Source organism: Chlorocebus sabaeus, chromosome 11 (genome assembly GCF_047675955.1).
Source record: "Chlorocebus sabaeus isolate Y175 chromosome 11, mChlSab1.0.hap1, whole genome shotgun sequence".
In the NCBI taxonomy this organism is placed as follows: Eukaryota; Metazoa; Chordata; class Mammalia; order Primates; family Cercopithecidae; genus Chlorocebus; species Chlorocebus sabaeus.
The window spans coordinates 15,637,510-15,781,688 of NC_132914.1; the positions used below are offsets into that span (position 1 = coordinate 15,637,510).

Consider the following 144,179-nt stretch of genomic DNA (forward strand, 5'->3'; position numbering starts at 1 on the left):
ATGAAATCTTAGCCCATTCCTATGTCCTGAATGGTATTGCCTAGGTTTTCTTCTAGGGTTTTTATGGTTTTGGGTTTTACATTTAAGTCTAATCCATCTTGAGTTGGTTTTTGTATATGGTGTAAGGAAGGGGTCCAGTTTCAACTTTCTGCATATAGCTAGCCAGTTCTCCCAGCATCATTTATTAAATAGGGAATCCTTTCCTCATTGCTTGCTTTGTCAGGTTTGTCAAAGATTAGATGGTTGTAGGTGTGTGGTCCTATTTCTGGGTTCTCTATTCTGTTCCATTGGTCCCTGTGTCTGTTCTTGTACCAGAACCATGCTATTTTGATTACTGTAGCCCTGTAGTATAGTTTGAAGTCATGTAGTGTGATGCCTCCAGGTTTGTTCTTTTTGCTTAGGATTGCCTTGGCAATTCGGGATTTTTTTGGGGTTCCATATGAATTTTAAAATAGTTTTTTTTCTAATTCTGAGAAGAATGTCAATGGTAGTTTAATGGGAATAGCATTGAATCTATAAATGGCTTTGAGCAATATGGCCATTTTCACGCTATTGATTCCTCTTGTCTGTGAGCATGGAATATGTTTTCATTTGTGTCATCTCAGATTTCTCTGAGCAGTGGTTTGTAGTTCTCCTTGAAGAAGTCCTTCACTTCCCTTTTTAGCTGTATTCCTAGGTATTTTATTCTTTTTGTGGCAATTGTGAATGAGAGTTCATTTGTTATTTGGGACTGAGCTTACCTGTTTTTGGTGTCTAGAAATGCTATCAATTTTTGCACATTGATTTTTTATCCTGAGACTTTGCTCAAGTTGCTTATTAGCTTTAAAAGCTTTTGGGCTGAGACGATAGGGTTTTCTAGATATAGAATCATGCCATCTACACACAAAGGTAGTTTGACTTCCTGTCTTGCTATTTAAATGCCTTTGTTTATTTCTCTTGCCTGATTGCCCTGGCCAGAACTTGCAATACTATGTTGAATAGGAGTCGTGAGAGAGGGCAACCTTATCTTATGCTCATTTTCAAGGGGAATGTTTCCAGCTTTTGCCCATTCCCATATGTTATTGGCTGTGGGTTTGTTATATATGGCTCTTATTTTTTTGAGGTATGTTCCTTTAATGCCTACTTTATTGAGAGTTTTTGACATGAAGGGATGTTGAATTTTATTGAATGCCTTTTTTTTTAATCTATTGCGATAATCATGTGATTTTTGTCTTTAGTTCTGTTTATGTGATGAATCACATTTATTGATTTGCATATGTTGAACCAGCCTTGCACATCAGGCATAAAGCCTACTTGATTGTGTTGGGTAAGCTTTTTGATGTTCTGCTGAATTTGATTTGCCAGTATTTTGTTGATGATTTTTGCACTGACATTCATCAGGGATATTTGTCTGAATTTTTTTCTTTTTTTAACTCTGCTATGTTTTGGTATCATGTTTTAGATGATGCTGGCCTCAAAGAATGAGTTAGGAAGGAGTTCCTTCTTTTCATTTTTTTTGGTAATAGTTTTGATAGGAATGGTATCAGCTCTTCTTTGTACCTCTGGTCGAATTCAGCTGTGAATCTTTCTGGTCCTGGGCTTTTTTTGATTGGCAGGCTATTTATTACTGCCTCAATTACAGAACTCATTATTGGTCCATTCAGGGATTCAATTTCTTCCTGGTTCAGTCTTGGGAGGGTGTATGTGTTCAGGAATTTATCTATTTCTTCTAGATTTTCTAGTTTATGTGCATAGAGGTGTTTATAGTATTCTCTGATAGTTTGTATTTCTATGGGGTCAGTGGTAGTATCCCCCTTATAATTTCTAATTGTGTTTATTTGAATCTTCTCTATTTTCTTCTTCATTAGTCTAGGGAGCAGTCTATTACTTTTATTAATTTTTTCAAAAAACTACCTCCTGGATTCATTGATTTTTTGAAGGATTTTTCACGTCTCTATATCCTTCAGTTCCACTCTGATCTTGGTTATTTCCTATTTCTTGTCTTCTGCTAACTTTGGTGTTTGTTTGTTCTTGGTTCTCTAATTATTTTAGTTGTGATGTTAGTTTTTTAACTTGAGATCTTTCTAGCTTTTGGATATGGGCATTTAGTGCTATAAATTTCCCTCTTAACACTGCTTTAGCTGCATCACAGAGGTTCTGGTATGTTGTATCTTTGTTCTCATTAATTTCACAGAACTTCTTGATTTCTGCCTGAATTTCATTATTTACCCAAAAGTCATTCAGGAGCAGTTTGTTCAATTTCCACATAGTTGTATGGTTTCGAGTGAATTTCTTAATCTTGAGTTGTAATTTTATTGCAAACAGTTTAAGAGACTGTTTGTTATTATTTCAGTTCTTTGCATTTGCTGAGGAGTGTTTTACTTCCAGTTATGTGATCAATTTCAGAGTAAGTGCCCTATGGCACTGAGAAGAATGTATATTCTGTTGTTTTTAGGTGGCGAGTTCTGTAGATATCTCTATCGGGTCCACTTGATCCAGAGCTGAGTTCTGGTCCTGAATGTCTTTGATAATTTTCTGTCTCAATGATCTAATATTGTCAGTGGGGTGTTAAAGTTTCCCATTATTATTGAGTGGGAGTCTATGTCTCTTTGAAAGTCTCTAATAACTTGCTTTATAAATCTGCGTGCTCCTGTATTGAGTGCATATATATTTAGGAGAGTTAGCTCTTCTTATTGAATTGAACGCTTTACCACTGTATAATGCCCTTCTTTATTGCCTTTTTTGATTTTTTTTTTCTTTTTTGATCTTTTTTTTTTTTTTTTTTTTTTTTTTGGTGATTGTTGTTGTTGTTTGTTCATTTTGTTTTGAGACAGAGTCTCGCCCTGTCATCCAGGCTGGAGTGCAGTGGCATGATCTTGGCTCACTGTAATCTTTGCCTCCTGGGTTCTAGCGATTCACCTGCCTCAGCCTTCTGAGTAGTTGGGACTACAAGCACATACCAGCACACCCGGCTAATTTTTATATTTTTAGTAGAAACAGGGTTTCACCATGTTGGCCAGGTTGGTCTCAACCTCCTGGCCTCAAGTGATCCACCGACCATGGCCTCTCAAAGTGCAGGGATTACAGGCATGAGCTACTGTGCTCAGCCCTGGTCTTTGGTGGTTTAAAGTCTACTCTATTAGAAACTAGGTTTGCAACTCTTGCTTTTTTCTGTTTTCCATTTTCTTGGTAAATTTTTCTCTATCCCTTTATTTTGAGCCTATGTGTGTCTTTGCGTGTGAGATGGGTCTCTTGAAGACAGCATACCGATGGATCCTGGTTCTTTATCCAGCTTGCCATTCTGTGTCTTTTAATTGGGCATTTAGCCTGTTTACTTTTAGTATTGTTATGTATGGATTTGATCCACACATAACATGATGCTAGCTGGTTATTTAGCAGACTTGTTTATGTGATTGCTTTATATTGTCACTGGTCTGTGTACTTCAGTGTTTTTGTAGTGGCTGATAACAGTTTTTGTTTTCCATATTCAGTGCTTCCTTTAGGAGCTCTTGTAAAGTAGGTCTGGTGGTAATGAATTTCCTCAGTATTTGCTTGCCTGAAAAGGATCTTATTTCTCCTTTGCTTATGAAGCTTAGTTTCACCTGATATGAAATTCTGGGTTGGAAATTCTTTTCTTTTTTTTTTTTTTTTTCTCATTTATTTTCTGTTTTCTTTTTTTTTTTAAGTTATACTTTAAGTTTTAGGGTACATGTGCACAACATGCAGGTTTGTTACATAGGTATACATGTGCCATGTTGGTTTGCTGCACCCATTAACTCATTAATTACATTAGGTATTTCTCCTAATGCTATCCCTCCCCCTGTTCCCCACCTCACAACAAGCCCTTGGGTGTGATGTTCCTTGCCCTGTGTCCAAGTGTTCTCATTGTTCAATTCCCATCTATGAGTGAGAGCATGTAGTGTTTGGTTTTCTGTCCTTGTGATAGTTTGCTCAGAATGATGGTTTCCAGCTGCATCTATGTCCCTGCAAAGGACATGAATTCATCCTTTTTTTTTTTTTTTTTTTTTCTAAAGACAGAAACTTGCTCTGTCGCCCAGGCTGAAGTGCAGTGGTGCCATCTCGGCTCACTGCAAGCTCTGCCTCCTGGGTTCACACCATTGTCCTGCCTCAGCCTCCTGAGTAGCTGGGACTACAGGCACCTGCCACCATGCCTGGCTAATTTTTTGTATCTTTAGTAGAGACAGGATTTCACCATGTTAGCCAGGAAGGTCTTGATCTCCTGACCTCATGATCCACCTGCCTTGGCCTCCCAAAGTGCTGGGATTACAGGCGTGAGGCATCGCACCTGGTTGAACTCATCCTTTTTTTATGGCTGCAAAGTATTCTGTGGTGTATATGTACCACATTTTCTTAATCCAGTCTATCACTGATGGACATTTGGGTTGGTTCCAAGTCTTTGCTATTGTGAATAGTGCCACAATAAACATATGAGTGCATGTGTCTTCATAGTAGCATGATTTATAATCCTTTGGGTATACACCTAGTAATGGGATTGCTGGGTCAAATGGTATTTCTAGTTCTAGATCCTTAAGGAATCACCACACTGTCTTCTACAATGGTTGAACTAGTTTACACTCCCACCAACAGTGTAAAAGCATTCCTATTTCTCCACATCCTCTCCAGCATCTGTTGTTCCCTGACTTTTTAATAATCACAATTCTAACTGGTGTGAGATGATATCTCATTGTGGTTTTGATTTGCATTTCTCTGATGACCAGTGATGATGAGCATTTTTTCGTGTGTCTGTTGGCTGCATAAATGTCTTCTTTTGAGAAGCATCTGTTCATATCCATTTCCCACTTTTTGATGGGGTTGTTTGTCTTTTTCTTCTAAATTTGTTTAAGTTCTTTGTAGATTCTGGATATTAGCCCTTTGTCAGATGAATAGATTGCAAAAGTTTTCTTCCATTCTGCAGGTTGCCTGTTCACTCTGATGGTAGTTTCTTTTGCTGTGCAGAAGTTCTTTAGTTTAATTAGATCCCATTGGTCTATTTTGGTTTTTGTTACCATTGCTTTTGGTGTTTTAGTCATGAAGTCTTTGCCCATGCCTATGTCCTAAATGGTATTGCCTAGGTTTTTTTTCTAGGGCTTTTATGCTTTTAGGCCTACCATTTAAGTCTTTAATCCATCTTGAATTAATTTTTCTATAAGGTGTAAGGAAGGGATTCAGTTTCAGCTTTCTATATATGGCTAGCCAGTTTTCCCAGCACCATTTATTAAATAGGGAATTCTTTCCCCATTTCTTATTTTTGTCAGGTTTGTCAAAGATCAGATGGTTGTAGATGTAGAGTATTATTTCTGAAGCCTCTGTTCTGTTCCATTGGTCTATATATGTGTTTTGGTACAAGTACCATGCTGTTTTGGTTACTGTAGCCTTGTAGTATAGTTTGAAGTCAGGTAGCTGATGCCTACAGCTTTGTTCTTTTTGCTTAGAATTGTCTTGGCAATGTTGGTTCTTTTTTGGTCCCATATGAACTTTAAAGTAGTTTTTTCCAGTTCTGTGAAGAAAGTCATTGGTAGCTTGATGCAGATGGCATTGAATCTATCAATTACCTTGGGAAGTGTGGCCATTTTCACGATGTTGATTCTTCCTATTCATGAGCATAGAATGTTCTTCCATTTGTTTGTGGAAAGAGGTTTTATTTCATTGAGCAGTGGTTTGTAGTTCTCCTTGAAGAGGTCTTTCACATCCCTTTTAAGTTGGATTCCTAGGTATTTTATTCTCTTTGAAGCAATTGTGAATGGGAGTTCACTCATGATTTGGCTCTCTGTCTGTTATTGGTGTATAGGAATGCTTGTGATTTTTGCACATTGATTTTGTATCCTGAGACTTTGCTGAATGTACTTATCAGCCATTCATCTAATCTTTTTTCAAGATTTTTAGCTTTCTTGTGATGGGATCCTCCTTTAACTTGGAGAAGTTTTCATTACCGACCTTCCGAAGCCTACCTCTGTCAGCTCATCATACTCATTCTCCATCCAGCTTTGTTCCATTGGTGGTTAGGAGCTGTGATCCTTTGGAGGAAAAGAGGCACTCCGGGTTTTAGAATTGTCAGCTTTTCTGCTCTGGTTTCTCCTCATCTTTGTGATTTTATTCACCTTTGGTCTTTGATGTTCGTGACCTACAGATGGGATTTTGGTGTGGATGTCCTTTTTGTTGATGTTGATGCTGTTCCTTTATATTTGTTAATTTTCCTTCTAACAGTCAGGCCCCTCAGCTGCAGGTCTCTTGGAGTTTGCTGGAGGTCCACTCCAGATCCTGTTTGCCTGGGAATCACCAGTGGAGGCTGTAGAACAGCAAATATTGCAGAACAGCAAATACTGCTGCCTGATCCTTCCTCTGGAAGCTTCGTCCCAGAGGGGCACCTGCCTGTATGAGGTGTCAATCGGCCCCTACTGGGAGGTGTCTCCCAGTTAGGCTACATGGGGGTCAGGGACCCACTTGAGGAGGCAGGCTGTCCATTCTCCGAGCTCAAACACTATGCTGGGAGAACCACTGCTCTCTTCAGACCTGTCAGACAGGGATGTTTAATTCTGCAGAAGTTTCTGCTGCCTTTTGTTCAGCTATGCCCTGCCCCCACAGTGGAGTCTACCTTGCTGAGCTGCAGAGGGCTCTGCCCAGTTCGAGCTTCCCCTGGCCACTTTGTTTATCTACTCAAGCCTCAGCAATAGCGGACACTTCTTCCCCTGCCAGGCTTCTGCCTCGCAGGTCAATCTCAGACTGCTGCACTAGCAGTGAGCAAGGCTCCATGGGTGTGGGACCCTCTGAGTCAGGCATGGGATATAATCTCCTGGTGTGCCATTTGCTAAGACCATTAGAATAGCACAGTATTTGGGTGGAAGTGTCCCGTTTTTCCAGGTACCATCTGTCATGGCTTCCCTTGGCTAGGAAAGGGAAATCCCCTGACCCCTTACACTTCCCAGGTGAGGTGATGCCCCACCCTGCTTCATCTCACCCTCCGTGGGCTGCACCCACCGTCCAACCAGTCCCAGTGAGATGAACCAGATACCTCAGTTGGAAATGCAGGAATCACCCATCTTCTGCATTGATCATGCTGGGAGCTGCAGACTGGAGCTGTTCCTATTCGGCCATCTTGGAATGGAATCTGGAAATTCTTTTATTTAAGAATGTTGAATATTGGCCTCTAATCTCTTCTGGCTTTTAAGGTTTCTACTGAGAGGTCTGCTGTTAGTCTGATGGGCTTCCTTTCATTAGGTGACCTAGCCTTTCTGTCTGGCTGCCCTTAACATTTTTTTTCTTTCATTTTGACCTAGGAGAATCTGATGATTATGTGTCTTGGGGATTATCTTGTAAAGTATCTTATTAGGGTTATCTGCATTTCCTGAATTTGAATGTTGGCCTGTGTAGCTAGATTGCAGAAGTTCTCTGGGATGATACCCTGAAGTATGTTTTCCTAATTGATTCCAGCCTCTCCATCTCTTTTCAGTACCCAAATCAGTCATAGATTTAGTCTCTTTACATAATCCCATATTGGAGGTTTTGTTGATTCCTTTTTCTCTATTCTTGTCTGTCTATAATTTCAGAAAGACAGTCTTTAAGCTCTGAGATTCTTTCCTCTGCTTGGTCTATTCTGCTATTAACACTTGGAATTGCATTGTGAAGTTCTTGTAGTGTGTTTTTCAGCTCTATAATGTCAATTATGTTCCTCTCTGTACTGGTTATTTTGGCTGTCTACTCCTGCATTGTTTTACCATGTTTCTTAGCTTCTTTGCATTGGGTTACAACATGCTTTTTTAGTTCAGCAGTTTGTTTGCTTGTTTTCATCCACATTCTGAAGACTACTTTTGTCATTTCAGCCATCTCAGCCTCAGCCCAGTTCTGAACCCTTGCTGGAGAGGTGTTGCAGTCATTTGGAGGAAAGGGGGCGCTCTGGCTTTTTGAGTTTTCAGTGTTTTTGCACTGATACTTTCTCATCTTATGTACTTTTGATCTTTAAGGTTGCTCACCTTTGGATGGGTTCTTTTGTGTTTTCTGTTGTTGTTGTTATTGTTGTTTTTTCTTTGTTTGTTTTTCTTTTAACAGCCTGGCCACTGTTCTGTAGGGCTGTTGTGTTTGGCTGGGGTCCATTCCAGACCCTAGTCACCTCGGTTTTTCTAGTACCTGAAGGTATCATCAGTGAATACTGCAAAACAACAAAGATGGCAGCCTGCCCCTCTTTCTGGGAGCTCTGTCCTGGGGGCTACTAATCTGTTGCTGGCCTGAATGTGCCTGTACAAGGTGGTTGGAGACCCTGGTTGGGGTCACTAGGAATGAGATCAGGGACCTGCTTAAAGAATCAGTCTGGCTGCTTTTTGATAGAGCAGCTGTGCTGAGCTGAGGATCCCTTCTGCCCCCAGTCCAAGGCCTACAGGGTGGACTAGCGGAGGTGCCTGAATAGCAAAGGTGGCAGCCTGCCCCATCTCATGGGCACTCCCATTCTGGGGAGAAATTAGAACTCTATCGGTCATAGAACATGGGCAGGCATGGCCAGGGGCCCCAGCTGGGAGGCCCTGCCCAGCAAGGAGGAATGGATCCTGCTCCCTTTTACAGAAGCAGTCTGGCCACACCTTAACAAGACAAGTCCTCGGACGATGGAGTCCTCGGAACCATCTCTGGCCCTGTCAGCTTGGACTCACCAAAGCCCGCAGGCTGGAATGACTGAGACACTCAAACAGCAAAGATGGTGACCTGCTTCTCCCCCTGAGCACCCCATCCCAGGGAGAAATCACACCTCTGTCCACAGAATATGAGCAGGGTAGCCAGAGACCCTGACTGGGAGGACCTGCCCTGCAAGGAGGAGTGGATTGGGTTCCTGTTTGAAGAAGCAGTCTGGCTACACCTTGACAAAACAGCTCTGCTGTGCTGGGGGGCTGCCTCTGTGCTGGTCAACTTGTACTCTCCACAGCCTGCAGGCTGGAATGGCTTAGTTGTCCAAACAACCAAGGTGGTGGCCCATACGTCTCCCCCAGGGAGAGATCAGAATTCTGTCCATAGAAAATGGGCAGGAGTGGTCAAAGGTTCCAGATGGGAGGTCCTGCCCAGTTAGGAGGAATGTTTTGGGACACTGCTTAAAGAGGCAATCTGACCACATTCTGGCAAAGCAACTATGCTGTGTTGTGGGGATCTTTCCTTGTCTGGACCATTTGGATTCTCCAAAGCTCATAGGCTGGAATGGCTGAATTGACCAAATAGCAGAGATGGTGGCCTGCCTCTGTCCCCCGGGGCTCTGACCCATCTCAGGCAGGCTCCACCCTGTTGCTCGTAGCTGGCTGGAATCCAAGCCAGTAGATCTTATCTTGTGAGGTGCTGTGGAAATGGGGCCCACAGACTGACACTGTTTGGGCCCCCGGATTCAGCTCCCTTCCTAGGGGTATATATGGGTCTCCTGCCTTGCTGAGGATCCCAAAGCCAGAGTAGGTAAAGCTCCTGGGTCACTGTGTGTGCCTGAGCAGCTGCTCTGCTGAGACTCCAGACAGTTGTGTGTGTCGGACCCAAGGCCCTATGGTGTGGGCTCACAAGGGAATCTCTTGATTCGAGAGTTGCAAAGATCTGTGGGAGAAGTCTGGTTTCCTGGGATCACACATTCACTCACCGCTTCCTGTGGCTGGGGTTGGGGGTTCCGTTGACTCTGTGTTGCTCTCAGGTAGGCTATCACCCCACCCTGCTTTTCTACGTTCTCCGTGGGTCGAGCTGTTTTCCTGATCAGCCTCATTGCGAGTACCTGGATATTTCAGTCGAAGGTGTGATATTTACTTGCTCCTTTCATTCCTCTCTGTGAGAGTCAGGTACTGCAGCTACTTCTAATTGACCATCTTTGCCCCGTCCCCATCAGTTTCATTTCTAGTACGTCACACAAACCATAGCAAAATAAAATGTGTAATACGTGCTTGTATTAGTTTAATTACACTTAAGATTATGAGTCACAGAGACGCTTAGAAAATAATAGAAACTCCTTCTTTCTTTCCTTTATTGTCAAGCTCTTAGTTACCTATCTGCTTCTGGCCACATTTAATTCACAACTCAGGCTATGGTTTCGATAAGACCTAAAGAATTAAATGAGTTATCCAAAAAAGAAAAGCCAAGCCCTAAATATGCCTACCTCAAATATATGTTATCTGTGCAAATTAAGGAAGAGTCCGGATGGAGGCTTAAAATGCTAGACAGTTGCTCCTTACTTAATGTTACTTCTATGTCTACTCACCCATCTAACATAGTTATAATCATCTTGTTTGCCTACTCTCACGTGCTCATTCTATCTTTCCTGGAGTGCCTAAATTCCTTCAGCCTGTTTCTGTATCTTAACATACTGTCTAACCCTCTCCCTGTCCTGAGTGGAAGGGACTAACAGCTGTTTTTATGAACAGAAGTATCGTCTCTGTGTGTTTCTTCTATTTAGGCATAGATAAGAATCACAGGATTCTAAGGTTTGACGTTTCATTTGACCTGACCATCCTCTCTAGGAATTCCCTTTTCTTTGTCCCTGTCAGGTGGTGTTTCCCCTTATTTAAACATCATCCTGTGATGATAAGCTTACTCCAGTAGGCATTTTCAAATTGAACTTCTCTCTTAGATTTTTCATTCGTTGAACCAAAATCCTTCTCTGTAATTTTTATCCTTTGTTCGTAGTTCTACTCTTAGGGTAGTATATCTTTTTCCTTTCCACATGTTAGACCTTTGTAGGTTTGTACCTTGAGGCACACATATCTTCTCTGCTCCAGATCAAATAGTATTCATTTCTTCCACCATTGGTCATGGAGCTTAGTTTTAAGCCCCTTTCCTTTTTGTATTTATTCTCCTCTAGATACAGTCAGTGCCCCTGGTCTCCAGAGTCCATCTCCAGGCTGTAAAATGGAGCCATGAAATGAGCAGGATGTATATATATATCCATACTAACTTAAGAGACACGTGCACCTAAGCTTTCTAAAGGGGAGAAGTGGGTTACATGAGATCATGGTGTGAGAAAGTGTTAAACAAATGAAAGGGTCTACTCTTCCAATTTTGGCCCTCTTTGTTTCCAGTGACTGGGGCACAAGGAGAAGACATGAAAAGATATACTAAAAATCAGTCCTGATTAGGTTTAGAGAAGTATAAGTGGAGATGAAGGTGACTTACATTTCATGCCCATTCAGGAAAGAGTAACCATTCTAATACATTCTTCTCAAAGAGTGCATGTTTAGTGGAACATCAGCCAATGATTTGTGGAAAAAATGCAGAGTGTCACCATCAAATGGGGAACATCGAGAAGCCTTCATTTTAGTGCTTCCACCTTTCCTAACTTATTCTGCAGGTCGTTTTGCAGTTGAAACCATAAGGAAGGCAGTTTGTCACTTCTTTTTGAAAGTCCAGGTTTGTGTGTACCAACATTAGCAAAGCCAGGAAAGCATCTTTGATAGATACACTAACTGTGCTACAGGGTGGCCTCTCATGAAGGATCCTGGAAACCTAGAGGCTTATGAATATGGATACTAGAAAAACACTGTAGACTGTGTAGGGCCAATTCTAGAGTTTGAATACGTAAAAACTCACTTTATTATATCAAGATCTTTTTTAGTCTCTACAAGTAATATCTGTTTTTAACATGAAGGAAATAAATCATGTCATTGTTTAAAATTGCAAGGTATGTGTATATCAAGCAGCACAGACCTAAATTATGACTTTGAAGTTTTCTCACTGCAACATTTACAAACCCAGTCCAGCTTGTGGAAAACCATGGACATATTTTGGTTTGGCTCAGGGCCTTCTTTTCATCTTCCAGGTCACTGAGTGCAAAGGATAAAAAAAAAAAAAAACCCTGTAAATATTTTTGAAGCACAGGTTTATTTTTCCCTCTTGCAAAATTAAAATTGAATTATTTACTTTTATCCAAGGGAACTAATTTGTTCTAGACAAGAGGCTGACTCTCTACCACTCAAAAATGCTTTTTAGACCGATTTCATTCTAAAAAGAACTTAATGCTACTTCTATGACTTTTGACTTTGTGATTTCCAAGGAAGTCTTATTAGAAAATGAAAGATGACTGCAAAGGACATTTTCATTCTCAACACATTTTCTAGCATTAGGGTTGGATCTTCTGTTTTCTATATGGTTTCAAGTCTGATTAGTTTGCATACATTGCTGTGTGTCCCTGGTCTTCTTTTGCAAAAAGACTTTCCAAGCTTCTTACCTTTAAAAGTAGCAAAGGGTGTGTTTAGGTGTCGACATTTGAGTTCCAGTGCTTGTTATGCTTTTAGTTACTTTAACCTACCTGACTTTGTTCCCACACCTCTTGACTACAGACAATGTTGTTCCTACTCCCCATAGATGCAGTTAGAACCAGTGGAAATAAAGTGTCTATGCGACAGCACTAAAAATAAATACGTTTTTAAAAATGAGAAATTAACACTATACATCTGGGGCTGCTAGAGCAGAATTAAGGGTAGAGTCTGTGTGAAGAATTGGGTGTTTACTGAGCTGGGTCAGAGGAGGGTTATACTGCACTGACATTGTGTCTCCTCTTTCTCTCATTGCAAACACACATGTACACCTCATCTCTATTCTAGTTCCAAGTCTGCTGCTGACATTCTAGTGGTTAGGCCTAGCGTGCTTCTCCTTCAATCCAGTCCTGGACAAATGCAGGTTCTCCAGGAACTAGCAATTCTGAGGGGTCCACATAAACTTCAAGCTTCCCTTCATTTGGGGAATCTCTCAGAAACCACGTTGGTCTGGGTCTATTTTTCTCTTACATTTGATTGACAGCTTGAGAAACCTGGATTGCTATTCAGCCAGCAAAGAACCTCTTTATGAGTTGGTAGCCTAGGTTGCTACTTTATAATATGATTTGAAAGGTACTTGAAGGCCCATGCTCCAAAGAATCTTGTTCCAGAGCTTGTTGGGCTAGCTTTAGGTTCACTATTTGACACCAATTTCTTTGTGTCAACATGGTTCTCTCCAAATTCCATTTTTACAAAGCAGACATTTCCTTGGGAAGACTAAGGCAGCTTGTTTTGGTCTGTAGGTGGGGAGGGAGTAGATAGAAAAAGAGACACTAGTGTTAAATGAAATTTGGCCTAAAGCTGCCTCCATATGTAACAAACTGTAACCTAACTTAATATATAAATACACTGCAGCGTAACTTGCAGTTAGTATATTCTTGGCATAACTAATTGAGTTTTGGCCAATCATAGCAGCTGAGCTTTCAGCCAAGCAGGGCCTGCAAACTGCTTAGACATGTCCAAATAAGGCAAATGCAGAGCTGTCACCAGTCAGGCTATTTCTACACGTCACTTCCTTTTTCTGTCTATAAATACTGCTTGCTCATATTGCTGGATGGAGTTTTCTTAACCTTTACTGCTTCAGAATGCTGCTTGATTCATGAACTGTTGCTTTGCTCAAATAAACTCTGCTAAATTTAATGTATCTACGTTGTTTTTATTTGTTTTTTTTTTTTTTTTTTTTTTTTTTTACTAGAATGAGAAAGTCTGGATGATTAGACAAGATTTTTTATTTTTTTTTTGGTTGTCATAAGTCTATATCGGACTGACCTGATGTCAGGCCCCCTATGCCAAAGCTCATGATAGAACCTGCCTAACATGGACTCAAAGCTCTGGGGTGGGGAAGAGTGAGGAAGCCTGGTCTGGGAAGTCCTATAAGTAGCATTGCATACAGGACACTGCATCTGATTCACTGTAAGCTTTTAATGAGCTTTCTTCTACCTTCTGTCCTTTTGGTCCAGTTAGATGCTTTTATACTGGGTAATATATTAACTAATCATTTTGCATCACCTGGAAAGTTGTTAGGCATTTTGAATAAGGGAACAGAGCTAGTAGGGTCAATTGACTGACCATGCATAGCGCATGTGACAAATTTATTGACTTCCTAAATCTGCATTGGGGTTTCTGATACAGCAGACTAATGAGGATGCATGTGAAAGAGTCGTGAATACAACTAACTTTGAAGTGAATTTTAGTGCCAAGCACTTCTCCCTGGCACTACCTTCCCAGGCCTTACCTCACCCTGCCCTTTTGGCTCTTTTGTTGATATATCTGTTTCTAATCCCTATTGGTCAACATATTTTATTCAAAGGCGCATAGACAAAGGTATTGTCATCAAATTTTCAGGAGATTCATATCTCTAACAGATAGCTAATAAAATGAATGATGAAATTATCTCAACTATTGACTTTAACAAGATGACATTTAGATAGTGATAAAATACACTTTGCATTTAGATGACAAAATGTGCTTACAAGTACAGCATGGGGAAAGATGTGACTTGCTAGTGCTTTATGTTAAAAACACCTGAAGGTTTTAACAAAGCCATTGGTGAGAAGCAACTATGAGAAAAGCAAATACAGTCTTAGATGCAACAAGATTTGGATCATGAACAGTCACAATTAATTGCACTCTGAGACTATCAGAAAATGTGTCATGCTTCACATTGGGTCCTGCAAGACAGACGCTGATAAATTAGGATATAATCAGAAAAAGATGCATGGGAGTGTGAAGGTGTCTGAGCAACATATCCAATGTGGAAGACTGAAAAGAAGAGCAGAGAAGTGAGTGAGTAGAATAGACTCGTTCTGTTTTGTTTTGTTTGAGAGAGAAGTAAGGCCAAAATGTTTAAATTGATTCAATATACAAAAACTAGGATATCATGTGGCCTAGAGCGCTTCATAACACATGTTTGCAAGCACAAACTGAATGACCATCTGCTACATTGGCCACATCATATGGCATAGAGTAGGCATATGATAAATATTTGTTAAATGTTACATACATGTAGGTGGAATGCTAGGAATGCTGTAGAAAGAAATAGTGGGAGGCTGAGCTTGATTAATGGTTCTAAATAGTGTTCTGCAAGATTTTGGTCAATGCCCCCCTGAAAACAACATTATATTGTCAAAGTATCTTGCAAATCCCTGTGCTCAACAGACTCAAACAAATTCCTTTACTAATGGACCACACAGAAGGTTTGATATATTACATTTAGTATATTAAACATATATTATATATGTATTTCTAAGAGGAGCTGTATAAAGATGATAGAACTTGTCTGGGCATAGAACAATTTTGGCAGCACACTGACTGGAGTATTATCACTTAGAATACTTGTTTGTGGAACATTGAACTAAATTTGCTTTATATTTTTTCCAATTCTCTTTTATGTTTTCAAAGAGATGGGTGCAGATTGCCCATATGCTTCTAGTAAACTTTGTAGTTCTAGACCCATCTTTCTGGATCCTGTGGCTGTTCTATAGAAATGTATTAACCAGGATAGTGAAAAAATTATCTCCTCTTTTTCAGCTCTATAATTTCTTCTTTGGTATACTCCCGTGTTTGAAGTCTAATTCACTCCTAGGAGTAAGTACCAACATTTATGATTTTCTTGGAATACTTTTATAATACAAAACTATTATCTTTTAGGTCTTTCCAAGACTCCTCATAAGGAGGAAAATTCTCTCTTAGAATGTTTAAAAACATCAATGTACGCGAATTATTTTCCTACTTTATTTATTATAGGTTTGTGGTCACAAGGAGTAGTCATTATCCTTAGATGAAATGGGTAGGGACAAATTTCATGTATTGCTCTACCCAAAGTAAAGGAGTCAGAAGGTTTCTAGGCAAACAACATAAAAGTCTCCTGTATTAACCAAATGAGCAAAGAGCACATTTCTTGAACAGTATTTTTCAAAGCTTAACCTCATGTTTGAACAACCCCAGATGACTTACGTTTCTGGCTTTCTTAATTGTTGGTTAGCTTTCAATGCCTGAATTCAGAAAAATTAGAGATGGAAAAATCCCCCAACAGGTCACCCAGCTCATTTCTTTAAAGGAATTAACAGATGAATCTCATAATGTAGTCCCTGGTTTTAACATTCTTGAGGATGGACCAGGGGTTTCATTTTAAATTCAGAAATATTGGGGCCAATTTCAGTCCTAGGATGAATTCAGAGACCACCAAGAGAGGTTCCTATGTCCTACTTCTGCTTTCCCATTACTCAGAATGTGTAAAGTCACAAACTGAGCAGTTAAGTCATGATAGATCCTGGCTTTTCAACATGGAGCTGGCAGGGGAAAGGGAGATAAGAAAGATGCAATCACAAGACTGAAAAATGTCAATGTCAGGGGAAGAGGGCTAGGTGTTTATATCCCTGCATTGACCAGTTTTTGAATATGGGCTGCTTCTGGAGAGAGATGCAAATTGGGGCAAGATGACTTTCTTCAGCTAAGAGCAGTTTTAGGAAAGAGACTCAGGCAGCTGAGAAAATGAGTGCCTCAGTCCTGAAGGGGTCTGGGCAATGCACCACATCATTCATTACACCCACCCATCATGCTTGAACTTGCTTCATGCAAAGTGTTCCAGGAACAGCTTCTTCAAGATTCTGATTGGTTTAATAGAGAGGTTCTAGTCCTACTTTCCTGGATACTGTGGTTGTTTTATGCAAATGTATTTCCCAGTTTTAGTGTGCTGACTATCTCATCTTTCCCAGCTGTATAATTGATCCTTTGGTATATTCTCCTGTTTGAGGTCTAATTCATTTGTAGGGTCAAGCCAGAACACGTATGAAGGTCAGTGGGATTAACTATAGCCTGTGTTGGTACAGATAGTTGCAAGGCCGCTGCTAATACTCAATGTTTCCCTCTTAAAAACTACCCATTCTAGATTTCGCTCACTCATAGCATATCTGGTGGTCTTGATGTCTAACTAGTAAGGGAGTTAGAGCTCCTTTCTTGAGAGTTGGAGCTCCTGCACTATGCTCTTCTAGATCATGGCTGATACATCTGTCCATTTAGTATCGTGATTGGGCACAGGCATATCAAGAGATATTTCAGTGATATCAGATTCACTTTCCCTCCTTAGATTGTGCAACAGAAGCCCTACCTTCTCCTGATGAAATGACCTTCTCCCGACATCAATTACCCCTGTTAGGAAGCCCTACCTTCTCCTGAAGTCCATTACCCCTGTTAGGAAGATGCCTCCTTCATTTGCCGCCTGGCATGAAGAGCCTGAAGTTACTGTGAAGCTTTAGAACGTAAATGAGACTCTTCCTATGTTCCACAGTGAAAATATTTCCTCTTCCTAAACCACAATTTCCAGGTCTATAGGTTAGAATTGTAGGGATTTAAAATATAAATTCCTCATGTGGTTTACAAATCATGACAAGTAAGGTCACTCCTGCTTCCACACATTATTGTTGGACACATATAGTCTACCTATTGGGGACACAGCCCTATGCAATGCTTGGTAGTTTAGGGTATGTAACACATCCTGGATTACGGTGTCACATTCTTGCCAGCGAAGCAGAGTAGATTAATCTGTTTTGTTCTGAACTGACATCAATGGCCAGGGATACTTACTGGTGGAAGGGACGTGGCAGAAGGTATGTATATCTAGGAATAATCCGATGGGTAGCAATGTCTGGGTTCCAGAGGAGGGCCACCTAGGATAAAATAGAACCCTAGTTCATAAATAGAGGCAAATAGAGGCAAAGCAGAGGCAATAGAGGCAAAGCTTCAGGGTTCCAAATCAACATGAATTTAGGATAGAATTCACTCTCATTAGAGTTCTGTATTATGACAAGGAAGCATTAAAATTGAAGAACTGATGGGAAGGCTACTAATGATAGATAATTAGGACATCAAGAACTTAAGGTACATATAGTAACAGATTACCTACGGATTCCCTCCATTGAAAGGGTGAGGGTACATGGTGCTTGCATATACTATTACTACTATTACTACTACTATTGCTGCTACTACTACTACTACTGCCACCATGTAAGAATGTAAGTTTAGCTCCATTCTAGTATGAATTACTTTGGCTGCAAAAATTTCAAACCCAGTTGAATACAAAAATGAAGATAATTAATTTTCTAGTCTTTTTTGAAACTGCATGTTGCTCAACATAGGTAGCCATGGCCTTGTGGAGGACAGGAAGAGTGAAGTGAGTACAAACTAGCCAGTGCTCTTTACAGCGTTTGGCTATGAATCCTGTAGACTGCTCTTCATAGACAATTATAGATACTTGAGGTATAAGTGTGACTCTCCAAAGAGTCATTGTCTTGCCATTTTTAATATCCAGACCATAGTAATAATAGTACAATACAATAGAAATAACTAACAACTATAGAGCACTTACTACATGCCAGGCAGTGTTTTGCGCACTTTACATATATTAACTTGTTTAATGTTGACAGCAACTCTAAGACAGATACTAGAATAATCTTGTTTTACAGATAAGGGAATTGAGGCCCAGTAAGATTACTTAACTTGCCCAAGATTGACACATTCTCAGTGGTGGAGCTGGCATTAAAAACTAGGAAACCTAGCTACAAAGTACTTATTCTTAGACACTCTTCTACGATGCAAATTGCTTTTATGGGTGGTGGCAGAGTAATCTGCTTATGTTTAAACACTTTGGTTCTCAGGCTAAATTAATCTATGGAAAAACCTTACCAAGATGAGAAAAGGGGAAGAGAGTAAGACCTGTCACATTCTATTTTGTGTGTCTTAATTCTGAAAAACAAGGATATATCAAAAAAAGAAATTATAGAGCTGAGATGGTAGATAGATAAAATTTTGACTAAGGTAGAAACTACATTAAAAACATCTTCATCAGATTGGAAAGTGTAACTATACAATGGGAGGCTGGTAAAAATATATGGGCTATTTGTACACAACTCTTTAAGAAACTGGCTTAAAGAATTAGATTTTATGAGGTCACTATAAGTAAATTGCTCAAGAAAATAGAATTACTTGCCCTTGGGACAGTCACTTAAGTCACTTAGATTTTAAGCTCTCAAATTCTTCAACTGAAAAATTAGGGGATTTAAATAGATTATTGCTGAACCTCTTGCCAACTCAAAAACTATAAAACTAGTGTTACATAATGAATAAAACGAGCTGGAGCGAGAAGATTCTGGAGCTAGAAGATGCTGGCTGACTATTCACTATTTACCACCTGAATGACTGTCACAGATTTGGTTCCCTAGGAAGCCGACTCTAAGATTTAGAGATTTGTGTGCGGGTGGTTTATTGGGGAACAATACATGAGAGGGGTGAGGAAAGTAGGGCTAGCCAGAGTGAGCATTTGAACTGTGATGTAACTGCAGTATATGTCTGAGCCAATTTTACTGGTGAACTCTGAGGCTGGGATCACCATTTAAATAGTCCTGCCTGTTTTAATGGACTTTTAGCTAAGATGGAGTCTAAGGAATTAAGGCTCCATCTGAGAAAGAGGGGGGATTTACCTTCTCTTCAGAAACAACTAAAGACACAGGCAATACATATGAAAAAATGGCTTTCAAGACCCTGGACATGAGGCGATTAAAGATGGCCATTGCTATGAGATGGAAAACAGAGTAAGTCCTATGACTTCTCCCGCCTATTGCTTTAAGGGGGTTTCTAGGCCATGGCTTAGGGAGAGGGAACCAAGGTGGAGTCCAGTGGACATTTTGAATTGAGATGGAGTTGAGAGTTCTAGAAAAACATAGTGACTATATTTCACATGGCAAAATACTGCAAAGGAGAGAGTGAGAGGGATCTCTGGATATCAGTGGAGGGTACTCTTGTGTACACGTAGAGAACTGATTGGCATTTGTGTGTGGGGAGATTACCATCTAAGAGGAATAGAGGAAACAGTGGCTGCTGTTAACTCAGGGCTACGATTATTGTCATGGGACATTGGGCGGACTACTCAGAAAGGTCTTGCCTCAGTGTGGGGAAATAATTAGCCTTAGATTAAATACTGATTAATTTTATCCACATGATTTAACTGAATCCCAAAGCAAAGCTCAGGAACACATACAGAAATAGAACAATATCCAGTACACAAAAAGGTAAAATTTACAATGTCTGGCATCAAATAAAATTAAGCAAGAATGCAGAAAAGCAGAAAATTGTGATTCATAAGTAGAATAATCAACCAATCAAACCAACCCATAAATGACATTATGTTAAAATAGTTATTGTAGCAATTTAAATGTATCAAAGACATTTAAAAAGATAAGCAGAGGTATGGAAGATATGAAAACATCCAGATCAAACTTCCACTGATTAAAAACCACAATGTCTGGGATGAAAAATACACTAGATGAAATTAATAGTAGATTGGATATTGCCAAAGAAAAGGTTAATGAATCTGATGACACATTAATAGAAAGTGCCAAAAATAAAACACACAGAGAAAAGCATTTTGTAAAAATTAAAATAACATCAGAGAGTTGGATTACTTCAAGTGGTCAAATGTGCATGTCATTGGACCCTCTAAAGGAGAGGAGGAGGAGTGAGGGATGGAAGTATTTGAAAAAATAATGGCTGAAAATTTTTCTAATTTTATGCAATCCAAGAAGGTCAATAAGCCTCAAGAACAAGAAAAATAATAAAAATCAAGATAGGTGTGAATCAATTTGGTCAACAGCACTAAAGCACTAATAAAGAGAAAAATGTTAGAAGCAGCCAGAGATAAAAGATGCAGTATATATAGTGGAACAAAGATGAGAATTACAACAAATTTTATATCAAAAAACTGTGCAAGCTAGAATTCAGTGGAATATCTTAAAATAATTAAAAGACACATGGCAACTTGGGATTCAATATACAGTGAAAATATCTTTCAAGAATAAAAACAAGCATACAAAACGCAAAGAATCCTGCAGACCTGAACTATAAGAAATGTTAAAGGAAGTTCTCAGGCAGAAAGGAAATGACACCAGATGGAAAGAAGAATGAAGAAAACAGGAAATGAAAACGACATGGGTAAATATAAGAGATCTTTTCTTTCTTTTCTTCTTTATTTTTCTGTAGAGACAGAGTCTCACTCTGTTTCCCAGGCTGGAGTGCATTGGTATGGTCATGGCTACTGACATTACAAATGTGGGTGTCTGTGCCTGGCCTGGGATATTTTCTTATTATCTAAACTTTAAAAGAAATTATTAAAATTATTTAAAGCAAGAATAATAAATATGTAACGTGGAACCTATAACAAATGTAGAAGTAAAAATATAACATATGTAGAAGTAAAAAATAATTGGATTGTTAAGACTATTTACATATAATGTGATTATTGATATAGTTAAGTTTATAAACTATTATTGACAGTTTTTGCCAATTGTTTTTTATTTGTCCTTTTTGTTTTCTCTTTTCCTTTCCCTCCTTTTTTCTCTTCTTCTAGATTATCTTGATTCAGAAACATTTTTGACTTTGATGCATTAAGAGATGAAAAAACAAATGAAGTGAGCCCTGTATTTGCCACAATTTGAAATTGTGAAATAGGAAACAGGAAAGTCCTGGAAAAAACATACCAGATTCCATTCATGGATTCCAAAGTAGAGAGGGTTTAGAGAATTTATGACTGGATGAGTGCTTTCCAAACTTCCTTCTTTTCTTGTAGTTATTTTTCTAATCAATACTAGATATGAGATGAAAAGAATCTCCTATTTTGGGTAAGGTGGGCCATGATTTAAATATCTCAGTATTTTCCCAAAAGAAACCAGATTTACAAGTGAAAGTATCACAACAGAAGTTTATTATGGAACAATCACATATGTTGACTCTCCTTTGACCCTCACTGCAGTGCACTTTCATTACTTATCAATGTGGGGGTGGGAAAAAGGGGTGCAGCCAGACAAGAGAATATACAGGAAACAAGCATTGTATATGAGTCTATGTATTTCAGTAATGCTGCTACAAGGGGATACAAAATCAGGTGCCAGACTCCAGAAAAAACGAGATTTTTTCTTCCCCCAATCTCATTTGGCCCCTCGGCGCTCCCTGAAGTAGCGATTATAGGCAGCATTGTATCCATAAACCATGGCATAGCGTTCGCAAAGTCTGTAGTCATCACAGGCTTCCCTGTTGAGCTCGTGGACAGGCTTAGAGCGTTCTCGGATCCTAGAAAGCGGAAAAAGAGGCCAAAATTGAGAAACATAAAGTGGAAAAATAAGAAAATGGAAAAGAAGAAGAAAATATTGGAGAGACTTTCTCTCCATGCCCACCTATATTAAGAGATATTTAAGGAACAGGGAGAGGCCGGGTGTGGTGGCTCAGGCCTGTAATCCCAGCATTTTGGGAGGCTGAGATGGGCGGATTGCTTGAGGTCAGAAGTTCAAGACCAGCCCTGCCAACATGATGAAACCCCGTCTTTACTAAAAATACAAAAATAGCTGGACATGGTAGCACGTGCCTGTAATCCCAGCTACCTGGGAGGCTGAGGCACGAGATGGTGCCACTACAATCCAGCCTGGGCAACAGAGTGAGACTCTGTCTCAGAAAAACCAACTAACCAACCAACCAAAAAACCAGGGAGGGAAGGCAGAACAGGGTTTTGTTTTGTTTTGTTTTTTTAAATGACAATAGAAGTTTTCTTTCTGTCCTCCTTTCTCTCCTTCCCTCTCCTTTCTGGATCTTTCCCCAAATAGTTTTCTAATAATTCAGGTTTTTTTTCTGTATATTGTTTTTAAGTTTTTGATTTTAAAGTACAATTAGGAATAATGTATATGATAAAAAACCTGTTTCCTACTCCAATTCAGATCTATGATCTACACTGGGAAAAATGAGTGCTCCTCATGAAGTTTGTTACTGACCTTTCTTGGACTTTAGCTCTCCATCTCTGCTGAGGGGTTATGAAGGTATTTGCATTTCTCCTGTTAATGAAGGGATCTTAGAACAGAAAATAAATAAATGCAGTTTTAGTGACGCGTAGCTGAAAATATTTCCATGAATATTCCTTGACCCAAATATATTTGTAAGTGCCTTAACTTCTGCAACTCATATAAACAGAGATTGACAAAAATTAGAGGAGGATATAAAGTAGATTTCATTAACTTCCTGATCAAATGAAATCAGTAATCAATCTATGTGTCTTAGAGACTTGTCATATGGAATTTGTTGGTTTTGCCTTTGGACGATCACTTTGCTTTTCTTAATTTCCGTATTTCTACTTGGTAGGTTTTAAATTCCTTTTGAGGAGAAATTCTCTGTCCTGAGGATTTATGAAGCATAACTCTAGATTGCCGGTACATGAACAGTTTAAACATTATAAAAATAATGAATAAATTAAAAACAAGAGTGATGTGCCATTTCCTACTATGCTCAGTCTTTTATAAATCCAGCTATTCAATAGCATTCAGCTGGCTGGGTATGGTGGCTCACGCCTGTAATCCCGGCACTTTGGGAGGCTGTGGTGAGTGGATCACTTGAAGTCAGGAGTTCGAGACCAGCCTGGACAACATGGTGAAACCCTGTCTCTACTAAAAATACAAAAATTAGCCAGGCATGGTGTCATGCACCAGCTACTCCGGAGGCTGAGGCATGATAATTGCCTGAACCTGGGAGGTGGAGCTTACAGTGAGCCGAGATCACACCACTGCACTCCAGCCTGGGCAACAGAGTGCATCTCAAAAACAAACAAAAAAAACAACAAAAAAGCCAAAAACCCAAAAAAACAAAACAGCACTCAGCTTAACGTGGCGCCTGTGGTCTCCCAGCTGACTTGGCGTCTAACTCTGTGCTTTACCATTTGTCATTACTCCTCGTTTTCCATCTGTGCAGTTGACATGGTGCCAATTTAAAATTTCCAAATGAGATTTTATGGCTTCTGAATATGTTGCCTGTAGCTTAAATCCCATATTGCACTACTTCAAGCTTAAAAAATTGCTCCTTTGGCAATTTTTATAGTCATTAGAGTTAAAACTTTACTTTAGTTTTTCAAAAGAGGCCCCCTTTTCCCTCCCTGTTATATATCTTACCATCTTGTTTATTTAAAAATAGGGAGAGGTTCTTTAATGCAAGAGATTTAAATAAAGAATTTAAATATTCACTTACAAAGTTCATAAGATTCCATGCTTTCATGCGATTCTGGAATTAAAAAAAAAATTCGTTATATCACTGCTTAGCAATGATTCCTTATATCATTATTTATCAGTTTAGACACTGTAATAGTTTAAATATAGGGATAGAAGGAGAGGAAAGAGTGTAAAAATGTGAAGAATATATTTGGCAGTGTGGTTATTACAAATTTCAGGAATTTGGGATTTGTGAGGTTTTTCTCTAGCTCTGGCCTTGCTGTGGATATCTCTGTATTTTAGTGTCTCTGATGTTGAAGGAGGGAGTGGCCATTTTCAACTAAAATTTCCCAAGGGCTATGACGTCTTCAGACAAGCAAAATAAGACACTTTAAGTGCCGTACAGAAGTCTCCAGAGAACCTTCTTCTCTGGATTATTCAGAGTCTGTTTGAGAACAGGGTCAAAGAGGATTAAGAAGGATCCAGAAGACAGCCAGGTTTCTCCAGGCAAGAGAACTACAGGGCAGCTGCTCTGCTGGGCTTACCAGGACAGGTTTCTAAGAGGGTTCCGAAAGCCTCTTAAGAACCTGTGTTAAATTGGCAGCCACAGAAACCACTGGCTCCAGCTGACAGCTCACCCTGGGCATGATGCCAGTTCAGAGAGAGAACTGAAACGATATCAAAGCAGAAGTTTTCTTCTTTCTGCCACTCTCCTGAGCACAGCAGGCACATTTTGGAATAAGAGGCTTCTATTAATATTTGCCGGCAAGTGAATTTTCTTCAAAAGTTAAAAAGAAAGGGAAGAAATCAAATCCTCTGATATAGAGAATTTGTGAATATAAGAGTGAGAAGCATAATCTTTGTTTGTTAATGTGATTTAAATTTAAAAACAGTGAAAATATTCACGTAATTGAAGCAAAAGACTGAAATAAGTAAATAACTTTGCTTCAGATTTCCTTTTATAAGCTTTGAACAAATGCAGATATATTTAACAACATATAGGAAACAGGCAAAATTTATTTTCTGACAACAGAAGTTATGAAAATGATTATTTTCTAAAGTTTTTTTGATGTAAAACTTTATTTTAAAATTCATTAACCGAACAAACGTCATAAGTTCATGATATTGTGCAGTCCTTAGAAAGGGCTATACTTAATACTTCACATGAAAATTGATTTTCTCAAAGGCAAGTGGTTTAAACAATGCCCTTAACCCATTGATACCAAAGTCTAAATAAATATCCTTAAAAACAAGGATGCAGGGGGCTGGGAATTTGATATCTTCTTTCTGAAATATCTGAGTTTCTAGATATATAGAGACTTACCACAGAACGGGTTTGTCTGTTAAGTTGCACAAGACTCTGGATATTTAGGATATAAAAAAGACTTAATAGAACAGATCAGTTTCTGTGGAGACTGGGAAATGTGAAAGTAATGGTACTTTAAGATTATAACAGAGAAAGGGGGAAGAAGAGGAGGAGGGAGAGGAAAAATAGAAGTAAGCCAAAGTCAGAGGCAGAAAAGTAAATACAGAGAAATGGGAGAAAAGTTTCTCACCATAACACGAAGTTACCACCGCTAAGGCGGCCAGGATGGCGAGAAGGACCAGGCTCTTCATGGTCTTGTCCTGCAGGTCAGTCTCAGGGTCTTGTGTAGCAGCAGTAGGGAGAGAGGCTCCTACAGGATGTTAGTGGAAGGCTGTGAGGTTTTTATAAGAACCAGAGCAGTTGGGAGGGGAAGAACCAGTGGGAGAGGGCTGGAGAAGGTGGGGAAGGGTTGGCACTGAACTAGCACTGGAACTTTTCCCAAACAGTCATTCCTTCCAGATATTATCTACTCTGAGTGGGCAGTTTTCCCTCACTCCTGGACCTGACTGTGTTACAGCAGGATGCTGCTCTGGTGCAGAAGTTGTGGCCATCATATGCTTGGGGACAGACCTGGACAAAAGCCCACAGAGGGAGTTGCCACGAACACATGATCTACCCTCCTGGCCAGGCCTTTTGGGTTTGGTCCACAGACAGAGCCCTAGTGTTCTGTTTGTTACCCTGATTGATTGATGAGAGGTTTTGGCGAGGAGAAAGGACTTCACTTTCTTTTCTTTTCTTCTTTTTAACCTTTGCCTCTTCTTCTGGGAGGACTTCACTTTCTATGCTGATTATAATTTAGACATCTTCCCAGTAGGGCTGAATCCTAGACCAATATCTGTCAATCCCAGACTAATCAGGCATTTGACTGGGGATATGCATCTTTGGCATTTTTCCAAAGGTTCAGCAGGGTGGAGATATCCAATGCCCCATGAGTTCTGTTTCCTTAATCAACACCGTTGTAACTTGCCCATTCAGTTTTGTGACATTAGTTCAAACCTGTGCCCTAGTCCTCTCTTAGGCAGTGAATTAGTGGTGGAAAGTGCAGCAAGGATAAGAGGGCACTGTTCTCTCATTCCCGAGGGCATTATCTCGATAATTAACTAACTCGATAGACTTTTTAGTGAGTGGCAGATGTGCTAGGTGTTGTGGGGGATGTACAGACAAACAAGACACCTCCCTAATGAGGTAAGTAATAGCTACTCACTATTCACTTTGCTCTTTCACTGTAATGTATCCTCAAGCATAGGTTTTCACTACACCGTCAGGCCCAGAAGTACTAGCTTATTTTCCCACAGGAGGATTTCAGTTTGATGCCGCTGGTTATCTTGTATAGAGAGCTCTTTTTTTTTCTTCCTTTTTCCCCCTTCTTTTGCAATCACAAAATCTGTCCTACCAGATGTGCCTCTGTTGCTTGGGAACCCAATAGTTTTCTTTGCAGACAACAGAATTGAGTCACAGAGCAGCAGATTGTAGAAGAGCTACAGCTTCGGGACCTCTGACTCTTGGACTGCAACAGCAATAGGGCTGGGTTGGGGATGGGGTGGATGTATCTTTCAATACTGATGTATTTCAAGGAGCAGTGATGAACTTGGTGGAGCCTCATGCTTCATTCTTTTTGTCTCATTGGGATGGAGTTTCCCTCCCATCCTCCGTCCTGTGAAGAGCTTTTATAAATATTGATAGATTCCCCATTAAAAGAAATAGCTCCTTTGAAATCTGAAAGATTGAGTTCTGAGGGATCAATAAAATTCAAGTTTTCCGTCCAAAACCTAAGAAATAGATTCTCTGTGAGAAAATCTTAAAGAAAATCTCAGAAAAAAGACCATATATGTTCATCCTTGATAAATTCAACCGTCACAATTTCCACTAATGAGATTGGCAGTTGTTCCACTCTTTAAACCACAACCTACTCTGAGTGTTAGTTTCAGTGTCTGTCTGGCAAGATTAATCACCTGAATCATTACACGATCAATGAATAATTTAAAGTGCGAAAGCCAGTTCACTACATTGCATGATTTTGGGGGAACAAACTAGCCATAGATAAAAGTTTTGCATGTACTTAGCTTAGTAATTAATCCCCGATTAATATAACATCAAACAAGTTGAGTTCCAATGTTTCACCCTTAAAATGAGTAGTCTACTCTCCCCGTCTCTACTTCATCTCCAGAATTAAAGAGAAATCTTCCCATTTTCCTGCTATAAATATGTGCTTTGCAATGTAAATTAACTCTGTCTTTTCCAGCCAAGTTATAGATGTCTTCTCTATCCCCAAGGTCAAATGACAACTATAATCTTTCAGCCTCTGACATCACAATTGTTAGGTTATTTTTACACTCCCAGAAACTAAACTTGAAAATCCTACACTTCTCATTTCAACTTAAGCTTCACTTTTGGTTCACCTTAAATCACTGCTTCCACTGGATTCCCTAAACTTAAGCATTTCCCTTTATCATCTTGGTTTTTGTAAGGCTAACTTCCTTTCGGGAGCTGTGTCTCTTTGGTCCTTCATCTGCCTTTCCTGTCCATTGCCCTCCATTTATTTCTGGGTTCTTCTCTGCAAAATCCCATTTATATATGATCTGCAAAAATTATTAGCATGTGTAAGAATCCAGAGCACTTCTTTTTCTCTTCTGTCGCCTTACTCCCCATTTCAAAGACAACTTTGTGAATGCCAACTCCAGTCATATGTTTTTATGATGAGGACTTGGACTAACTCATAAAGCAGGGATGGGAGCTTTGCATTAGAAAGGACCAAGATTAACTAATCTGAGAGAAGACGGAAGAAAAGAATGGAGGTAGGAAAAAAAAAAAAACGGAGAAGGGGAAATGAGAAGAGGCTTACCAATTTGGTTTGCTGGCTGAGTTTTAGGTAGAGACTGAGTGACAGAGAAAAACGGAGGCAGTTGGAGAAGGTGAGACATATTAAAAGCAAGACATGGGAACAGAGACATAAAAGCTGCTTTGGTTAGGAATAGCATTGTTTGAGATTGCAGAACACTGTCTGAAAATTTTCAGAAAATATTGAAATTTAAACAAATTAATTTTGCCAGCTAGTTTGCATTTTCTTAATTGGGATATCTTGTCAAGACGAGACCACATGAAGCTCTAAATTCTAGTTAGATTTTAGATAATTATGAAAGACACTTATATAGACATTTTCCCTTAACAAAAGAGAAGTGTTATTCAGAGGAGAGAATATTTTAAGATACTCCCAGAAGTGATAACAGAAATATGAGACAGTGATATGATTGCCAGTTTTTAAAAATGTGTAGGAATCTCCTCATGCGAGGTTGGCAACGTGGGAACTGAAGCAAGAGAAGCCATGGAGTAATACAGATCTCCTATTCCACCTACTCTCAGGCAGAAAAGAGAATGACCATGCCTGTCAGGGCCAGAAGGAGCTTCATGATTTCATAATTCTCCCATCCATCCATCCATCCATCCATCCATCCATCCATCCAGTTATCTATCTAGCCAACAAATGTACTGAGCATCTACTGCGTGTCAACTCTAGGCTGGAAATACAGTAGAGAAAAATACAGATATAGGCCCTATCCTCATGCATCAAGTATGCTCTTTGAACACAAATTTAATAGTGGCTCCTCTTATTTAAAAAATTGTTAGGCAGCCAACTGGCCTTAGAGGAGACTAAGTGATGAGCTTTCTCACTGGGTTGACCTTTCTTATGGGTACTCAGGAGTATGTCTGTTTCCAAAACATCAAGAAAGGTGCTAATGACCAGCTCAGATAATTCTGAATTTAGGTAGGGAATGCAGGAGAGGAACATTGGCAGAGCTGCTGAGAATTACTGTAGGGAGAAGCTTCTCAGAAAAGTGTATTTGCCCGAGAATATACCAAAATAGTTATCCACATCACATGGTATTTCTGTGACTAAAATAACGGCACAGAGGTAGTAAGTGTAATATATTTCCCTATCAATTCTACCTCCTTCTCTTTCTGTCCTTGCTTATCCTTTAACTAACTCTTTTTCAGATGGCTAGGCATTTTGTCTCTTTGAGGAATTTTCTTGGCTCCAGTCAGATTTCTTTTTCTTTTTTGCTGTTCCATGAAATTCAGCTTTATTTACTGAATTTTGATTTTATAATTTTTTTTCGAACTGGCAACACTAAAGTCCTTGCCTTTGCCATTAAAGGAAAAACACAAATGAAAGAAGAGTTAGGAAGAAGCAGCCCTGAAGACAAAAACAGAAATCACTCTCTAGGACATCAAAGAACAATGAACTGGGAGACAGAAGCCTGGCCAATGTCATGGGGCAGTGCCATGCTCTTAGTTCTTTTCTTTTAAGGGAAGCCCCTTGAGAGGATTCTGTGTGTCAGATTCCTTAACTGACGTAACTTCCTAGGCACAGACAGAATCCTTCTTTCCTTTCCTTAATTTGTCTTAGTTAAACTAAGTGAGAATAAATGTTTGTCAAACTCAGGCATGGGAGGAGCATCTGGGGACTCATGGGCTGAAAGTTCCAGGGAAAGCTGGAGATGCCTGATTATTAAGCAAAATAAAGGTGGAGAAGTCTGAGAGGTGGAGAGCTTTTGGCTTGGAATGGCTGGGATTTTTTTTTCCCTCCCCTATTGATTATTTCCTTCACCTTTTCCTTCATAAGAAAAGCTTCAATTTTTAAATAAGATAGCAAATATCAAATAAAAATTATACATCTATCGAAGTGCTATTATCATATGTCAAATGCTTGCTATATATTAGATGCTCTGATAATCACTTTTTATTTGTTACTTACTTCTCATAATAATCCTATAAGCTAAGTATAATGACCCACATCTCATATATAACAAAATAGAAGCTCAAAGAGGTAAAATAATTTATCCAAGGTCACACAACAACTAAATGTCAAAGACAGGATCAAAACACAGGACTGTTTGATGTCAAATCATATGTTTTTATTAATGATACAACCATGCAAAATCCCTCCAGGTTCTGACACCTGCTTAAATAATTTTGTGATTGCATCTTACAGGGTCCCTTGAGTTTCCAATTTCATAGCTCGAGACAAAATTATACAAAATTAAGATATATGCATTTAAAATGATAATTTTGTCAATATCCTTTAAAATAGTGCAATACAAATTAAAGATCTACATACACTTAAGCCCAGTGAGTCAAATGACTCATAAAAAAGGGGACAGGGATAGGTTTAGTATTGGATCCTCAGTCCCCTGTTTCTCTCTCCAGTACACTGCACACTAAACATCTGCCCAAACAAGCTCCAACTCAAATATGGTACTTTCCAAAACCTTTCAGCTTCCTTCAGGAATCACCAAGTCTCATGCAGTCTGTGAACGCCGATGTTTGCTGTCATCTGGTTTGGTGTATTTGACATATTAAGAATGTCGTCTTTCAGTACCCACAAGGCCAATTTCTATAGTTACTTAGACCACCCCCCTTCACCACCCTAGAAAAGTGAAAATCTCGGCTTAATTTATAAAATGCTCTGTCAACTCAAAGCAAAATAGAGAGCAGGTTCTATGTCTCCTGTCTTGACTAAAGATGAAGATGTCTTGACTAAAGCCTGGCTATTTACTCATCAGACTCTTGCTGCCTTTTCTGGATGAGGTGCGATCAAGACAAAGTCTGAGGAATTTCTCCTGCAGTACCATGGTCTCAGCTGGAAAGGAAGGTGCCCTTTTATATCTATTCTACTGTCATCCCACACTTTGGGATATCCTCATAATCTCCTTTCATTATTTCAAATCACCAGAATAAAAATACTCCTTTTTATATTCAGGACATTTACAACCTCAAGAAATGGAGTCAAGTAACTTGCAGGAATTGCAAGGGATATTGGTGATTGGCAGAAACAGGATCCTAAAGGTAGGATGGGTGAGGAGAGGGGATACGAGAACAATGACATGATGTCTCTAGGAGTGAGATGGAAGCAGAGTGGGATTATGTTTACCACTTGTGAAGACATGAAGGGAGTAGAGAGAATGATAGCTTAATTCATCAAATCACAGTACCCGAGAACTTGATAGCACTGGTATGAGTTATAAGAAGTAGTTTTAGGGAAGATAGAAGTAATGCTTTAAACAACAGAGAATAATTTTTAAAAGTTAAGCAAACATAACATTCGTTACCAAATGAAGTTAAAAATAGTCGATGATAACTTTTAACGCTGACATGAGAAATGAAAATATGCTGTCTTTGAAATCCTTTAGTCAGAGGTACGTATCTGAATGGACCCCGTGTCTAACCTAAGGGTACTTCTTTGAAATGGAAATTTAAATCTTACTTAGGGTGATTTGAAGTTCAGGTAATAAATTAACTAGAAGAATATCTGGTAGCTGTATGAGTCAAATCTACCATGTTCCTTCCATATTCCAGCCTGCACCGAGTTCATCTGTTCTGTTGTTTTCTAAAAACAATAACAACAACAGAAAAGCAGATGGTGGAGGGGAGTGAGTATTCCCCAGCTTCCCTTCATCTAGGTATTCTCTCCATACTTTTGGTAGCTACTCTAACAAATAATCATCACATAATCTTGATAGGACTCTAAAGACAGGCTCTGTAGAAGCTGGCCAAAGGATGTAGTTTTTAAGATAAGGAAGCCTGGATTTGACTTCAAGCTCTGTTGCCTTTTCTTTTTTTTTTTTTTCTTTTGAGATGGAGTCTTGCTCTGTCGCCAAGGCTGGAGTGCAGTGGCACAATCTCTGCTCCTTGCAACCTCCACCTCCCAGGTTCAAGTGATTCTCCTGCTTCAACCTGCCAAGTAGCTGGGACTATAGGCACGTGCCACCACACCCAGCTAATTTTTTGTATTTTTAGTAGAGACGGAGTTTCACCATGTTGGCCAGGCTGGTCTCAAACTCCTGGCCTTAAGTGATCCGCCTGCCTTGGTCTTCCAAAGTGCTGGGATTACAGACGTGAGCCACTGTGCCTGGCCTCTGCTGCTTATTCTGCGTGTGGCATTTGATATGTTGTTTAAGCTCCTGAGCCTCGGTGACACAGGTAGGGATTATAAGTGTCTGCAACATAGTAGGTGTGCTCACTAAATGTTAGAGGACTCTAACTCAGAGGACTGTTAGATGAATTGAATAAGGCAATACCTGCAGAGCTCCTAGCTTAGTGGCCTACATACATGTCATGCCGTGGCGTACCCAAAAAAATGGGTTCAACTCCACTGGTCTAGTGTTACTTCCACTTTTCCCCAGTATCAAGGGAATAGATTGCTGAAAACCAAAGCAGAGGAGAGAATGCAAAACGTGGGAGGGATTGAATCAGCAAGGCCTTGTCCAGTGGGAACCGTGGAACTGGCTGAAGCTCAGCGTAGTTCTGACACGGCCACCCAATGGCTGCGTTCCTGTTGAGTGAGCCATTTGCCTTTTTTTTTTTTTTTTTTTTTTTTTTTTTTTTTTGCCATTTGCCTTTTTAAACAGAAGAGCTGGAATAGACCTGTATAATTTTGTGCTTGTAAATTATTTCATCCTTGAAATGAATAAACCCGATAGAGAAATTATATAATTCATCGTTTGAAGGAACGCTTTGTTCTTAATGCAATTTTGCAAGTGTTTCTAGGGCTGATTGGTGTTTGGATGTCCACCCCTCAGCCAACAAACCACTAGCAAGATGCCTTTTAAAAGCTGCACTCAAATAACTACCGGCCAAAAGGCCATGTCTGCTGTTGTTTCCCAGTTGTAGTCAAATAACTTCATTCATTCGAGTTGGATGCTGATATACTTTGAAGTCCTTAGGAGAAGAAAGTCGATCTTTTCAGCCAGGATTTGGTCAGTGAGAGAAAACTGTCCCCCTCGTGGAAGGGATCAGCAACTCGGCAACTCCTCTCCTTTGTCTCCTTGCCTAGTCATTGCAAACCATGGAAATGAAATTCACAAAAGGAAGTTTAGAGAGGACACGAAGGAAAAATGTCCAGATTAACATGAGAGAGAGAACAGCACAGGGAATGCCTTTCCTGATCAAGCTAAGAAGTGAACAGGCTGTGCAATAAGAGACTGTTTCCACATCTGATTTCTCCCTGATGGAAAAAAATGCAGTGAAATGTTGGCTGGGCTGACTGCGGAAATCTATTTCAGCCCCGCCTGCTGGCGTTTGTTTAAGCGGTCCTGTCACCAGAGTTCGTCTGAATCTCAGGGGCCTTGCTCTGACTCCAATTCTTCTAATATATCAGTCTCTGTGTTTTCTGTTTTCTCATAATCCCATGTTAATTTTTTTCATGCCATTTATGGAATTTTGAAAGACATTTTTATTTTGTTGAGAGGATAAAGGGAGGTTTCATTGGGGTTCTTTGTCTTTTGGTCAGCTATAAACCAGTGGGAAAAAGAATAGAATCAAAAGGAAGAGACAATAAGCTGAAGGGAACAAGATGTAATTTTTGGTCTTATCCTGTTTTGGGATGGCAATAGGAGGGCAGGGGAATGGATACGGGCTGGGGTGAGGGATCAGGAAGGATGAGAATCTGATACGAACGCTTGTTTGTCTTGCTCCTCTACCGGACAGCACGTTCTTTGAGCTTAGCCTCTGGCTCTTAGTCATCTTTTATGAAGACACACAACAACTTCTCATTGCTTATAGAATTAAACTGACATCCTTCTCAAATTCACATGCATCCTAAATTCTCTGGTGCCATAATGAGAGAGTGGAAAAGAACGTGTGAATGCCACTCCATTTGTCACTGAATAGTCTCTACTGTCTCTCAAATCCTCATTTTCTTCATCTAGTAAAATGTGGACAATAATGGAAAGTAGCTTACAGAGTTGTAATGAGGATTAAACGAGATAATTCATGTGAGAGCCTGGCTAGCCCAGTGGTGGCATATAGTAAACATTCCATGAAAGTAGCTATTATTATTATTATTGCAGTGTCTAACTAATTACATGACCCTGAATAAGTCATTTTTTCCACTGTAACATGTGAGCAATAATTCTTTTGTAAATTGTTGTAAAGATTTAATGAGGAAGTCTTTGTAAAATACCCAGCAGGTGTCTGTGATGTAGTAGGTGCTCATTAATTGTTACTTCCCAGTTGTCTTTTCCATTCATTTCTTTCACGATTTCCCTTCATGTAACCCATCCTCTAGCCAAATTGAGCAACTGTTCCTGACACACCCTTCAGTGTTTGCTATCACATGTGCTCATTTTCTGGTATCCTCTTTTTCTGCCTCCCTGTCTCTGTCTATAGGAACGTTGGGTATCTTTTAAGGCTTAGCTCAAATACCACCTGCTACATGATGTCTTACATAAGCTTCTCAACCAGGTGTTATTTCTCCTTCCTTCAAAAAATCCCTTAGCACTTTTTTTTTTTTATTTGACAGAGTTTTGCTCTGTTGCCCAGGTTGGAGTGCAATGGCGCGATCTCGGCTCACTGCAATTGCTACCTCCCCGGTTCAAGCGATTCTCCTGCCTCAGCCTCCTGAGTAGCTGGGATTACAGACATGCGCCACCACGCATGACTAATTTTGTGTTTTTAGTAGAGACAGGGTTTCACCATGTTGGTCAGTCTGGTCCTGACCTCACATGATCTGCCCACCTCGGCCTCCCAAAGTACTGGGATTACAGGTGTAAGCCACTATGCCCGGCCTCCCTTAGCACTTTTATTTATTTACTAGTACATACTTTCTTTTTTGAATTACAGGCATTTCTGTGCCCCATCTTGTGCACACACTCCCCGAGCTATTCATGGTACAATCACCTGTCTCCTCTTCTTCCTCACCCCATACTCATTTTCCCAAAAGATTCTGACTCATTATCTAGGAAACTGTCATCTCTAGAAAGACTTCTTTCTTGCTGAAAGAAGAGAGAATTCTCTTGCTGAATTGCATTTCCAGTTAGATGCCTCAGTTTTCTCATACTAGTCGTGATACTTTTTCATTGATCTTACTGGATTTCAATGCAGAATGTTAAGCTCCACAAGGGATGTCAGGGATTGTATCTTTTTCATCTTTGTATTCTCTGTTTCTTACACATCATCTGGCACACAGTAAGTGCTTATTTATGTTTCTTGAACTGAGCTGATCCTACAAACCCAGTGCAGTGTTTAAACACCACAAAAGCTCAATGAAGTTACCCTTAAAAACCCACTACAGCAGTCTAAGAACTTTAACTGAAACGTCTGTGCCTTTTGTGAAGATAGGAAATTGCTGTAATTTGCAATGTTAAATCATTACATTGTATGTCAAATAAAAGAAAAATGCCATTTCACTATTATTTTTTACCCTTGACTTTTGCAGCAATCAAACTGCTAAATTAAATGATTATCGTTTTTGTGAAATAGCAATATTCCTGAGAAGCTTCCAGATAATGTCATAAAATTAAATTATGACAAAATACCTTTAAAAATTCACTCTTTTTAAAGAAAAATCTTAGTGAAACGACTTGAATAGCAATAATTCCTCTGGAAGGGTAAAATAAGAAACACAGTCCCTTACTGTGTGTGGATATAAAGTGTCCCCTTATTTTTCTTTGCATCTGTATTTTCTTTGCATCTGTATTTTCTTTGCATTTGTTTTTCTTTGCATCTGTATTTTCACATATTGATTAGCAGGAGTGGACTTATGCATGCCATATAAAATTGTGTAAAGAAGCTTATCCTGAGTAGAGCACCAAACAAGTTATGAATATTAGAAGTTCAATGAAAAGAAAACAAGAATATTTGAAAGACTGCCAAGGGATAGAATTACTTGATTTAATAACTTTTTCATCACAGTAATAGGAATAGCTAATATTTATTAAGTAGTGTTTTATTTCTTTGTTTTCTCCACTTTTTGTTCTGGTCCATCAAAACAAGCCTCTTATCTATGCCAGATTGCTTAAAACAAAGCACAATTTTTAGTTTGAAAAAGAAAAGTATGTATGTATTCTTTATAAGTAATCAACAAAAAGTTAATTTGGGAAAAAGAGTATAGCTATCCCAAGACTGCTCTCTGCAAATTTTGCATGTTTGCAGAACATCTACCAAATAGCTGAAAGGAAGAGGATTTTTGTATCACTTTTCCTTTTCCGAGAAGTTGTGCTGTATTTCTTGGAATAAATTTCAGTACTTTCTTCTGATCCTCAGATGACGATGCCGTATGATGGTTCTCACAGGGTCAGCGCGGGAGGTAGAGGATTTCTGGGGATACGTGTTTCCAAGCCAGTGATTCTCGGGAAGGAGTACGAACTCCGATACAAATACTGGCTCATCTCTATACCGTGTACTCTCGAGAACAGCAGCGCTTCAACGCTTAGCGTTTTGTTGCCAGAAATAAATCAAATGGACAATGGTGCAAAAATCCAAATGTTCCTGGAACAACTGGAGGTCAGTTTTGACCTTAGCTAATCTGGCAATTTTGTTTGGATTTCTCAGTGCCTACATTTGATCTCTGAATTATGCTTTGTGGCTGGACTCACCCTTTCTAGGGGCCAGACACAGTTTATCTGGCTGGGATTTTTCCTGTGTAGGTTTAAAGATAAGTAAAATATCTGACTCACTGCTCATCTTGCCAGCGTGTCTTTCTGTTGCACAAAAAGATAGCAACAGCATAAGCTGCCATGGATAGGTTTGGCAAGGCTGACTGGTAGGAATGGTTTCCATATGGTGTAAGATTAGAATTAATTGCTCAAATACATGCCAGTTAAAGAACCCTAAGGTGTTTCAAGTGTCCTGAAAGAAAAGACCAAGAAAGAAAAAGAAATGAAAACACTTCAGTGATTCTCTAAATAAATTTATATAGGCCTTAGCATATTCTTTTAAACTATCTAGGGCCTAAAAGATGTTTTAAGGCAAAAAATTATTACTAACAGCATGCACAGATATTTAAAAAATAAAATACATGCATAAAAGAAGGCAATTTCTATTACTCATATAAGCATCTTTGAAGAGGACCAGGAATAAAACGTATGCAAACAACTGAGCATATTTATAAAAATGCACACATGTACGAGACTATAAAATATAGTTTAAAGTATTACCTTGATATAAATAATATAATTTATTTTTATAAAGTTCTTGTGGGAAAATGGAGGCTTAGAGGTGTCAACTGATTTTGTCCAGAGGGACACTAGAGGCTTTCATGCCTTGGACTTTACTTGACTTAGACTAGTTCTCTGTGTGCATATTTATGTGTTTGTGTATATATTGTTTATATTAGATTGTAGATATCTAAAGAGTGAAGATTATGTTCAACTCATAATTGTATTCCAATATAACACATGCTACATTGCCTGGCAAATAGTAAGCACTTAATAATTACTTGCTAAACTGAATTTATAAAAACAAGTTAAGGTATCCATGATGGGAATTTCTGAGCGTAATCATACTATTTCATTCATTTGCTCTATTCTACAAACACAAACTGTCTATTGTATGCCAAACACTGTTAGAGTTGATATCTTTCCTCAAGAAAATTACGCTTGATAGAGGGATAAAAAGTCTTATAAACAAATAATTATAAGTACATGGGAAAATCTTTCATCAATGATGTAAAAAGTATTTTACTGCAGAAAGTAGTCCTAATATAGTGGCAATTCTAACTCATGTAAATGGGCCAAACTCACCATTTAGGTGGGGAGGTCTAATACGAGGTCTCTAAGAGAAACATTTAAGATACAAGATACAGCAAGGTTTGAAATACATTTTTTAAATTATACTATTCTTGGCCTTTTTTGATAGAAAAATTATGCTAGCCTTATAATATCAGTTGCAAAGACTTTCTTCTGTTTTTCTATTCTCTGGTACAATTTATATAAAAGAGAAATCTTTAAATTTAAAAAATATATTAAATATTGCTTCTTTTACGACTTACAAATTAGTTAGTAGTGTTTATAACTTGCTAAATGCATGGGTTTTAAAATATTTTGATATTGATTCCTAGAATTATTGCATATTTGTTAGAGAATGTGATGATTATTAAATTTGTTCTTTGATATTTTTCAAGGCTTTTTATGGCCTAATACATGATCAATTTTTATAAAGTTTTCATATTTGCATAAAGGTTTATTCTTTAATTATTGGATGCAAAACTGTATAAATGCTTTTGGCAAGCTTATTAATTAATTGTATTACTCAAAACTTCCTTGGTTTGTTAAATTATTTTTGTGTGCTTGATTAGCTCATTAATGATTAAAATCTATAGTTCTAATTATAGATTTTTCAAATCTTGCAATTTTTCCAATGTTGCTTTATATATTTTGAGGATATATTTTTAGGTACTACATATAAATTGAGAATTTTTATGGACTCCCAGTTAATTTTTCCTTCAGTTGTCATTCAATGTGTCTCTTGTCTATAACAGTGCTTTCTCCCTTAAAGTTTATAGTAACTTATATTAATTAAATTTTACTTTAACACTTTTCTTTAGCTAAGTATTTGGTTGCTGTTATTTTCTAACGCTTTTGTTTATATTTTTATAAATCCTTATATCTTATTTAACTGTCTTGTTAAGGCTTATCAATAGAATTTTAAAATCAAGGTAATTTACATTTATTGTCATTATAATATTTTGGTTTATTTCTAAGATATTATTTTGTGCTTTTATTTGCTAAGCCTTTAATGCGTATTTTTTAAAAAGTAATTTCATATTTCTATTGGTTTATGTGAGACCACTTTATTTAATTGTATCCCTTTATTAATTTGTAAATTTTACATATAATATCTACATTTTTATTTCTTTTTTTAATTATACTTTAAGTTCTAGGGTACATGTGCACAACATGCAGGTTTGTTACATATGTATACATGTGCCATGTTGGTGTGCTGCACCCATTAACTCATTATTTATATTAGGTATATCTCCTAATGCTATCCCTTCCCCCCCCCCCCACAATAGGGCCTGGTGTGTGATGATCCCCTTCCTGTGTCCAAGTGATCTCATTGTTCAATTCCCACCTATAAGTGAGAAGATGCGGTATTTGGTTTTCTGTTCTTGTGATAGTTTGGTGAGAATGATGGTTTCCAGCTGCATCCATGTCCCTACTAAGGACACGAACTCATCCTTTTTTATGGCTGCATAGTATTCCATGGTGTATATGTGCCACGTTTTCTTAATCCAATCTGTCACTGATGGACATTTGGCTTGATTCCAAGTCTATGCTATTGTGAATAGTGCTGCAATAAACATATGTGTGCATGTGTCTTTATAGCAGCATGACTTATAATCCTTTGGGTATATCCCCAGTAATGGGATGGCTGAGTCAAATGGTATTTCTAGTTCTAGATCCTTGAGGAATCGCTAAATTTTTATTTTTTTGTTTGTTTTGGAGACAAAGTTTTGCTCAGCTGTCTAGGCTGGAGTACAATGATGTGATCATAGCTCACTGCAGCTTTGCACTCCTGGCCTCCTGAGTATCTGGGATCACAGGTGAATGTCACCACACCCAGCTTATCCATTTTTTAAGAGAGTTTCTTTGAATTATTAGCATCTATATTTTCTTAACACAATAAAAAATTAATTAATACTTCTATATACCCCTTGAGCAATACAAGAAAGTTTAAATGTTTTAATGACAATTAAAGCACTGCTGTAATTACTCACTATTATCCTTAATACTTTATACAGTCATCATGTGCTTTGATTTACATGCATGCTTACAATCTCTTTGCATTCAATTTTTTCTATCATTGTACAATTTTCTGAAGTAAAGCTTCTATCAACAGGGGTTTGTGAGTGGTAAGCAATCACGATAATTGTCTAAAAATAGACTTATTTTGTCTTTCCTCTGAAATGATAGTTTAGTTAGAAATGCAATTTTAGTTTGAAACTTGGTTTCCCTCATACTTTGAAGATTCTTTTTCACGATTTTCTGGTTTCTTCTAATGCTGTTTCAAGAAGCTGAGGTCAGCTTGATAGAGGAGACAAACACTAACGTAGTAAAATAAGTAAATAATTTTATTATTTATTTATTTATTTGTTTATTTTTGTAAATAATTTTATATGAGGTAGTGGCAGATGCTGAAAGGAAACAGAAGCATCAGAGGAATTACTTTGAGGGTCTGCACCGATTCCACATAATCTTTAGTTCACTTACTATTAGGATATTTGTCTGGATTGGCTTACCCTCCCCACCCCTAATAGATGTTCATCCATGTGCTGTATTGTGTTAATGAACAAGATGGGTAGATCACTACCCTGGTGGGACACACAGTTTTGTGGAATGAGATCATCATAAAAATGTGCAATTATGAAATGTGATAAAGTTAATGAAGGAAAAGTATAGAGAGTTAGGAAAGTACATGACAGAGGATCCAGACTTAGTTTAGGGGGTTAGAAAAAAAACTCTTAAAAAGCATGTTTGATTTGCAATTTGAAGGATAAATGAGAGTTAAAGGGATAAAGGGGGAAGTAAGACCAGAAAGAGAGAGTCTTACAGGCTGAAGGAACAGTAATTATGTAAGCTGTAAGGTGGAACAAGGCTCGAAGTATTAAAAGACACATGATGAGGCAGGGGATTTAGGCAGGTCCATATAAAAATGCAAAAGAACTGATTTTTTAAACAGATCTTTAAGTGATTGGAAATGATTAAGAACTTTAAGAAGGACAAGAGAGACATAAACAGATGGTGTTTTTTATAAATGAATCTGGAAGCACTGCAGAGAATAGATTAGAGAGTGGTAAGAGTTAATGTAGGGAGATCAGCTAGGGGTCGGGAATTGCAGCAGCTCAGGTAAGAAGTGATCATGACTTAAACCAAGATGAAGTGTAAGAGGAAGAAAGAAGAAGAGGGATATGGAAATTTTCTAGAAGGTGGTGGTGAACCAGCGAATGCAGGCGTAAAGGTCTGGTGTCAAGCATGGGTACTTTGTTCTGGATTGCACAATTGATGCTAATCTAGAGCAGTTCACAATTTGCAGGGAGACATATAAGCAGTATAAAGAGTTGAGATGTTTCTGTGATATCTAGATAGAAAGAAAGAGTAAGCAGTAGGCGTTCCGTGTTTAATCTTAGTTGAAAATACAAATTTGAGAGTCGTCATCCCATGCAAATAAAACACTTCGATTTATTTATTCAAAATTAATGGCAATACACTTTTCCCTAAATGGGTCCCACCTATCTTCCACCGTAGAACCAACCATTTGGTACTCAGGGATAGATGAAAGAAACGAGCCTTTAGGAGCAAATGACCATGATTTCCCTTTGCTTATTCTTTTTTGACTCTTTCACGAGTAACGGTAATAAGACCAAACAATGTATTGCACAATATCAATAAAATTGAGTGATATATATAGAGTTTAAACCACATAAGTCCATTGGGTTGATTTGCACAGAGTAGGCGATCAATACATATTTGTTGTTTGACCAAGACACACTAAAAGTATTGCTAAATCACTTCCTTAATGTTGGCTTATAATTGGGTTTGTTGTCAGAAACATGACTGTAGCCATAAATACTTTTGTACTCCTCTTTAAGCAGACAACAGAAAACCCTTCTCACCCTGGAGGCTGACTTTGGCTACACAGGCAGTTCAGTGACCTGGCATAACCTCAGATCCACAGCTTCAGGCTGTCACTGTGCCTTTGGTGGGCCATGGGTCTTCTCAGCTAATGTAATTTGGCAAACATGAAGCATTTTATGAGAGAGGCAATGTGGAAAGAACTCTGTAATTTTGCAAAAAATGTTGCCAATGTTTTTAACCACTCAACTTCCCAAATACTCTGCTTCAGGCAAATTAATTGACAAATATCTTGTATTTTCCATGTCTTTTTCCATTCTCTCTTTAGGGGCCAAGGATTCAACATGAACTCTAGTCCTGATAGTCTCAAGGGATCAGGCTGAGTCCTCTGGAGGGACCAGAGACAGATACAATGTAAGAGGTAAGTGAAAATTGTTATCAAGGAAGGGGACCAAGGAATAGAACCAGGGAAACTATATTATATGTTGGATCTTAGAGTGTGAGACTGTAGATGGGAAATGGGGCAGGAAGTCGAGAGCTGAGATCAGCAATAGGCCTAGTGCAAGGTTATGAGAAAATGGAAAAAGTCCAAAAGGTAGCTCCAAATAAACAAGAGTGTCAGGAGTTTCTTCCAGTGGGGCTGGGTAGCTGTGGGGGACTTGATTAAAAGCTCAGGATCATTTCAGACACCCGGGTCCTTTGCGTTACACCACTCCATTCTTTTGGAATGCCTTTTCCCGCCTTTGCCTGCCAGTATCAATTCTGTTTTCTGTGGACATGTGACACTGATACAGCATTTAATTAGCCTGAGAAATATTTGGGTAAAAATCTATTTTCTAACAAAATGCCAAGTCATTATAGCATGTTTGTTTTAGGAGGCAAATTTTGCAACCTTTTATGCATCTTAAGCATTTTGCCCCCTCCCCTCAGAAAGTTTAAAGAATCTTTCTCTTCTTTTGCTTTTGAAAAATTTCTAATGGATTTTCAGGGAACAGTTACCTGAGGTGTTTTACTCCTATTTTTAAATGCAATGCATCACATGTTTATTGGCTGTGAACCTGCTTGAAGTTAGGAACCGTGTTTTATTTGCATTGCTTTATATACTTGGTTAGGCTAATAAAATCAGAATATCTATTATTTATTAAATGCCTAATTCCTTTACCTATACTATTTCTAGCATTCACAGAAACCTTTCCAGGTATGGGTGTTACCTCCATTTTAGGCTTGGAAAGGCTAACGTGCTCAGAGGTAGAATCAATACATGCTGGGGTTATGATCAGAACTCAGATCTGAGCTCTCTTCATGACTCCACACTGCCTTAAATATTTGTTGATTTGATTAGTCTAAATTGTTGGTTACATAGTTTATGTCCTTTACCTCCTAGGGCTTCTGTGATCATCCCCAGAGCCACACTAGCTAGGAGCTGGTAAGAGGAGAGGAAAGAGATAGAGAGGGAGATATTGAAACCACATTTTGTGCCTTGTTATTTCACAAGGGAAAAAAGCTTTAGTTTCTTTCTTTACTTTTGTTTTTATCTGTCTTCTCTTTTGCCTTTTTAATTATTGGTCCTGTTCCTTATTCATTTCTTGTTTATTATTATATTCTTATTGATTATTAAAACATTCATTTATAAAAAACTTTTAATTTTGTGTATTGTTTACTTATATGAGTAAATGCCTTGTTTTAAGCTAAGCTTACAATTCCCAAAGGTTTTTTAGTTAACTAGCTAAATTGCAAAACGTTAATTGGCCCATAGGGGGCTAATTTGTATGGTCTTCCTAGGGAAACACACATACATACACACACACACACACACAGTCTTAGGGGAGAAAACTAATAGGTTATGACAAATTCATTCGTGAAGGTAAGTAAACTAAGTTTTGAAACTGAAAAGATAAACTCTGTGGAGTCTCTCGAATTGCTCAGTTCTGGTCCTGAGGCTCAAGTCCCCACTTGCTGTCCCCCAGCTCTGTGCTCAAAGACCTTCTTCATGCCCCAGACAACTCTGTGCTTTCTGGCTGGTCACTGTCACGTGTTCACACATTTTCAGATCAGCAGGAACAGGGTGGCAGAAAGAAGCTATGGGGAACTAGTGTTTGGATGTACCCCAGAGATATTTAAACTATATATTGAGTTCCCAATATGTGTTATATGCTTTTTTAAATAGACAAATATAGAAATTAATGGTAGTAATAAGATGTGATTAATTCTGTATTAGTCAGGTGTATCACCATGTGTTAGGGGAGCCCAGGAGCATGGGGAGTTTCCAGAGAGACCCATTTGATGACTGATGAGAGGCTGCCAGCGAGGGAAGGTGGGGAGTGTATTCTAGGTAGAATGAACAGCTAGTGCCCTAGCACAGACCAGAAACAGAAAAAACGCAGAAAGCTTGAGACGTATGTGACTTCTGAGCACTTTGGGATATTCCTCAAGTGTAATAACTGAGGCTTGCTCTGTGCCAAGCCACCTTCCAAGTGCTTAACTTGTGTTGTTTATTTAAATCTTCACAATAAGCCTATAAGGTTAGTTCTGTTACTATTCGCACTTTACACGGCAGAAACTGGAGCACAGAGAAATGAGCCGTGTGAAGGTTCACACAGTTGGTAAATACTCAGGTTCTCTATCCCAGAGCCTTTGGGCCTAACTGCCACATTATGCTCTTCCAAGTGTTTGCTGAAGAACAATAAATATTTATTGATGTATTTCTTCTTGCAGGCCACTTGTGTCCTTCACTAATCAGAAGCTTTTGTATTTTAATGACACTTCACAAAATCCCCTGAGGAGAAAAGAAAGAGGCAGGCCCACCAAAAAAAGGAAAACCCCAAAGGCGAAAAGACAAGGGCTGAAAACAAACTCAACCCTGAATTGAGTTATACCCTATTGGTGATATAGAAGTGCTGGGTAGAGGAGGGCTTGGTCCCTCCCTAGGGCTCCACGCCCACAGACCGAGGTGAGGACAGGCATTTCCTGCCCAACTGTTGCATTTCCCAAGATCACCCTGGCCTGCCACGCCCCCATCCTGTGCCTATAAAAAATGCCCAAGACCCTAGCAGGCAGACCAGAGGCAGCTGGACATCCAGAGGAATGCATTGACTGGCACTGGCACACCTGCAGGCCACCAACTGGCAGAAGCAGAATGATACAAATTTGGCTCCAACAGTTGGAGGAGAGTCCAGGCCACTGATCAGCCTGACTCCAGGGGAAAACCATCTCCCTTCTGGCTCCCCCATCTTCTGAGAGCTACTCCCATTCAGTAAAACCTTGCACTCGTTCTCCAAGCCTAAGTGTGATCTGATTCTTGTGGTACAGCAAGGCAAGAACCCAGGATGCAGAAAGCCCTCTGTCTGCCAGAAGGTAGAGGGTCTAATTGAGCTAAGGCAAGCTGACTACGGATGGCTAAACTAAAAGAGTACCCTGTAACACACACCCACCGGGGCTTCAGGAGCTGTAAACACTCACCCCTAGACACTGCCATGGGGCCGGACCCCCACAACCTGCCCGTCTTCACGCTCCCCTAGTGGTTTGAGCAGTGGGACAATGAAGAAGCGAGCCACACCTCCATCGCACTCCCTGCAGGCGGACAAGGGAACTTTTCCTGTTTCGAAGGGACAGGAAGTGTTGCAGGCCGCCATGTTTAATTAGAAAGGCAGAGAGTGCCAAAAAACAAGGAGATTCAGACTGAAAATGTGTCTTATTTGCTGGGATGATTGTGCCAAGTTTTATTATAGGAAGCCAAAAGATCCTATCAGGGTAGTTATCAGGTCATTAATTTTGTGTCACATACAACCTGTATTGTTGCCTTTAAGAACTTCCTGTGTTCTCGGCTTCAAATATTTCAGAAAGGGGTCAGGTGTAGTACAGAGATCTGGGGCAATCATTGCATGTTGGAGTCCCGGATTCCAAGGGCTTTTGGGAACAGATTTGTGAGAAAAGTGAAAAGGAAGCAAGCAGGAGGATGTTTATTTTTAATAAAGAGACCCTGCCCTAACTTCCTGAACTAAAACCAGTCTAGACTTGTTTTTTTCCATTTTACACAATGTCCGTAACAACAGAATAAATTTATTAAAACCAAACAAACTGGGGGTTGAGTTTTGGCACAGAAAGTCAGACAGAAATAGAATCAACTGCTCTTGAGTTGGGGCGAGTGATGGATTTACAAACCAGCAGTAGATTAAGGCTGCATTGGCCTTAACTGAACTGAAGTTATTTTCATTATGAGGAGACAATAGAGAGGCAAAATGTCTGGCCTGGTGCCTGGGATGTGAACTAGTTAGTCCATCAATTCTGAACTCCTTTTCCTTCAGTTTTCAGAACTCAGGAGATTAGAGCTAGGAAGGACCCTTATGGCATTTTCTCCATAACTTTGTGCGGAGAAAACTGAGTCTCAGAGAAGTTAGATGTGCTCACCTTCCCGTTCACAGCCATAGATTAAAGCAATGTATCACTAAATTACCTGACAGCCCCGACAAATGGGGACATTTAGTTTTGGCTCCTGTGTGTTGGGAACATAAATGTGGCAACAATTCAATTTGCACACAGTTGAGCATAGATTCACAATCATCTCTCTCTTTTTTTTTTTTTTGAGACGGTGTCTCTCTCTGTCACCCAGGCTGGAGTGCAATGGCATGATCTTGGCTTACTGCAACCTCTGCCTCCTGGGTTCAAGTGATTCTCCTGCCTCAGCCTCCCAAATAGCTGGGACTACAGGCACCTGCCACCACGCCTGGCTAATTTTTGTACTTTTACAATGTGGTTTCACCACATTGGCCAGGTCGCTCTCGAACTCCTGACCTTGTGATCCCCCTGCCTCAGCCTCCTAAAGTGCTGGGATTACAGGCCATGACCCATGGTGCCTGGCCCATAGTCAACTCTTTAGTAATTGGTAGACTCTGTGTTTGGAGATGATCCAGCTTCTCCCCTCTCAGCCATTTTAGGGTGCCTTCAGTAGTGCTTCAGCATTTAGATGCAGGTAGGTGTTTGTTTGTTTTGTTTTTGTTTTTTTTTTGAGACGGAGTCTCACTCTGTCATCCAGGCTGGAGTGCAGTGGTGCCATCTCAGCTCACTGCAAACTCTACCTCCTGGGTTCACGCCATTCTCTTGCCTCAGCCTCCTGAGTAGCTGGGACTACAGGCACCCGCCACCAAGACTGGCTTTTTTTTTTTTTTTTTTTTTTTTTTTTGTATTTTTAGTAGAAACGGGTTTCACTGTGTTAGCCAGGATGCTCTCGATCTCCTGACCTCGTGATCCGCCCACCTCGGCCTCCCAAAGTGCTGGGATTACAGGCGTGAGCCACCGTGCCCAGCTGGTAGGTGTGTATTTAATCAGTGTTTAAGGAATGTCTGAGTCCCAGCCAAAGTCAAGTTGTATTTTTACGTTTCAGAATGCTTTCCATTCCTCATCTCGCTTAATCCCTACAGTATACTTTTTAGGAGACAAAAAATTAATTTGAGCTGGATGCAGTGGCAAGTGTCTGTTGTCCCAGCTACTCAGGAGGTTGAAGAAGGAGGATTGCTTGAGCCCAGGAGTTCAAGGTTACAGCTATGATGATACCACTGCACTCCACCTTGGGTGACAGAGTGAGACTCTATCTTGTGAAAAAATTGTAAAAAAAAAAAAAAAAAAAAAAGAAAATTAATTTGAACTCTATTTTACCTGTGGAGAAAACGAGATATGGTGATATTCCCAAAATGACACAGTGAGTTTCACAGGGAAGTCAGGATTAGAACCCAAATATCCCTCCTCTAATTTTCTTTAGAGTGGGCCATGATCTCCCACCAACCCCCTCCATTAATAGGAATTAGAGAAGTTGTAACAGTAAATGAATCCCGAAATGTACAATGGAAAGTTGTACAGTAAATGAATACTAAAATGTAGTGAAGTTGTACAGTAAATGAATACTAAATACTGTGTTCATTTTCACAAAAGGTGCTTCTAGTTAATTTACTTCAACACGTTGGGCTAATTTTGGAGCTGTACAACGTTTGGAACCAGAACAGTCACTTCATTTCTAAGACTCATTGTTTTAAAATTGAACTCTTCATGCCTAAAGAGACAGATTCTTTCACGGGCCCCTTCATGATGAATGATACTCCTTCCTTGACTCTTCCAATGCACAATCATTTTCCAATGGCAGATGGCAAAAGACTAGATGTTTCAATTAAACCAAACACTAACAGTCCTTGAGTGCTGAGCACCATAATTGGTGAAGACAACGGCTGCTTAGAAAAGTGACTTTATCCTTAGGAGATTTCTCCATTCCCTTGAAATTTCCTCCCTTTCATACAACTGTGACCACTTTGTTCAGATCTTAGAGGCTCAATCTCTCTATAGTAAAAATAAAATAAAATAAAACCTACTATCTCAAAGGATTTTTTGGTATCTTTATTTAAGGGGTGTGTCTTTTACAGAACCATAGAAATTTGTAGAGGAGGATGAGAAATTAATATTAGCTCTATGAACAAAATAGCCTTTGCTGTGGTTTGGGTTCTATTCTGTTTTTGATGACTAAGAATCATAACTAATAATGGCTCTTCCAAATACATTTCTTTTAAGAGCCTGCTTGATGGTTATCACAGCTTTCCTCATTCATTCGTTAGTTATCAAGTTACAGAGTCCTTTTAGGTTCTTTCCTAAAATTTCCATCTCTGCTTAGAATTTGATAACATTGAACTTAAAATCAGACATTTTGAGAGGCATGTAGAAATTGTGCTTTGTGACGTGAGCTTTCCAGAAACAGCTAAGTTAAGATACAAAGTTGTAATTAGAATCACACAGACAGAAATGGTGAATCTTCTTGAGGAAACTCTGAGGAACCTGAATATTTTGCAACTTAGAAAATTGAAAAATGAGAAAGTGGAGGAACTAGAGGGTCATAAGACAGTTCTCAAACTACAAATAGCCTTTAGTAAACTGCCATCTTAACACTGTCTGGCTTGCATAATTATCTCCAGCCTTAACTATATTGGCTACCATTCTTTCCTAAACATCAGCTGGCTTCAACAGAGCAGTGATTCTCTGAGTGATCAGCACTCACCTTACAAGTCAGCATCATATTATCGCCCACCACCATTCTTGTATTTCACAATCATGTAAATATCCTACCACAAACCACCCTGCCCTCCCATGAACACCTAACATTACCGCTTGTTGACTGACTTAGCCTCTTCCCTTCTTCAGCCTTGGTATATTATTAGTGGTGTTATGGGAAAAAAGAGTGTGGAGTGAAGAGAATGAGTCAATCCAAGAGAGGCTGCAGGTCTAAGGAGTTAGATCACAAGTAGTCATTCTTTCCCATTTTCATTCCGTGACATGTTTGCCAACGTGTGGTGGAGTAAAGGGTATGTAGGTCTCAAAGGAGTGCTCTTCGGAACCAATACGATTCTGATGGTCATGGCATACGGGGTAGAGACTGCAGGACAGGGCCAGAACTTTCAGCATACTCTTCAATATGTATCCACCTCCTTCCAGAGACTTCCTTCCCTGATCATTCCCGTTTGTGCTCAGCCCTCAACCTGCCTGAACTTCTGTCCCATGTAGTGACCTAGAGCAACATTATTGGAAGAGATGGAGATGGAGGGAGCAGTAGAGATAGAGGCCATGAACTAACTGGTAAGGAAGTAGTAAAGGATGGACCACAGGGTGGGAAACTATTAGCAAAAAGGAGGACATGGTAGGAGTGAGGAGCAGGAAATGAAGACAGGAAGGTAAGGCACTATCAACTCTGGATAGAAAGGCAAGGGATATTTAACAACAAATAAGATCAAGATCACCTCCATGAAATTTAGCTGGCATAAATAAGCATTAAGGTCAGAATTTGGAGTTAAATCTAACATCGTTTTTTGCTCACTCCCAAATTACTTACAAGTTGCTACTCCCAAGTTACTATAACTCCCAAGTTACATATTATGTATACATCATCATCATCATTATTATGAAAATATTTGACTATCTACTAAGTACATTAGAAATTCAGGCCATTCCTCAAGTTCCCAGTGAACTTCATAGTTATCTTACACTAAGGAAGCAGATGGCTGGAGAGGAGAAGTTGTGAAGTCGACGTCATGCTTTGTGAGTCTGATCTATTTTCTTGACCTCCTGGGCTCAAGGAACCTTCCCACCTTAGCCTCCTGAGTAGCTGGGACTACAGGTGCACGCCACCACACCCTGGTCATTTTTTATTTTTTGTAGAGACAGGGTCTCACTATGTTGCTCAGGCTAGACTTGAACTCTTGGCCTGAAGTGATCCTTCCACCTAAGCCTCCCAAAATGTTAGGATTACTGTTGTGAACCACTGCACCTGGCCAGATCTATTTCCTGATACATCTTTATCTCTTAGTAGGCACTCAATAAATGCTTGGTGAGGGAATGAATGAGTGAATGATTGTAAAGTGAATACTTTTTACTGCCCCTGGCAGGATTACCTTTTAGTGAAGACAACATAGACGTGTTCTCCCCCAGCACAAACTTAATGAGGGTGCTACATTTTTTATTTGATAACATGAATCCATCCTTTCCTTATTCTTTATTTTTATTTATTTATTTATTTATTTATTTATTTATTTATTTATTTTTGACAGAGTCTCGCTCTGTCACCCAGGCTGGAGCGCAGTGACGTAATCTTGGCTCACTGCAACCTCCGCCTCCTAGGTTCACACCATTCTCCTGCCTCAGCCTCCCGAGTAGCTGGGACTACAGGCACCCGCCACCACGCCCGGCTAATTTTTTGTACTTTTAGTAGAGACGGGGTTTCACCACGTTAGCCAGGATTGTCTTGACCTCCTGACCCCGTGATCCACCCGTCTCGGCCTCCCAAAGTGCTGGGATTACAGGCGTGAGCCACTGCGCCCGGCCCATGCCTTCCTTATTCTTTCGCATAGCATTGGTGCAATAACTATGATGGTATAAAAGGAGATAACTGTTCTAGGCATGTGTAGTGGATGCTGTGGTGAGCTGCACAGATCACCCCAAAGTCATTAGCTTCTTCCAGCTCTGAGTATGCTGAGAGCTAAGAACTCTTAGCTGAATCCAACTCACCAAGCAGCCCAGAAATCTCCCTCTGCTCAAATGAGCCATCTTGCCCACCAGCCTGCACCTTTCCTAGGCGCAGCTGGCCTCATCAAATGTTCAGGGTTGGGGTATAGAGGCCTGGTTCTCATTCTCCAATTTGGGGCACACTACAAGGAAACCTCAGCACCAAATATCCACGTGGGACAATCTAAGCCTTTGTTGTGACAGCATCACAATCTAATATATTTCTGTGGAACCTTACTTTCTTTACTTCTGCACAGATCCCCAAACTCCTTGCATTGGAGTTTAGTTGCAGCGTCTTCTTGGAAAACATGACCTGTAATACAATGTTAATTTTAAAATTGTTACTTCACCACAGCTTGAATTATGTCAAACATGCTCTATATTTACTTCCTTAAGTGTACGCTAACCCCATATTACCATTTTAAGACCAGTGGGCTAATGTAGAAATTAAATCCTGCTATTAAGATTCACTGCAATTGTTTGGATAATGAAACATTAAAGCCTGAATTCCACACAACTTTTCATAACCTATAGAAGTGGCTTAACACCCTCATCCTTTACTCATCCATATCCTTCCACCCCTAGTATGACTCAGATATTTCATTGTCAAGCCTCCAAAAACAATGACTTCTTGTTCCAGAACAGAAAGAAAAGAGAGGCCTATCTTAGAAGTGATTTGAAGGAGGGTGAATCACCTTCAAATTTACATAGGTATGATTTTAAAATTCACTTGCTGCTTTGATTTCCAGAGTACCTTTTCTCCAAAGGTTCAACACTCAAAAGGTGTTTGCGTTTAAGTTCCTCCTATTCCTATTCTCTAGGTCTCTCCATGTAAAGTTTCTGCAATTAGGAGCCATGGGTCAGATCCAGACCACTTCCAGTCTTACTTTTCTCTGGTTTAGAAAACCAGATATTTTCAGAAAGGTGAAATAAATAGGACTGGTTCCAAATTCAATTGTGAAATAAAGTTTGCTAATGAAGCTTGTGGACTGTTTCCTTTGTGGCTCCTCCTCCCCCAGCTCTGGGGCCCCCTCAGCCCACGGCCAACCTCCTGCTGAGTTCCCTCCACAACATACCTCTTTCCCTGTGTATTGCTTTCCCTGTTTGGCTGCTTTCTGTCCATGACCCAGAACCATTCCGGTGGCTTCCATGTTTCCTGTTGTCACTACAACTGAAATGTCTCTGTTCTACAGCTCATCATCCAGTCATCACCAACTGCTCTCACTCTCTCTCAGAGGGCAGCTTTGCCTGGCACACTCATAGTTGTTTAATGAATATTTAAATGAATGAATGAGTATATAAATAAACTACTCTCTCTCAATATGCTACATAGTCCTCATTCTACCCCTGACTGCTCAAGGTATATGTGTATTAAGATGATCCTGATGAAGGCAGCCTTCCCTTCTGGCATGACCCAATAGGTGAGGTAGGAGAGGAACCCCCTGACAAGTGGAGGTTGGAGCTATTTTACTGTCTATGTTTTTCTAGTGCTTTGACATCTTGGGCTTTGCTTACCTTGGAGTGACTGCCCCTCCCTCCTAGAGATAGCCAGTTCCTAGAGATAGTAATAAACTCATCTGCTAGTATAGCTTTTATATGCAAACCAACCAGTCCAGAGTCCATACCCCAACTATCTCCTTACTGGACTCTCACGGGGCTCTCACATGCTGGGCTACCACCCAGCCACTCAACCCAGGGCCAGGTTCCAGGCAACAAGGGGAAGCTCCTATGCCCCAGAGCCTACTGAAATTATCAAAACCAGCCAATCCTAAGCCTCCTTACCCTCCTAACCCTTTCCCATTTCTTCCAATGGAAACCATAATAAAGGCTCTTGTCATATCCCCCTTAGTCCTTCTGCTTTCTGACTGACCCTGATGCTTCCCCATGTGGCCCTGCACAGCATGCCATGCTTCCTCCTCTTGGGAACTGTGAATAATAAACTATCTTTCAAATGGCAATCGTTTTTGATCTGTTGGCCACCCCACACCTAGAAAACAATAAAACCTACATTTAAAATCTGTTATCTCAAATACTTTTTCAGCCTCAAAGAGACAGCCTGAATGAAGTCTCTGCCTTCCCGTAAGTTCTGACAATTAGAGAAATTATTATTTCCCAGAGAAGGCAATGTAGTATTAACTTAAGAGAAAAGTAATAGTCAAACTTTACTTAATATGGATTATCACGCTGGGATCTCAAGCAATACTAAGAATTACTACATTACCCTTAATAAACTAAAGTTCAAAGATAAAAGTAGTTTTTCCAGTGTCACAGAGGCACATACATAGAAGAGGTGTGACTCAAACCCAAACTTTCCAGTCATTCCTTTGAGTCCTGTTTCAGTCCTGCTTCTTCCATCATAGTCTTCCAAATATGCTAACATCTTTTTCAAATTTATATTGTATGATATTATCACTTCCTTCGTACTCTAAAGAAAAAGAATGGCAGTCTTGTCAGTGAGGGCCATTGAATGATTCCACAATGAAAAATAGCTGAAATGTATCTAGACACCTCAACAATAACATAGCCCTGGGGAAATGGATGTAGACATGGCAAAAGATTCTCAAGATAGAGAAAAAATTGCAGATGTTTATAAGATCTGTTTTTTTTGAGACAGAGTCTCGCTCTGTTGCCCAGGCTGGAGTGCAATGGCATGATCTTGGCTCACTGCAACCTCTGCCTCCCAGGTTTAATCGATTCTCCTGCCGCAGCCTCCTGAGTAGCTGGGATTACAAGTCCGTACCACTATGTCTGGCTAATTTTTTTTTTTTTTTAGGGGAGATGGGGTTTCACCACGTGGGTCAGGTTGGTCTTGAACTCCTGACCTTGTGATCCACCCGCCTCAACCTCCCAAAGTGCTGGGATTATAGGTATGAGTCACCGCACCCGGCTAAAGATCTGATCTTTAATAAATGGGTGAAAACCTTTAGAAATTTCTTCTTTCTGAAATCCCATTCTTGGGTTATGAGACCCCCGGAGCTACAAAGAACAGGACTGCCTATGAAGAAGACTGGCAAAAGTAAGTGGCAGTTACGAAGAACCACGAGATGGGAAGGAATAATTCAATTCAATACTATACACATCCAAATAAGCATATAAAATAACATAGTAAAATTGTTATTGAATGTCAGCAAGTAGAGAAATGCATTGTAAAGATGTTAAGACCCATGCGGTCAGTATTGATTATTGTTTTTGAGGGGAACACTTTGAGAAAAATAATTGAAAAATTAGCACAATATTAAACAAAATGTAGTTTATGGGTCCTACTACAGTTTGGGTTCCAACTAATTTAAGCAAGAAAGAGGAAAAGTTAGGAAAGAATGGGGAGAGAAAAACAATGAGGTAAATCAAATGATAAAAACCAAATGGTGAGAGTCAGATTGTGAGTGTGGGGGAAAGATGGCTGGATAAAGGGGCTTCAGTGAAGCCAGCAAGGGGTTAAAGGCGCAGTTTGAGGAGGGCATCTGGAAGCTGTTAAGAATTTCCACAAAGGGTGGGCAAGAAGAAATAGCTTGCATGACCAGAGGACCTCAGCTGGATATCAGGAAGAATTTTCTGACCATAAATGTCAAGAGTTCTCGTTTACAGGATCAAAAGGAGCCTTCCGGGATATGCCTATCTTAGGAGTATTTTTCAGCCTCAAGCGAGAAGCTGTTTGGGTGGTTTTGTGTAGCCCTGGGATGGACTGGGTGACCGCCACAGAATCCCTTGGTCTTGTTGCTGAAGGGCATGCCTTACACTGGGGCTTTCACAGTGTGGTTGCCAGCAGCTGACTCCCACCCAGGGGCTGTGGAGTTTTCCCCACAGAAAGAACAACTGGGCCTTTCACTCCCTGTTCCTCACTTGGACCAGTCCTTAGGTACATCTGTGGTTTTTCAGCTCTTCAGCACTTAGGCACTTTCCTCCCAAGCCAAGGGCCTCCTGGGAACAATGCAGCATCTGTGTGTTGATAGTAACAGCCTGTGGGCCAGAGTCACTCAGCCAAGCTCTCCTTTTGCCCCACAGGAGCTGGATCGCATACCTTACCTGCAATAATCCAAGGCTTAGTCAGCCTCAGCCCGTCCCACTGCCAGTGTCCTGCTTCTTCTATCTGCTCCTCAACCTTTCACCTATTTTGCTTCCTAGCTCCGTTGCCACATTTGTTCCAGTCCTTATGCGGGATGGTCTCTATTTTCCACCCATCCCACCCACAGCGTGAATAATCACATGTTAGTGGCTTATGGCCCGACACTAAACAGTGGGCACTGCAGAGTGAGGAACATGCTGCTTAGTTGGGCAGCTGGGTATTTACAAAAGGTTTGGCCTGCAAAGAGATGCCAGTCTTTTCCTATAACATGATTGCCTTTTGTTTATTATGCAGGTTGTTGATTTACATGGGGAGTTGGAGATGCCAACCAAGCATGGAGTTTTCACATGGTCTATTTCTGCTGAGTTCAGAGACTTCGAGACAGCTTTTAACTTCTGGCAAAAAGACAATTTCAGAAAGGTGTTTAAAACCATCCTTTGGTTTTTGATCCTGAGTCAGAGATGGACATGTGCTTATGAAAGAAGGTAGAGTTTCAACCCTTAGGTAACCTTAAAAGAGCACGAACTATGTTGTGTGTAAGTCATGTGCAGTACACAAACTTGATGTTAAATGACAAATTGGAACAGTCTTTCTCTAGGAATGCCTCTCCTTCATAGAGGCATCACAGTGAGTCTCTTAAAGCCTTGATGTAGGTGTGTTATGGATGGATTTACAGAGGATGAATGCACAATAGTAAGGAAATTGGGTAGGGAGTGAGGATAGGACATTTAAGAGAAGGAAGAAGAGAAAGTGAGATTTTAAGAAAGGAAATGAAGCTCTGCATGTGTGCGTGGGTGCGTGTGTGTGTGTGCACGTGTGTGTGTGTGTGTGGTTGGCAGGCCTGGTGATCCTGTTGTTTAGTGTCTCTGAGATCTGAGTTGTGCCTTTTTATTTTGCCTAAAGTAGGTACTTGGTCATATGCAGCACCAAGGAGAAGTCAGAGTTCCACCTTTGGAGTCTTTTCTTCTGATTCACGATTTTCTTTCTGGAAAACATTGTAACAATGATATTTAGATTAGTAAACTGAGCTGTTTAATTACTCCTGGAAGTCCTAAATCCATCTTTAATTTTTATCTCATGAACCCTTTTATATGAAATTTGATTTGTTGCCCATTAATACTTTAAACTAAATGCTGAAGTCCAAAATTCAGCCTCTGAATACGCAAGGCCTTTCCAAACTTGCTTTTCTAGTTCGTGTCTCACGACTATACCCTAACAAGCATCCTAACTCTGGCCACGATATCCTCATAGACTTTTGCTTTTAATCAAATCTAGTAGAGCTCAAATAATTTTTTTAACTTTAATGGTTTTGCTTTTATTTTTGTTTTTAATTGACACAACAGTTATGTTTTTATGGGGTATAGACTGATATTTCTATACATGTGTACAACGTGTAATGATCAAATCAGGACAATTCGCATATCCATTGCCTCAAGTATTTATCATTTCTTTGTGTTGGAAACATTCAAAATCTAATCTTCTAGCTATTTGAAAATGTATAATAAATTGTTCTTAATTACAGCCACCTTGTAGTGCTACAGAACACTAGACATTCCTCCTATCTAGCTGCACTTGGTATCCATTAACCAACATTTGGCTCTCCTCCCTCTCAGAGCCCAAAGAATTCTTATTCAACAGGAAATAAAAGGGACATAGAAGGAAAACAATTTGCTTTACCTGCAGTCTCACACTTACCAACAATTTTCCACTTAGGAATCCATCACAAAAGTTTTGTACTTGCTCTACGGAAACTTCTACTTTGGGCAGTGTATCCCACTCATCATCTAGAGTCCGGTAAATTGCCAAAGCTGGCAGTTGAGACTCCTTTAATTTGAAAAATGATATCACCTTCCCATTTGCTTTCTTACCACTGTCCACCAGAATAAAGAGAATCTGCAGTTGGGGAAGTTTGAAAGAAAAAGTTCTATCTGAGGCCCGTGGATAAAGAGATACATTGTAATTGTTGCAGCTTACACTGATTGAATTTATGGTCTGCACCATGCAATTGAAATCTTGAGTTAAAATAAATTTTCTGCAGCCATAACAAAGAATGAAATCATGTCTTTTGTGGGAACATGGATGGGGCTGGAGTCTATTATCCTTAGCAAACTAACACAGGAAGAGAAAACCAAATATCTCATGTTCCCACTTATAAGTGGGAGCTACTAGTGAAATAAAAGAGGACACAAACAAATGGAAGAACATACCATGCTCATGGATAGGAAGAATCAATACTGTGAAAATGGTCATACTGCCCAAGGTAATTTATAGATTCAATGCCATCCCCATTAAGCTACCAATGACTTTCTTCATAGAATTGGAAAAAGCTGCTTTAAAGTTCATATGGAACCAAAAAAGACTCTGCATTGCCAAGACAATCCTAAGCCAAAAGAACAAAGCTGGAGGCATCACGCTACCTGACTTCAAACTATACTACAAAGCTACAGTAACCAAAACAGCATGGTACTGGTACCAAAACAGAGATATAGACCAATGGAACAGAACAGAGTCCTCAGAAATAATACCACACATCTACAGCCATCCGATCTTTGACAAACCTGACAAAAACAAGAAATGGGGAAATGATTCCCTGTTTAATAAGTGGTGCTGGGAAAATTGGCTAGCCATAAGTAGAAAGCTGAAACTGGATCCTTTCTTACTCCTCATACGAAAATTAATTCAAGATGGATTAGAGACTTAAATGTTAGACCTAGAACCATAAAAACCCTAGAAGAAAACCTAGGTAATACCATTCAGGACATAGGTATGGACAAGGACTTCGTGTCTAAAACACCAAAAGCAATGGCAACAAAAGCCAAAATTGACAAATGGGATCTAATTAAACTAAAGAGCTTCTGCACAGCAAAAGAAACTACCATCAGAGTGAACAGGCAACCTACAGAATGGGAGAAAATTTTTGCAATCTACTCATCTGACAGAGGGCTAATATCCAGAACCTATAAAGAACTCAATCAAATTTACAAGAAAAAAACAAACAACCACATCAAAAAGTGGGAAATGGATATGAACAGACAGTTCTCAAAAGAAGACGTTCATACAGCCAACAGACACATGAAAAAATGCTCATCATCACTTGCCGTCAGAGAAATGCAAATCAAAACCACAATGAGATACCATCTCACACCAGTTAGAATGGCAATCATTAAAAAATCAGGAAACAACAGGTGCTGGAGAGGATGTGGAGAAATAGGAACACTTTTACACTGTTGGTGGGACTGTAAACTAGTTCAACCATTGTGGAAAACAGTGTGGTGATTCCTCAAGGATCTAGAACTAGAAATACCATTTGACCCAGCCATCTCATTACTGGGTATATACCCAAAGGATTATAAATCATGCTGCTATAAAGACACATGCACAAGTATGTTTACTGTGGCACTATTCACAATAGCAAAGACTTGGAATCAACCCAAATGTCCATCAGTGACAGACTGGATTAAGAAAATGTGGCACATATACACCATGGAATACAATGCAGTCATAAAAAAGGATGAGTTCGTGTCCTTTGTAGGGACATGGATGCAGCTGGAAACCATCATTCTCAGCAAACTATTACAAGAACAGAAAACCAAATACTGCATGTTTTCACTCATAGGTGGGAATTGAACAATGAGATCACCTGGACACAGGAAGGGGATCATCACACACCAGGTCCTATTGTGTGGAGTGCGGGGGAGGGATAGCATTAGGAGATATACCTAATGTAAATAATGAGTTAATGGGTGAAGCACACCAACATGACACATGTATACATATGTAACAAACCTGCACATTGTGCACATGTACCCTAGAACTTGAAGTATTTAAAAAAAAAAAAAGCAGATGTTTGCAAAAAAAATAAATAAATAAGTGGGAGCTAAATGATGAGAATTCATGAACACAAAGAAGGGAACAACAGACACTGGGGTCTACTTGTGGGTGGAGAGTGCGAGGAGGGAGAGGAGCAGAAATGATAACAATTCGGTGCTGGGCTTAATGCGTGGATGATGAAATAATCTGGACAACGACGCCTCATAACACAAGTTCACCTACATAACAAGCCTTCACATGTACCCCTGAACTTAAAATAAAAGTTTAAAAAATGAATTTCCTATTATTTTGTGTTGCTTTCGTGTTTTATCGCTTTGATGAGATAGATTGAATTTTAAGAATATAGAATTGGAAAATACTTTAGTGATTATCTAAGAAAGGAAGTATAGCCTGGAGCAGAGAACACGTTTTAAATTCTGCCTCTGGTACTCTTTAGCTACGTGAGTTTGGGCACATTACTCAGCCTCTCCGAGACTCAATTTTCTCATTGGCAAAATGGGCTTTTGGTGGGGGAACTTAAATGAGGTAACACATTAATATTTTTATTCAGCTTTTGGCATCTAGTAAGTGTTTGATAAATGTAAACTATTTTATATTATTAAATCAAACCTTCAACCCAAAGTAGAAATCGTCTTTATAGTATTCTGATCAGATGACTGTCTACTTTCAGTAACTAAATACTTCTAGTGTTAGAGAACCAACCATCAGAAAGGCAGCTTATTTTATTACCAAACAGTTCTCATCATTAGAACAGTCACTAGTTAGGCACAGTAACCTTGAGGTAGTTGAAATTTTACTATTTCAGTGATATCAAGCAGAACTTCACAAAGGAGGGGAGGGAAAGAAAGAAATATTCATTGTAGATTGAGTAGGCACCAGGTACTTGATAGGTGTTTTATATGAGAAATGAGCCCTGAGGTCTAAATGTCTATGAAATTATGGGAAAGATTAAACAAATGGTGACTTATAGCTGATTTATTTTCAGTCTCTTTGGATCTCTATTTTCTCTCTACTAATCAATGCAGGAAAAACCCAGACTTAATCACTACAGGTAGATATAATTACATATGCCTTTAACGTGATAAAATACAACATCTCTAGTTCCGAATAATGTGATTTATTATGTCCTACTTCTTGCTTTGCTATCTTCTAACCATAGTTGTTTTCCTTATTTATGTCTGCTTCCTAGCCCCATCTCCCTTTTCCTAGTGTCCTAGTGGTGTGTATGCAATAGAATATTCCCATTCTTGCCTTACCTTCCCCTGGAAGAGCTTGGCTGCCTTCTGGTATCTGTGCATGTTCTCTTCATACTCTGGGGAGGCCTTGTTCATTATCAGGAGGAGATGAATCTGAATCACGCTGTTGAATAGCCCAATCACAGTCTGGCAAGTTGAAATGCGTTACAGTAGAGTGAAAGAGAGAGCAAGAATGCATTAGTACCTGGGAAGGAGTGAATAGGTAGATTAAAACATAAATGAGAGCTGGCCACTGGTAACACAAATGGAACTAACTTCCAAGATGGCTCTCAGTAAGTCTCACCATCTTGTTTTCATGCAACTGTGTAAATCCTTCCTTCCCACACTGAATGGGATGGAACTGAGTAACCAAGACAATGTTGCAGAAATGATGGAGTGTGACTTCCAAGGTGAGTCTTGAAAGACATTACGGTCTCTGCTCTTCTCTCTGTCTCTCACTCTGAGGAATACCAGCCCCAGTGTAGGGTACTCAAGCAGTCCTCTGAGGAGAAACGCATGGCAAGGAACTAAGTCCTTGTGCTACTAGCCAGCATTGACTTGCCAGTCATGTGAGGGAGCCATCTTGGAAGCAGATCCCAAGCTCCAGTCTAGCCTTCAGATGACTGCAGCCCTAAACAATGACTGCAACCTCCCAAGAGATGACCTCAAACCAGAAGCACCTAACCCTAGCCACCCCAAATTGGATGACCTACAGAAACTGTATGAGATTATCAATGTTTTGTATTTGAAACTCCTAAGATTTGGAGTAATCTGTTTTGCAGCAATAGACAACTAATACACTATGTAACATATTAGTCACTTTGTTTCAGCCTTGCTTCTTGTTGCAAGACTAGTCAGAGACACATAAAATGTAACCTTTGAGTACATATTAGTAGTTCATACTTACTGGGTATTCATTATGTGGAAGGCACTGTCTCCAACTCTTAATGAATAATAAGTAATTTAATCTTCAAGGTCCCAGTTTTTCAAATGAGGAAACTGAGGCACAGGTAGACTAAGTAATTCTCTCAGAGTCAAATAAATGGCAGACAGGGATTCACACCAGCTGGTCTAGCTCCAGAGTTCATGCTCTTGATCATCAGGATGAACTGCCTCATGCACAGTGGATAGCAAAACCCCGTATAAACCAACTCAGTCCCAAATGTGTCTGAACCAGTGTACCAAAGGTCAGCAGAAGGTGAGCTCTTCAGGAGACCAGAAGCATTGACTTTGTGCTGCTGATTAGAGATGGTGATTTTCCATGAAGTTGTCAATGACTTAGAGGAGTGGAACAGCCACCAGAGACAGGAGAAGAAAAAGAGAGGAATCCATGGCACTGGTTCCCTTCATTTCACTGTCCTGAAATAATGCTGCAAGTCTATTTTAAACCAATCTCATTTCTTTTCACCTCTCCTAAATTCAGAAAGCATTGCTACAAAACTGGTGGTATGCAGGAAGACAGAACATGGTGGGTTAACAAATCTTTGGGCAGAGTCTTAGGAGGAAGGGAGCAGCTAGGCAGAATTCTTTCTGAAGATACACCCTCTTGTAGAGATGGTCCAGCTCTTTTGGCTGCCTACAATATGTAGGCAAGGAGGGCCAAATGGGTCTTTTCCTAAAGATTTCTCCATGGATTTTAAAGTCAAGTTTTAGATTTTTCATTTGGGAGATTGGCTGATACATGATTTACTCTTATTTTACTAAATCCTGCTACTTAAATTTAGAGCATTCATTCACCGTTCTAAAGCTGAGATGGAGGATAATTCCTGGGAAGAGTAAAGAAATAAAAACGAGTACGTCAAAAGGTCCAGTTACCTTAGCAGAAGGGATTGGCCATAGCCGAATGGATTAGTTTAATCCTAACAGATACGTTGATGCCAAGTACTGAGTGTGTGCATTAAAAGTGCATGGCAGGTCAGGTGCATGGCTGGGATTTTCTGCCCAGTTGCTACTGGTGCAAACCTTTGCACCAGAAGCAGATGAGAAACAACTATAGTAGAATGGGCAGTTTTCCAAATGAGAAAAATATTACTTTCAGGAAATAAAAAAAGTAACAATAGAAATCAAACTTGCTTCTTCAAAGAAATTCTTGCTGAATTTTCTCTTGATATAATTTGCCTTACTAATAATATGGAACTTAAAAAATATGTCATTGTTCTGCAAAATGAGAGACAGATCAGGCATAAGAAACCAGGAAGGTCAGTGTATGCCCCTGCCTTAGCTAGCTTGCAAAATGCCACGACACAGAGGCCATAGCCCAGGGACGAAAAGATCATCATTTCTGGCCCCACATAGAGAAGAACACCTTTTTGATTACTACTGCCAATACCCCAGGGGCATATGTGTTTGGAGCCTTAGCAGAAGTGGAAATAGAATCAGCAAGTCCAGAGAGATAAAGATGGTGTGAGAGGTAGGCCAGAATTTAGTCAACATGAAAAGGGGTGTTTTCTGTTGAAGGCAGTGTAGGGCAATAGACAAACCACAGGATTCAGTCACAGGGACCAGTCATAAAAAAGCAAGGGCAACTACATACGCTGTCTCTGAAGCTCAAATTCCTAGCCATAGGGCTTTGAAGGAGTTACTTAAATTTTCTGAACTCCCATTTCCTCTACTGTGAAATGGAAGTTGACAAAATGTGCTAATGCATCAGTTACATTTTGTCCCTTAAATTATGCCTTTTCTATTTACTTATGATGTGACCTTGAATAATGTCATCACTTGGATCTTGAATGTTTTCCTCTATAAAATGGGCACAATCATTTCCTCTCTTCTACCTCAACAAAAATCAATGTGAGGAATAAATGGGAAAATGAGGATGAAAGGGCTCTATAAGTTCTCAAAAATCATACCATGCATGTAAAGTACTGTTATTAGAGAATAGAAGGTACAGCATTTTGAGTTGATGTAGATCACTATAAATTAATACTCTGTAAGATTCTATAATCTATGTCAGGGAAAATAAGGATGGGACACAAGATAATTCTGTGGACTGTGTTATAGTCTATAGCGAGTGTTAGAAGGCCAGATGGTGATCAGGACAGGTGGAGCACCACCTTTACCCAGACTGCATGCAGCATGCGACACCAGAGGAAGACACACCAGGAGAGAAGGCTGAGGCATGGTGAGGGTGTGGGCATGTGCTAGTCAATGCATGGTTTGCAGCTGCTGCCAGACTAGGAGCTGTTTGTTACTGGTCTATAAGGAGGTACATACAGAAAATGAAATGTGTGTTTAGAAACAACTATAGAAACTTTACACTGCTGTGCCATCCAAATATGTGATCAGTGAGCTTCATTTAACATTTTTTTTTGTTTGTCTTTCATTTACTCTTATTTTATTTTAGGCACACACCATCGTACCTGGTAATTTTTAAAGTTTTTGGTAGAGACAAGGTCTCGCTATGTTGCCCAGGCTAGTCTCAAACTCCTGGGCTCAAGCGATCCTCACACTTTGGCCTCCCACAGTGCTGGGATCACAATTGTGAGTCACTGCACCTGGCCTTGAGTCAGTCACCTTAACTTTGCATTCTGGTTCTCTTTCTTACTAGCAGTGTGATAGTTCATTTAACTTTTCTCTGTTTTTTGTTTAACAGGAACAAGTTAAATCTTAAAAAGGTGTAGGAAGGATAGTAACATAAACAATACAGGAGGTGTTCAATTAATGGCAATTCCTGTCATTATTGGTCGAAGAATTGGAACTCTGGGAGGAAGAGACCTCTGTTATGAAGACCAGTACCTTTCCTGACTCAGGCTCTGAAGGGGCTGAGAACAGGAAATATTGTTTACCACAGGGTTGTACTCTGTCACCATGTGAAGGCTGTTGATTTCAATGAAACGGCTCAATTTGGTGGCATCAATGCTTTCAGTGTCTTCGTCCTCTAAATTCAGTTGTTCATTGTCTACCTGGGTAACAAAAAAAAGAATAAAGTCACTATTCCATCTTTTTTTCATGTATTGATAAACGTCTTTGGACCCCCATGTCACAGGCACTGATTGAAGCTCTGAAGACCAAAAGATAAGTAAGAAAGTTTCCCTGCCCTGGAAGGACAAACTGTCCTGTAGAATCCAGATGTCATCACAGGATAATCACAGGCCCGCATGTCACCTAAGGAAGAGCAGAAAAGCTTCAAGGAAGAAGTTACTCCTGAAAAGTGGCTAAGCCTTCATCAGATAAATGAGGATGAGGAAGGAGCTTTAAATAGAGAACAGTATTTACAAATACTGTGAGATGTGAGAGGTTGTGTTCTCTAAGCTGCCGTTAGTTCACTGTGACCCTAGCAGATGTGATATGAGAGTTGCAGAGAGACAAGGTTAGAGGGATAAGGAGGAGCAAATTTGGAAGTGTCTGGAAGCCAAGGCAAGTAGATTAAATCCTATCTGAGGGCAAGGGGGGCCATTGGCAAGGTCAGATTTGTATTATATTTATGCACCCTTTTACTGTGAAATAAAACACGTGTAGAGAAAAGTATAACACAGTATAAACATTTGCTGTAAAGCTCAGCAAATTATCACAGAGAAAACTACTGTAGAATCACCACCCAGGTAAAGAAACGGAATATTGCTAGAACCCCTGAAGTCCTGGTGCTTTCTTCCAATTTATAATTCATTCTTTTTTTTTTGCCAAAGGTATGCTGACTTTTATGTTGACCATTTTCATTCTTTATAGCTTTACCACTTAAAGATCCTTCTTTTAATGCTATAGTTTAGTTTTACCTTATTTTTTCACATTGAATACACGTAAACAAACCATTTTTTTGTCTCTTTGGCTTAACATTTTGATTACAAGTCATTTATGTTATTGCATGTAGCTGTTGTTTGTTTATTTTCCTTGCTGTATAATATTCCATTGTCTGAATAAACACCATTTATTTATTCATTTTACTACTGATGAACATTTTGATTGTTTCTAGTCATTAAGACAACGCTGCAATGAACACTTCTTGACTTTTGGTGCATATATGCCTCTGTATCCACTGAGCATATACCTCAGATTGGGATTTTTGATTATAGGATATGTATATATTTAACTAGTAGAAAATGCCAAGCTATCTTCCAAAGTGGATAATAACTTGCACATACCAGTACTGTGTGTGAAAGGTCCCATTGCTCCACATCCTTGTCAACACTTGCTATTGTCAGTTTTTCTAATTTTACTGATTTTGGTGGATATGGTTATATCTCAGTGGCTTTAATTGCATTTCCCTCATTAAGAGTTAATAATAATTTAAGGATATGAGGACAATTAAAGATAATTTCCCTCATTATCCTCTTTATGAAGTGTTTATTCATGTTGCTTGCCCATTTTTCTTTTGTCTATCTTTTTCTTTCTGATTTGAATTTGTTTTTATATATGCTGGATATGAGTCCTTTGTTGGTTCTATAGTGCATGTATTTTCTTACTAGGGCTTCTCTTTTAACGGTTACTGCATATGAAAGAAGGTAATTTAAACATAGTCAAGGTTGTCATCTTTATAGCTAATGTGTATTTTTTCATTTTGTTTTATTTAGGAAATCTTTGACTACACAAAAGTCATGAAGATATTCTCCTATATTTTCTCCTTTCTCAACATTGTCTTTCACAATAGATCTAAAATCCACTTGGAACTCATTTTTCTTCTTAAAACGGATGCAAGTTAGGCCGGCAGTGGTGACTCACGCCTGTAATCCCAGCACTTTGAGAGGCCGAGGCCAGTGGATCACCTGAAGTCAGGAGTTCAAGACTAGCCTGGTCAACATGGCAAAACCCCGTCTCTACTAAAAGTACAAAAATTAGCTAGGCGTTGTGGTGCATGCCTGTAATCCCAGCTACTCAGGAGGCTGAGGCAGGAGAATCACTTGAACCTAGAAGGCGGAGATTGCAGTGAGCCGAGACCACACCATTGCACTCCAGTCTGGGTGGAAGAGTGAAACTCTGTCTCAAAAAAAAAAAAAAGGAGGCTAAGATCCTTGATTTTTGTATTACTCTTCTCTAAAGTGAGTATTAAAGTCTCCCTCTTTCTGATTGCTTGCATTAATTGGGGCATTGGTCTTCTCCTGTCCTGGGATTTTCTGGTTCTCAGGCCTTCAGATTCAGACTGGAATCTATACCATTGGTACTTCAGCCCTCAGGCCTTCAAACTACAACACTGGCTCATCTGGGTCTCCAGCTCACAGGCAGTAGATGGTGAGACTTTTCAGCCTTCATATTTGTGTGAGCCATTATCTTATTAAAAGAATCTCTTAATATGTATATTCATATATATAATCTTTACCATATAACATATATGTAATTTGTATTATTTTTATGTAATTTTACTATGTAATATCTATATTATCTATCATCTATCTATCTATCTATCTATCTATCTATCTATCTATCTCCTGTTGATTCTGTTTCTCTGGTGAACAAAGAAACAAAAACAGAACCAATCCTATTGCAAATAATACTGCTATGCCATTAGTTTTACTACTGTTATTGTTATTGACAAATTGGTGAAAGCTTTTCTTAGTGTTTGAAGTCTTTTTCCTATTTTATTATGCTTTACTTTTAACCTACTATTCAGATTTGTACATATTTATGGGGTACAGTGTGATGTTTCAATACATGTATACATTGTGTAAATAATCAAATCATAGTATTTAGCATATCTGGTGCCTCAAATATTTATCATTTCTTTGTGATGAGAACATTAGAAAATACTTTCTTCTAGCTATTATGAAATTCCAATACAATATTGTTAACTCCACTCACCCTACTGTGCAATAGAATACCTAAACTTATTCCTTTCATCTAACTGTAATTTTGTACTTACTAACCAATTTCTCCCCGTCCCCACTTCCCTCTTCCCTCCCCACTTCCCCCTTCACTCCCCAGCCTTCCATAACCACTATTGTACTCTCTACTTCTATAGATCCACTTTTTTAGATTGCTTGTATGAGTGAGATCATGTGATACTTGTCTTTCTGTACAAGGCTTATTTCACTTAACATAGTGTCCTCTGGGTCTATCTGTGCTCCTACACATAACAGAACTTCATTCTTTTTTATGGCTGAATAATGTCTATTGCATATATGTACTGCATTTTCTCTCTCCATTCATCTGCTCACGGGCACGTAAGTTCATTCTGTTTCTTGGCTATTGTGAATAGTGCTGCAATGAACATGGGAGTGCAGATATCTCCTTGACATACTATTGATTTCATTTCCTTTGGATGTATACCCAGTAGTGAAAGTGCTGGATCATATGGTAGTTCTATTTAAAAATTTTTGAGGAATGTTCATACTGTTTTCCATAATGCTATACTAATTTACATACCCATTAACAGTGTATAAAAATTCTTTCTCCACATCCTCACCAGCATTTGTTACTTTTTATCTTTTTGGTGATAGCCATTCTAATTGGGGTGAGGTGATATCTTATTGTAGTTTTCCAGTTTTTAATTAAAAAACATGTAGAAAACCACCCCTGACCCGACCTATGTGCTCCTTTTCTCCCCAGAAGGAGCTTATCATTGTTAGAGATGTTTGAACCAGAGCAACTCCATCTTGAATAGGGGCTAAGAAAAATGAGCTGAGACCTACTGGGCTACATTGCAAGATGGTTAAGACATTCTAAGTCACAGGATGAAATCGGCACAAGATACAGGTCATAAAGACCTTGCTGATAAAACAGGTTGCAGTAAAGAAGCTGGCCAAAACCCACCAAAATCAAGATGGTGATGAGCATGACCTCTGGTTGTCCTCCGTGTTACCCTCCCACCAGCCCCATGACAGTTTACAACTGCCATGGCAAAGTCAGGAAGTTACCCTGTATGGTCTGAAAAGGTGAGGCATGGATAATCCACTCCTTAGTGCATGTAATCAAGAAATAACCATAAAAATGGACAACCAGCAGCCCTTGGGGCTGTTCTGCCTATGGAGTAGCCATTCTTTCATTCCTTTACTTTCTTAATAAACTTGCTTTCACTTTACTCTGTGGACTCACCCTGAATTCTTTCTTTTGCAAGATCCAAGAACCCTCTCTTGAGGTCTGGATCAGGACCCCTTTTCACTAACATCTTTCTGAAGACCATGGAAGGAACTATAGTGAGAAAACCCGCTGACCCAAAGGCTAACTTCGGGTAAGTTACGGGGTCCAGTTACATCATGAATTAAGGGCCATTCCATGTTTTTATGTTTCCAAGATATCAAATCCTATTATTTGGCCAATTTTAAATTTGAAAGTAGCAAAAAATACATAGAAATCTATACATTTCCTCCTTAGAAGGCTCTAAATGCACTCATAAGTTTGATATGTAGAATTTTTATCATTCAGTTCAAAATGCTTCCTAATTTTTTGTTCTTAATTCTTCTCTAAACTATTAGTTATTTAGAAGTGTATTTCTTAATTTTATACTGTAAGATATTCTGGTTATATTCTTATTGATTTTTAGCTTTATTTTTATATTTTATTTTTATTATTTGTGTCTTTAAAATTAAGTATATTTTGCAGTTTTTGAATACAGTATTCTATAAATGTTTATCAGGTCACTTGGTGAATTTTATAGTTGAAATTTTCTATATCTTTCTTTTTTTTTAACCAACTTACTTTACTTTAAAGAGTATTGGGGCCGAGTGCAGTGGCTCACGCCCACTGTGCAGTAATCCCAGCACTTTGGGAACCGAGGCAGGCGGATCACAAGGTCAGGAGATTGAGACCATCCTGGCCAACATAGTGAAACCCTATCTCTACTAAAAATACAAAAAATGAGCCGGGCATGGTGGCGTGCACCTGTAGTCCCAGGTACTCAGGAGGCTGAGGTAGGAGAATCACTTGAACCTGGGAGGCAGAGACTGCAGTGAACCAAGATCATAGCACCGCACTCCAGCCTGGGCAACAGAGCAAGACTTTGTATCAAAAAAACAAAAAACAAACAAACAAAAAAAGAAGGGTGTTAAATTTTTCTATTATGTTGTGGCTTTAACCATCTTTTCATTCAATTTTGTCATTTTGTGCTTATATAGTATCAGGACATGTATTTGATAAATGCAAAATTTAGAATTATTAAAACTGTCTGGCAAATTGAAACTGTCATTATGAACGGTTATTCTTTATCTCTAGGAACGCTTGTTGCCTGAAAGTCTACTTTATTTGGTATTAATATATTCATATCTTTCTTTTGGAAGTGTTTGCCTGGTATAGCTCCATCCTGTGTTTTACTTGTGTCACTTATAGAAGGCACATAGTTGCATTTTTCAATCCAGTGCATGATAATCTTTGTCTTTTAATTGGATTATTTCCATGAAATGAAATTACTGATGTATTTAATTATGCATTTTCCATTGGTTCTATGTGTTCCAAATTCTATTTTTCTTTATTCTGGCCTACTTTTGAATTGACTGAGTACTATATATTATTTTCTTCTTTCCCTTTATTGGCTTAGAAGTTACATAGGCTTTAATTATTTCCTCAGGGATTGCCAGAATACATTATAACATGCATTTTTTTCACTTATCAGAACCTAATATTAATTGGCAATTTCAGCTTCTTCTTAGACAATGCAGACATTAGATTATTCAAATACAGTTTACCTCTTTTAAATTCAATTTTCTGGCTCTACAGTCAAGACTTACACAGGATTAGTGTCATGTGTTTTAATTCCAGATCTCACAGGATATTATTCGTTTTGTTATATCTTCAATATACACTTACATCTATGCACATATTTACATTTTAGCTTCTCTTTATTTATTCCTGTATTTTTTAGCTTCTATGTGGGTTTTCTTTGCTCTGCTTAGAGAAGACCTTTTACTATTTTCCTCAGTATGAGATGGATGTGTTGAGTGACAAATCCTCCCAATTTGGCTGTTTAATATGCATTTATATTCTGTTTAATTTTGAAGGCTGTTTTTGCTGAGGGTAGAATTATAAAGTTGGCAGTTATTTTCTTTCAGTATTTGAAAGATATAATGCTTTGTATTCTGCCTTCCACTGTTGCTATTGAGAAGTCAGCTGTGAAGCTTATGGTTGTCCCTTTGTGATTATTTTGACGATAATCTCTCTTTTCTCTGACTTCTTTTAACATTTTATCTTTTGTTAAGTTTTAGATGTACTATGGCAGGGCTAAGAGTGCATTATACATATTCCACATGTATATATATTTGCATATGTGTAGGCATATGTGTGTATATTTGTGTGTGTGTGTGTGTGCATGTGTGTACATATACATATGATCACTCTAATCCAATTTCAGGGGTTGAAATGATTGGCATCTGTGTTGCAGCCCTTGAGAGGGCTTATCTACTATGACTCATCCCTGTTTTTAGGTACAGCTGTGTAGGATTCAAAGGGGATGTGAAAGGTGTTGTATTAGATTCACTTCCTATTTCCCCTTGTGAGGCCTGGACTCTAACATTTAATTTTCAACTCCTGAGGATCTCAAAATGCAAATTTATTTCTTAGCTTCTTGGTTGCTTTTGGAACTGACTAAATCCCTCTAGACAAAAAGCAGTCCTCAATGCAGGGTTCATCTTTTTGGGTTTTCATCTTCTAGATCTTGAGCTAGACTTTTTCCCTCTTACTAGATCTTCAATGCCTTCAGACACACACACACTCACACTTACACACACACATTCAGACACACACATTTTAACTTTTAAAAATAGTCTTTGGTAGAAAGGATTGTCTGGTTACATGATCCATTATCCCAGATTCGTATTTCAGAACAACTTTCCACCACGCTCAGATATACTGAAAGATAGGACTTCATTCTTCCAATCATTGTTCTCAGTTTTCTATTTCTTCTCCCCAGTCTACTCATGCCTATAAAGACACAAAGATAGTGCCTCCACCATCCATAGATAGATCCAGGCCTATAGATAAAATTATTAGTGTCAGTTCCTGAACAGTTTTGTCCATTTCCTACAATAGTTTGCATCACTTTTGAGATCCTTGGGCCACCTGCCCTTAGACGTCTCCTTAACCCTTTTCCCTCCATGTGCTATCTGTATAGGTCCTGCCCAGTCAGATCTTGCCTTGGATCAGAACCACCCTTTTGTCCCCAAGGTACTTTCTTCTAGTCTACCCAGTAAAATCAGAAGCAAATCTCACGTTAGTTAATGTAGGAGGGAATTCAGGCAAAGGGAAATTAAATTCACTAAACAGCAAGAATCCAAGATTGCTCTTTATTGTCATCCCGTGATGATTCCTAGTTCATCTCTTTTGTTCAAGAGGGTCTCCCATTGGGGTAACTAAAAGCAATAAAAACCTTGGAGATGTGCAGTGCACCCCTTATGGTTAATTTTAATTCTGGATAGATCTAGTCATTCTCTTACAATCCATTTGTTTAACAATTATTTGCTGAGTGCCTGCTATATGCACTGAGGCACAAAATTGCAGCCATTCATTCAGATGGCAATTTAAGCACTCTTTATTTTAGGATTGCTTTACACAATTTAAGTTTATGAAATAAATAAATGCTGAGGTACAGAAAAGTTTGCATTTCTAAAAAAGAATTTTGAAACAAATCAAAACCACAGGGTAAAAATGAACTCCTTGTGTATATTTAATTGTTTAAAAATTCACAAAGTTTTGGAAAGCTTGGGAAAAAAAAACAAAAAACATGAAAGCAAGAGAAAAGGTCTTAGGTGGATCCTCGCCCACCCCTTCTACCACCTCCTTCTCCTTCCCTTGCCCGTAACAGGAAGAATGAGTAGAGAAATAAAATGAGCACACAAAAAATTGATATTTGCAGCTCCTCTGGATCCTTAATGCTGCTACTGACCTGTATTTCCAGCTGGCATGTCTCCTTCGTGCTTAAGGCTTTGCTATTGCAACCGCCAAAATCATCATCATTATCATCACAATCAGGACTCATTTAATATTTGATGTGTCTAAATGCTTCCTATTTTTCTAGGAACGCCTAGGCCTGGCGCATGCGCCTCAGCTGACATCGCTGTGCATGGACCAAGAATCGCCCCCCTCTCTGTACTCTTTTCCTGGCAGTCCCTCATACTTCCCAGAACAGGGAGAACAGGAAAAGCCAGTTACTCTGGGTGTTTCTGGACTTAAAGAATGCACTAAATTGGAGGCAGAGGATGTTAAGTGGTGATAACATTCTGTAAGAAGCAAAAGAGCTTTACTAAAAGCCATCGTCTGCAGTCTGTCTAGTTTGTTGTACTTCTTTTAAGAAAACATGCCCGATCTTTCATTATTTCTTAAACTAATAAACTCAGGAACATTCATGTTTAGGGTTTCTGGAAGCAACATTTGAACAGGAAATCTCCCTCTGTAAAGGGAATTATTTGCATAGTGCACTGGAAAGAAAATCCAACCCTGGAACCAAGAGTTAGAAAAACCTTTTAAAATATCTTTTTTCAGTTTTATGGAAAGAATTTTACTTAAAATATCATATTTTTATTTCAGAGAAAAGAGGCACCAGAAGAAAAACAGAAATAGTAAACTGGAAAGATTGCTACCTTAAAATATAATTTTGAGTTTCCTCAAGAGGATCTGAAGGAGTATTTTTTGTTATAGACACTGTATCATACCAAGAGATTTAATCACTCATTTTCTGTTCGTTCATTAGTGTTTCAGTTATATTCCTTTGAATTCCCATGGATTTTTCTAACAACCCAGATTTTTATAAAATGTATTAAAATTGTCTTAGTTTACACCACAGTTATAGTATTAAATGTCTTTGGTGGCACTGAGAAATCGTTTATTAAACAAAGGTCCTCATGTCCTCGGTTTGTTTTTGTAAGCTGCTCAGCTTATTGTATATTTAGTAAATACATACTTTAAAAAAACCTTTCATCATGGACACAGGGAGGGGAACATCACACACCAGGGCCTGTGGGGTGATGGGGGGGTTAGGGGAGGGAGAGCATCAGGACAAACAGCTAATGCAGGCAGGGCTAAAAACCTGCATGACGGGTAGATAGGTGCAGCAAATCACCATGGCACAAGTATACCTATATTACAAACCTTCATGTTCTGCACATGTATCCTGGAACTTAAAATAAAATAAAATAGAATAAAATAAAAAATGTTGACCGGGCGCAGTGGCTCACGCCTGTAATCCCAGCACTTTGGGAGGCCGAGGAGGGCGGATCACGAGGTCAGGAGATTGAGACCATCCTGGCTAACACGGTGAAACCCCGTCTCTACTAAAAATCAAAAACAAAATTAGCCGGGAGTGGTGGCGGGCGCCTGTAATCCCAGCTACATGGGAGGCTGAGGCAGGAGAATGGAGTGAACCCGGGAGGCGGAGCTTGCAGTGAGCCCAGATGGCACCACAGCACTCCAGCCTGGGCGACTGTCGGTCTCTCAAAAAAAAAAAAAAAAAGTTTCATAATCTGACATATCTTCTTGCATTTCTTATCAGTTTATCTCATGGACTAGTTTCTTGCGATTCTCTTTGTCCATTTCTTATCAGTTTATCTCCTGGACTAGTTTCTTGTGATTCTCTTTGTCCGGTGAGGTGTATTTCTTATCATAGTCACCCAATAAATAACTGTAAAAGGAATAAAGGATGACTGAGCTGTGTTTTCATTACCATCCTATTAGGTCAGAGTTAGGTTAATTATGTTTCTTAAAATAGTAATGATTGAAAAAAATCCAAAGCAGGGTAAACATTCAAATAATATTTCAAATTCCATTTTAGAACAAGCTCATAGTTTATTTAACCTGGAAATTCCATCTCTGCTAGGGCAACAATAAGAGTCCTATTGAAAAATTTGAGAGTTTCTCTGCTATTACACTCACAAAAGACAGGCTGTGCCCTCAAACAGCAAGATTGTTATATGCAACTTATTATGGTTTCATGAATTTTACCTAAATTCTTCCTGATTACGTTTATATAGTTGGCCTGCACTATTTTTGAAGAATGTTATGTTACATAAATACGGCATTGGCTGGCCTTTTATTGCTCCAACATTTCAAGCAAGAGTAATATCAATTTACTGTTATTTTTTCAGTTAATCATTATTTCGGCTTATTTCTAAATATGTTCTTAAAATGGAAATTTTTGTAAATTTAGACAATATATAATGTCTAGATTAAATCTTGACAAATAATTCTGCAATTTGATTAAGGAGTGGTAGAAGGCTAGAGGAATAATTTAAGAGAAAATAGTTAAAAGAAAAAAAAGTAGGTTTTAGAATGAGGGACATTAGATACAATTCAGTGTAAAAACAAAGTTTTTCTTCAGGGTGAAGTCCTTTAGAAAGCCACTATAGTATAGTAAAAAGGGTATGATTTGTAGTCAGTAATGCTGGGTAAGAATCAGACATCTGTTACTTCAAAGTTGTGAGATTTTGGGCAGATAAACCAATCTCTCATGGAAGTTTCCTTATTAAAAATGCAGGAATAATAAAAATTACTTCATCAGATTCTTGTGTGCATTAAATGGTCAAATATTGTAATAGTGCCTATCATAGATTAGGCTCTGAAAACAAACAATCAAACTGAACAAACTGGATCTAAAAAGAAAGAAGGTCCCAGAAAATTTTTCAATAGGTTCACATTTCCCAGTGTAAAATAGGATTGTCTTGGTTGATGCTCCCTTTTCAAAAAAAAGTTACTCCAAACTGTTGAATAATAGTCCTATTAAAATATGTACTAAACTTTTGAAAGTGTAAACTGTGAAAAAAATATTTATCTGAAAGCTGGCATGACGAAAGTTGAGCTTCCTCCAGCCCTGCCAATGAAGTAGGGCAGGAACCAGTTTGTTTGTTTTCTGGTATGGCACATAAATAATCTTGCCCACAGAGGTCCCAAGAGTTCATTTAGAGTAGGTCTGTCACTAGCGGTAAACAAAAAACAGATGTTAAAGAAGAGTGAAAAACTGAGAAGTCATCCAGAAGGCTTTATGAGGAATGAACTGGAAGCAGCACCAATGCTCCCATTAGAGGATGTTAAGTCTGTAGAGATGGTGAAAGCAACAGCGCTTGTTTTTCTTCCCCATATGCGTATCTTGGTGGTACTAAGCCTTTCAAATCAGGCCTTTATAAGACCTATGAACAAAAAACTGAGAAAGAAGTACTTGTGGAGTGTAGCTTATTAGAATTTTTGTGTTGAAGGATTTCTACCAGTGGTTCCATGGCAACATGAAAGGCATTTGCCTAACCTTCTGTATATTCCTTACCAAAGCTTTTCACAGAAGAATTTGATTTAATCTTATTTCACACTGGTGAGAATGCAAACCAGCAACCACTGTGCAGGTGGGAAAGCGGTTGCTGAAGGGAGCTCACACAACCTCAGAGATGCTTTTGGAGGTGAGTTCAGTTCCCTAAGCACCTTCTGAGTGCCTTCAAGGAGCCAGAGGTGTATTATAGCCTTTGAATACAAAGATGAATAAGTCATAGTTTCCAACCTCGAATAGGTCATGGCCTAAGAGGGTAATAGAGGAGACAGATATATAAATATCTGATATGAACTATAAAGTGATAAATGAAAACAGAGATAGGGAATTACATACAGAGGAATGCTTAGGCCCATTTGGAGATTCTATGGACGCTTCCTGAAGGGTAACATTCCTGAACTGATTCACTGGAGTATGAGAAGGAGTCATCCAGGTGAGGCTAGGTGAAAGGCGACCCTTGGTGGGTGGTGACATTCTAGACAGAAGGAATAGTCTAGGCAAAATCTTGGAATTGGATGATAATTATGTGTATAGTTGGCTACTGAGAGGATAAAGCCCAGGGTGGAAGTTGGATGGAAAAAGGACTGGAGAAGCAGGCAGTGGGGCAGGCCAGCAAAGCCTATTTGTAACATTAAATATCTCATTTTTGATTTTTTAAGAAATGAGAAATATTGAAGAGTTTTAAAGAGAGGAGTGCCATGGTCAATTTTCTATCTTAAATACATCATTGTGATACCATTCTAGAAATTGTATATAAAGTAGTAAAAGGAGATCAGTTAAGAAGCTAATGAAATTGCTTATGCTTAGGCTAAGAGCCTAAATACAGAATGAGGTAGAAGGAGTGGAGGAGAATATAGATTCAAGATAGAAGATACAACTGACAGAAATGTAAGACCAAATGAGCACAGCCATTTAATAAAATAGTATCTTAGATGGAGGAATATGATTAGCAGGTGCAGACAATAAATTCAGTTTTGAACATTTTAAGTGTATAGTGCTTATGAGGGTATAAAAATGCTTATACCCAGCAAATGTTTGAATCTTGAGAGAAGTCCAGACTAGAGATAAAATATTCTAAATGCTCAGCAAGCACATAATAGTGGAATATGCAAAAGAATTGTATTTCTTAAGAAAAACATATTCATTCATTCATTGATTCATTCATATATTCATTCTCAACAAATACTTAATGAGCATAGCAGGCAGTGTTCCAGGCTCTGTGGATACACTGAACAGAACAGTCTCTGCCTTCACAGAGCATGGGTCCCATGACCTAGATTATAAAAAGTGTTGGGTGAGGCAGCAATGTACATACAGGAAGAGAAGATCTCAAAGAGACTATAAAAGCAGTGGGAGGATCAGAAGAAATAATATCCTAGAATCCAAGGAAAGAGAGAACATTAAAAAGAAAGAAGTTGTCACTAACATCAAACATGACCGAAATGTTGAGTAAAACAAGGAAGCCATGCAGACCTGGATAAATGTAGTTTTAATGGTGTGATGGGACATAAGCTAGATAGTAGTGTCTAGCTTAGAGAAAGACAGTAAAAAATATGCTTAAAAGAAGTTTCAATGAGAAAAGAAAAAGAAAGAAAGGGTGGCAACTAGAAGGGGCACGACATTCAGTCCTGAAATATTGAAAACTTTCTTTTGCATCAATTTTTCTTTTTCAGTGGACTCTTGGCATCTTTATCTTGATGTTCCACCAACAAGTAGAACTCAATGACCAACGAAAGCATCAGAAATCCCCATTTCTGCACATGACCTCACTATTCCTAGACACCCTGACTTTAAGCTTTGCCTCCTTTCCATAACTGTGATATCTAAAGATCACAGGATCTTCCTTCTCTTTAATTTCTATTACTACCTCTCTACTACAGACTCTTAATACTTCTCACACGGTCTATTTTGCCAGCCTAACAAAAGCTCCCTCTTCTCTTGCCTTTTAACCTGAAAATCCATGCTCTGCCTTGATGTCAAAATAATCGAATACAACACATTCCTGTTCGTGTTACTTCCCTGATGTAAAGGCTTTAGGGGCTTTCCAGTGACAACCAGATTCAGGACAAACTCATTAAAGTGGTATTCTATATTTTCCCCACAATATGATTTTAATCAAGTTTCTCTCTCTGATATTCATTTTCCCCAATACGTACCCTGGGTTCCAGTCAGATTGGCCTGTTAATTGTTTCCTGAGATTTTCCCCTCTTGGCCATGAATTCTTTGCCTTGTCTAAATTTATTTATCCTTTAAGTTCCAATTCTGTTGTCTTTTCCTTTTCTTTCTTTTTTTTTTTTTTCAGAATTCCCACACTGCTTTTATCCTTTGAACTGTGATAAAACTTTACCCATAGTGATTCTCTTTGTATTATAGATACTTGCATATTATGTTTCCAATACCTACTATACTTTAAGATCTATGAGACTGGAGAATATATTTAATATGTTTTTATTGTCAGTATCTTGCATAGGGCATATGGGAAGCAATAAATGTTTGAAGAACAAAAATGAACTCCTCAAAATATTTAATATAAAATTTTTGGAGCTCAGAGTGACCTTAGAGATAATACAGTCTAACTCTTTTATTTTAGAAGGGAAAGAATTGGAGATAAAAAATGTTAAGTGACTGCCCGAGGTCGTATGGCTGTTGAGTGACAAAACAGTACCACAGATTCCATTTCCTGGCTTTCAGTCCTGTCCTCTTTCCTTTTCATTACAGTACCTGCTTGGGAAGGTTGAATTGAGTCATCATCCTTGTCAACAATGTCCCTGAATTTGGTACCGTCATTAGTGTAAACGACATAGAGTCCTTTCCAGTCTCACAAGTTTGAGTCTACAACCCACTGAAAATCTGGGAGAAAGTTCAAGCTACCCATCCAACTTACCAGGCGAAAGAGGCAGATGGTGTTCCCAGTGATGTTGTAGTGGATCAGAACCTCAGAATCAGTGCTGATTCCGAATGACACATCTGGGAATTTTTCCACCATGCTACGGAGTATGGGCACTGCTGGTATTTCTAAATCCTAAAAACAAGAGAAAAAATAATACCACAGTGATTATATTGAAGGGCAGAGACAAAGGATATGGAAAAGAAATATGCTATGAAGCTTTACCAGAAATCATAGATTTGATTTACTGCCCAGTAACACATGATTTACCTCTAACAGTTCAGGTTTAATTGGCAGTGACGTTCTTGAATTTTCCAGGTTCTGTGAGTTAATAGGTAACCGCGAAATTGTAGCTGAGCCTGAGACTCCTGTCAGGCCTTGTCATAGAGCTTGAAGTTTACTAGGAGCTGAGAGAGGCCTCAAAATCATAAAGGCCTGCCTAGTTTGGCTGCACTGTTGTAGATATACATGAGAAGCAACTGTTCTGGGAACAATTTGTTTAACAGTGAAACAGCAAACAAACGAACATAACCAATTCTATTTTTGTTGAAATGGCATTTATTTACTAATTCCTATATGTAGGTTAGAATAATTTTAGAGCACTGAGATAATATGCAAAAATTAGCAGTTTATATGGTTTTTAAAACTAACTCTAGGATTAAAGGAAAAGTATGTAAACAACTAACTATGTTGTGCTAAAGATTTATAGGCGCCTTGTGACCTGACCAAGGACAAAGAAGTTCCCAACTTCCTGAGACCCTTGCTGGTGCCCAGATGCGTATGGTTGCTGGTTATTGCTTGATCCCAACTCCCTCCTCTTCGCCCTGTCCTTAATGTACAAAGAGCCTAAAATTGGTAGAGACTTAAGACATACTTTATTTATTTATTTTGAGACAGGGTCTTGCTCTGTCTCCCAGGCAGTGGCACAATTTTGGGTCACAGTAACCTCTGCCTCCTGGATACTTGTGCCTCAGCCTCCTGAGTAGCTGGGACTACAGTTGTGCGCCACTATACTTGGCTAATTTTTTTCTGTATTTTTAGTAGAGATGTGGTTTTGCCATGTTGCCCAGGCCGACCTCAAACTCCTGACCTCAGGCAATCTGCCCCTGTTAGGCTCCCAAAGTGCTAGAAATACAGGTGTGAGCCACTGTGCCCGGCCAAGATGTACTTTAGGATGCTAGTCCACTGTCTTCTTGGTTTACTGGATCTTCAAATAAACCGGCTTTTCCTCCCACCGGCTCTTGTCTCTTGAGTTTTGGCTTTGGTTACATTTGGGGAGGAAAGGAAAAAATGTAAAAATAAGAAATAGGTGCCATCAAAAGGGCCAAAAAAGAAAAAAAGAAGAAAAATAAAATAACTAAAATGAAAGCTTAGAAGTTTTAACAAAAATTTATGCAGGGTATGGAAGGACAGTCCCTCTTTTGCCACTGTAGATAAGCCTGAGCTTTGCACATGAAGATGCTGTTCACGCATCCAACTCTGCAGCCCAGGCCTGCAGGAGGGAGCAGAGAAGCCACTTACGAGCAATGGTTCCAGGCCTTCCATAGAGGCTGGCATCATTTTCCCTGCTGTCACAGGACCTTTATCCATAGGAGCTCAGGGAAATTAACAGGAACAAACATGTTCTACACTGCAAGTCCCCAGGCTGAAGGAGGAGATGTGCAAGGAGAAAAGAAGATGGCTAGTTGATATGCTTTGGCTGTGTGCCTACATAAAATCTCATCTTGAAATGTAATCCCTATAATCCTTACATATCACGAGTGGGACCAGGTGGCAGTAATGGGATCATGGGGGCAGTTTCCTCCATGCTGTTCTTGTGATAGTCAGTGAGTCTCACAAGATCTGATGGTTTTATAAGTGTCTGGCCTTCCCCCTGCTTGTGCTCATTCTCTCTCCTGCCAGCCTGTGAAGAGGTGCCTTCTGCCATGATTGTAAGTTCCTTCAGGCCTTCTAAGCTATGCTGAACTGTGATTCAATTAAACCTCTTTCCTTTATAAATTATCCAGTCTTGAGTATGTCTTTATTGGCAGCATGAGAATGGGCTAACACACTCGTCTTGCATCTGGGATCAAGCAGAGCGAGCTGGTATCTACTCTTCTAGAGGCTGTGAACAATAGTTAATTGAGGCCTCCTCTCTTACTCTGCTCCATCAGATGGAATTGCTCAAGGATAAAATGATGGCATCTGGGGGCTGTTTAAGTTATTGCACACTTCTCCAGGTCCATGCTCTTGCCCCTTCCCTGTCTTTCTGAGGGTGTTTTTGTCTACAGCTCAGATTTCTCATTCCTGAAAAATGTACTCCCTGTCTTTCTCCCCCACTTGCATCTCATTGCAGTGATTTCCAGCTGTGTACACAGAACCGACAGGGTAATCAGGAGTTGTAATTGGTGAATGGAAACAGACAAGAAGGTCTGCTATGAGAGAGTAGGGGCTTAATCAGCTGTGACGATTTCCAGATGCTACCACCAGAGAAAGATGAAAATCCTGGAATGAGAGAGTCTCATTTATGGCTGCCTTTATTAACCAAGCAGCCAATCTGGAAAGTGGAGGTTAACACCTTGAATATACAAAATGCCATCCTTTTCCAACATTTCAGATAAGGCAAAGAGAAAGAAGAATAAGAGTCTACCTTATCTGGGGGAAAGGCCTTAAAAGGCTGTGCACTGACTAATGTCCAGGAGCTTCAGAATTCTGTAAACAGTGTTGCTGGATGATATAGATTGGATTCACTCTGGCCCCTGCCTATTCATAGGCTGGTATGAGAGTACAGACCAAATGCGTTTAGGACAATGGTAGGTTCCATGAAGGCATTCTTTCTGCAGATACTGACTTGAGCTCCAAAGCATCCATAGATGAGGAGATGCAGCCCACAGGCTCAGAAAGCAGTGAGTGTGAGAAAGATATGATTTAGAGACTGGGAATGTCTTAAAAGTAAGAGGTCCCAATGGACAAGATGAAAGCAAACTGTGGCTGTCTCCCTTTACCCCCACCTCTAATGCAGTGTCATCTGCCAGCAGTTGGCTGCTGTGGTTCCCTTGAAGTAGAACATTTCTGGCTCTTGGGGGAGTTGCAAGTAGGGTATCTGAACTAACCTGGAAGAAGCCTACGACAGCCACCTCAGTGGCAGCAATGAATTCCATGGCAGCTGGGACATCTGCGAGCCACGTGGGTTCCTGGGCAGCACCAGGACCATCTAGAGAGAGAAGTAGAAGATGTCAGGGTACTGAGGTGAGAAGAAGCAGCTCTAAATAATGAGGGCATCTATACCTTTTGTCTCTATACTAAGGCTAAGAAAAGCACAATTTCTAGGAGTACTGTTAGCATTCCAAAGCATAATATTTTTACTAACATATGGAAGGTGACCCTACTGATGGTTTGTCTCTGAAGGATACTGCCAGACGTTCCTGCTCTCTGCTGGACAAAATGCATCATATCCAGGATTTCCTGGAAAGCTTTCTAGGTGTGGAGGAAAAGTACCCAGAGAACCACCATGCTCCTTTTCCTTCTCCTAATAACACTTTCACACTATTGCCACCCAACTACATTTTTCTTTTACCTGCGGATTTCTCAGCTTCTGCAGTCAGGTCACACGTGAGGAGAAATAGGAAGAACATGAATCTGGACAGGGCAGCTTCCATTGCCCCTCTCCTGCTCCTGCTCCAACCCTGGACTTTGTGTTTGGGAGGTCGACTTAGGGCAGCCTGCTCTGTAGCTGATTGGATGTGAGGTTGTTAGGGCTTTGGGAACTTTGCAGCTGGCTCCCGGGGAGCCTTCAACTTCTGAGATAAAAGACCAAGTTTAGTAATCGGGACTCAGAACATAACCAACCGGAAGAAAGTCAGGCCAGTTTATTTATATAAAAAGTGTAAATATTTGATGCCACGTATTGATCCTAGCACTAGGAATAGAAAGATAATTATGATCTGATCCAGCCTCTGCCAGCTTAGATTGTTAGTGGGAGAGATAGGCAAGTAAAAAGATTATTTAAACATAAGATGGAAAGTGATATAAAAAAATTCATAGGGTGCTATGACAGTACAGATTAAGGGTATTAGGGACAATGCTAGGTTTCAGTGAAAGTGTTCCTCCTGTGGAGGATGCCCAAGCAGAGTCCTGGGTTAGTAAGATTTTGCCAGGCAACATGAGGTAGAAAGGGAGTTTCATGTAAAGAACCAAAGCATAGAGATGCAAATATAACGTGTGACAGAATTACTAGTAATTGAGAATGATGAAAAGGAAGGAAGTGATACATGTGGGCAGAAAGGCATGTGGGACCAGCTCACAGCAGGCCTTATATGATACACTAAGCACGGGAGCATCAACTTTATTCTGTAGGTGATGAGAACCCCTGAAAAGTCTTAAGCAGAAGAAATAGATAAAGTTTGATTTTGCTCACAAGTGTCTGAGGAAGTCCAAGATGAGATTTTCCACAGGCATTGGGATATGTAGTCTTAAGCTTAGGAGTATTTTCATGTGAAAATATTATAAAAGAAATTAGGAAGTCCTAGCCAGAGCAATTCGGCAAGAGAAAGACATAAAAGGCATTTAAACAGGAAAATAAAAAGTCAAACTATTTCTCCTTGTTGACAATATGATTGTATGCCTGGAAGGCTCTAAAGACTCTGTCAAAAGGCTACTGGAACTGATGAATGATTTCAGTAAGGTATCAGGAAAAATATAAATGTACAAAACTCGGTGACATTTCTGTATACCAATAATGTCCAGGCTGAGAGTAAAATCAAGAACACAATTTCATTTACAATAGCCACAAATAAAATGAAATGCCTAGGAATACAGATGACCAAGGAGGTAAAATATCTCTTCAAGGAGAACTACAAGACACTTTTAAAAGAAATCGGAGCTGACACAAATGGAAAAACCTTCCATGCTCATGGGTAGGAAGAATCAGTATCTTCAAAATGGCCATACTGCCCAAAGAAATTTATAGATTCAGTGCTATTCCTATCTAACTACCAATGTCATTCTTCACAGAATTAGAAAAGAAAACTATTCTAAAATTTATATGGAACCAAAAGAAAGTCTGACTAGCTAAAGCAATCCTAATCAAAAAAAACAAAGCCAGAGGCATCACATTACCCAACTTCACACTATACTACAAGGCTACAGTAACCAAAATAGCATGCTACTGGTACAAAAACAAACACATAGACCAATGGAACAGAATAGAGAACCCGGAAATAAAGTCATATACCTACAACCATCTGATCTTTGACAAAGTTAACAAAACCAATCAATGGGGAAAGGACTTCCTACTCAATAAATGGTGCTGTGATAGCTGGCTAGCCATATGCAGAAGAATGAAACTGGACCCTTATCTTTCACCATATGAAAAAATTAACTCAAGATGAATTAAAGATTTAAGACCTCAAACCATAAAAGTCCTAGAGGAAAACCTAGGAAATACTCTTTTCGACATCAATCTTGACAAGTAATTTTTGGCGAAGTCATCAAAAGCAATTGCAACAAAAACAAAAGTTGACAAGTGGGACCTAATTAAAGAGTTTCTGCAGAGCAAAAGGGACTATTGATAGAGTAAACAGATGTCTACAGAATGGGAGAAAACATACGCAAACTATGCATCCAACAAAGATCTAATATTCAGAATCCATCAGAAATTTAAACAAATCAAGAAGCAAAAAACAACCCCATTAGAAAATGCGCAAAGAACATAAACAGATACTTCTCAAAAGAAGATACACAAGAGGCCAATAAACACACAAAAAAATGATGCTCAACATTACTAATTTTCAGAGAAATGCAAATCAAAGCTACAATGAAATACAATCTCACACTAGTCAGAATGGCCATTATTAAAAAATCAGAAAACAACAGACACTGGTGAGACTGCAGAGAAAAGGGAATGCTTATACACTATTCATGGGAATGTAACTTAAGCAGTTAAGCAGTTCAGTCACTGTGGAAAGCAACTCTAAGTAATGAGGGCATCCATACCTTTTATCTCTATACTAAGGCCAAGGAGAGTACTCCAATTTTTAGGAGTAACGTTAGCATTCCAAGGCATAATATTTTTACTAACATATGGAGAGTGACCAGTTTGAAGATTTCTCAAAAAACTTAAAACAGAGCTACCATTTGATTCAGGAATCCCATTCCTATGTATATATCCAAAGGAAAGTAGATTGTTATACCAAAAAGATATGCACATGTATGTTCATTGTTGTGCCATTCACAATAGTAAAGACATGGAATCAATGTAGTTGCCCACCAGTGGTGGATTAGATAAAAAATATGGTGCATATATACCGTGATATACTATATGGTCATAATAAAAAAGTAAAATCATGTCCTTTGCAGCAATATGGATGAAGCTGGAGGCCATAATTCTAAGCAAAGCAATGCAGAGACAGAAAACCCACTTCCATATGTTCTCACTTATAAGTGGGAGCTAAACACTGAGCACACACAGACATGAACGTGGAAACAGCAGATGCTGTGGACTACCTGAGGGGTGAGGGAGGGAGTGGGGCATGGTTTTGAAAACTACCTATTTAGGACTAGGTTCACTACTTGGGTGCAATATACCTATGTAACAAACCTGCACATGTACCCTCCATATCTAACATAAAAGTTGAAATTAAAAATAACCAACTAAATAAGTAAAATGCAGATTTCCCACTGGCTGTATTCTGAATGCACATTACCTATTACAGTGTAATACGGGACCAATTTGTTCCCAATGATGTAAATATCACCTCCTGTGTGTTTTCCTCATCCCCATCCCCTCTTGGGGAACTCATGAATGTGAACCATCCAGTTATCATATTTGTTCAAAGGAAGAAAGCAGGGAAATGAAGGTCTCAGTCAGAACACATGCAGTTATCATTTTATTCTTATTCTCTTGTGTTGTTTACAGTGTCTCTCACAAAAGAAGAACTCCATCTGGCAGGGGATGTGACTAGGGACTCATTGGGCCAGCAACAACCGCAAAAGAATCTAGGCATTAGAATGAACTACTGGAACTTGAGTCAAAGACCTGTTAGTGATAGTTTGCCCATTTCCTGGCCTCTAGTTGCTCGAATAGGGGTAAGAGAGGGCAATATTAAATGATTGTGTATTGAGATGGAGACGTGGAAGATCTGGCCCTGACGGAGGATCGGAGGGAGGAGGCAGGGTGAAAGCCCGGTTTTATGCCTCTTGTGCTAGGGACCACATTGAGAGACAGGGAGGGAAAAGATGCATCAATAAGGAAATGTGGGCAGTGTTGAAGTGGGACCCAGCTGCGGACAGGGAGGAGGGACAGGGTGCTGAACACGCCTGAGAGAATTCTTCCAGATGGCAAGGGTGGGGAAAGGGATGGGTGGATGCATTCATTCTGTCCACTCCTTCTTAATCGACAGGTTCCACTCCCAGCTGAGGTGGTCGTGCTTGTCATCGTCGGTGAAGAAGGACTTGTTGTGGTACGTGCCTCGGGCCAGCATGCCCTTGGGAGCCTCCTCAACTGGAGTGAGGAACTCATACTCTTCGGGCCGAGGCCCATAGCTGCCAACCATAAATGTTGCTTTATCCACTAGGAAGAAAGAAGAGTTCATTAGGGCAAGAGCCTGACAGAGGAAAAACACACACTGCAAACTGGAGAATCTGGAGTACAGCCTACAGTGATTAAAGCCAAGAGCAATAGTTTCCAAGCCTAAATAAACATGAGATTTACTTGAGGCATCTCTTTTTTAATTTTTTTATTATTATTTTTTTAAGACGGAGTTTTGCTCCTGTTGTTTAGGCTGGAGTGCAGAGGCACAATCTCGGCTCACTGCAACCTCCACCTCCCGGGTTCAAGTGATTCTCCTGCCTCAACCTCCCGAGTAGCTGGCATTACAGGCATGCACCGCCATGCTTGGCTAATTTTGTATTTCCAGTAGGGATGGAGTTTCTCCATGTTGGTCAGGCTGGTCTCGAACTCCCAACCTCAGGTGATCTGCCCACCTTGGCTTCCCAAAGTTCTGGGATTACAGGTGTGAGCCACCGCACCTGGCCCTAAGGCATCTTTTTAAAAAAATGATTCTTTAAACATTGTTTAAGTTGGAGTGCCTTTTAATAATAGTTTCCTTTGTCCTACTTCCAAAGGCTATGGTTCAGTAACCTTCTGTGGGTCCCAAGGCTCAGTGTTTTTAAAAAACTGCACAGTTGATTCTGAAGTAAAGTTGGGGAACCAGTGCCCTAAATCAATGGGGATTAAGCCTGTTGTTTTTTTTTTTAAATGGAGATATAGCAGACTACACCATTTAAACAACTCAGACAAATTGAGACCGCAGTTCTGATCTCAGTCCTGCAATGACCTAAGTCATTTTTGAGCCTCCATTTCTTTGTGTGTATGATGGACTTTGAGGATCTTCTATCTACAAACTATCATTCTATGAACATATCAGTTGGGGGAGATAAAGTAACGGATGGTGATCAGAATTCATGGATAGAATAATTGGATGGAACAAGAACAGCAGTAAGTTGGTAAAAAAAAAAAAAGTGAAGAACTAGGACAAATGGTGAAAATAGCCAATCAAGTTTATTTGCAGGTGAACTGGAATATATATTAAGAATAGTTGGGCATTGAAAAGCATACATAGGCAGATAGGTGGCATATAGTTGGCTAAGTATTGTTAATAAGTTTGAAAACACAGCTGCAGACATGTCACTGTCCTTTTGTTGAAATGAGGTCATATGGGCTTTGTGCCCAAAGGAAAATAGGAAATTAAACTTTTTTTTTTTCATGAGACTAGGTATTGGAAAGGTGAATCAATATCTTTCAGGTCAATGGTCTTCTCTGGGATTTGAGAAATTGACTGGTCCTCCATGTCATACAAATTTATCAGATAATTTCTCCCCTATCTTGCTTATTAATTTGGTGGAAACTGAGACATGCTTTGCTGTTTCTCGCCTCTGGAGAGGACAGACCCTCAGGTAGAAAGGAACTGTAAAGTGCCTCCATCACCTTCCCGCCTCTCATTTCTCTCTGCCCATATTAATGAAAGAAAATTGAAGGCAGGTTCCCAAGGCATGTCAAGAAGAATTGCAGATTAAGTAATATTGTCATGTTATTTTAATTAGACAAGCTTTTTCAATCCTAGAAAGTATTTTTTTTTTTTTTATTTCTTTGTTAGGAAACTGAGCATCGCCTGCCCCTTCCCTCCAATGCCACCCCACCTACTCCCACTGCAAATACACATACCACCGGGCAAGTTTTTTCTTTCTTGGGTTTCTCTGACACTTGGTCTTTGTACCTGTGAACTGTTTTCTTTTTTCTTCTTCTTCTTACTTTGTAGAGTATTTTTACATACTTTATTTCCTTCAAACCTATCTTGGTGACTCTTCTTCTTTATGAGTGATAATGTGGAATCCAAAAAGCTGATTGCTGAAGGTTAGCAGCTGATGCAGTCTAAATGAGGTCCCCTGAGCCCTGGACTTGTCAATGTCTAGATCAGAGGTGTATTTGTGCCTTTTCCTAGGGCCGGCATCCACAGCTTTTATCATATTCTCATCTGAGTCTATAGCTAAAAATTGCTAATAACCAGAAGTTAAAGTATCATTGAGAAGCAGTTTGGGACAGTGTGGAAATGTGGGTTCCCTTACCTTTCACTCCAGTGCGGTAGGTGTGCTGAACATATTTCAGGCCTGACACAATATCCCTGTTCACCTGCAGGTGGGAAGGAACCAAGCTGTTCAGATTAAGAGGGTCTTTCATTTTTTCTCCTCTTTCATGCTGATCTTGCCTAGCTAAATTTTCTCTGAAAATGAAAAAACTAAAGATTTAGTTCAGAATAGGTGTTTCTATAATTATTTAGCATGGCTGTGAAGCAGAGATTAGAGAGCAAAGATTAGATTAAAAATCATAAAACGTAACATTGCCAAACTGGTTTAATTTTCGAACATTTTGACTTTTACCATTTCGGGAGAGAGGAGTGGTTCATACTGTCTCAGCATTCTTCATTGTATTTCTCCTTTCTCAATGGTCCCAAGAATGGCCTTGAGCTTTCCCTCTCCAATACTAGTGACCAGGAGACCATCCTTGTCTTAGTAAAAGTCATGAAGATACCAGTAGAACACATTATGTAAATATCTAAAAACTACAACCTCAGAGATGATCCACCTACCATATAAAAAACAAATAACAAGGAGGAAAGCTGTAATGGAAAACTCATGTCTAGAAGATGGCTGTTCCTGCAATATAACTGAAATGGTGGGTGAAATTCACTTGTATCTGGCAAATATTTTGGATGTCTGTCATTTTCAGACGTTGTCTGAGATCTTGCTATTTTCCCAAGCATTTCAAAGAAAATTCAGTAACCCAGAATGAAAATGTAGACAGCTGAAGAACTTTGTTTTTCCATGATTCATTTCACCTGGGACTAACCTGGGTTGTCTGTTAATTTTACACAGTGGTTATGTCTATACAAACAAATTAAAGTGGACATTGCATCATTAGCCGAAGGGCTTGGTTATCTGTTCACCAATGTGAAGAATTAAAGCATCTTCAAATAATTTTTCTTCAACAATAATTATAGCTTGCCTTTTGTGTTGGACACAATAGTTAAATCAATCAACTAGTGCTATCTTTTGTTTTGTTGGCAGGGAGGTGGCAGAGCAGTGAACACTGCCAGCTTAGATTCTTGACTGTCACAGGGTAAATCTGTAATATAAATCTATGAAGAGCTGTCAGAAAAAAAAAAATTAACGTCATCAAAGAGACTGTGATAAAATAAAGCCCAGACTTTCTAATTACTCTGAGTCTCAAATGTAGCTCATAGGAATAGGGAAAATAAATGCATCTTTCTAGATGTCCCCAGCTTATCTCTTTCACCTAGTGGGAGAAAGACCTAAGAAGAATAATTATATTGGTGTAGCAATAAGGACTTCAAGACAAAGAGCCTACCATCTCACCAGCACTCTACAGTGGGTCCACTTAATATAAATACATTTGGGGTGGATGAAATAGAACTGTGAATTTTCATAGAATCCTCTTCTTCTGGCCACGTCCCCATCCCTATTGTGTCTCCCACTCCAGGGAGAAGCAGCCTTGGTGCTGTGAATCAAAGTGAGAGCTGTAGAAGTCAGAGATACCACATTTCCTTGGGAGGTAGAAAAAAAGTTGGGGAGAACCTAAAAGAACAACCCTAGGCCAGGTTTTTAGAAAGTGCTAAGAAGTTTGGGAGGAGAAAAAGAACATTGAGTGCAACTAACAGAGATCGTGAAAGAGGACTTTGGCAGGTGTTACTAGCATTATAAATGCAAACTTTCTTGGACATTTTTCAGGAGACTTCAATGAAGATTTAAGTTGTTTTTCAAGGATTTTCACCTTTGATCTGGCATTTCGTCTAATTGTAGCATCATGCTGGGAGAAGACACAGGATGGTTCAACTTTATGCAGGTTACTCAGAGAGCCATCAAACCTCTGAATTAGAGAGTACTCAAAAGCCCCTTTCTGTGGCCTACTCCTGCATCATCCTAATGTGTAAACCTGACCACACAGACCCACATACCACATTCCTCCTCTGCCTTCCCATCCAGAAGAGAATGCCCTGTTCCAGAGTTTTCCTTCTCATTTTATTCACATCAAAATTTACCTGTCACATTTCATTTCAGAAAAACCGATTTACCAAATAGACAAACTAATGCAACAGTATCAATGATTAAAAATGAAACTGATGTGCAATCCATTCTAGGCATATTTTGATATAATGCCTTACCAAACCCTCAGGTGCTTCAATAATACATAATATGACAGGAAACAAGTAGTGAACCCTAGCTCAGTGTCCATTATAGAGTAGGTATCCACAAATATTTCCAGGATGAAATTATTTTCAGGCATATTTGTATGGGGTAGGGAGGGGTCATCCATGGACTCTGAATCATATCCTGTACCTTGGGGAAAGAAGCTCCCAGTGTGCAAATAGAGAAAGCAGATGGAGTCTTCCTTGGTGGAGCCCAGGCCCTGGAGACTGAGGCTAAGTGGGAATGAGAGGCCACCAAAGCAAACATAAACCATTAAGTGCAAACACTGCATTTCTAACTTATTTGTTTTCAAAGTCAAGGTTATTTTTCTTGTGATTTTGGCTACTCTTTGGGACATATGGCTATTTACTAGATGTCAGTTTATTTCTTATTTGGTTTCCTCTTTCCTGGTTACCTGTTCCACAACTATAATTGTAATTTCCAGTTCTTTAGCAGAGATCACACACCTTGGATTTTTATAATCCTTGAGCAATTAGAGCTGAGGCCCTCTCTGTTCCATTTTCTTTTCCTATTGGTTGATTCACTTATTTGTCCACTTTTCAATATATATTCCTGAACTATCTGCTATTTACAAAGTTTTGTGTGAAATATTGGAAAGGGGGGATGTACAATTTTACCCTAGATTGAGGTGCTTATGTTGTATGAAGAAGAAATGACACAGGTGGTACAACGCAAAGTAGCATGTGCCTCGTGGATGTATTTGGAGTTCACAGACAGAGGGATCCCATTGGCTTAAGCGATAATGAAGAGTTTAAGAAGTCGTGGCTAGGAAAAGGCATGAAGCAAGGGTGGGTATCAACAGGTAGCCCTCAGGGCTAGGAAGAGAACATTCCAGACTTGGCTTGGGGGTATTGGGGGAGAAACAAATAAAAGGTACCTCAACATGATCATGCAAGAAATTTAGTCACTGATTAAAGAAAAGATTTAACTTTACAAAAGCACACAAGGCAGGATACTTACTTTGAAGTGAATTTTGACTCTATATTCGGAACCTTCCTTTAGCACAATGGTTTCTTTTTTGAGGGCTTCCAGATCTCCTGTAGAGGAAGATTTAGAGAGAGTTTATCCTCAAAAGCAGATACGCAAGTTAATAAATGACTTTTAAGCCCCAGAGAAATTTGTTGGGCCAACCAGCACAACATGGTTCTAGGGCCCTCAATTCACAGAGTATTTGAGTTTAGTCCTGTGCGTGCATGTGCACACAAGCGCACACACACACGTGCGTGCACACACACAAGCACACACACACGTAATGCCTGAAATCTTACAGCTCTGTTAGGAAAAACATGAGAGTTTCCCTGCCCCCAAGTTTGATGACAATGCTAAAAATATACAAGACATTACCAGTAATGAGTTGTGAAGATAAATCTTTTTTTGGTCAATTTGTTCTCTCATTGAGAATTATATTACTGGTCAAATGAAGAGGTTATTAAAGAATATACCCCTACCCCTCAAATAAAAAATATGATAAAAATATTATTTAAGAGTGTCAACTATTTGTTTTTATAGATCTGGTGATGTTTGTGGCATTTTCTAGTTTTTAAAATTCTACTAGTTTTTATTCACTTTATCACTTTAAATAAATATTCACCTTTGTGTTTACTCTTGTATTTTCATTTGCAATATCATACTATTTTTCTTAAGGAATATCACTGAAGTTATAAAAGCTTCAGATTCCATACAACCAGGATCTGTCCCTAATTCCTGTACCCTGATTAAGGAAGTAATCGCTTTCTATGCTTTCCTTCATGCATAGCAGCTTGTTTGTGACAGAAAACCAAATTTGGTTTTCCTCTGCTGGGAAAGGGGACAGAGACGAAGTTTTCCTTGCAATACTACCAGGCCCTGCTGAACAGAACAGATTTCTTTAGCGCTAATTCAGACCTTATCTTGCAAACTGGCAGCTGCACCTGGTAATATTAGGAAGACCCTGAGTTCTGGTGAGAGAGTGTGAGTTTCTCTCCTGGAGAGATGCGAGCGTGTGGGGGTAGCTGAATTCGTGTGTGTGCCTGCTCTAATGATTTCAGTTGAACAGGAAGTGTGCCTTCTCAGCCTCTGATTTCCTCCCTCTGACAAAAAAAGCCCATATAAGGTAAAGACTGGCTACGTCCTGTGAGAGGGGAACTACTCTGCTGCTAGCTGAGCCTACTGTTCTAGACCTATGCTTTGTCTGTCCCACAACAGTCCAATTTTTTCATTTGGTAACTATTTTTTTCCCCACTAAAAACTTGCCTTTGATGCCCCCAATCTCCTGGCTTCGTGATTCTCCTCTCTTTCCCCTGTGATGCCCATTTCCTCCACAATAACCCCCTTCCCAGTCTCTCTCCTTCTCCTCAAGCCCTAAGTCTCAGGGAAAGACTTGACCCTTAGTTACAAAAAGGTGAAAGAAAATAACAACATCTTCATTTGTACGCCTTTAGTAAGGGACGTTGTTTATTTAACAAGAATCAGAGTTTCAAGCTAAAACAATTCAATCTATATCAGTGGAATTTCTAGCATAATTCAGGATTGCTTCTCACCTTCCAGTAAGTTTTGTAGCTGATAAAAGATCAATACTTTGATGTTCAAACTGTATAAACCTTACAATTTCAGAAGCACACAATTTGTTTCTTAATATTTCCATCAGCAGTGTTTATTGCATAAATAACAATTCTCAGTTTACTATCATGTGGAGACAAAAATCTGTAACTATATCAAATGCATATGCCTGCACTCTCTTCAATTAAATAGAGATAAAGATTGGGCTTTTCATGAAATATGGTAAATACTGGGCACTCTAAGAGCAATGATTTGTTAACTGGTCCTAGCATATATACCTCTCTGATTCACCAGTTTTTTTCTTTTTGTTGGAACAGGAGACAGAGACCAAGTTTTCTTTGTGATATCTTGGGCCCCCTCTGAACAGTACAGATGTGTCTACATACCAGTAAGGTCCATGGTGATTGGTCCTGGGGCACTCGCACAAACCAGGGTGAGCCGGGTGACAACGACATTGGGGGCTTTCGGATCTGCAGGATCAAAAGGGAATGTAAGTACCAAGAAGAGACACGTGTGTCGTGGGTGTGTGCATTTGTATTGCACTAATTATTGACATCCAACATTTCCTGAGTGGCTATGGGTCAGGTACTCTGCTAACTGGGCACTGCCCATTTATATCTCCGGGCCATGTCTTATTCTGCTATGGTGTATGTGGAAGAGATGAATGGTTAGGTAGGTACTGAGAAAGAGAAAAAAGAAGAAAGAGAGAAAATGGAGAGAGGGAAATACAATTCTAAGTGGTAGTCTGGAATTCTTTCTAAATCCCTGCTGTGTGTTATGTGTGCCTCTCTCACAGCTGACTTGCATCTTATCTCTTAAGAAGACTTAATTACACAGTTCATAACTTTAATCAGCATATACAAATTGTGCCTTGCTCACTTATTCCTGGAAGCAGTTGGTCCTCTTCCCTTTGCTGCTGCTCCTGAGCAGCCGAAATGTCTTCTTTCTTCTCAGGGACCTTCCACCCACCCTGCTCTCTGTACACACATACCTGTTACCACAGGACCATCTCCCAGCAGCGTTTTCTTGTACTTAGTTAGACTCTCATCATCTTTGTCCATTTCCTGCAGCTCTTTCAGGGACTTCTGCGGTGGAGGCTTATAATTGAGCTTGTTGTCCAGCTCATCATCGTCATCCTCTTCCACATGTGGCTCTGGGGCTTTTTCAGTCATTTTGATCTATTTCTGGGAGAGAGAATGACCGTCCATTAGTCAGAAGTCATGGATATAGAAGATGTTTCTGGGGCTGCTGTTAGCAGCCTCCTTACCCTCATGGACTTCTGTGATCATCAGTCACTTTCCTGATTTTTTTCCTAATTCAATCTCATTCAATTCTATGAAATAATAATCGAATGTATTCTAGTCATTTCTCTGACCTGCCTGAATTTCTCTGTGCTCATTGTAGTATCTTCTATTCATTGAACAAAACTGACAAGAAAGAAATCACTCATATGTGAATAATGTACTATGAGTGAAGCAACATGGCACAAAGACTCCTGAACAAATGAAGCAAAAGCCCAGTCAAAAAGCTGTAGGAGTTACCACAGTCCTCCAAATCCAGCCAGACTGGCTAGCATCAAAACCTGCAGCATGCACAGTCTGAGTGATAATGGTGGAGAGAGGCAGGAGAGAGAGGAGAGAGGTGGAGTACTTGCCAAAGAAATGGTTGGCTTCTCCCCATTAATGGAATCTATCTCTGAACTCCAGCAATGCCTCAAAGGTGACTCATGAGGAACCATTGACCTTTATGATACCTGCCCCAGGTGCCTGCATGGTTCACACCCAACACTGCTAATCACCCCTCGAGGGTGGGTACTAGGTTCGCTGTTTTTCTTGAATTCCCCCCCAAACACTTGCATAGTTCTGGCACTTCATAAAACTTCCTTGATTGATATATAAGCTTTTATATCTAAAGATATTCTGTTCTTTTTAAATGCCACAAAAAATAGCAAAAGGCACTAAATTCCTCCAGAAAAAATTTTAAGTACAAATTTGCCCTTAGCATTTGTCCATCCATTTCTCTTTTCTAGATCCACTTCCCTTTCAGTCTCTCTCTTTCTCCCCTTCCCAGGTTTCCATTGACCTTATAAGGCCCCACCTGGGCATACCCTGGAGTCTTCCTTCATCTCTCATTATCTATATTTACTTGTTTTGTGTTAAAACATTGAGGAGAAATCTAGGCAAGTTATTCACTTGTTAAGGGTTAATGACTGAATAGTAGATTAAAAAATTATTCCTCTTAGAGGATGTACAGTCACAGCTTTTCAGAGCTGAAATGAACCATTGGGGTTCATGTAATCATTGAGGATATTGAGATCCAGAGTTAAGAGAATTGCCCAGGTTCACATAGCTGGATGAGAGGCAGTATACTCACCAAGAGGAAGAGTCCCTCTGGGAAGAATTTCAGGCCCTGTGGCTGATAGCCATATGAGATGGCTGCCAGGGAGTTATTTGGGCAAGGAGATCGTTTTCTGATTTTCTTGATTCTATTTTGAGGATAACTCTTTTCCCTGCCTGTGGTTAAAGACTTCATTGCTCCTAAGTGACACAACTATAAGAAGATATCTGTCACATCACATCCTGAGTGGCTCTGCAAACTTTAATAAAGTATCCCAGGAGTGAAGATATCTCTGGCCAAAATCAGTTCTGGTTTTGAGTTTCAATGTCACTATTATTGGCAAGAGGAAGAAAAATAATCTGGAAGTAAAGCCAAATGAGAGCAATTTTAGTGGAACCAAAAAAAAAAGAGAGAGAGAGAAAGAAAGAAATAATATCCCTTGGCTCATCAAGTCTCTTCCATCTAAATAAGCAGCCAAACATTATGAGCTAGCCTTGACCAACTCTGAAAACAGCATTGCAATGCCCAGGTTCACTTCCTGTACAGGAAGAAAACATGTAGTCCTGTTCCTATGGCAACTCTTGCTTCAGCTGAAGAACCAGCACCACTCAAAGATGAGACTCTAGAGCAGAGCAGAATAAACATAGTGACTAATGCAATTCGTGTTCCAAACAACACTCAGGGAAAGTGAATGAACTGGTTGGAAAAAATGAAGGATGCAGTGTGTGGATGTTGTAGATTGTGGGTAGTTTAATGCGAATCATTAAGGGGCAGATGAAGAGCAAGCCAGATAAGACTAATCAGATGAGACAGGGGCCTATCCAGAACTCTGGTGACCCCCGGAGGATGGGGGCCACATAACAAACCTGCTGACCAAGCATCAGAACAACTATTTATAGAGGAAGACATCCCAGCCCCCATGGTCAGGCCTTTCTGAACTATATCACTTGGTTCTAACAAGTCTCCTGATTGAATGAAACCTGACCATCAGATAGTAATATTACATACAGTCACTGGCTCAAGACGATTTCAGTAACCTCCAGGAAATTGTAACTATGCAGCCTCAAATCTCAATGTTGAAAAGAGAAAGAGAGAGAAAGAGAAAGAGAAAGAGAGTGAGAGAGGGAGAGAGAAGGATTAGGTATAGGACAAGATTTGCCACCTTCTAACTGTGTGACCATCGGCACATCCATTTATCTAACATCTAGGTCTTGATCTTCTCATTAGTAAATCGAGGCTTATGTTCTATATTTTTTTGATTCATTGCAAACAGATATAACAATTGTTTCATAAAAAACGAGACATAAATTTATCTAGACATTAAAGAGTGGAGGATACTGTGGGATTTCTGCATAAAATTTTGTTGCAGTCAAAAGGGGGAAATTCAGGGCCACATTAAAATCATTTGGTTTAAATATAGCATAAGAAAAAGGGATGTGAGACCAGGCGATCCCAAACTAGCTCATTCTAGAAAGCTGATTAGAAAAAGTAATAATACAGCAAATAAAGGACAGGAAGAGCAGTTCTCAGAGAAAGTCTTTCAAAGCAAAATTAGGGTTATGATTATTTGGTGAGCACCCACTGTTTACAAGACACTGTATTTTAGCCAGTTTAAATTACTCTTCAGAGTAGAGAAGAGGCTGGAAGTTCGGCAATCTAACCATACTAAAGGGTCCTCCTGGTTTGGTTGATTTCTTATTTTATTTTATTTTTTTTGGAGATTACAGGTCTCTTTTTAAAAAATCTGATAAACATTATGGTAATTATCTCAAGGAAAAAAAACCAGATAAACCCATGATATTGTGCATATGATCTAGGGATTTGTGGACCCCTGAAGTCCTTTACAGACTTATTGGGGTTCAAGATCTCCAGATTAGGAACATAGCCTCAAAACTGTGGAAGCATGAAGCAGAGAGTGGAGTGGTACAGAGAAAGTTTGCTTTTTTGCTTTTGCTTGCTCTTTCTCTCTTTCTTTTCCTCCCTCCCTCTTTCTGTCTCTCCTTTCCTCCCTTCCTTCCTTCCTTCCTTCCTTCCTTCCTTCCTTCCTTCCTTCCTTTCTTTCTTTCTTTCTTTCTTTCTTTCTTTCTTTCTTTCTTTCTTTCTTTCTTCCCTCCCTCCCTCCCTCCCTCCCTCCCTCCCTCCCTCCCTCCCTCCTTCCTTCCTTCCTTCCTTCCTTCCTTCCTTCCTTCCTTCCTTCCTTCCTTCCTTCCTTTCTCTTTTCCTTCCTTCCTTCCTTCCTTCCCTCCCTCCCTCCTTCCCTCCCTCCTTACGTAGTTTTACTCTGTCACCCAGGCTGGAGGGCAGTGGCTCTATCTTGGCTCACTACGACCTCTGCCTCCTGGACTCAACCAATTCTCTTGCCTCAGCCTTCCAAGTACCTAGGACTACCAACACGTGCCACCTGCCTGGCTAACTTTTTTGTGGTTTTGGTAGAGATGGGTTTCCCCATGTTGCTCAGGCTGGTCTTGAACAGCTGAGCTCAAGAGACCCACCCTCCTTGGCCTCCCAAAGTGCTGGGATTACAAGTGTCTGGCCAGAAGCTTGCTTTTCCTGGAGCTCCACTAAGATCATTGACACTACTTGTCTCCAGCTGAGAGTCCACCTACTCAAAATGTTGAATATGTTGAAGCAGAAGATATCAGGTGACACCTGTGTCTGAGGGCGCGTGACCACAAAGCCTGGCAGAGAAGCCCAGGTGCACATGGGTGCAGGAAATAGTCCCTTAGGAGAATTCCGTGGTCATTCTGTTTGATTTTGGATAATGATCTCTTCACTGAACTAGGCCTTGTTATGCATGCCTGGGTTTGGGTTCTGGGTTTGCTACTAACTAGCTTTTCCCTGTTAACCAAATGTTGCAACCACTGTGGATCTGACTTTCCTCATCTTGGGAGATGAGGGATTAGAGCACATCATCTTTAGATGATTACTTTTCTAACGCCTCTGCATATTTCTCCTGACCTGCAGTCATGTGTCAGCTAAGTTACCATTCAGTTACCTTATTTCACCTGTGAATATGACAGAATATCTCTCTGTGTTTTGTTATTTAAAATGTATGTGAATCCCCATGTTAAATGAGTAGACATTAGCTGCTGTTGGCACAGAAACAAACAAAGGGTAACTATGTGAGATGATGGATATTTTGATTTGCTTCACTATAGTAACATTTTTACTATCGATGTGTATCCTTAAACATTATGCTGTAAACCTTAAACATATGCAATAGAATTCATCTTTAAAAGGAAATTTAAAAATTAAAAAATAAAATGTATGTGAATCCCCAAAAGATGCTGCATATTTTATTTTATTTTATTTTATTTAGTTATTTTTCTCCCAGACATAAAATTATTTTTCTTTCACTGAACAAGTCTTTGCATAATAAAGGGTAACAGCAATAAAGGGTAACACAATAGTGACAGCAAATTGTTACTGAACACTTACGAGCCAAAAACTCAGTTATCATGGGATAAGTGCTTTGCATGCGTTATTTCACTCAGTCATCGCAATGTTGTGAGGTAGGCACAGTCAATTACATTTTACAAGTGCAAAAACTGAGACAAAGAAGAAAATATTAAATGTTTCAATTACACAAGCATTTAAAATTTATTTTCCTAATATCACCCTATAGATAGTGAAAAGAGTAATGGTCTGGATTCTAAAAATGAGACATTTGCAATGCATATATTAACAAGAGATTAACATCTGAAATACATAAATACCTCCTAGGAATCAATTTCTTAAAAGGTATTTATTATATATATTTAAGGTGTAAAATATGTCTGGGATACATAGATAGTGAAAAGGTTACTATAGTCAAGCAAATTAATGTATCCATCATCTCACCTACTTTTGTGTGTGTGTGGCAAGAGCACCTAAAATCTACTCTTCAGTAAAAACTCAAGTACAGTAAATATTATTAAGCATTGTACTGCATTTTTAACATTATCTCTGGGTAACCTCAGTTTCTCCCAAAGCCCCAGCCATAAATGGCGTATATAGTTTGACAATGATTTCTCAAATTATCTGTGCGCATATTTAACCACAAACAACAATTTTCTCTTTTTATCCTCCTATCTTATAGATGAGTGTTGAAATGAGAATAGGAATTTTATGAAAATTCTACAGACTGTTTTCCAATCCCATCATCTAAAGGACAACTGATTTTCCTATTGATAATATTGATATTATTGATACAAATTCTAATAGTTATCACATGTAGTGCTAAGTGCTTTCTAGAGGATTGTCTATGTAGTTCTCACAATAACTTTGTTGGCATCATCATTCTCTTTTCCAGACTAGGAAACTAAAGTTCAAGTTACGTAACCTGCCTAAAGAAGACATACCATGTGGTAGGCAGAATTAATGTCTGAGCCCAGGTTGTCTGACTTTTAGGCACTATGCTTTACTGCTTCAGTTGTCTTTAAGAAGTTATAATAAAATTAGAGTTTGTTAGTCATCTTGGGAATCTACCTGGAGGTGCACAAGCAGAGGTCAGTGCTTCTTTGCAAGCTCTGCAGAGACAGCTTTAACAAAGCAGGGAAGTGTCAGATAACGATGTTTCAGCACAACTCGTGCAAATTGCTTAACCTCACTGGGCCCGGTTTCATCCTCTGCAAAATGAAGCCGTGGCATGAGAAGATCTCTGAGGCCCCTTCTTAATTTAATGACTCGAATGCTCCCTAATTTAAAGAAGCGTGTGAAATGAGAAAAGAAAAGAGGAAGTAAAAGAGGTTGGGGAGGAGTCAGCCCATCAGCATAGAATCTTCTGGATGGACTTTCCTCACCTTTCTCAGCTGCTCATCTCCCATTCTACAAAGGACAGAGTTGGGTTTTGTTTGTTTTTGACTTTGGTCCTTTGCACAGGAAAAATGAAATGGAGAATTAACAACTACATGTTTAACCAGGTTAATGTGGGCCCCATTTGTTAGGCCCCAAAGCCCATATTATTTTTTCCCACAGGCTTACTACTCCAGTTTTCTCTATTTTCTGCTTCACAGATGCCCACACAGATTAACTTTCACAGTGGAGCCCTCACATGCCCATGTTGGCTATTCAGCAAAGCACTGGCAAGCATTAGATGTGCTGAGATGGGGACTTAATCTCCTCAGCCTCAATTAAAATGTCAAATTAAATTAGGATGGTTACTCACAGTGTGCATATGACATAGCACAAATCAATGTTTTTGCTTGCAAAATCAGTGAAATTTCCAAGACATTGCAAGTGAATTACACTTAAAAATTTACACCCATGTCAGGATAGAGCATTATCTGTTTCATTAATGCAGTTCTAAATGGACTGAGGACAAGAAAAGGTAGAACTCCTAAGTTTACATTAAACAAATTAGCTGGGTAATTCAGAGAAAGGCGACTTGCATGTCTCATAGAACATAGATTGAGTTAGATGCACCAGGGATTCAAAACCAGGCTCTGCATTATTACAAGACTCAAGCAAGTTGCTAATTTCACTGAGCCTCAATTTTACCACCAGTAATATGGGGATATTCTTCTTTATGGGGATGAAAGATTGGAGAAGACATGTGAAAAATTATAGGACTATATTGATCAAGAATAGATGTTCCATGAATATTTGTTCCCTTCCTCTTCTTATTTCCCTGCCCTGATGTGGTCTGTTTTGTCACAAGGCTTCAGTGAAGCTAGCTAACTGCTTCCACACCAAATGCTTTCCCCTGGATGGGAGCTGACTCTGTCCCCACTCCTTCCTCCTTAAAAATAGATTTTTGTCTTTGAGGAGTATTAAAGAGACAAGCAGTTCTGGGGAATTGCAAGGATTGTTTAAAAACTGAATCCCCCTAAAATGAGACTATATTATATTTCTTTTAAAAACTTCCATGTAAACAATTTAATTTTAGATTTTATTTATTGCTCCCTTTCTCCATTGAAGCCAGAGGTCACTCTGTGAATGATGAGAAATGTCAGTGAACACAGGCACAGCTAATTAAGAGAATTCCCTGTGGCTCTGGAGCAAAATACCACGGAGACTTAATTCACGGCCCAAAGCTGGATCTGCAAAATTGTGCTGGATTATGCATCTAGACACACAGGCCATGGGTATTCACGTATTAGGTAGAAGAGATAGAGATGAGAGAGAAAGAAGGAAGTGGGGGAAGAGAGAGAGAGAGAAAGAGGAGAAAGAGGAGAGAGAGAGGAGGGAGAAGGGAGAAAGAGAAAGAGGGGAGAGAGAGAGAAATGTGGAAGTACCAGAAGTAGGGGATTTCTATCAGAGAAGTTCCTATGTGAGCATCAGCATCTCTGTAACTCCTGTTATCTCCACTTTCCCTGCTGACTAGGATATGTCTGACTTCCCCCAAATTGGGCTGTGGGTCTAGCGCAGGTCTGAAGCCATCTCTAAAACACCGGTGACATTTCAGAGGTAGTCAAGGATTTGAATGTGCTATGCTGCTTGCCTGGTGACTTGGCGTATTATGGGATTGCAAGTTTGTCTCTCAGGACACCAGAAGCCTTCTTGGTTAGGGATTCCACCCTCTCCCCACCGCCCCTGTCCCTGGTGACATGGAGGAATCCATACTCCCCACTTTGCGGTGCTGCTTTCTACCACCTCAGTCCCATGAAGGACTATGAAAACTTCAAAACTGGATGAGAAAAACCAAAGACAAGATTATTTTTAAGAGATAATAAATATTGTGATCAGTCCAGAGAACGGCTCAAATTAGTAGAAATGTAATTTCTTACCATTTCTCTTTGTGAGAGAAACAACTTATTATTTCTTGCCTGTGCATTCATAGCATGTTTTTCTAACCCACATTTGCATGCACAAAGAGAGAGAACTCAAGAGATCCAGTGAGCTTTGCTGAGTGCCCAATGTGTGAAGTCATGCCATACAAATATTATTTTAAATAATCCTCAAAGAAAACTGTGCATTAAGGAAGCCATTGCCTTTGGTATCTCAATATATTCACAAAAGTTTTAAATTAGCATGAAAAGTTAGACAGAAGTGAGAGATAATTTTTTTTTTTTTTTTTTTTTTTGAGACGGAGTCTTGCTCTGTTGCCCAGGCTGGAGTGCAGTGGTCAGATCTCAGCTCACTGCAAGCTCCGCCTCCCGGGTCTACGCCATTCTCCTGCCTCAGCCTCCCGAGTAGCTGGGACTACAGGCGCCCGCCACCTTGCCCGGCTAGTTTTTTGTGTTTTTTTAGTAGAGACGGGGTTTCAACGTTAGCCAGGTTGGTCTCGATCTCCTGACCTCGTGATCCGCCCCCTCGGCCTCCCAAAGTGCTGGGATTACAGGCGTGAGCCATTTGTGCTAAGATTATCAGGCTCTTTAAGAAAGCCCAAGTGAATTTTTACCAGCGGTAAAATGCACTCTCTGGCTGAGGACACCAGAGAGTAACACGACACAGAGTGATTCAGGATGCGCTTATTGCACGGCTAAATGTTGCTGATGTTTCAGGGGCAACATGAGACTCATCTCTGGGTATGCCAGTGTAGACTTGAATACAGGATCCCAGGCAACAATAACACAAACTGGGAATAAGGACTCTCAAAATGTGGAATTGGAGAAAACTTCTTCCATGCGATTCTTCCTAAGAATGTGGGAGGATCACCTGAGCCTCAGGAGGTTGAGGCTGCAGTGAACTGTGTTCATGCCCCTGCACTTCAGCTCGGGTGACAGAGCGAGACCTGTCTCAAGAAAAATAGTAATAGACCATGCATTGTGGCTCCTGCCTTTAATCCCAGGACTTTAGGAGGCCAAGGCAGGCAGATTGCTTGAGCCCAGGAATTCGAGACCAGCCTTGGCGACATGGAGACACCCCGTCTCTACTAAAAATGGTAAAATTAGCCAGCGTGGTGATGCACACCTGTAGTCCCAGCTACTTGGGAGGTTGAGGTGGGAGAATCACCTGAGCCTCCCGAGTAGCTAAGACTACAGGCACGCACCACCACACCCTGTGAATTGCAATTCAGAGGCATTGTGGCTACTGATCCTTTTTGTATCAATATGTAATTTTAGTCAAATTATTGAACACTTCTGCATTCTTCTCAGGAACAAAATTTGAAAGTTTCTATCACCAGGCCTGACACATAGAAGGCACTCAACAAATGTTGGTTCTCTTTTTCTAGCTGCATAATTTCGACTCCCCAGGGCTTCTCTTTTCCTGCTAGCTGATGTTCGTCATGTACTGTGCTCTCCCAAATGAGCTCAGACCCACATCTTTCCCTCAGAATGACTTTGTGGTGCTGAGCGTCTACTGAAAACAGAACCTTGATGTTGCTCAGAGCCCACTTCCCTAGCTACAAACTCATGCTCTCTCTCCAAAGCAAGGAAGGACCAAATTCCAGTTGAGGCCTGAAAAATGCTTGCCTGTTTCTGTTCAGTGACAGCATGGCTAGTCCTCAGGTTTTGCATCTGTGAAGCATGGATGGAGAAAGAACTGTTCTTCTTTTGGAATTTCACACATCTCACAAAAGAGTAAGATGCTTTTGTTACTAAGCTTGTGCTATATCTGCTTTGGGAGGGAATATATTCTTACAAATTAAAAAAAACACAGAGCCAATGGTAAGATTCACAATGCCTGCTAGGGACTGAACTTCTGCCCCCGTCTCCCCGGACCAACAGACTGACAGGGTTCTCTTGATCTCCCTTGCCTGACTGTCCCTGCAGTGAGGATCGCCAGGCCAACCTTGACTCCAGTGGCTCTAGGTCTCTATGTGAAGGGGTGACCATGAGTCCTCTGGGTGACAGCAGTCTGCCTTTCCCCACTTAATCAAGAACTGCCCAGGGCTGATCAGACCCACACCTCAAGTTACCATAGGTCTAGAGTTTAATTATAGATTATGTTTATGAAACATGCTGGCTGAGAAGTCCTCTAAAAGGGAATAAAGTATTTCAGGTCATACCTAAAGAACTTCTCCTAATGGTGGCTGAAATTCAGACCTTGATATTTTGAAGGGCCACTGATCAGCTGTCCTAGCTGGGCCTCCTTGAATTTTTCTAAAACCTGTCTCTTAATATGTGATTTGGTGTTTTCCATGTTTGCTTTTAGTTATCTCATATGTAAAGGGCTATTATGATTACTAATATTTTTATTTTTTGAGCCAGAGTTTTGCTCTTGTTGCCCAGGCTGGAGTGCAATGGTGTGATCTTGGCTCACTGTAACCTCCGCCTCCTGGGTTCAAGCGATTCTCCTGCCTCAGCCTCCCAAGTAACTGGGATTACAGGGATGCACCACCACACCCAGCTAATTTTGCATTTTTAGTAGAGACCGGGTTTCACCATGCTGGTCAAGCTGGTCTTGAACTCCTGACCTCAGGTGATCCACCCGCCTCGGCCTCCCAAAGTGCTGGGATTACAGGCGTGAGCCACCACGCTCAGCACTATTATTATTTTTGACGACGACAACAGCAACAATCTTTCTGCCTATCCAACTGCAGGAATTTAATACACAGTCTTTGTCAGTGGTAGAAATTCTATCACTGTATGACTCATGAGTACATAACCATGTGCTATACCATACTTCCTCTTGGAGGGCTAAATTCCCTGCACTCTAAAGGAGGATTTCATTATGCGTTTCTCTTATATCACCAGAAAATTCTTTGGCAGAAGACAGTTTAATATTTGACAGCTTTGAACTTTTTTTTTTTTTCTCTTTCAACCAGTCTTTTTACATTGCCTGCTTAAAAACAGGAAACCACATATCTCCACCCCAGCACAACGCACCATCCACCAGCACAGACCGTATCAGTTTATATCTACAGTCTTCTTCTTCCGAGCCTGGCCAGGTGCCTGCTCCTACTTTGCAGGAAACCCCTCCAGGCACTCCCGGTGGTGTTCTCAGAGCCCTTCTCCAGAATATTCAGGATTGCACCTCCCGGGCTGCAGCGCACCCTGTACCCTCCTTCTTTGAGCCTCCTCCCCTGAGTCACTGCTACCCTTCCCTGCTCTAACTTCCCCTTCTCTGCAGCCTCCTTAGCAATTTCTTATCATAAAGTTTGTTTTAAAGCAGAACCGCCCCTCTAAAAAAATAATAAACTGTCCAGGGCTGTAGCCCCGTCGAGAGGTTTCCGACTTTGCTCTGCGCCCACCTGAAGCCTCCCCAGCCCGAGGTATTTGAACTTACATTCAGTGCTTCACGTCTCTGTCCGGGGTGCCTCTGTCTCTCAACTCTGACTTCTGAGTGCTGGCAGTTAGAACAGGAAGGAAGTTAATGAGAAAAAAAAATGCTTTAGACCTACTTGAAGAGGAAACCCTGGGCTGTCTCAAATCCTGTTCCTTTGCACTGCCTATCTCTTGATCAGCCAACTTGAGCAGCATTCTTGTCAATTAATGGCACATGTGCGAGCATGACAGCCCGTGTGACGCGGAGATGCATGAATGTACACGCAAGATTGTGGAGCCTATAGCTATGGGTATTATGAATAATTGTGAGGGTATGTCTGATAATCAGGTCATTTCAGTGCATAAGCCTACAGAGGCAAGGAGCCTGAAACCAGTAGCAATAAATTCACATGGGCTCTACTTTGTACCTCTCACTTCTGTTCCCACTGGGTACCCGCCAGCTTCATTATCAACCAATATGTTGAAAGTTTGCTGGCAGTGAATGTACAGTGTTAAGAAATTATGATTGTTAACGGCATGTACTTGGTCCTAAATTTAAAAATATGTCCTTAAACAGATTTTTGGAGTTTTGTTGGTTATAATTTCAAGATGTAGCTTCGTATTGCACTACAAACAATCAAATATTGTTTCTAATAGTTTTTGCTGATTTTTCTTCAAATGAAACAAACAGGCAAGCGAAAGTACTATCTTTGATGAAACCTAGGGAATTGCAAAAGGAAGTAAAACTTCATTAATTCATAGTCTTCTAACTCAGAATTTGTGACAATTTAACAAGCGCTAAAATAGACTTTGTACCATATTTGAGGAAATGGTTTATGAAGTAATTTAAATGGGAACAAGTCTCGGAGGCCATGTTTAAATCATCTGAGGAACAGTTTTTAAGCAGCCAAGTCACATTTGTGCTGTCTATTCCAGTAGCTGTTAACAATAATACATGCTTATTTAGGTTAATATTTCAATATTCAGTATTTACACTACATCAATATATTTAGAACTGACTAAGCACACAAATTTGGAGAAACTGACATTTGTTTTGTTTTCACCTAAATGTACTGCATCTTCTTCATCTCCCTTTGTAAATTGATACCACAGGGTTTGCCTTCTCCTTAGAGTCAATGAAATCAAAATAATCAAGGGGCGGGGTGGTAGTCATTTCATGCGAGAAAAGAGATTAGCCTAGAAAAATACGAAAAGAAAAATAATATATAATTAAAATGAGCAAAAATACTAAAAACCTAATACCACTTCATTTTATAAATTTTAAAATAATACGGACACAATATAGCCCTTGAAACAATGTAGATAACTTTCTTGTAAAAACAAGGCAAACCCTAACTTACACAGAAGGCAGTACATTCTACAGCTCTGCACCCTCAAGAGGGGACACATCTATTCATTCCATAATATTTACCGAGCACCTCTTTTCTTCCAAGTACTGTTCTAGTTCCCTTGTGCAGCAATAGACCACAGGCGACATCTCTGCTGCCCTGGGGAACTTATGTTCTACTGAGGAGACAATTAAAATAACATAGGCAGAATATATTAATTGTAACAAGAAATATTTAAAAGTCAAAAATGGTAAATTCATGGTCTATATCCCACCACTCATTTTTCATGCTGTTAGGGAACACCTCACTAGGCAAACCTGGCTTCCCCCCGACCCCCTACCACGAGCCCAGTGTATATTGGAGGGTATGGAAGCACCCCTTTCCAGAAAAATCTGTAAAATCAATACGTATTTTACAGATTTTATTATAGATCAATGTATGTATTGGAGGATGGGAGAGCATTCATAATTTTAGGAAGTTCTAAAAGGAGTCTAATTATCAAAAAATACTTAATAATTCCTGGTCATATGCAAGGACCCATGGAAAGGTACAGAAATAGACAAGACACAGTCCTAGACCTCAAGTAGCTGAAAGATGTAATGGGGAAGGCAGAAGTAAACAAATTTTGTGTGTGTGTGTGTGAGCATAGGAAAAGAAGAAGCACATGGTGTATTTTGAGAGTACATGTAAGGACACCAAGGGAGGCTTCTTGGAGGAAGTGACCACCGTGCTCAGTTAAGAGGGAGAGTACGTGTTGAGTAGCTGGTGTGCGAAGGGTTGGGAGTGGAAGAGAAGGCACTTGAGGTAGAGGAGAAACATGAGCAGCAACATGGCCATGGCTTCCCAAAATGATGTGGGATACGCAGGGTATTCTAAGGAAGCAGCTCAAGATTGTTGGAATGTAAAGTGGAAGTTACATGTGAATGGGAAATGTACCTGAAGCAGGGCAGGCACAGGGTTCAGATCACCATGGACCTCTTAAACCGTGTTAATAAGGACCACGGCCTAGATCGTATCAGTGATGGAGAACCGTTGAAAGTAAAGGATGGATATGATCAGTTTTGCATTTCACTAGTTTATTCTGGCAAACTGATGTGGTTGGATTTGATGTGAATAAAATCTATTAGGAGACTGTTTAGGCTTGAAGTAGAACATTCACAATGAGTTAGACAGAAATGGTCAGATTTGAGAAACACTTAGGTGAAATTGGCATGCCCTGGTAATTGGTGGGATGTGAAGGATGTGGATGAGGAGGAATGTGGAATCAGGAATGACTTCGGGATTTTTTTGCTAGAATGACTGGGTTCTTGGGGGTACCACCAAGTGAGATAGATAATACAAAAGAAGAAATAGATGTATTAGGAGAAATAAGGACATATGTTTGGACGTGTCTTGTCCTGAGTTTGAAAAAAAAATGGTATCATTTGTCGGAGATGATTTCTGAAAGATAGTGAAATATATAAGCCTGAATTTACGTATCATCCATTACATGGATAGTAATCCATATTATCCATTACATGGATAGTAATTTAAACCAGGTCACCCAAAGTGTGGCCTGTGTACCAGCAGACCACCATCACCTAGGAACTCCTTAGAAATGCAAAGTCTCTGACCAAACCTGCTACATCAGAATCTCTCCCTGAGGTTGAACCTGGAAATCTATGTTTTAAAAAGCTCTGCAGGTAAACTGTGAGGTTTTAGAAACACTGGTTTAAACCATGTAAGTGATGGGATCACCCAGAAGGAGTGTAAAAAGAGAAGTTGGCCAAGCATGGGGAAATCCTGTTAGCTTCACTTTTAGTGAGTAACCTGCTGACAACTTCTTACCTCCTCCTTGGTTAGCACCCTAGCCTACCATCATTGTGCCTCTGCTGGACTTTTATAGCATTCTCTTTACATGTTTTCTATTTCCATAATAGTCTCATTTACCCTTTATTCTCATAACAGAGTAAAAAGCATGCTCATGATCACATCATTCCTTGGTTTTCAGACCTCTAGGGATCTTTCATTCACTTAAAATAAAATAGAATTCTATTTTCACCCATAGCTGAAAGTTGGCTTATTTTAGTAGCCATCTTCCAAGGCAGCCTCCAGTGATCCTGGTATTCAACCCTGATCACATTGTATCAAGATTGTTCTGTGTGGCTAATAGAATATGGCAGAAATGATGGCACGTTGCTTCCAAGGCTGTTAGACATTGTATTTTTTCTCTTGATTTCTCTTAGATCATTCATTCTGTGGGAAGCAGGGCTCCATGTCATAAGGACACTCAAGTCCCCTGTGGAGCGGTCCATGTGGTGAGGACCAAAAGCTGTCTCAGTGAACCATCATGGAAATGAAGGTTTCAGCTCCAGATGACGACAGTCCTGACTGACAGCATGACTGTAACCTCATGGAAGATGTGAGCAGGAACCACCCAGCTATGCCACTCCTGATTGACCCATAGAAACTGTGAGAGATAAGAAATATCTATTGTTATGGGCTGCTAAATTTGGGGGTAATTTGTCACGTAGCACTAGAATTCTAACATACTCATGATCTAGCCACTTGCAATCCTCCAGACTCATCTGCTAACGCTTAGCCATTGTTTCTTCCATTCCAGATCTTGCCCCTCTTGCTAATCCTTTCATGAGAAACAGGTTCCCATTTTAGAGATGATTCTCTTTGCAGAAATGTTCTTCCTTTAAATAATCATACCTGATTCATTTCTTTCTTTATTCAGATCTCTGCTCATATGTCAGTTTCTCAGAGGGGTCTTTTTAAATCAGCATATTTAAAATAGTGCCTCTATTTCATCATTCTGCTTTATTTTTATTTCTAGCATGTAACATCCCTTGACATATTTCCCATATATTATTTTTCTGTTTGTTATCCATGTCTCCACAAGGCTGTGAACTCTATAAGGTCAGGGACCTTGTCTTATTCACTGCTATATCCCAGAGACTAAAGCACTGACTAAAAACATAGTATACTGTCAATAAATACCAATGGAATTAATGAGAAAGGCCAAGATACTAGGAAACCTCAGTATTTAGAAAAGATGAAGTGAGAGATGCCTACAAAGGAAGCAAAGGAGGAATGGCTTGAGAGGGGAGTATAGGAAGACGGGAAACAGTTCTGCCTGCTGAGTCAGGTCACCTATATTTCAGCTTTGAACAAATATTTATCTGATTGCTATATGTTGAAGTTGCTATGCATCCTTCTTATGAATTTTTGAATAACAAATTTAACTTTATACTTCGAAATACTTATAGATTTACAGGAAGTTGTTAAGAAATGTTCACCCTGTCTTCACCAATGTCACCATCTGGCATAAATGTGTAGAATATCAACCCAAGAAACTGACTGACATTGATACAATTCACAGAACCTGCTCCGATTTCTCCAGTTACATATGCAATCGTGTGTGTGTGTGTGTGTGTGTGTGTAGTTCTGTGCAATTTTATTGCGTGTGAAGCTTCTTCTAACTACCACCATGACGAAGACACAGGCCATCACCGTGAGGCTTACTTGTTCTATCCTTCTGTAGCCACACCCACCTCCTCACACCCATCCCTAACCCCTGGTGACCACTAAATTGTTCACCCTCTCTATACATTTTTTAATTTTAAAAATATATAAATGGATAGACTAGATAACCAAAATGTGGTACATATACACCATGGAATACTATGAAGCCATAAAAAAGAACATTAAAAAAGCCATAAAAAAGAAGATCATGTCCTTTGCAGGAACATGGATGGAACTGGAGACCCTTATCCTTAGCAAACTAATGCAGGAACAGAAAACCAAATACTATATATTCTCACTTATAAGTGGGAGCTAAATGATGAGAACACAGGGGGAAACAACACGCACTGAGGCCTATTGGAGAGTGGAGGGTGGGAAGAGGGAGAAGATCAGGAAAAATTATTCGTGGATATTAGGCTTTATACCTGGGTGACGAAATAATGTGTACAACAAACCCCCGTCTACCTATGTAACAAACCTGCACACCTACCCCTGAACTTAAAATAAAAATTTTAAAAAGAGTATTATGTAAACGGAATCACGCATACATTTGTAATTGGCTTTTTTCCTTTAGCATAATTTCCTTGAGGTTCGTACCAGTTGTTGTAGGTGTCAATAAGTTCATCTCTTTGTATGGCTGCGCAGTGTTTTCATGGTATAAATGTACCACAGTTTGTGTAACTATTCACTCATTATAGGAAATTTGGATAGTTTCCAGTTTGGGGCTAGTATGAACAAAGCTGCTATAAACACTTGAGGACACAAGTTTTCACTTCCCTGGACGAACACCCAAAAGTACAATTGCTAGGTTGCACGGTAAATCCATGTTTCTTTTTAGGAAAACTGGCCAAGTGGTTTTCCACAGTGGCTGTCCCATTTTACACTCCCACTCACAATGCACAAGTGATCCATCTTCTCCTATATCTGTGCAATCATTTAGTGTTACACAATTTTTTTTAGCCATTATCATAGGTGTGTGGTGATTTCTCATTGTGGTTTTAATTTGCACTTCCCTAATGGACGATTACGGTGAATATCTTTGTGTGTGCTTGTAATCCACATATCCTTTTCAGTGAAATGCTCACACATGTTTCTTGTTCATTTTCTAATTGAATTGGTTGCCTTTTTAATCTCGAGTTTTGAGAGTTCTTTACATTTTTGAGGTACAAATCCCTTGTTCGGTATAGGATTTTCAAACACTGTCTTCCAATTTGTAATTTGTCTTTCAATTCCCTCATCAGAGTTTCTCACAGAGCAAATATTTTTAATTTTAATCAGGTCAAATTTATCAGTTTTTACTGTTATGGATTGTGTTTTCACTGGCAAATGTAAGAACTTTTCACTTAGTCCAAGGGCCTGGAGATTTTCTCTCATATTTTTTAAATTAAAGTTTCATAGTTTCACATTTTATATTTTAGTCTGTGATTCATTTGAGTTAATTTCTGTACTAGGTGTGAAGTTTTTGGGGTGCATAATATGTGAGGTTTAAGATTCTTCCTCTCCTCCTCCTCCTCTTGATTCATGGATATCCATAGACAAAATGTCTATGCTTTCCAGCACCATTTGTTGAACAGACCATCCCTCTCCCATTGAATTGCTTTTGTCTATTTTGTCAGAAATTAATTGGGCATATTTGTGCAGGTTTATATCTGGGTTTTCTACTATGTTTCATTGATCTGTAGGTTTTCATAGTTTTTTAGTGAGAATCCTATTCTCATAGAATTCCTAGTTCTATTCCTAGTTTGCTGAGAGTTTTTTTTTTAATCATTAATAGGTTTTGGATTTTGTTAATCATATTTTTATCAATTGATATGATCGTATGATTTTCTTCTTTAGCTTAATATAATGGATTATGTTGATTAATTTTTGAATATTTAATAAGCCTTGCAAGCTGGAATAAATCCCACTTGACCCTAGTGTATTATTCTTTTTATACATTGCTATATTTAATTTGATAATATTTTGTTAAGAATTTTTGCATCTCAATTGATGAGACATACTAGTCTGTAATTTCTTTTTTAATTGTCTTTGTCTGGTTTTGGTGTCAGGGTGAAATAGGTCTCATGAAATGAGTTGGGAAGTGTTTCCTCTTATCTGTTTTCTGGAAAAGAATATTGTGTTTTTTATTCGTCTTTTCCAAGATTAATGTTTTTCTGGAGAACCAAACCTAGGGTATTTAGGGAAAGAGGGGCCAAGCTTGTACATTCCTTTTTCATGTCCAGTGTGTTCCCCTCTGGAGTCCACTATGCATTAGTCAGAGTGGAAAGTTCAGTCTAGGAGATTCCAAATGTGGAGGAAATGTGACTTCCCACTCACTGGTATTTTAAGAAGCACTAAAGAAAGATTAGAGATTAGCACTTGCATAAGCAGCTAAAGGACAGCTAAATTTTTAATTACTTTCTAATTACTTAGCACCTGCACTCTACTTTCCAATATATAATTAATAATACTTTTCCATCTGTCAGAAGGGATCAAGAACCAAAAGTTATAGAGCTATGGAATACAGATTTTAAAAAATCATTTTATTATACTTAGTTGTAAAATTTGCATACAGTAGAGCTTACTCCTTGTGATGGACATAGGGGTTTTGACAAATGCATCGAGATGTATATCTACCACTATGATGAGGATTCCAAATAATTCCATCACTGCTCATAAAATTTCTCGAATTTTCTCTTTGGAGTCAACTTCTCCACTCAATCACAGTCCCTAGCAACAAGTGATCTATTCTCCAACCCTACAGTTTAGGCTTGCCAGAATGTAACAAATGAAGTCAAACAGTATACTGCCTTTTGACTGTGGATTTTTTCATTTAGTAAAATGTTTCTGTGATTTATTTATGTTACTGAATGTATCAATATTGAGGTTCGCATTAGCTTTCTTTCTTGCTTCTGTGAAAGCTTAGAGTGTTCAACACACCAAAGTTCTTTCGGAGGAATTCCTTTGAGATTGGTCACTTTGCTTATAGTCATATAGCCTGATTACCTGGTTGATAAGATGAGAGATAAACTGACCAGAAATCAGCCCTCACTAGACTAACCAATGAGCTATGAAGGTATCTGGTAAAACTGCTCTGTCCAACAGAGGCAGTGTGTATTGGTTGTTGCTTGCCCAGCCTACACCAATCCCCTGGGAGTCAGTAGGAGTCAGAGTAGTAGATACAGGAAGAGCAACCACTTCAAACAGGGAACAGTGGATGAATCCCTGATCCAAGATGATGACCAGACCCTTAGAATCTCATAGTACCTTGAACAATGTTTCATTCTCCACCAAGCCTTGCTGTAGGTGGTTGAGTTTATCTTCCATTTTTCTTTTCAGATAGTCTAAAATTCTTTCTTTTATGTTTTTTTTGTTTCAAAAATTTTCCTTAGTCATCCTTTTAGAGTAGGTCTTCTGATTATAGATTCTCTTAGTCTTCCTTTGTCTGAAGATGTCATTAATTTCCCCTTATTCCGAATGATAAATTCACATGACATAGAAGTCAGGGTTGACAGTTCTTTTTCTCAGGACACGAAAAATATACCCTATCCTTCTAGTCCCCCTGGTTTCTAATGGGACATCTGCTGTCAGTTGAGTTATTTTTCTTACAGATAAGGTGTTGTTTCTCTTTCACTGCTTTCTAATTTTTTTCTTTGTCTTTAGTTTTCTGAAGTTTAGCCGTGGTGTATTTTGGTGTAGACTTCTTTGAGTTTTTCCCATTGGGATTTTCCACCTTCTTGATTACACAATTATGTCCTGCACTACTTTTGGAAAATTTTTAGCCATTATTTCTTCAAGTACTTTTTAAGCTTCACGTCTGTTCTCCTTTCCTTCTGAGATGCTGATGACATAAATATTAGGTCCTTTAGTCTCTCAGATCTGTGAGATTCTATTCATTTTTTTTGTGGTGGGTGGGTTTATTTTCTGTCTTTTGTTCAGATTGGGTAATTTCTATTGTTCTATCTTCAAGTTCACTGATTCTTTCCTCTTTATTCTCCATTCTGTTTTTGCACCCATCCATTGAGTTCTTTATGTTGGTTATTCTATTTTTCAGCTCTAAGATCTTTATTTCATGCTTTTTTACATGCTGTGTTATGTCTGAATGGAGGTGAAATTTCCCACTCGGGCTTCTTTGGTACCAGTCTGGTAGAGAGAAGAAGGTGGCCTTGTTAGGACTGGTTGGAGGTGAAAGCCCAAGATCCCAATGTGGCTTTCTCTGATGCTACTCAGCTAGGGTGGGAGAAAGTCACCCCGCGGTAGCTGAATCAAGATGAAAGTCTTGGCTCTCCACTCAGCTTTTGCTGAGTCATGTCATGTTTTTTTCCATGGTATTTGACTGGAGTAGGGTGGTTTTTGTTTAAATGTTTTCTGTCTTGCTAGTTTGCTACTCTCCTGGTCACTTGTCTGGGGAGGTTTTTTGTTTTTTCACTCCTCTTGGTGCTTTTGGGTTACTGTCTTTTCCTGCATCTACATCAGGATATATAAAACAAAAAGAAAATTCAGGAAACTTACTGCCATATTGTTCCTTGCATCTACAGCCTCTATTTGTTTTTTCTTCTCTCAAATATTTTGAAATATTCCATGTTTCTTTCATATATTATATCCAGGATTTTTAGTTGTACTTAGCAAGAGGCATGAGAGGATGTGTGTCTACTTTACTTGGTCCAAAACAAGAAGGAACATAGATTTTTAAGACTGTAGAGTAATTTAAGAATTTTCTAATTCTAAACCCCTGAGAACCATATTAGAGTGGCTTTAGGAGAATTTTTCAAACTATACACCTAGACTTTCTCCCTACCCCAACCTCTCACTCTTCTCTCTCCTGGATTTCCTTTGGAGGGAGACGACTTATGGCACAACCACCCCCATATTCAACATTGAGAATCGCAAGATTATCTTTCTCAAGTGTAGTGGGATGGAAAAAAATTGAGGACCCTGACACTCTAAATCATTCATTTTACATATGAGGAAACTGAAACTCAGAGAGGTGACAGTTTTTCCATATAACAGATAAATGGTAAACCCAAGCCTGCATATGGGTCTAGTACAGCACTTTTCAAACATTAATATGCAAACACATCACCTTGGACCTTGTTAAAATGCGGATTCTGATTCAGTAAGTATGGAGCAGGGCTGAGATCCTGCATTTTTAACAAGTGCACAGATGGTGTTGCTGCTGCTGCACTTTGAGTAACAACATTCTAGAACATTCACTCAGCTTATGGCACTTTCCACTGTCCTTAAAATTTGTATTCTTTCATCAAGAAAATTGAGAATACGTAAAAGTTTGACAGATAAGCATCTAAACATTCACGTGCCTAGTATGTAACAGTAAAGGAAGATGTGAATGATAATGGAGATACAGAGGAGGGAGTAGAAGTACCCATCCAGAGACCAAACACTTTCCTGGCTTTGCAAGGTATTCGTTGCCTTCAAAACTCAGAGGAATCTTGGTAAAGACCATGGGAGAGCATATGAATGACTCTTGAGCTGTTTAGTTGCTCATGTAATTTGCTTAGGGCTGCAAGTTAAGAATCTCTCCCTGTCTAGAAAGGATAAATTGACCTTTCTCTATAATGTTACGGAGTGTAATTCTCTAATAGGTAACAACTGGGGAAAGAACACTGAAATTCACTGGTAAGGCATGGAAGTGATGGAAGTGACCAGCAAACAGACATCTTGGTCCATGTCTGCTTTGATATAGTATAGTACAAAGACAATGGAATATACAAGGTGTTTCCAGACTTGGGCCCTATTCTTGGCTCCACTATTAATTTTATTTGCAGCCTTGAATACATCATTTAATCTTTCTATGATAAATTTATCAAAATAACTTACTGATAACTAGCGTATCTGTTGAGACCTATTTAGTATTAATTAATTAATTATCAATTAAGTAATACTAATTAAGTATTAATTAATACTTAAGTATTAATCTATTAATAATTAATACTAGTGGCTCAATATAATAGGAAGACCGAGTCAAGGAGTCTCAGTAAATTGGATTGTTCCCCAGACTCTACACCCTGAAACATTTAGGTACGAAAGATCTAGCAATCGATTCTCAAATGAGTGTCCTCAGTTAACAATTCCTAGCTGTCATATGGGCCCTTTCTCTGTCAGATATCACCGAATTTGAGCTCAGTTTTGACTCTGAGGTTCCATCTCTCTGAGGAAATACACACAATACCAGTTAGGGAGAGATACTGTGTGTTTCCCAATGTCACTGCCCGCATGTTCGATGTCCCCACTATAGCAGGGGGCACTGTGGCTCCCTCTCTTCTCTCCAGTTACCTAGAGCCCCATAAGAATTATGTCCCTGTGTATGTGTGTGGGTTGATTGTGCACATCGGTGTGTGTTTGTCAGGGAAAGGGAAGAAATGGGAGTAGCAAAAACTAAAGGTGAGAATTAAAAGAAGATATTGAATCACAAACTGAAATTGACCCTTGGATATCAACACTTTTTGTGTTTTTGTGAATACAATACCTGTTTATTGACTAGAGTGAACCTAAGTCAGTTTTGAAAGGGCCTCTAATTATCAAAAACCTCCTAAGCCTGTCCCAGCCTCACCCCGTGTTCTTCTAACTTCTTTGCACCTGGGTTGCTGTTCTGAGCTTATGACGGTGAGATTAGGCAGCATGAGGGTATTACAGAGAGATAAGTCAGGATGCAAAGATCCTTTTGTCTTTTGCAAAGAAGGCAGTGGGGCAGCTGATAGGAACAGCATTCAGCTCCGTGAGTATTTCTGAACTTCTGGTGAATTTGAGCAGAGTAATTGAAGGGCTTTTGGGGGGTTGATCAGGCTCCAAAGGAAAAATTGGAGAAGAAAACATGTTGGACCTGTGGGCCTGGGCTGTGGCTGGGGATGAAAATGGGAAAGAACATGAAGGAGATACACTCAGACCTTCTTGTTATGCCATGGGACAAGCAAATAAGTGAAAGTTGACTATTACAAGGTCACTGCAAAACTTGACTACTGAATTCATTTAGAAGGAGCCCAATAGTGACCTCCCTGTTCGCAGCTTCATAGCAAACAGTATTGTGAAGACGGAGGGATCTGTGGCACTAAATAACCACAGAGAAAACAGTTCTTTACTCCAAGGATGTGCTTGCAAACTTGGCCCAGGCAATGGTAGGCTGGTGTGAGTGTGAGGAAAAGGAGAAGGGGAGCGGAGAGCGGGCGTGAGAATGACCGCAGGGCAGTGCAGGTGGCTGAGCCTTCTCCCTTTGAGGTCAAAGTGTTTGTTTGTTCCATTCTGAAGCAGGGTGTGCGCTGGATTTTTGGTAATTTTTTTTTTATGGCTTTGGTTTGGGTCTTGCTTTGCTTTTCAAATTATTGATTTTCTCTGCCTCAGCAGGACCCCGGGTGATATGTATTGGCGCAACCCCAACAGTACTTCTCTTTCTAGCTCCTTCCAGCCTCTTCCTTAGTACACCAACAATGGACTTGTCTGTTTGTCTATATCTTTGCTGAGAAACAGAGAATTGGAAGGGTAAGGTGGTAACAGCAGCATCAGAGAGACTGTCTCAGGAACCTTCTAAAACTGCTTTTCAGAGGATCATCCCCTGTCACTATATACAGCTGGGCTTTGCTGTATAAAGCAACACAAGATGATTTTTTGCTTTATACAAATCTTTAATTTTGTTAAGGTGACCCTAACCCCAGTCCCCTACAAAAGTATGCCTTGACATATTACTTTGCCGCATCCACTTATTTCTGCAGAGAAACAGTTTGTAATCTTCAAAAGGGGAAGGGCTAACGTTGCTTTAAAAACAGGAAAATGTTCTGCCTCACAAAAGAATAAATTGCTTGATGCTTTTGGAGGAAAAAAATGTGAAACTTCTTTCAGCTAAAATCAAGTCTGATAATACATTTAGAGTTCCTCAGCTCCAGATGCCCTTGGAATTTCTAGAAAAGTGTGGTCAGGATGAGGTTAGCCTTTGGTGATGCTTATGGGCAAACAGGACTGGCTTCCAATGTAGGGAAAGGTCAGAGGTGTTCTACCCTTCCTAAAGGTTTTGCAGAGAGAGTTGGAGGGTAAATCTATGACAGAAACTGCAGAGGGATTAGTCGACTGTTCTGGTTACCTAGTGCAAATCCTGAGCACCATTAGGATCAAGGGATTAACCTGGCAACTGTTATGTAACTCTTTCTGAGAAGGCTTCTTTCATATAACGCATCAAACTAAGACATGAACATTGTCTAAGCCTAGAGGTGTAACTTCAAAATTATGTAAACATGTAGAAGAAACCTGCGAGAAAAAAGGGGATGTATCATCAGGGGAATATGGATGTCACGTGTGATTTTTAGTCTTTGGGGTTGCTATTAGGGGTGTCAAAGGAATTCAAGGAAAGCTTCTTAAGACAGAATTTTAAGACCAGAAGTAAGTTAACAGTTGGGGTGTTGGAAGGAAGCAGAGGATTACCCAGCAAGGGCGAAAGACAATTGCCCCTCTGGTGTATGGCAAGGGCTCTTCAGTGGTTGGCCCAGAGGAAGGAGGTGCAGAGTCCGGGTGAGCAAGTGTCATAACCACAGATTTGTTTGCATGGCTTTCTTTTCTCTCACAAGGTCTAGCATATGTTTGCTCTTTTTTTAACACTTTGTACCACTCTACTTATATTGTCTTCCTAAAATTTTCCCATAACCCTAAAAGGAAGGTATGATTTGATTCATTTTATAGATGGAATAAGACCCACAGAGGATTATGAAATTTATCCTAAGTCACATAGCCAATTCTGTGGAGTAGGAACTTAAAACTATATCAATTTGATTCTAAAGAGTGTACTCTCTACCATGTTACCATCAAAGGGCAATTTGACCAATGAGGGTCACTTTAGGCCCTTACATTATAGAACTCTGGATCCAAAATAATTGGATCTTATTAGGGCTGCCAGATAAAATGGAGGATGCCAGTTAAATTTGAGTTCCAGAGAAAAATGACTTTCTAAAGTATAAATATGTACCATGAAACAGCTGAGATATGGTTTACTAAAAAATGTTATTTCTTTGAAATTCAAATTTAACTGGGTGCCTTGTATTTTTTTATTTTTTATTTTTTTGCTGAATCTGGCAATTCTGACCCTAATAGGTTCTTCAGATGACAGAAAAGAAACTTTTGATTTCTTCTACCTTGAAAATCCTGGGCAGTTCAAAAACCTTGATCTGAGATCTGCCCTCTGTGACTGGCAGAGCTGGGATGTGTCAGTTACTGGTGGTCCACTCTGAGCACAGCGCTGATCTTGGCCGCTCACCAGCGATTCCCAGGGTCCCAACCACACTTGGGACAAGCACAAAGTTTGCCTGTCGACCAGGGGTAGAGAGGGCCCACAGAATGGGAACTGAATTTAGTGAGCAGAGGAACCGGCAGTGCATTTCCTAAAGCCTGAAAGCTAATGAGTTCTTTGTGCTCTGATGGAGAAGTTAAAGGGTCAGGACCTCATGACTTAAGGTTTACGGTATTTGTTCAGTTTCTTTCTTTTTCGTTTTTTTTCGTTTTTTTTTCTTTTTTTTCTTTTCTTGAGATGGAGTCTCGCCGCATCGCCCAGGCTGGAGTGCAGTGGTGCGATCTCGGCTCACTGCAAGCTCCGTCTCCCGGGTTCACGCCATTCTCCTGCCTCAGCCTCCCGAGTAGCTGGGACTACAGGCGCCCGCAACCACACCCGGCTAATTTTTTGTGTTTTTAGTAGAGACAGGTTTTCACCATGTTAGCCAGGATGGTCTCGATCTCCTGACCTCGTGATCTGCCCGCCTCGGCCTCCCAAAGTCCTGGGATTACAGGTGTGAACCACTGCGCCTGGCCTGTTGAATTTCTAGATTAATTTATTAACTCATTTGACAAATATAATATATATGGCATAATTACTATACACCATGCACTGTTGTAGGTTCTGGGACTGGAAGGGCAGCCTCATGAAGCTAGTCCAGTAGGGGACAGCAGAAGGAATCACAGCATGAGCAGGTGGTCCAGGGTCCTGGCCAATCTCACCATCCCTGCTACTGGCAAGGATAATAATTTAGTAATAATCAGAATTTAAGAGGAAAATCTTGGAGGTTAGGATTGCAACCCAATTTTGAAAGAAATAAGAAAACAGTGTGAACTGGAAGTTATAGAATATGAGGTTTGAGGGATATGCAGTGTGGCCAGTAAAGACAGTCACTGTTAGCATGAGCCAAAGACCATCAGGGAGGTCTGCAGTTAACAATATTAACGTAGGCTGGTGTGATGAGTCATGCCTGTAAACCTAGCACTTCGGGAGGCTGAGGCGGGAGGATCAGTTGAGCCCAGGAGTTTGAGGCTATAGTGAGCTATGATTGCAATTGCACCACTGCACTACAACCTGGCTGATGGAGCAAGAACTTGTCTCTCTTAAAAAAAAAAAAAAAAAAAAAAAAAAAAAAAAATTAGCATAAATCTGTAATGGGTGAAATAAGGAATCTTATGGAGACAAAGCCCACACATACCAGATTTTATGGAAGAGATGGGCTCAGGATAAGAGGTGAAAGCAATGTGGATTTCTTTGGGGCTTTTCGGGATCTTCCTTCCAAGGGCAAGTTTTGTTAACTCTTATGAAAGAAAAGAAGAAAGAAAATAATGTCATCCAAAATGACACATTAATTGTTTAAATTTATCTTTTTCAATAATTTTCTTTGATTTGTATTTGAAGAATGGCAATGCACATTTCTGTAGTCAAATTAAAGTCTGAGAACACCATATTGGATAGGTCCATGGTGTGGATAGAAGAAAGCATCAAAGATTCGTGAGCAATGGGGGCTGAAGAACCTTATGTCTGGATGTAGAGTTGAAGCACAAATATATTACTTAATCATCCTTCATTAACTTCTCTATGTGTGTGTGTTTTAAGATGTGTTGAATGTATTCATGAGTGTTGGTATCCCTGCTCCAGAGGTCCTCCTGTCCAGACAACTACATTGTCATCTCCCAGAACTAGAGAAAAGCTTCTGGTTCATGTGAGGATTAAACAAAATAATCTTATCTTAGACTATAAGGACTTGAAGGACTATAAAAAAACAGAGGCCATAAAAAATGCTCAATAAACATTTAGAGTCAGGTTATTTTAGAGCTGAATGGAAATGTAAAACTTAAAGAAATAGCAGGTGCTATAAAAGACTGTAGATATCACTGAGTCCATTTTCCTCTCTTTATAACGGGTAGAACTGGTAGTCATAGAGAAGTACAGCATCATAATAAATTCACATAGAACACTTGTGGCGAAACTATTTTATTTATTTATTTTAATTTTTTTTATACCTAATGTGAAGCTTTAATTTTTTAATTTAATTTATTTATTTTTAAATTTTTTTCAGTGGCAGATCTATGGGAACAGCATATCCACCTAGATTTTTGAGTTTTAAAATGTATCAATTGTCTCTTTACGCAACTGATAGATTGTGTAAGTAATATAGCAGAGTGTAAGTTTACATTCCTTTACATTAAGTGGCTGCATTGATTTATACTCTGTTTTCTTAAAGATCCGTTTTAAAACTGACAACTTCTCCCCTTTTGTATCAACACAAAATACTGAGCTTTCTTATTGAAGTACTTTTCTTCTCCAGCCTAAAATAAAGATCTAATAACCAATGGTCCCCATGACTTGAAAGATCTTCTTTTTTTATCTTTCACTGTCTAAGGAGGCTGAAAGGGAAACACTAGCTGCCTGGGGGCTGTTAAAATGAGTGACAACACTGCTCTGGCTGCTCCAGCTTCAAACCAGGGTCCTACCACCCCACGCAAAGGCCCTCCCAAGTTCAAGCAGAGACAGACTCGCCAATTCAAGAGTAAACCTCCAAAGAAAGGTGTGAAAGGGTAAGACCAAAATGAAAAGAAAAACTTTCTATTACTTTCTTTCTTCCCACATGACGGCTTTTGTTTTGAGAAATTAGTGCTCACAATATTAAACAGACTTACAAAAATGCCCATCCCATCTTCTCTTTTCCTCTCTAACTCCATCTTTGATGAATTGTGTCTTTATCCCTGGAATTCTTTCCTTCGCGACTTCCAGGTCTGTGGCCGAATTTAACATGGCAAATGGAGGCTTTTTACAGTAAACTTTGACTTTGCCTTCCAGGCGTTTTATGACCACTCCTCTTTACTGACATAACCTCTGCTTTAATCTGTAACACTGAACCACTGACCATTTCCAGAAAATATAGCTTATATTTATGTCTCCCCATTTTATATCCTTAGTTCTTTATTTTCCTCTTCCTCTCCTTGGCTAAATCCTATTCATTTTTCAACACACAGCTCATGTGCTAATTTCTTTTTGAAGCTACCACTGACCCTCTTTAACAAGCTATCATTACTTTCATGTTTGCATTTTGTACATGCAGCTGTCATAGCTTACATTATCGTATCTTATATTTATTTATTCGTGTCTATTCTCCGAGACTAAGACCACTCAGAAAATTTGTCTGTTTTTTTCTTAACTCTCTGTGCCTAACAAAATGCCTGGTATATAATGGATGCTTAGTTAATGATTTTGAATAAGTAAACAAATTGATGAATTTATCATTTTTAATGCCTTTTGTATTGCTTTCTCGTTTCAATTTTTATTATAAAAAGTGAAATTTGACTAAGTTGTCCCACTGATAGTTCTTTCTGACTCTTAATTGTTTTAGCGTAAGTTCCTACAGGAGAGAAATATCTCTCCACTAGGATATACCAAAACCTGCCTGAGTGACATTTTCTTTGCTCCAGTTCGGTGCAAACAAAAGGAGTCTCTCAAATAAAAACATTTAAACCTCTCCTTCTTCCCCTTTGAATCAAGAAACTCACCATGTGAGTGACTCCAAAATTCTTCTGCTCTAATCTCAGCTAATTTCCCCTGTATTCTTTTCCATAGATTTGGAGATGACATTCCAGGAATGGAGGGGCTAGGAACAGGTAAGCCATCCACTGATTTAAGTGAGAAATTTGCACTTGGAGTTCTGCCTTTTTATATGCTACAGGCCTCCAGGGGCAGTTGAAAGTTATGAGAAATACCCAAGGCAGAAGATCTGTTGAAGACATAGAAATGTGGGGATTTAATTTACCCTCCGAAATAAGTACATGTGTGCCCAGATACAAAAGCCCTAAAAGAAATCAGGGTAGGCCCAAAATTTCATAAACCTTCTTGTTTTGTCGAACAACCTTTGAGGGCATACAATGATAAATTACAGGCGTTTATGGTAGAAAGATTCTCATAACTCATCTAACCAAACTTCATTTTTCAGGAGAGAAATCTGAGACATAGAGGAATTGACAGTCTTTTGTCTGAGGCTACCAAGTGAACTATTGGAAATAAGGGTGAAGTCTGGAGATCTCTTCACTCTACCAGGCAGACCACTTCCTTACCAATTTCCTCTTTTTACACATCCTCTAGCACCCAGAGGAGGATCTTAAATACTGAATGCCTGCAATGTATTTTTAAAAATTGGCTACCAGATTTTTATGTATCATACGATGAATGCAATCACTGCTTTTTTTTTTTTTTTTTTACGGAGTCTCGCTCTGTCGCCTAGGCTGGACTGCAGTGGCCAGATCTCAGCTCACTGCAAGCTCCGCCTCCCGGGTTCACACCATTCTCCTGCCTCAGCCTCCCGAGTAGCTGAGACTACAGGCGCCCGCCACCTCGCCTGGCTAATTTTTTGTATTTTTTAGTAGAGACGGGGTTTCACCGTGTTAGCCAGGATAGTCTTGATCTCCTGACCTCGTGATCTGCCCGTCTCGGCCTCCCAAAGTGCTGGGATTACAGGCGTGAGCCACCGTGCCCTGCCATATTTTTTTAAATTAATAGACTTTATTTCTTAGAGGAGTTTAAGATTTACAGAAAAATTCATCAGAAAGTACAGATTCTATATGTCCTGTCTACCACCTCTCTCCTCTTTTACAGTTTCCTTTATTATTAACATCTTGTATTAGTGTGATTAGATTTGATGAGCCAATATTGATGCAGTATGTTAATTAAAATCCATAGCTTGTATTAGGGTTTTTATCCTTTGTGTTGTAAAGTTCTAAGGGTTTTGATAAATACCATGTACCCACCATTATAGTACATTCTGTAGTACCTATATTATTATACAGAATAGTTTTGCTGCCCTATGCTTCACCTGGTCACCCTTCTCTCTCTCTCTCTAAACCCCTGACATCCACTAATCTTCTTACTGTCTGTATAGTTTTGCCTTTTCCAGAATGTGATATAGTTCAAATCACACAGTATATAGCTTTTCTGGACTAGCTTCTTTCATTTAACAATATTCATTTAAGGTTTCTCCATGTTTTTATATGGCTTGATAGCTCAGTTTTTTAAATCATGGAATAATACTCCATTGTAGAGATAAACACAGTTTTTTATCCTATTGAAAGATACCTTGGTTGCTTCCAAGTTTTGCCAACAATGGATAAAATGGCCCTAAATATTTATGTGCAGGCTTTTGTCTGGACATATTTTCAACTCATCCAACACACCTTTGATAAATGGTAGCATTTGTAGTAATCAGTGTCCTTCCCAGGCAATCCTCAGTGTATCTTTCTGCAGCCAAATACCAATCCTGGGATCTCGAATAAATTTTCCAGCCACATTATAAAGCAATTTTGCTATTCTCCTAGATCAACTGCTTCTGTATTTTGGCAAGGTGCATGCAAGACCAGCAAATTTGCTTTGGGATCTGGAAGATGTGCTTGACTCTAACAGTATATTTGGAATAATGTAATGAGGTTTATACTGAGCGAAGGTCTGAGGTCTTTGACCTGGTTCTGGTCTCAGCTCTACAACTATGTGGTTTTTGCTAATTATTTCATCTCTCTGGGTGTCAGCAAGCTTCTTTGTAACTGAAGGATAATAATATCTTACTTTCTAAAACAAGAAGCTGGATTAAAAGATGCCTTGTGATCATTTTTCAATATGTGATTGGATATAGGCAATTCAAAATGTAAAGGAATAGAAGAATAATTAGAGAAGAAACTGATCTAGATTGGTAGGGAAGACTATGGATACCTAGACCATGGAGATTCAAAGTGTTCCTCTTTTTCATCTTAACCCTTGGCCTGACTAGAATTCCACTTTTGCTTCCTCCTTAGTGGTTGTGGTTTGGGGAGACTCTGTGTGATCAGTGGGCTGTACCCCCCCAGGGAACCCCTCAGTCAAAAGCTGTGGGTCGCCACCCCACTCAAAGAGGAAGCAGAATGAAACCAACAGAGATGCCTGGTGCAACAATTAAGCAATTGGTCTGATCCTTCTAGGCTGCAGGACCACTCTAGGTAACTTCCCAGTCAGGGGATAATGAGCAGGAGAGAGGAGTGAAGTGTCTCTGCCTGAAGGGCATCTTTCTATGAAGAGACTTTTTCTGGGGTGAGGTTGGCTTACATACTCTTCCGTCTCTTGCAGATATCACAGTGATTTGTCCGTGGGAGGCATTCAGCCACCTGGAATTGCACGAGCTCGCTCAGTTTGGGATTATTTGAGGTGCCAGAGGTTCTGCCACTCTCAATGACATCTGCTGTAATTTTGGTTACTTTTGCCCTGATGATCTGCCGGAGTCTTGAAATTCAGCTGATTGGAAGTGGTTTTGTTGACTTTCGAGGTCATTTCCTATCAGTTACTACTAAGAATTCTCTTACTGTCAGAATCTGTCTTGCAGTACAGTTCAAAATAGTGGATGCATTTCACACTTAACCACCTTTTCCTACCAGCTAGTTAGAAGTCATCAATATTTCTCTACATTTTGTTTATGTGTAAGCCCTTTACATCTATTTTTGCTAGGCATTCACTATGATTAATAGGAGACTTTTAAGATAACATTTATGTCACTCCCCACCTCCTCTTATTTAATAAACGAGATATTTACCTTGAATGTTGCTGAAGTTGTATTAAATGCTACATGGAAATATCTGATGCTGTGTTCTGAGAACCAATTAGACAAAGAAGGCACAGTCATAAAGGAAATAAGTGCAGTGGTTACAAAACAGCATAGGATGAAGATTTGAATTCTGTAAGTTCGTAAATTGTATACTTTCTGGGTCTAAATTTGATTGAACTAGGTTATTCCAGAAGTCTCATGCAGCTCTAAGTTGTACAGTTCTAAGTTGGCAAGGAACTGGGATTTAAACTCGGAATTCTGACAATGTGAACCTTCTTTTTGGTACTCTGGTTGAGGAAGGTTTCCTTCCACAGCATTCCCTCAATGAAATTATTTTGTCCCATGGCTTAAAGTGGGAGTCACGGGAGTTACATACATTGACTGCTTTGTGCACATCTGTGGTAAATATAACCTTTAAACTGTCAACTGAAAAGATTTATATGCTATAAGGTTTAGACTCATATACAAAGGATAGGCAGTTGACCCTCTAAATAAAATGATGGTTTGCCTCACCCCTGAAGTTGTGTCAATGTAATGTGCTCATACTTATCTTTTCCCAATACTTTCAAGGCAATTGTGCAACTCAAATGCGGCCTCTATGTGACTTGGATGCTTTGGAACTAACAGTATGAATTTCTTCATTTCAGTTTTGAAATCTGTGGTAAAAGAATGGAGTAAATTAACCGAAGAGAGAGACAGGATGATAGAAAAGCAAGAGATTCAGGTTCTAATCCTGTCTCTACCAGTAAATTGCAATATGATTTTGGGCAAAGATCTCACCCTTTTCACCTTCAAGTTTTCCTGAATCAGATAATCTAAGGTTCATGGTAGTGATAAATTCTGTGACTTTGTGGTCTTAGAGGAGTGCAGCACTCAAAAACTTGTGACTGCTACAGGGCCTGTGTTAACCATTTTGCACGAATGATCAGGTTACCTTCTGGCCAGAAAATTAGAAGTACAAGAGAAAAACTGAGGTATAGAGTCAAAAGTGGAACCATGACGTGCCAAGAGGCCCAGTGGAAATGTGCGCTTCCTCCTTCAGCAGGAACTCCTGCCTCCACCCAGGCACCTGTATTCTCTCCTGCCAAAGCTAACCCTTGCCTTTCAAGTCAGCCGCTCCATTTGACAGCCAGTGCCTTTGGTTCATCCCAATTAGGGAGGACTGGCTTCTTCTCCAGCTGGGTGAGACTCTGGTTCACATTTGGCTTACTTTTCAAATATTTCTTTAAAAATGAAGCAATGACATTGACAAAACAGAATGCACTCAAAAGAATGTATTCAAAGGCTACATAAAGAAGGATCTAGAAACTACGCTACATGAAGAATTGTTGAAGGAACTGAAAACATTTAGCTGAGAAAAGAAAACATTCATTGCCAGCAAATATTTGAGAAGTTGTAATGGTCCACAGCTGTAACAACCTGAATATACCAGATCTTTTTAAAAAGTAATGGTGAAGGCTGGGCGTGGTGGCTCACGCCTGTAATCCCAGCACTTTGGGAGGCTGAGGCGGGCAGATCACGAGGTCAGGAGATCGAGACCACCCTGGCCAACATAGTGAAAACCCGCCTCTACTAAAAATACAAAAAAAAAAAAAAAAAAAAAAAATCAGCTGGGTGTGGTGGCGTGCTCCTGTAGTCCCAGCTACTCGGGAGGCTGAGGCAAGAGAATCCCTTGAACTGGGGAGGCAGAGGTTGCAGTGAGCCGAGATTGTGCCACAGCACTCCAGCCTGGTGACAGAGCGAGACCCCATCTAAAAAAAAAAAAAAAAGAAAAGAAAAGTAATGATGAAGCAGGAAGAAGCAAACTTCTTTCATGCCAGGGTCTAGCATTTGGGGGTAAGCTGGAGTAGACATAATTTAAAGCCCTTCCAATATCTAGAATCCTATTATTTCTATTCATATCATTTTATTATTTTAAATAAGAAATAAGAAGCCCCTCAGTGTATAGACAACACATATGAAAGAGATTAAGTCATTGTCCTCATCTGAGTCCTGGCAACAAAGAGATGACAACCCCAAACGGGGTAATTGTGGAAAGGTTTAACAAAGGGACTATTTACACAGGCTTGGGAAGAGTTAGTGGCAATCTACAAAGGCTAGTACAGTAACTTGGGGCTAGCAACAGCATGGGGGCCATTGCCAAACCTGGACCTGAAGCAACCTTGAAATAACACTTCTAATAATAAAGGAGGGGCCCTTGACAAGGCTGTGGGATGCAGCAGAGGGACATAGTTAACATACAGTGATCCTTTAAGTAATCAGGAGGTAAAGGGGTTGTTCCTCCTTCCAATGTTGTCCTTCTCCCCTTCTCTACTTCCCTGTTGATGCCTCCCCTTGGTTAAACCCAACTGGAAATCAGAGGGCAAAGAATCTCTTTAATGCAGTCATTAAAGTTCACCTTCTCCAGTAACACGTAGACACAGGGAGGTGAACAACTCACACTGGGCCTTCTAAGTGGGGCAGGGGGACAGAGAGCATCAGATAAACAGCTAATGCATGTGGGGCTTAATATCTAGGTGATGGGTTGATGGGTGCAGTGAACCACAATGGCACACGTTTACCTGTTACCATTTACCTGCACATCCTGCACATGTATCCTGGAACTTAAAATATAAAATAAAATAAAATTTTAAAAAAGTTCACCTTCTTCAGCAAAGAGCAAGTGGAGAGGGTTGGAGAGTGGGTGTGAAGGGGCAAAAATATATATATATTTCCATTATAGCAACAGTATTGAAGAGCAGATAGTATTTGTCAGCCGGTGGTTTTTAGTTGGAGTTGGGAAAGAGCATGCATAGGTCTAAAGCCTACACAGCTGATTCTGATGCAAAATGCTGGAGTGGAGGAAGAGCCGTGTTAAATAGGAAGAACCCAATAGGCAAAAGAGAACAATAGCAGAAATAATTTATCATACAGTTTAAGGGTTTGGGGAATTAAAAAAAATCTTCAGACATTTTTCTGACAATAAGAAACACTGAGGGTCTCTTGTCAAAAGCACATAAAATTTGGGCCTCACTCCAGATTTTCTGAGTAAGAATTTCCAAGGGAGAGATATTGAAATCTGTATTTTTAAATAAGGGCTCTAGGTTATTCTATTTGGGCCAGTTCAAAAACTCTGATGTAATCCAAGCCTACCTTTTACACATTAGGAACTAGCTAATTCTTAACTTGTTACCACCCAGTGATCCAGTGACCAATTTAACCCATTCTTCTTGCCCCCAATACCACATGTAATAAGTGGGAGAACAAAGGCTAATATGTATGTGTTCTGACTCTCACATGGTTTTGTTGGCTGATAAAATAGATGTGCCTCACTACTCCAGCCCTAAGCCAGAGGATGTCAGAGAGCTCAGGAGACAAGGGTTGGACTGAAGCAATTCCAGTAAGATAGAGCTGGACAAGTACCACAATTATGACCACTACCTCACACAACCACCACCGCTCCATAGCCTGTGTCACACCCCTGGCCTCTGCTGCCTCCTCTAACTGGAGTAGGAGGAAGCCAGGGAGGGTGAGAGGCGGGTGGAGGCAGGAGCTGGCTAATCCTCTTCCCTGTTTGTTTCAGCATTGGGTAGAAGTTGAGATTAATGGTGCGGGTGAGCTAGGCACTGACTCCCGTTCTCCACAGACCTCAGTCACACTACAGCCAGACAGAAAAAGCAGTGCATAAGGAGAAAACGTTCCTCCTGAGTCTCCACCCTAGCTGAATAGGCACAGTGATCCAAACAATTGCCACTGTGCAGTTCACCCGTGCTGTGAGAAAGCAAAAATTATCATAAACGATTTCATAAAACAAAGGAGGAGGAGTTTCTCAACAACTAAAGAAGTGGAGGGAAAACACACGCACAGAGGAATAATCAGTTACACCAATATTTAGCACAAGAGAAAAAAGTGATCACACAAGATCGAGCGCTATAAAACTAATATAATGAGAACTGTGTAAGTATGACACTGAATTGTTTTAAAGGGGAAAATGGAAAGGAACTATGTTTTATAAAAGGCTAGAGGGAGATGCTTGTACAGGCCACACAATTGTGAATATGTATAAACTAGCACGATGCTTTTTGCAATATGAGGGCAGAGTCAGATTGATGAAAACTGAAATTCAAAAAAAAAGCAACAATCAAGTTGATTGGCAACATCAGTCACACTATCTTTTTTTGGGCAAAAACAATTGAGAAGCCTGGGTTCTGCCTGGATCTGCTACAAAATACCTGCTAGATAGTCAGCTAATTCACTTTTCTTCTTTGGACTCAAATATTTGAGAATAAAACAGGATCTTGGACATAATGATTGCCAAGTTTCTTTCAGCAAAAAATTCCAAAAAACAAGTAATACATCTAAATATATTTCAACTGTTCCCTTTAGACCAGAAGACCTAAAGTACAGAGCCTCAGTTTCCAATTATTTCCAGAGTGCTTGTTTAATCCTTTTTTTTTCCTCCACATTTCTGCAGGGGCCAGTAATAAAATCAAATCGTGTATTAGTACTGCCACCTGCTGCAGCAAATAAGCACTTCAACACTTGGATGACAACCATTTCTATTCGACTTTTCAATCCACATAGTAGTTCTGAATTTCTTCCCATCCATTGACTGACCAATTTAAACTGTTGCATTGCTTGGCCAAGGAAAAGTAATCCATACAGAGGATAAACACTAAAAGGGTATAAAAGTGAACACAGTACAAGATCAGTCTTGTTTCCACCCAGTGCCCTACATCCCTCTCTCATTCTCAGTCAACCCCTGTTATATTTTTTGTGAATCCTACCAGAGACATTCTGTGCAGACACACTTATATGTATACACTTTTTCTGCACAGTAGTAACACACTATATTTGCTATTCTATACTATTTTTGACTTGTTTTTCTTGAAGATAACTCTATGTCTGTACATTTTGATATACCTCATTTTTTTTAAGTATCTGCATGTTTCATTTGTATAATTGAGGTCTAATTCATTTGTCCAGTGTCATATTGATGGACGTTTTGGATAATTTTAGACTTCTATATATTTTCTCAAATGCCTCCATATTTATGCCAGAGTTGTACAGGTTTATCTCTAGGACCAATTCCTAGGAGTAGAATGGACAGGTTTTGAAGGATATTGCCACATTCACCTCTGAAAAAATTTGTAATCATTAACACACCATATACAATTCACACATACTTTTCCAAACACTCATACCTTTACATGATATTATTAAAGGTTTATTTTGCCTGAAATTGAACAAAGTTTCATAAGTTTAAAAGTCACTGTTATGTTCTTGTCAGCGAATTGTTTGCTTATGTGCTGTGTCTGTTTTCCTATGAAACAGCAAATCTTTGGATTGAACGATAAGATCTCTCCCCCATCAGTGTCATCTGTATAAAAGGAAGTATTGGTTTGTCTTATATCTGTGGTACAAATATTTTTCCCACTTAGTTTCCTACGTTTTAATCTTCATTTATATTATTTTTTTACCAATAAATATTTCAAATTTTATATAGTCATTTGAGCATTTTTAAGGACTTTTGTCTGTTTTATTTTGTTTTAGGTTTTTCTCATTACTATTTAAAACAATTCTTTCATATTTTCTTCCAGCGTTTTTTTTCATATTTTCTTCCAGCGTTTTTTCCTTTCATTTTTTACTCTAAATCTTTGATCCATCTGAAAATTATATACTTTTGCAGAAAATATTTTGTTCAGATAGGTAGCCTTTTATCTTAATTCAATTTAACCATTAAATAATAAATTTATTTTACCACTTTAGTGAATTTCCGTATTTATCACATGTGACTCTATTTCTGTACTTTCCATTAAATTACATCTGTTTATTCATGTTTAAATAGCTACCAACTTCAGAGTATGCTTTGAGATTTAACAGAGCTTGTACCTTCTCATTACGCATCTTTTTCGTATACTTTCTGGATATTGGTGCATGTTTATTTTTTCATTTACAATTTGGAATCATCTGTTTTAGCTCCCTCCACTCCTGTCCTGTTTACACCATTTCCAGACACCACACCCAAAACTGTCTTAGTACTTTTATTGAAAATGTATAGAGTATCCTATTAAGAAAGAGCTGACATCTTTGTGTTGTCAAAGTTTCCTATCCAGGCCAGGCGCGGTGGCTCACACCTGTAATCTCAGCACTTTGGGAGGCCAAGGCGGGTGGATCACAAGGTCAGGAGTTCGAGACCAGCCTGACCAACATGGTGAAACCCCGTTTCTACTAAAAATACAAAAATTGGCCAGGCATGGTGGCAAGTGCCTGTAATCCCAGCTACTTGGGAGGCTGAGGCAGGAGAATCACTTGAACCCCGGAGGCAGAGGTTGCAGTGAGCCAATATGGTGCCACTGCACTCTAGCCTGGACAACAGAGAGACTCCATCTCAAAAATAAAAAAGTTTCCTATCCAATAACAGAAAAATTATTTAACTATTATGCACTCGAATATATGTACTTATTCAAGTATTCTTTTAAATACTTTAGTAATGTTTTAATGTTTTGGTGGTATAGAACTTACATTTTTTTGTTAATTAATATCCATTAGAAATAGCACTTTAGCTCATAACTGATTATTGTTTGCACATAAAAAAGCTATCAACATTTATAGATTAACTGCATACCAACAGCATCAGCAGATGCTAGTGAGACTTCAGGAAACAGGGAATGCTCATACACTGTTCGTGGGCAAGTACATTTGTTCAGCCTCTATGGAAAGCAGTTTGAAGACTCCTCAAAAAACTTAAAATCAAACTATCATTTGACCCAGCAATTCCATTACTGGGTGTATACCCAAAAGCAAGCAAAACATTCTACCAAAAAGACACATCCTCTTCTATGTTCGTCACAGGACTATTCATAATAGCAAAGACTTGGAATTAACCTAGGTACCAATCAATGCTGGATTGGATTAAAACAACAACAAACGGCACATATATTCCACAGAATACTTCACAGTCATAAAAAAGAACAAAGTTATGTCCTTTGTAGCAACATGGATGCAGACTGGAGGCCAGTGTCCTAAGCTAATTAACACAGGAACAGAAAACCAAATACCACATGTTCTCATTTGTAAATAGGAGCTAAACATTGGGAACACATGGACATAAAGATTGCAACAATAGACACCGGAGACTACTAAAGAGGAGGGAAATGGGTGAAAAGGTATTGGGTACTGTGCTCACTGTCTGGATGATGGGATCATTCATATCCCAAATCTTAGCATTACTCAACAAACCTGTGTAACGAATCTGCACACATATACTCAAACTAAAACGAAATAATATTGGAAGTTCTAGCCAGAGCAATGAGACAATAAAAAGAAGTAAAAGGCATCCAAATTGGATGGGAAGAATAAAACTGTTTCTGTTTGCAGATGAAATATTCATATAGACAGGAAAGCCTAACGACTTGGAACTAACAAGCAAATTCAGTAAAGTTGCAGGATATAAAATCAATCTATGAAAATCAGTTATGCTTTTATACATTAACAATAAACTATCTGAAAAATAAATTAAGCTGTTGATAATAGCATCAAAAAGTATAAGATGATAGATGGTTGATTATAAGCAGCTAGTGTGCATGGCTCTCATGGAGAGGAAAAGAAGGGGTGAGTAAATACAATACTTTCAGCAGAAACATCCAGGTACTTGCATTGGAATTAATCAAGGAAACAAATTGACCCACAGAGAATGAAGAAAAGCAAAACAGGACAACGGTCCACCTGGGAGTGACATGGAGCCTGGGGATCCTTCTCTGCCCAGGGAAGTGGCGAGTGAATGAGTGACAAAATCACACGTCTCCCACAGATGTTTGCAACTCTCAGGTCAGGTGATCTCCTTGTGAACCCACTCCACCAGGGCCTTCAGTCTTCAGTCTGACAGACAGAGCTACGTGGAGTCATGGCAGAGCAGTTGCTCAGGCATGCATGGAGACCCTGAAACCTTACATACTTGGGCTTTCTGGCAAAAGTAGCCGCAGCTCTGGCAAAGTGGAAGGTTGAATTCCTTTACATATGCCTAGAAAAGAGGCTGAATCCAGGGGGCTGAGCAGCAACAGCCCACAGGCCCCATGTCCATGGCACCTCACAATATAAGACCTGTTGGCCTGGAATTCCGGCCAGCTACATAGTATTGGAAGACCTAGCCAGATAAATCAGGCATGGTAAATAAATAAAGCACATCCAAACAGGAAGACAGGAAGTCAAACTATCTCTGTTTGCAGACAACAGGATTCTATATTTAGAAAACCCCATTGTCTTGGCCCAAAAGCTCCTTCAGCTGATAAACAACTTCAGCAAAGTTTCAGCATATAAAATTAACATACAAAAACCACTAGCATTCTAATACACCAGCAATAACCAAACTGAGAGCCAAATCAGAAAGGCAACCCCATTCAAAATTGCCACACACAAAAAATAAAATACCTAGGAATATAGCTACCCAGGGAGTTGAGAGATCTCTACAATGAGAATTACAAAACACTGCTAAAAAAAAGTCAGAGAAGACACAAACAAATGGAAGAACATCCCACACTCATGAATAGGAAGAATCAATATCATTAAAATGGCTATACCGCCCAAAGCAATTTACAGATTCAATGCTATTCCTATCAAACTACCAATAACATTCTTTACAGAACTAGAAACAATTATTTTAAAATTTATATGGGACCAAAAAAGGGGCCTGAATAGTCAAGGCAATCTTAAGCAGAAAGAACAAAGCTGGAGGAATCGCATTACCAAGTTCAAATTATGCTACAAGGCTACAGTGACAAAATAGTATGGTACTGGTACAAAAACAGACACATAGACCAATGAAACAGAATAGTGATCCTAAAAATAAGGCCACACATCTATGACCATCTGATCTTTGACAAAGCTGACAAAAACACGCAATGAAAAAAAGACTCCCTATTTAATAAACGGTGCTGGGATAACTGGTGAGCCATATGTAGAAGATTGAAACAGGACCCCTTCCTTATATTATATACAAAAATCAACTCGAGATGGATTAAAGACTTAGATGTAAAACCCAAAACTAAAAAAACCTGGAAGGCAACCTAGGCAATACCATCTGAGACATAGGAATGGGCAAAGATTTCATAATGAAGACCCCAAAAGCAACTGCAACAAAAGCAAAAATTGATAAATGGGATCTAATTAAACTTTAGAGCTTCTGTACAGCAAAAGAAACTATCAACAGAGTAAACAGCCTACAGAATGGGAGAAAATATTTGCAAACTATGCATCTGAGAAAGATCTAATATCTAGCATCTATAAAGAACTTAAACAAATGTACAACAGAAAAACAACCCCATTAAAAAGTGGGCAAAGGACATGCACAGCCACTTTTCAAAAGAACACATAGAAGTGGCCAATAAGCATATGAAATAATCTCAATATCACTGATCATTAGAGAAATGCATATCAAAACCATAATAAGATACCATCTCACATCAGTCAGAATGGCTGTTATTAAAAAGTGAAAAAGTAACATTTGCTGATGAGGTTGCAGAGAAAAGGTAACCTTCATACACTGTTGGTGGGAGTGTGAATTAGTTCAACCATTGTAGAAAGCAGTACAACAATTCCTCAAAGAGCCAAAAGCAGAACTGCCATTCAATCCAGTAATTACATTACTGAGCATATACCCAGAAGAAGATAAATCATTCTACCGTAAAGACACATGCACATGAATGTTTATTGCAGCACTGTTCACAACAGCAAAAACATGGAATCAGCCTAAATTACCATCAGTGACAGACTGAATAAAGAAAATGTACATGTACACCATGGAATATTATGCAGCCATAAAAAGTGTGATCGTGTCTTGTACCAGAACATGGATGGAGCTGAAGGTCATTATCCTTAGCAAACAAAAGCAGGAACAGAAAACCAAATACCACATGTTCTCACTTATAAGTGGGAGCTAAACGATAAGAACTTATGAACACAAGGAAGGAAACATCAGACACTGGGGTCTACCTGAAGGTGGAGGGTGGGAGGAGAGAGAGGAGCAGAAAAGATCACTATTGGGTAGTGGACTTAATACCTGGGTGATGTAATAATAGGTACAACAAACCCCTGTGGCATTTGTTTATCGATGTAACAAACCTTCACATGTACCTCCAAACCTAAAATAAAAATTTTCAAAAAATAAGATACTTAGAAATAAATTTAATCAAGGAAATGGAAGATTTGTACACTGAAAACTGTAACTGAAACATTGATGAAAGAAATTGAAAACAAACTCTTATGGAAAGATATTATGTATCTGTGGATTTGAAAAATTACTATTGCTAAAATTTCCATACTACCCAAAGTTATCTCCAGACTCAGTGCAGTTCCTGTCAAAATTCCAATGACATTTTTAGAAGAAATAGAAAAAAACTTTAAATTTTTCATGGAACCACAAAGACCCTGAGTAGTTAAGGCAATCTTGAGAAAGAAGAACAAAACTTGAGGCATCACACTTCTTGGTCTCAAATTATATTATAAAACTGCAGCAATCAAAACAGTATGATACTGGCATAAAAACAGACACATGGACCAATGAAACAGAATTAAGAACTCGAAAATAAACCCACATATATATGGTTAACTAATCTTTAATAAAGGTGCCAAGAATACACAATGGGGAAAGGATAGTCTCTTCAATAAATGGTGTTGTAGAAACTGGATATTCACATGTAAAAAAATGAAATTCAGCCAAGTGTGGTGGCTCATACCTGTAATCCCAGCACTTTGGGAGGTCGAGGCAGGAGGATTACTTGAGCCCAGAAGTACAAGATGAGCCTGGGCAAAGTGAGACACCCATCTGTATTTTTACCAAAAAATAAAAAATAATAAAATTGGATCCTTATCTTACACCATACACAAAAATCAACTCAAATGGATTAAAGACTTGAACCATAAAAGTAGGAGAAAACATGGAAACCCTCCTTGACATTGGTCTTGGCAATAACTTTTTGGATGGCACACCAAAAGCACAGGCAACAAAAGTAAAAAGAAACAAATGGACTCCAGAGATGAATAAGTTGAAATGCTCCAAATGCAATTTCTCATCTATAATGTTGAGGAAATAGCATCTATTTCATAAGAGTGCCTTTTGAAAGTTATATGAAATAAGTGTGTAATGCTTGGCTCATGGTAAATATCCAATGATCATATTATGATTGCTATATTCTTTGCCATTGCTATAATTATGAATTTCTTACTTTCAACATGATGATAGCCTAGCACAGGGATATAGTTTGTTATCAGATTACATTGAAGGGAACCATTAGCTATGTGACAGCACTGGTGGACGTTGTTGTGTGTATATGTGTATAGCTGTGAGCAATGCAGTTGGGAAGAGTAGTAATTTAGGCGAATCTTTCTACTGTTCTCCATTTCCATCATCTCATGGGTGAACTCTTACAACAGCCTCCAAATAATCTTCCTGTTTTCTCACCTGTCCCCCAACTCATCCTTCAGATTGTAGCCATCGTGTCTGTTCTCCCAGTAGTAAGAATGTAAACGGTGAGAAACAGGGACCTCGCTGTATCATTCTTGACTGTTTAGTCAGTGTCTGGCATGGAGTCTGGTAGATAGCAAGCACTCAATATATTAATATATATGTTGACTGAATTAATAAGTGATGATTTAAAATACTCTGCCCTGGCATGCCTGTCTTGGCCTAAAGGCACCCTCCTGCACATTGGCCATGTCTTCATGGGCACTGACTTGGCAAAATTGGTAAAATACTATGCTAACGTGGACATCTGTAAACGTAACATTTGTAAGTTAAGCTGAAACTTTCATATATAGTCTTTCTCTTTCTGAAAGTCACCAAACTTTACAAGATATGTCAGTTAAAGACATTGCGATGGTTAATTTTAGATGTCACCTTGACTGGCTTGAGGGATGCCAGATGGCGAGTGAAGCATTGTTTCTGAGTGTGTCTGTGATGGTGCTTGCGCAGGAGATTGGTGAGTGAGTCAGTGGCCTGAGAGAGGAAGACCCACCCTCAGTGTGGGTGGGCACCCTCCAGTCATCTGGGGGCCCTGCTGAGGAAAATGAGCAGAAAAATTATCTCCTTCTCTCCCTTCTAGAGCAGGATGCTTTTTCTTTGGACATCAGACTCTAAGTTCTTCTTCAGCTTTTGGACTCTGGGACTTGCAGCAGCAGCCTCCAGGGTTGGGGTAGGGGGTGGTCTCAGTCCTCACTGCCACACTATGGATTTCCCTGGTTCTGAGGCTTAGGACATGGACTGACCATGCTACTGGCTGTGAGTCATGCTATTGGCTTCTCTGCCTCTCCAGCTCGAAGTCAGTCTAAGTGAAACTTCACCACTGTGATATTGTAAGCCAGTTCTCCCCATATAGATCCCCTTTTGCATAGCCTGTTAGTACTGTATGTCTAGAGAACACTGAATAATACAGATTTTGGTACCAGGAGTGGTTCTTGAGAAACAGTTTTAAGGATAAATTTTCTTAAAGGCCAGGCGCGGTGGCTCAAGCCTGTAATCCCAGCACTTTGGGAGGCCGAGACGGGCGGATCACGAGGTCAGGAGATCGAGACCATCCTGGCTAACACGGTGAAACCCCGTCTCTACTAAAAATACAAAAAACTAGCCGGGCGAGGTGGTGGCGCCTGTAGTCCCAGCTACTCGGGAGGCTGAGGCAGGAGAATGGCGTGAACCCGGGAGGCGGAGCTTGCAGTGAGCTGAGATCCGGCCACTGCACTCCAGCCTGGGCGACAGAGCCAGACTCTGTCTCAAAAAAAAAAAAAAAAAAAAAATTTTCTTAACTGGTTTTAGGGTTTTGGGAATTGGCTGTCTAATCTGATTAGACAATCCATCTAATCTGATTAGACAGTCCATGGCATGAACTGTTGTACAGAACATAAATATATTTGATACTCCTAATTCACCACATATATGAAGCAAGACACTTGGCAACCCTGTACCTGATACTTTCAAACATTTGTGAAAAACCAAGGAATATAATAATGCTAGTTGGTTGCTCCTAACACCACTGGACAAAGTGATGAAAGAAAATGGGAGGAAACTGGAAGAGGGGTGAGGGAGAAAAAATTACTTAGTGGGTACAATGTACATTATTCAGATGACAGTTACTCTAAAAGCCCAAACTTCACCACTTGGCAATTTACCCATATAACAAAACTACACTTGTACTAGTTAAATTTACACTAAAAAAAGAAAGAAAGTGATGAGCTCATGGATTTCAATTCTTGGCTCCAGGTGCTCACAAATAGCGTAAGAGCTTCTAAGTGTGCCCTGAAGAAGAATCTTCTCTCTTGTAACCACAGGAAGTTGCTGAACTTGCTGAAAATCAACAAACCTTCATCATGCAATGCTCTGATGTACAATAAACACAGACTCTCAGCCTCTCAGGGTGTCTACTGTTAAAGTGAGGACCTTAATTGGGAAATAATGTTTTTTTGTTTTGTTTTGTTTTTAAGTTGGGATGGAGATGTGTGGGAGAACCCTGATGACGCTGGGGACATCGGGCTCCTGAATTCTGATGAGCCCTCATCCCTAGTGGCAGTAGCACGCCCACCTCTACCCCCACCCCCAGTGATATTGGCCTTTCCACCTGTGTCTGAGGGGGTTAGCCCTTCATTGCCCGAGGAAAGAGTAATGGCCTCCCCTGAGGAAGTTTCCAAGCAAGACAAGTCTGATTCTCCTCAGGACCCACCCTCGCCTCCTCTCTTTGCTTCTAGCCCCATAACCAGACTCAAGTCCCAGCAAGCCCGTAAAGGTGAGATAGAAAGTGTGGCCCACGAGGAGGTCTGCTACACTCCAAAAGGACAACTTGAGTTTTCTAATTCATACAAGCAGAAATCCAGGGAACGTGTGTGGAATGGATATTAAGGGTGTGGGATAATGGTAGAAAGAACATAAAGTTGGATCTGGTTGAATTTATCGACTTGGACCCACCAAGCAGAGATTCTGTATTTAATGTTGCAGCTTGGGGAGTTAGGAAAGGCGCTAACAATCTGTTTGGTTGGTTGGTTGAAACACAGATAAAAAGGTGGCCCACTGTGAGGGAGCTGGAGATGCCTGTTCTCCCTTGGTTTACCATAGAGGAAGGGATTCAAAGGCTTAGGGAGATGGGAAGGCTGGAGTGGATTTGTCACTTAAAACCTGCTCACCCCAACTGGGAGAGTCCATAAGATATAGCTTTCATCAATACTTTGGATGGAGGTTCAAATCCCAGAAATAAGGTTTTGTGATTGTTATTTTGAAAGTGTGCAAACATCTGGGTTGCTGTGACCTGGGGCAAGGCAATTCATACGCTGTAGGAGACGCTTAGCAAAAGCTTAAAGGTTGGAGGTGAGGAAGTAAGTCTGGTTTCTTGAGTGTTGCTTATGGCTTTACTCTAATTTTCCTGAAAATATTTCTCTTGGTTCTTTATGTTGTGTAATAATTTCTACCAGCAAGACTGGAGAATTAAAAAAGCAAAAGAAGGATTCATCTTAGAGCTGGGCTTAGACTGCCATCTTGTGGATATTTAGCTTCATATTCTAGTGTTGACAAAGATAAAAATAAGTGTACACATTGGTTTTTAAATTGACAAGCAGAAATTGTACATATTTATGGTGTACAATGTGATGTTTTGATATATGTGTACATTGTGGAATAGCCAATTCAAGTAACTTAATTATACATTACCTCACATACTTATTTTTTGTGGTGAAGACTGAAAATCTACTCTGAAAGCAATTTTCAAAAATACAATATATTGTTATTAATTGAAGTCATCATGATTTACAATAGATCTCTTAAACCGATTTCTCATGTCTGACTGAAATTTTGTGTCCTTTGACCAACGTCTCCCCAATTCTTCCCATCCCCTGGTTTTCAGGAACCATCATTTTACTCTCTGCTTTGATGCGTTCAGCTTTTTTACACTTCATATATAGGTGAGGTGAGATCATATAGCATTTGTCCTCCTGTGCCTGGCTTACTTAACATAATGTCCTTTAAGTTCATCCATGTGGTTGCAAATGATAGGATTTCCTTCACTTTTAAGGCTGCATAGTATTCCACTATGCATACATAGCATATTTTCTTTACCCATTCATCCATTGATGGTTGCTTAGGTTGATTTTATATCTTGGCTATTATGAATAATGCTGCAGTGAGCATGGGAGTGCAGATACTTCTTTGACATACTGATTTCATATCCTTTGATGTATACCCGGAAGTGGAATTGCTGAATCGTATGGTGTTCTCTTTGTAACTTTTTGTGAAACCGCCATATTTCCACATGGTCGTGCTAATTTACATTCTTCCCAAGAGGTGCATGTGTATTCTTTAAAAATGTTAAAACTAGAAAAGACTTTATATTATTCACCATATCCCCTGATTTTATAAAAGAAAACACTTGAGGCTGAGAGGATAAAATGGCTGCTCACCCATGAAATAAAATGATTTTGTCAATTTAATGGGCCATTGTGATACATCAGCTGTGCTTTCCTTTTGAGCTCAGTAATGGAGTAAGACGGGGTAAGACATAGATTGGACAGACATAAGATTTGGAGTGGGAATAGCATGAGACTCAGAAATGGGATGAGGGATGGTTCTTAGTAATTATTTTATTACAAAATTAGTGTTTCAAACGCAGTGTAAAAATACTTTCTTAATAAAACTAAAGAAGAGCTTATAAATAGCAAAGGTCTCCATTATACCTTTTCTATTCTCTCCACCTCCTGAGGGCAACTCTGTTTCTATTTTTAACCCTCTCCTAGTTACCACTATACATTTAAATAATAGGCTTATGCCTTTATTTAAACAATATTTGTATCTTAATATATAAGATGAGATATTAACTTATACCCTGGCTACTTTCCCTATATATTCTCATTTTCTAAATTTGATCCTTATTTTATTTTTATTTTTAGATCTCCTATGGGTTATAATGTTAACTGATATTTTCTTCTTTGATTATCTTGAATCTTTGCTTATGTAGGATGAGTGCCTTTACTCCTAACCCTTCAAACTTTCCCCATTCTAAACCTCTACACTCCTCATTCTGTCAATCACTTTTCTTCCACGTTCTCCAGGCTATTGGTATTAAATTCTGTACAATAGCCATACGTAAACTTCCCATGCTTTCCTGTAGTTGGATTCTATAATAAAAGCAACACTAATCAATAGCAGTTACGTTGTTATGACTGTGTGCATTTTTTTTTTTTTTTTAAATAAAGCAGGGCACCTCTCTATTCATTCAGTATCCGCACTTTTGGGCTCCTCAATGGGACATCTTTTCAGTACCAAGATCCAATGAAATATTTTTCCTTACGCTTCATCAATTATGTAAAGTCTTGTCAAATTTGCTGTTTTATTCCTTCCTGGTTTTTTTGATACTTTTAAAAATATTTTACCGAAAGAATGATATGCCTTTATCATATTTTAAAGTTTATCGACTTTTACGATTATTTGGTCTACTGCACCAAATCCCCCAGCTGTTCTTGGGGAGACATCCTTATCAGAGCCTCTATCTCCCTGGCCCACTCTGGATTGTTTTTTTCCAAGCTTGTAGCATAGTTACGTCATCCTAGACACGCTCTTTTCTGGACCGTATTTGTGTTTTTCTTTCTGGAGTTGTTTATAATCATCTTTTATCACTGGCACTCTAAAATTTATAGTTTTTAAAATTCATCCTACTCAGCAATAAGTGGTCTCTTTTCTGGTGAAAACTTTTGTTTTTCTCAGTTTAGGGATTTATTCGCCCTACTGTTTCTTTAATAATATCCTCTCCTTCATTTTTTTCTATTTTTTTTCTCTCTGAGATTCTAAGTCAAGTGATGGTTTCTGTAGTTCTCTTGCGTTTTCTCTCATGTTCTATTTCTCCTTATCATTTTGTTCATATTTTGGGATTTTTTATGACTTTGTTTTCCTATCATTCCATTGATTTTTTGTGTGTCCTGTTTTTAGTCTCTTTATAGTTCTCTGCTTGCACCATTTCCTTAACACCCAGAAAGTTTATGAGTGTAAAATATTTCTCAGTGCTTGAGTTCTCTTTTTCTCTCCTGCAGTCATTATTTCTTTTTATCTTCTTTTTTTCTTAATGCTGCTGGTTTTTCTCACATGTCTAATCATTTTTGGGGTTGTCTCTTCCTATTTAAAAATGAAGGATGGGGATCTGGTATGGGCATCTCCCCTGATATATTTGTGTCTAGTATTGATGTCCAGATAGGCTGCTCTACCAAGGAGAAATTCTGGTAGGGAGCTTTGTTTACAAGGGGGGAGTTTGTGGAATGGCAAGTTTAGCTTTAAAATGAGAAAATGTGGAGGTAGCTGTCAGATGGGGTTCCCCCAAAAGTCAGAATGAGGTGACTTCGCTCTGGAGTATGCCAACATCCCATTCGAAGGCTTAATTCCCCAGATGGCTTACAAATGTAAGCAATGAGGGAGGTGGAGAGAGGGGAATTTAACTGGCATACCTCTTCTCTGTTTATGTATTCAATAAATCCGCCTGTTTCCAGACTCCAGACCAATTCCTCCCTCCTGAGCCCAGAGCCCCTCTAGAATTCTGGTTGGCAGATCATGGCATTCCAGTCCCCACTCAGCCCCCTCATGGAATATTCCAGGCTATGACTTCTTTGCTGTGGTCCATCAATATACTCCCATCTGTTTTCTGTCTTGCAGGGATTTATTGAAATCTCTCCTCTACTGGTTATTCTTGCTCCCATCCTGCTGTTTTCTTGACTTTATGTGTGTGTTTCTGAACTATTTCATTGCGTCCCGGGAAGCACAGGATGTAAATGTCTGTACCCAGTCCAGCATCTTGAACAACTTGACAGCTTTCCTTTGATGTTAAATTGTTCTATTTCATCAGTGCTCATGTAGTTTTCTGATTCTCACTAAATGCTCTTTCCTTCATGTTCTTTATGATGTTGGTTTCATGTAATGGAAATTATTGTACATCTACTTTTTAGAGTAAGAATTTACAAAGGAACTTGGAGACAGTTTCTGCTCCTTCCAATAAAAAAATCAAGGGCTAACTGAGGACCTCCATGTGCTCTGGAATGTAATATGCACTTATTATATGCTATACAAAAAGACCACAAGGATGAAGGGATTAGGAATGACTTCTGGGTAGCCAATTACCAATGTCTGCCCCATTATTTCATACACTGGGAGCATACTTTGAGCAAATAAATTCTTAGTCTTACTTATTTTTCTCACAAGTGTTTGCCAAGGTAATTCATTGATTGATATTCATTCACTTATTTATTCAACAAATATACTAAGCCTTACTCTGAGTCAGGCACTACACACAACGTTAAGTAACGAAAACATGGCCCATTCCCTTAAAGACCTTCCAGTTGAGCTAGATAAACTGGCACAAAGAGAGCCTGAATCATTCTGACATTGGAAGGGAGCCAGAGAAGGTACATTGTCTGCCAGGCACTGCTTAGGTTTTGGGAAACAAAGATGAAAGAAACTCTCAGTCTAGTGGAAAGAGACAGATAAGTGGGATAAGGGATCTGATAGAGGTTCCTGTTGTCCTAGTTCTTCCATTACTACTTGAGGACTGTGAACCAGGTTGAGGGAATCATTGCTTTTCTTATCCATTTTAAAGGGGAAAACAGCTGTTTTAGACATGTAGCATCTTAAGCAGCTCAAAGTTCAAACCTCAGGCCTTCAGAAACAATAATATTTGTTATGTCTACATGCTTTCCTTAGGTTTTGGTAGAATCACACACACACACACACACACACACACACACACACACACACGTGCATGCACAGTACTCTTTCCTCTACCTCTAGTTGTGTGTATCTGAAGGCACCATCCCTTCCTTCTTCACTTCACCTATGATTTTTTTCTATATATTTCCTTATCTCAAACTTATATATCTTACTCTCATGAAGGAGTTTCACGACTTCTTCACCTAATGAATACACACCTAGATCTGATATTCAGTTGATATGGCCATAGAGGTAGTTCAGATATTGACAGTTCAATGACAGGTAAATAACTCCTGTCATGATCCCCCTAGGCATCCCCCACATCCCTTCAACCTATTCTCTTCTCACAATTAGAAGTTAATGGGCTAATGCCTACCACTGCATCAGACTTCTAGGACCTCACCCATTTATTGCCCATGCCTTATTGATTATTAAATATATTTAATATCTCTTCTGAGCTATT

General features: G+C 39.4%; 4 protein-coding genes across 5 annotated transcripts; 1 reads left to right on the forward strand and 3 right to left on the reverse strand.

The window, feature by feature from the left end:
- Window positions 1-21,487: 21,487 nt before the first annotated feature.
- On the reverse strand, window positions 21,488-25,456 carry MGP (matrix Gla protein). Its single transcript, XM_007967755.3, has 4 exons — window positions 25,318-25,456; window positions 23,802-23,834; window positions 22,562-22,637; window positions 21,488-21,869 (listed from the first exon to the last, which is right to left on the reverse strand). The coding sequence occupies exons 1-4, from the start codon at window positions 25,376-25,378 to the stop codon at window positions 21,728-21,730; spliced, it is 312 nt and encodes a 103-aa protein (XP_007965946.2). The 5' UTR covers window positions 25,379-25,456; the 3' UTR covers window positions 21,488-21,727.
- Window positions 25,457-55,386: 29,930 nt separating this feature from the next.
- Window positions 55,387-84,380, reverse strand: ERP27 (endoplasmic reticulum protein 27). Of its 2 annotated transcripts, XM_007967757.3 has the most exons (7): window positions 81,179-84,380; window positions 80,715-80,815; window positions 77,620-77,757; window positions 63,421-63,537; window positions 59,657-59,782; window positions 56,265-56,462; window positions 55,387-55,554 (listed from the first exon to the last, which is right to left on the reverse strand). In XM_007967757.3, exons 1-7 carry the CDS (start codon window positions 81,258-81,260, stop codon window positions 55,507-55,509), a joined length of 810 nt encoding a protein of 269 aa, XP_007965948.1. In that variant the 5' UTR covers window positions 81,261-84,380; the 3' UTR covers window positions 55,387-55,506. The 2 variants fall into 2 exon arrangements, with proteins under 2 accessions (XP_007965948.1, XP_007965949.2); XM_007967758.3 differs by lacking the exons at window positions 77,620-77,757; window positions 80,715-80,815; window positions 81,179-84,380 and adding an exon at window positions 71,376-72,931.
- Window positions 84,381-84,475: 95 nt separating this feature from the next.
- Window positions 84,476-104,463, reverse strand: ARHGDIB (Rho GDP dissociation inhibitor beta). Its single transcript, XM_007967759.3, has 6 exons — window positions 104,353-104,463; window positions 92,915-93,107; window positions 92,310-92,393; window positions 90,346-90,422; window positions 87,226-87,289; window positions 84,476-85,171 (listed from the first exon to the last, which is right to left on the reverse strand). The coding sequence occupies exons 2-6, from the start codon at window positions 93,093-93,095 to the stop codon at window positions 84,972-84,974; spliced, it is 606 nt and encodes a 201-aa protein (XP_007965950.1). The 5' UTR covers window positions 93,096-93,107; window positions 104,353-104,463; the 3' UTR covers window positions 84,476-84,971.
- Window positions 104,464-115,819: 11,356 nt separating this feature from the next.
- PDE6H (phosphodiesterase 6H) lies at window positions 115,820-125,533 on the forward strand. The gene is made up of 4 exons (XM_007967760.3): window positions 115,820-115,904; window positions 120,820-120,994; window positions 122,031-122,071; window positions 124,554-125,533. The coding sequence occupies exons 2-4, from the start codon at window positions 120,861-120,863 to the stop codon at window positions 124,628-124,630; spliced, it is 252 nt and encodes an 83-aa protein (XP_007965951.1). The 5' UTR covers window positions 115,820-115,904; window positions 120,820-120,860; the 3' UTR covers window positions 124,631-125,533.
- The last annotated feature ends 18,646 nt before the right edge of the window (window positions 125,534-144,179 follow it).

Bases quoted from the DNA above. Each gene is read 5' to 3' on its own strand.
- MGP (XM_007967755.3), bottom strand. From the start codon at position 25,378: ATGAAGAGCCTGGTCCTTCTCGCCATCCTGGCCGCCTTAGCGGTGGTA. The intron at 23,835-25,317 runs GTGAGAAACTTT...TTTTAATTCCAG, and splicing joins GGTGGTAACTTCGTGTTATG to AATCGCATGAAAGCATGGAA. The intron at 21,870-22,561 runs GTCAGTAACAAA...TCCGCTTTCTAG, and splicing joins AGAGCTAAAGTCCAAGAAAG to GATCCGAGAACGCTCTAAGC.
- ERP27 (XM_007967757.3), bottom strand. From the start codon at position 81,260: ATGGAAGCTGCCCTGTCCAGATTCATGTTCTTCCTATTTCTCCTCACG. The intron at 56,463-59,656 runs GTAAGGCAAGAA...CCCCAACTGCAG, and splicing joins CCAAGCTCTTCCAGGGGAAG to ATTCTCTTTATTCTGGTGGA. The intron at 55,555-56,264 runs GTAAGTGTGAGA...AATGTTTTCCAG, and splicing joins TCCTAAGTGGAAAATTGTTG to AAAGAAAATCGTGAATCAGA.
- ARHGDIB (XM_007967759.3), bottom strand. From the start codon at position 93,095: ATGACTGAAAAAGCCCCAGAGCCACATGTGGAAGAGGATGACGATGAT. The intron at 92,394-92,914 runs GTATGTGTGTAC...TTGATCCTGCAG, and splicing joins AGATGGTCCTGTGGTAACAG to ATCCGAAAGCCCCCAATGTC. The intron at 90,423-92,309 runs GTATGTAGACAC...CTTCCTCTACAG, and splicing joins AATCACCATGGACCTTACTG to GAGATCTGGAAGCCCTCAAA.
- PDE6H (XM_007967760.3), top strand. From the start codon at position 120,861: ATGAGTGACAACACTGCTCTGGCTGCTCCAGCTTCAAACCAGGGTCCT. The intron at 120,995-122,030 runs GTAAGACCAAAA...TCTTTTCCATAG, and splicing joins CCAAAGAAAGGTGTGAAAGG to ATTTGGAGATGACATTCCAG. The intron at 122,072-124,553 runs GTAAGCCATCCA...CGTCTCTTGCAG, and splicing joins AATGGAGGGGCTAGGAACAG to ATATCACAGTGATTTGTCCG.